This window comes from Nomascus leucogenys, chromosome 1a (genome assembly GCF_006542625.1).
Source record: "Nomascus leucogenys isolate Asia chromosome 1a, Asia_NLE_v1, whole genome shotgun sequence".
Taxonomy (NCBI): domain Eukaryota; kingdom Metazoa; phylum Chordata; class Mammalia; order Primates; family Hylobatidae; genus Nomascus; species Nomascus leucogenys.
In genome coordinates this window covers 64,802,511-64,946,689 of record NC_044381.1, presented here as the reverse complement: position 1 = coordinate 64,946,689, position 144,179 = coordinate 64,802,511, and positions in this window count along the sequence as shown.

Sequence of the window (144,179 nt, the reverse complement as noted above, 5' to 3'; positions counted from 1 at the left end):
AAGTTGTCATTCCGAGCGCTAAGGGTCCTATAATGGAAAAAGGAATATCTCCAAATAAAAACTACACAGAAGCATTCTGTGAAACTTCTTACTGTTGTGTGCATTCAACAGAGTTGAAGCTTACTATTGATTGAGCAGTTGTGAAATACTCTTTGTGTAGAAACTGCTAGTTGACCTTCCTAACGCTAAAGGGCCTGTAGTGGAAAAAGATATCTTCAAATAAAAACTACACAGAAGAATTCTGTGAAACTTGTTTCTGTTCCGTTCATTCAACTAACAGAGTTGAAGCTTACTTTTGATTGAGCAGTCCTGAAACACTCTTTCTGTAGAAGCTGCAAGTGGACATTCTGAATGCTAAGGGGCTTATAGAGGAAAAGGGCATATCTTCAAATAAAAACAATACAGAAGCATTCTGTGAAACTTCTTTCTGTTCTGTGCATTCACCTAACAGCGTTGAAGCTTGCTTTTGATTGAGCAGTTCTGAAACACTCTTTCTGTAAAAACTGTAGGTGGACATTCTGAACGGTACGGGGGTTATAGTGGAAAAAGGGATATCTTCAAATAAAAACTACACAGAAGCATTCTGTGAATCTTCTTTCTGTTCTGTGCATTCAAGTAAAAGAGTTGAAGCTTACTTTTGATTGAGCAGTTCTGAAACACTCTTTCTGTAGAAACTGCAGTTGGACATTCTGAGCGCTAAGGGGCCTATAGTGGAAAAAGGGGTACCTTCAAGTAAAAATTACACAGAAGCATTCTGTGAAACTTTTTCTGTTCTGTGCATTCAACTAACGGATTTGAAGCTTACTTTTGATTGAGCAGTTCTGAGACTCTCTTTCTGTAGAAACAGCAAGTGGATATTCTGAACGCTATGTGGCCTGTCTTCAAATAAAAACTACACCAAAGCATTCTGTGAAACTACTTTCTGTTCTGTCCATTCAATTAACAGATTTGAAGCTTACTTTTGATTGAGCAGTTCTGAAACCCTCTTTCCATAGAAAGTGCAAGTTGACATTCCGAGCGCTAAAGGGCCTATGGTGTAAAAAGGGTTTTCCTCAAATAAAAATTACACAGAAGAATTCTGTGGAACTTCTTTCTGTTCCATGCATTCAACTACAGATTTGAAGCTTACTTTTGATTGAGCAGTTCTGAAACACTCCTTCTGTAGAAACTGCAACAGGACATTCCGAACGCTAAGGGGCCTATTGAGGAAAAAGGAATATCCTCAAATAAAAACTACGCAGAAGCTTTCTGTGAAACTTCTTTCTCTTCTGTGCATTCACCTAGCAGAATTGAAGCATACCTTTGATTGAGGAGTTCTGTAACACTCTTTCTGTAGGAACTGCAAGTGGACAATTGGAGCGCTTATGGGCCTACAGTGGAAAAAGGGATATCTGCAAATAAAAACTACACAGAAGCATTCTGTGAAACTTCTTTCTGTTCTGTGCATTCAACTAACAGAGTTGAAGCTTACTTTTGAATCGGCAGCTCTGAAACACCCTTTCTGTAGAAACAGCAAGTGGACATTCGGAGCGCTAAGGGGCCTATAGTGGAAAAAGTAATATCACGAAATAAAAACTACTCAGAAGGATTCTGTGAAACTTCTTCCTGTTCTGTGCATTCAAGTAACAGAGTTGAGCTTACTTTTGATTGAGCAGTTCGGAAACACTCTTTCTGTAGAAACTGCAAGTGGACAATATGAACGCTAAGTTGCCTATCGTGGAAAAAGGAATATCTTCAAATAAAAACTAGACAGAAGCATTCTGTGAAACTTCTTTCTATTCTGTGCATTCAACTAACAGACTTGAAGCTTACTTTTGATTGAGCTGTTCTGAACCACTCTTTCTGTAGAAACGGCAAGTGGACATTCAGAGGGATAAGGGGCCTATAGTGGAAACAGGATCATCTTCAAATAAAAACTACACAGAAGCATTCTGTGAAACTTCTTTCTGTTCTGTCCATTCAACTGAGTTGAAGCTTACTCTTGATTGAGCACTTCTGAAACACTCTTTCTGTAGAAACTGCAAGTGGACACTCTGAACGCTAAGGTGCCTATCGTGGAAAAAGGAATATCTTCAAATAAAAACTAGACAGAAGCATTCTGTGAAACTTCTTTCTATTCTGTGCATTCAACTAACAGATTTGAAGCTTACTTTTGATTGAGCTGTTCTGAAGCACTCTTTCTGTAGAAACGGCAAGTGGACATTCGGAGGGATAAGGGGCCTATAGTGGAAACAGGATCATCTTCAAATAAAAACTACACAGAAGCATTCTGTGAAACTTCTTTCTGTTCTGTCCATTCAACTAACAGACTTGAAGCTTACTCTTGATTGAGCACTTCTGAAACACTCTTTCTGTAGAAACTGCAAGTTGACATTCCGAGCGCTAAGGGTCCTATAGTGGAAAAAGAAATATCTCCAAATAAAAACTACACAGAAGTATTTTGTGAAACTGCTTCCTGTTCTGTGCATTCAACTAACAGAGGTGAAGCTTAGTTTTGATTGACCAGTTCTGAAACACTCTTTCTGTAGAAACTGCAAGTGGACATTCTGAACGCTAAGAGGCCTATAGTGGAAAAAGGAATATCTTTAAATAAAAACTACACAGAAGCATTCTGTGAAACTTCTTTCTGTTCCGTGCATTCAACTAACAAAGTTGAAGCTTACATTTGATTGAGCAGTTCTGAAACACTCTTTCTGTAGAAACTGAAAGAGAATATTCGGAGCGCTAAGGGACCTATAGTGGAAAAGGAATATCGTCAAATGAAAACTACACAGAAGCATCCTGTGAAACTTCTTTCTGTTCTATCCTTTCAACTAACGGAGTTGAAGCTTACTTTTTATTGAGCAGTTCTGAAACACTGTTTCTGAAGGAACTGCAAGTTGGCATTCTGAGCGCTAAGGGGCTTATAGTGGAAAAAGAAATATCTACAAATGAAAACTACACAGATGCATTCTGTGAAACTTATTTCTATTCTATCCATTCAACTAACAGAGTTGAAGCTGTGTTTTGATTGAGCAGTTCTGAAACACTGTTTCTGTATAAACTGCAAGTTAACATTCCGAGCGCTAAGGAACCTATAGTGGAAAAAGTAATGTCTTCAAATAAAAAATACACAGAAGCATTGTGTGAAACTTCTTTCTGTTTTGTCCATTCAATTAGCAGAGCTGAATCGTACTTTTGACTGAGCAGTTCTGAAACACTCTTTCTGTAGAAACTGCTAGCGGACAACCTGAACGCTAAGGGGCCTCTAGTGGAAAAAGGGTTATCTTCAAATAAAAACTATACAGAAGCACTCTGTGAAACTTCTTTCTGATCCGTGCAGTCAACTAACAGAGTTGAAGCGTACTTTCGATTGAAGAGTTCTGAAACACTCTTTGTGTCGAATCTGCAAGTGGACATTCGGAGCACTAAGGGTCCTATAGTGGAAAAAGGGTTACCTTCAAATAAAAACTACACAGAAGCATTCTGTGAAACTTCTTTCTGTTATGTGCATTCATCTTACAGAGATGAAGCCTACTTTTGATTGAGCAGTTCTGAAACACTCTTTCTGTAGAAACTGCAAGTGGACATTCTGAAAGCTAGGGAGCCTATAGAGGAAAAAGGGATATCTTCATATAAAAACTACACAGAAGAATTCTGTGAAACTTCTTTCTGTTCTGTGCATTCAGGTAACAGAGTTGAGGCTGACTTTTGATTGAGCAGCTCTGAAACACTCTTTCTGTAGAAAATGCAAGTTGACATTCTGAGCGCTAAAGGGCCCATATTGGAAAAAGGAATATCTTCAAATGAAAACTACACAGAAGCATTCTGTGAAACTTCTTTCTGTTCTGTGCATTCAACTAACGGAGTTGAAGCTTACTTTTGATGGAGAAGTTCTGAAACACCCTTTCTGTAGAAACTGCAAGTGGACATTCAGAGGGCTACGGGGCCTGTTAAGGAAAAAGGAATATCTCCAAATAAATACTACACAGAAGCATCCTGTGAAACTTCCTACTGTTCCGTGCATTCTTCAAACAGAGTTGAAGCTTACTTTTGATAGAGCAGTTGAGAAACTCCAATTCTGTAGAAACTGCAAGTGGACATTCGGAGCGCTAAAGGGCCCATATTGGAAAAAGGAATATCTTCAAATGAAAACTACACAGAAGCATTCTGTGAAACTTCTTTCTGTTCTGTGCATTCAACTAACGGAGTTGAAGCTTACTTTTGATTGAGCAGTTCTGAAACACTCTTTCTGTAGAAAGTGGAAGTAGACATTCTGAACACTAAGGGGCCTAAAGAGGAAAAAGGGATGTCTTCAAATAAAAACTCCACAGAAGCATTCTGTGAAACTTCTTTCTGTTCTGTGCATTCAAATAACTCTGTTGAAAGTTTCTTTTGATTGAGCAGTTCTGAAACACCCTTTCTGTAGAAACTGCAAGTGGACATTCTGAATGCTAAGGGGCCCATAGTGGAAAAGGGGATATCTTCAAATAAAAACTACCCAGAAGCATTCTGTGAAACTACATTCTGTTCTGTGCATTCAACTAACAGAATTGAAGCTTACATTTCATTGAGCAGTTCTGAAACTGTCTTGCTGTAGAAACTGCATGTTGACATTTGGAGCACTAAGGGGCCTATAGCGGAAAAAGGAATATCTTCAAATACAAACTACACAGAAGCATTCTGTGAAACTTGTTTCTGTTCTATCCATTCAAATAACAGAGTTGAAGCTTACTTTTGATTGAGCAGTTCTGAAACGCTCTTTCTGTAGAAACTGCCAGTTGACATTTTGAGTGCCAAAGGGCCTATAGTGGAAAAAGGGATATCTTCAAATAAAAAATACACAGAAGCATTCTGTGAAACTACTTTCTGTTCTGTGCATTCAACTAACAGATTTGAAGCTTACTTTTGATTGAGCAGTTCTGAAACACTCTTTCTGTAGAAACCACAAGTGGACAATCTGAGGGCTATGGGGCCTGTAGTGGAAAAAGGAATATCTCCAAATAAATACTACACAGAAGCATTCTGTGAAACTTCCTACTGTTCCCTGCATTCTTCAAACAGAGTTGAAGCTTACTTTTGATAGAGCAGTTGACAAACTCCCTTTCTGTAGAAACTGCAAGTGGACATTCGGAGCGCTAAGGGGACTGTAGTGGAAAAGGGAATATCTCCAAATAAAAACTTCACAGAAGCATTCTCTGAAACTTTTATCTGTTGTCTGCATTGAACTAACAGTATTGATTCTTACTGTTGATTGAGCAGTTCTGAAACACTCTTTCTGTAGAAACTGCAAGTGGACATTCTGAACGATAAGGGGCCTATAGTGGAAAAAGGGATATATTCAAATAAAAACTACACAGAAGCATTCTCTTAAACTTCTTTCTGTTCTGTGCATTCAACTAACAGAGTTTAAGATTACTTTTGATTGAGAAGTTCTTTAACACTCTTTCTGTAGAAACTGCAAGTGGACAGTTGGAGCGCTAAGGGGCCTATAGTGGAAAAAGGGATATCTTCAAATAAAAAATACACAGAAGCATTCTGTGAAACTACTTTCAGTTCTGTGCATTCAACTAACAGAGTTGAAGCTTATTTTTGATTGAGCAGTTCTGAAACACTCTTTCTCTAGAAACTGCATGTTGACATTCCGAGCGCTAAGGCTCCTACAGTGGAAAAAGGAATATCTCCAAATAAAAACTACACAGAAGCATTTTGTGAAACTTCTTACTGTTCTGTTCATTCAGCTAACAGAGTTGGAGCTTACTTTTGATTGAGCAGTTCTGAAACACACTTTCTGTAGAAACTGCACGTGAACATTCTGAGCGCTAACGGGCGTATAGAGGAAAAGTTAATATCTTCAAATAAAAACTACACAGAAGCATTCTGTGAAACTTCTTTCTGTTCTGTCCATTGAACTAACAGAGTTGAAGCTTACTTTTGATTGAGCAGCTCTGAAACACAATTTCTGTAGAAACTGCAAGTGGACATTCAGAGCGCTAAGGGGCCTGTAGTGGAAAAAGGGATATATTCAAATAAAAACTACATAGAAGCATTCTGTGAAACTTCTTTCTCTTCTGTGCTTTCAACTAACAAGAGTTGAAGCTTACTTTTGATTGAGCAGTTCTGAAACACTCTTTCTGTAGAAAGTGGAAGTGGACATTCTGAACACTAAGGGGCCTAATGAGGAAAAACGGATATCTTTAAATAAAAACTACACAGAAGCATTCTGTGAAACTTCTTTCTGTTCTGTGTATTCAAATAACAGTGTTGTAACTTTCTTTTGATTGAGCAGTTCTGAAACACTCTTTCTGTAGAAACTGCAAGTGGGCATTCTGAATGCTAAAGGGCCCATAGTGGAAAAGGGGATATCTTCAAATAAAAACTACACAGAAGCATTCTGTGAAACTACATTCTGTTCTGTGCATTCAACTAACAGAGTTGAAGCTTACTTTTGATTGAGTAGTTTGAAACACTCTTTCTGTAGAAACTGCCTGTTGACATTTGGAACACTAAGAGGCCTACAGTGGAAAAAGGAATATCTTCAAATAAAAACTACACAGAAGCATTCTGTGAAACTTGTTTCTGTTCTGTCCATTCAAATAACAGAGTTGAAGCTTACTTTTGATTGAGCAGTTCTGAAACGCTCTTTCTGTATAAACTGCCAGTTGACATTCAGAGTGCCAAAGGGCCTATAGTGGAAAAAGGCATATCTTCAAATAAAAACTACACAGAAGCATTCTGTGAAACTTCTTTCTGTTCTGTCCATTCAACTAACAGAGCTGAAGCTTATTTTTGATTGAGCAGTTCTGAAACACTCTTTCTGTAGAAACTGTAAGTTGACACTCCGAGCGCTAGGTGTCCTATATTTGAAAAAGGAATATCTCCAAATAAAAACTACACAGAAGCATTTTGTGAAACTTCTTCCTTTTCTGTGCATTCGACTAAGAGAGTTGAATCTTTCTTTTGATTGAGCAGTTCTGAAACACTCTTTCTTTACAAACTGCTAGGGGACATTCTGAGCGCTCAGGGGCCTGTAGTGGAAAAAGGTATATCTTCAAATAAAAACTACACAGAAGCATTCTGTGAAACTTCTTTCTGTTCTGTCCATTCAACTAAGAGAGTTGAAGCTTAGTTTTGATTGAGCACTTCTGAAACACTCTTTCTGTAGAAACTGCAAGTTGACATTTCGAGCGCTAAATGGCCTATAGTGGAAAAAGGGATATATTCAAATAAAAACTGCATAGAAGGATTCTCTGAAACTTCTTTCTGTTCTGTGCATTCAACTAACAGAGTTGAAGCTTACTTTTGATTGAGAAGTTCTGAAACACTGTTTCTGTAGAAACTGCAAGTTGACATTCCGAGTCCTAAGGGGCCAATACTGGAAAAAGGAATACCTTCAAATAAAAACTACACAGATGCATGCTGTGAAACTTCTTTCTGTTCAGTCTATTCAACTAACAGATTTGAAGCTGACTTTTGATTAAGCTGTTCTGAAACACTCTCTCTGTAGAAACTGCAAGTAGACATTTCGAGCGCTAAAGGGCCTATAGAGGAAAAAGGGATATCTTCAAATAAAAACTACATAGAAGCATTCTGTGAAACTTCTTTCTGTTCTGTGCATTCAACTAACAGAGTTGAAGCTATCTTTTGATTGAGCAGTTCTGAAACACTCTTTCTGTAGAACCTGCCAGTGGACATTCTGAACGCTAAAGTTCCTATAGTGGAAAAAGTGATATCTTCAAATAAAAACTACACAGAAGCATTTTGTGAAACTTCTTCCTGTTCTGTGCATTCAACTAACAGTTGAAACTTACTTTTGATGGAGCAGTTCTGAAACACTCTTTCTGTAGAAACTGCAAGGGGACATTCAGAGCGCTATGGGGCCACTAGAGGAAAAAAGAATATCTTCAAATAAAAACTACACAGAAGCATTCTGTGAAACTTCTTTCTGTTCTGTCTATTCAACTAACAGAGTTGAAGCTTACTTTTGATTGAGCAGTTCTGAATCACTCTTTCTGTAGAAACTGCAAGGTGATATATCGAGCGCTAAAGGGCCTATAGTGGAAAAAGGGATACATTCAAATAAAAACCACACAGAAGCATTCTCCGAAAGTCCTTTCTGTTCTTTCCATTCAACTAACAGAGTTGAAGCTGACTTTTGTTTGAGGAGTTCTGAAACACTCTTTCTGTAGAAACTGCAAGTGGACATTCTGAACGCTAAAGGGCCTATAGTGGAAAAAGGGATATGTTCAAATAAAAACTACACAGAAGCATTCTGTGAAACTTCTTTCTGTTCTGTGAATTCAACTAACAGAGTTGAAGCTTACTTTTGATTGAGCAGTTCTGAAACACCCTTTCTGTAGAAACTGCAAGTGGACATTCAGAGCGCTAAGGGGCCTGTAGTGGAAAAAGAAATATCTCCAAAAAAAAACTACACACAAGCATTCTGTGAAACTTCTTTCTGTTCTGTGCATTCAACTAACAGATTTGAAGCTTAGTTTGGATTGAGCAGTTGTGAAACAGTCTTTCTGTAGAAACAGCAATGGACATTCCGAGCGCTAAGGGTCCTATTGTGGAAAAATGATTATCTCCAAATAAAAACTACACAGAAGCATTCTGTGAAACTTCTTTCTATTCTGTGCATTCAAGTAACAGAGTTGAAGCTTACTTTTGATTGAGCTGTTCTGAAAGGCTCTTTCTGTAGAAACTGCAAGGGGACATTCTTAGCTCTAGGGGGCGTATACGGGAAAAAGCACTGTCTCCAAATAGAAACTACACAGAAGCATTCTGTGACACTTTTTGCTGTTCTGTGCATTGAACTCACCGAGTTGAGGCTTACTTTTGATTGAGCAGTTCTGAAACACTCTTTCTGTAGAATCTGCAAGTTGACATTTCGAGTGCTAAAGGGCCTGTAGTGGAAAAAGGGATGTCTTCAAATAAAAACTACACAGAAGCATTCTGTGAAACTTCTTTCTGTTCTGTGCATTCAACTGACAGAGTTGAAGCTTACTTTTGATTGAGCAGTTCTGAAACACTCTTTCTGTAGAAACTGCAAGTGGACATTCTGAAAGCTACGGGGCCTATAGTGGAAAAAGGAATATCTTCGAATAAAAACTACACAGAAGCATTCTGTGAAACTTCTTTCTGTTCTGTCCATTCAACTAACAGAGTCGAAGCTTACCTTTGATTGAGCAGCTCTGAAACACACTTTCTGTAGAAACTGCAAGTTGACATACCTAGCGCTAAAGGGCCTATAGTGGAAAAAGGGATATCTTCAAATAAAAACTACACAGAAGCATTCTGTGAAACTTCTTTCTGTTCTTTGCATTCAACTAACAGAGTTGAAGCTTACTTTTGATTGAGCAGTTCTGAAACACTCTGTAGAAACTGCAAGTTGACATTTCGAGCGCTAAAGGGCCTATAATGGAAAAAGGGATAACTCCGAATAAAAAATACACAGAAGCATTCTGTGAAACTTCTTTCTGTTCTGTGCATTCAACTAACAGAGTTGAAGCTTAATTTTGATTGAGGAGTTCTGAAACACTCTTTCTGTAGAAACTGCAGGTGGACATTCTGAACGCTAAGGGGCCTATAGAGGAAAAAGGAAAGTCTTCAAATAAAAACTACACAGAAGCATTCTGTGAACTTCTTTCTGTTCTGTCCATTCAAATAAGAGAGTTGAAGCTTACTTTTGATTGAGCAGTTCTGAAACACTCTTTCTGTAGAAACTGCAATTGGACATTCTGAACGCTAAGGGGCCTAAAGAAAAAAAAGTGATATCTTCAAAAAACTACCCAGAAGAATTCTGGGAAACTAATTTCAGATCTGTGCATTCAACTAACAGAGTTGAACGTTACTTTTAATTGAGGCGTTTTGAAACACTCTTTCTGTAGAAACTGGAAGTGGACATTCGTAGGGCTAAGAGGCCTACAGTGGAAAAAGGAATAACTTCAAAAAAACTACACAGAATCATTCTGTGAAACTTCTTTGAGATCTGTGCATTCAACTAACAGAGTTGAATCTTACTTTTCATTGAGGAGTTTTGAAACATTCTTTCTGTAGAAATTTCAAGTGGACATTCGGAGGGCTATGAGACCTATACTGGAAAAAGGAATATCTTCAAATAAAAACTACACAGTAGCATTCTGTAAAACTACTTGCTGATCTGTGCATTCAACTAAAAGAGTTGAAACTTACTTTTGATTGAGGAGTTCTGAAATACTCTTTCTGTAGAACCTGCAAGTCGACATTCGGAGAGCTGAGGCGTATTGCAGAAAAAGGAATATCTCCAAATAAAAACTACACGGAAGCATTCTGTGAAACTTCTTTCTGATCTGTGCATTCAACTAACAGAGTTCAACCTTACTTTTGATTGAGGAGTTCCGAAACACTCCTTCTGTTGAAACTGAAAGGGGACATTCAGATCGCAAAGAGGCCTATGATGGAAAAAGGATTATCTTCAAATAAAAACTACACAGAAGCATTCTGGTAAACTTCATTCTCAGCTGTGCATTGAAGTAACAGAGTTGTACCTTACTTTTGATTGAGCAGTTCTGAAACACTCTGTAGAAACTTCAAGTGGACATTCGGAGCACTAAGAGGTCTACTGTGGAAAAAGGAATATCTTCAAATTAAAACTACGCAGAAGCATTCTGCAAAACTTTTTCGATCTGTGCATTCAACTAACAGAGTTGAACCTTACTTTTGATTGATGAGTTCTGAAACACTCTTTCTGTAGAAACTGCAAGTAGACTTTCGGAGCGCAAAGAGGCCTTTAGTGGAAAAAAAGAATATCTCCAAATAAAACTACAGAGAAGCATTCTGTGAAATATTTCTTATCTGTGCATTCAACTAAGAGAGTTGAACTTTACTTTTGATTGAGGAGTTGTGAAACACTCTTTCTGGAGAAACTGCAAGAGGACACTCGGAGCACTTAAAAGGTCTTTAGTGGAAAAAGGAATATCTTCAAATAAAAAATACAGAGAAGCATTCTGTGAAACTTCTCTCTGATCTGTGCATTCAACTAACAGAGTTGAACGTTTCTTTAGATTGAGGAGTTCTGAAACACTCTTTCTGTAGAAACTGCAAGTGGACATTCAGAGCGCTAAGAGGCCTATAGTGGAAAAAAGAATATCTTCAAATAAAAACTACACAGAAGCCTTTTGTGAAACTTCTTCCCCTCTGTGCATTCAACTGACAGAGTTAAACTTCACTTTTGATTTAGGGGTTCTCAAACTCTCTTTCTGTAGAAACTGCAAGTGGACACACGGAGCGCTAGGAGGCCTATAGTGGAAAAAGGAATATCTTAAAATAAAAACTACACAGAAGCATTCTGTGAAACTTCTTTCTGAAATGTGCATTAAACTAACAGAGTTGAACCTTACTTTTGATTGGGGAGTCTTGAAGCACTCTTTCTGTAGAAACTGCAAGTGGACATTCTGAGCGTTTCGAGGCCTATAGTGGAAAAAGTAATAACTTCTAATAAAAACTACCGAGAAGCATTCTGCGAAACTTCTTTCTGATCTGTGCATTCAACTAACAGAGTTGAAGTTTACTTTTGATTGAGGAGTTTGGAAACACTCCTTCTGTTGAAACTGCAAGTGGACATTCTGAGCGCCAAGAAGGCTGTAGTGGAAAAAGGAATATCTTCAAATAAAAACTACAAAGAAGCATTCTGTGAAACTTCATTCTGTGCCGTTCTTTGAAGTAACAGAATTGTACCTTACTTTTTATTGAGGAGGTGTGAAACACTCTTTCTGTAGAAACTGTAAGTGGACATTCAGAGCGCTAAAAGGCCAACTGTGGAAAAACGAATATCTTCAAATTAAAACTACACTGAGGCATTCTGCGAAACTACTTTCTGGTCTGTGCGTTCAACTAACAGAGTTGAAATTTACTTTTGATTGAGGAGTTCTGAAACAGTCTTTCTGTAGAAACTGCAAGTGGATATTCGAAGCGCTAAGAGGCCTATAGTGGAAAAAGGAATATCTTCAGAAAAAAACTACACAGAAGCATTCTGTGAAACTTCCTTCTGATCTGTGCATTCAACTAACAGAGTTGAACCTTACTTTTGATTGAGGAGTGCTGAAACACTCTTTCTGTAGAAACTGCAAGTGGAAATTCGGATCGCTGAGAGGCCTATAGTGGAAAAAGGAATATCATCAAATAAAAACTACACAGAAGCATTCTGTGAAACTTCTTCCTTATCTCTGCATTCAACTAACGGAGATAAACAATACTTTTGATTGAGGAGTTCTGAAAGACTCCTTCTGTAAAAACTGCAAGTGGACATTCGGAGCGCTAAGAGGCCTATAGTGGAAAAAGTAATATCTTAAAATAAAAACTACACAGAAGCATTCTGTGAAACTTCTTTCTGATCTGTGCATTCAACTAACAGAGTTGAACCTTACTTTTGATTGAGTAGCTTTGAAGTACTCTTTCTGCAGAAACTGCAAGTGGACATTCGGAGCGCTTCTAGGCCTTAGTGGAAAAAGGAATAACTTCCAATGAAAACTACAGAGAAGCATTCTGCGAAACTTCTTTATGATCTGTGCATTCAACGATCAGAGTTGAACCTTACTTTTGATTGAGGAGTTCTGAGACACTCTTTCTGTAGAAATTGCAAGTGGACATTTGGAGCGCTTCGAAGCCTATACTGGAAAAAGGAATATCTTCTAGTAAAAACAACACAGAGGCATTCTGCGAAAGTTCTTTATGATTTGTGCATTCAACTAACAGAGTTGAACCTTAATTTTAATTGAAGAGTTCTGAAACACTCTTTCTGTAGAAACTGCAAGTGGACATTCGGAGCACAAGGAGGCCTATAGTGCAAAAAGGAATATCTTCTAACAAAAACTACACAGAAGCATTCTGCAAAATTTTTTGAGATATGTGCATTCAACTAATAGAGTTGGTACTTATTTTTGATTGAGGAGTTCTGAAACACTCTTTCTGTAGAAACTGCAAGTGGACATTCTGAGCGCTAAGTGTCCTAGAGTGGAAAAAGGAATATCTTCAAATAAAAACTACACAGAAGCATTCTGTGAAACTACTTTCTTATTTGTGCATTCAACTAACAGAGTTGAATATTACTTTTGATTGAGGAGTTCTGAAACCCTCTTTCTGTAGAAACTGCTAGGGGACATTCTGATCGCTAAGACACCTAGAGTGGAAAAAGGAATATCTTCAAAGAAAAACTACATGGAAGCATTCTGTGAAACTTCTTCCTTATCTGTGCTTTGAACTAACAGAGTTAAACCTTACTTTTGATTGAGGAGTTCTGAAACACACTTTCTGTAGAAACTGCAGGTGGACATTCGGAGCGCTAAGAGGCCTATAATGGAAAATGGTGTATCTTAAAATAAAAACTACCCAGAAGTATTCTGTGAAACTTCTTTCTGATCTGTGTATGCAACAAACAGAGTTGAACCTTGCTTTTAATTGAGGAGTTCTTCAACATTCTTTCTGTAGAAACTGCAACTGGACGTTCGGAGTGCTCAGAGGCCTATAGTGTAAAAAGGACTATCTTGAAATAAAAACTACACAGAAGCAGTCTGTGAAACTTATTTTTTATCTGTGCATTCAATTATCAGAGTTGAACCTTACTTTTGATTGAGGAGTTTTGCAAACACTGTTTCTGTAGAAACTGCAAGTGGACATTTGGAGAGCTAAGAGACCTATATTGGAAAAAGGAATATGTTTAAATAAAAACTACACAGAACTATTCTGTGAAACTTCTTTCTGACCCGTGCATTCAACTAACAGAGTTGAAGCTTACTTTTTATTGAGGAATTTTGAAACATTCTTTCTGTAGAAACTGCAAGTGGACATTCGGAGCGCTAAGAGACCTATACTGGAAAAAGGAATATCTTCAAATAAAAACTACACAGTAGTATTCTGTGAAACTTCTTTCTGATCTGTGCATTCAACTAATAGATTTGAAACTTACTTTTGATTGAGGAGTTCTGAAACACTCTTTCTGTAGAAACTGGAAGTGGATATTCAGTGCGCTAAGGGGCGTATTGTGGAAAAAGGGTATCTTCAAATAAAAACTACACAGAAGCATTCTGTGAAACTTCATTCTGAGCTGTGCATTGAAGTAACAGAGTTGTACCTTACTTTTGATTTAGGAGTTCTGAAACACTCCGTAGAAACTTCAAGTGGACATTTGGAGCGCTAAGAGGCCTGCTGTGGCAAAACGAATATCTTCAAATAAAAACTACACAGAAGCATTCTGCGAAACTACTTTCTGATCTGTTCATTCAACTAACAGAGTTGAACATTACTTTTGATTGAGGGGTTGCGAAACACTCTTTCTGAAGAAACTGCAAGGGGACATTCGAAGGGCTATGAGGCCTATAGTGGAAAAAGGAATATCTTCAAATAGAAACTACACAGAAGTATTCTGTTAATCTTCCTTTCGATCTGTGCATTCAACTAAAAGTGTTGAACCTTATTTTTCATTGAGGAGTTCTGAAACACTCTTTCTGTAGTAACTGCAAAAGGACATTCGGAGCACTTAAAGGCCATAAGTGGAAAAAGGACTATCTTCAAATAAAAAATGCACAGAAGCATTCTGTGAAACTTCTTTCTGATCTGTGCATTCAACTAACAGATTTGAACCTTACTTTCGATTGAGGTGTTTTGAAACACTCTTTCTGTAGAATCTGCAAGTGGAGATTCGGAGCGCTAAGAGACCTACAGGGGAAAGAGGAATATCTTCAAATAAAAACTACACAGTAGTATTCTGTGAAACATCTTTCTGATCTGTGCATTCAACTAACAGAGTTGAATGTTACTTTTGATTCAGGAGTTCTGAAACACTCCTTCTGTTGAAACTGCAAGTGGACACTCGAAGTGCTAACAGGCCTATAATGGAAAAACAAATATCTTCAAATAAAAACTACACAGAAGCATTCTGTGAAACTTCATTCTGAGTTATGCATTGAAGTAACAGAGTTGTACCTTACTTTTGATTGAGGAGTTCTGAAACACTCTTTCTGTAGAAACTGCAAGTGGCACTCTGAGCGGTAAGAGGCGCATAGAGGAAAAGGAATATCTTCAAATAAAAACTGCACAGAAACATTCTGCGTAAGTTCTTTCTGATCTGTGCATTCAACTAACAGATTTGAACCTTCCTTGGGATTGAGGAGTTCTGAAACACTGTTTCTGTAGAAAATGCAAGTTGACATGCGGAGCGCTTAGAACCCTACAGTGAAAAAAGGAATATCTTCCAATAAAAACTATACAGAAGCATTCTGTGAAACTTCTTTCTCATCTGTGCATTCAACTAACAGAGCTGAACCTTACTTTTGACTGAGGAGCTTTGAAACACTCTTTCTGGAGAAACTGTAAGGGGACATTCGGAGCGCTAACAGGCCGATAGTTCAAAAAGGATTATCTGAAAAAAAGTACACAGAAGCTTTCTGTGAAACTTCTTTCTGATCTGTGCATTCAACTAACAGAGTTGAACCTTACTTTTGATTGAGGACTTCTGAAACACTCTTTCTGAAGAAACTGCAGGTGGACATTTGGAGCGCTACTAGGCCTATAGTGGAAAAAGGAATATCTTCAAATAAAAACTACACAGAAGCATTCTGTGAAACTTCTTTCTGATCTGTGAATTCAACTGACAGAGGTGAACCTTACCTTTTATTGAGGAGTTCTGAAACACTCTTTCTGTAGAAACTGCAAGTGGATATTCGGAGCGCTAAGAGGCCTATAGTGGAAAAAGGAATATCTTCAAATAAAAACTACACATAAGCATGCTGTGAAACTTCATTCTGATCTCTGCATTCAAGTAACAGTGTTGAACCTTACTTTTGATTGAGGAGTTCTGAAACACTCTTTCTGTAGAAACTGCAAGTGGACATTCAGAGCGCTAAGAGGACTACAGTGGAAAAAGGAATATCTTCAAATAAAAACTACACAAAAGCATTCTGTGAAGCTTCTTTCCGATCTGTTCATTCAACTAACAGAGTTGAACCTTACTTTTCATTGAGGAGTCCTCAAACACTCTTTCTGTAGAAACAGCAAGTGGACATTCGGAGCGCTAAGAGGCCTATAGTTGGAAAAGGTATAACTTCCAATAAAAACTACACAGAAGCGTTCTGTAAAACCTCTTTCTGTTTTGTGCATTCAAATAACAGAGTTTCAATTTACTTTTCATTGAAGAGTTCTGAAACACTCTTTCTGTAGAAACTGCATGGGGATATTTGGAGCGCTAAGAGGCCTATTGTGGAAAAAGGAATATCTTCAAATTAAAACTACACAGAAGCATTTTGCGAAACATCTTTCTGATCTGTGCATTCAAGTAACAGTATGGAACCTTACTTTTGATTGAGGAGTTCTGAAACACTCTTTCTGTAGAAACTGGAAGTGGACATACAGAGCGCTAAGAGGCCTGTAGTGGAAAAATGAATATCTTCAAATAAAAACTACACAGAAGTATTCTGTGAAACTTCTTTCTTATCTGTGCATTCAACTAACAGAGTTGAATGTTACTTTTGATTGAGGAGTTCCGAAATGCTCTTTCTTTGGAAACTGCAAGTGGAAATTCGGATCGCTAAGAGGCCTATAGAGGAAGAAGGAATATCTTCAAATAAGAACTACACAGAAGCATTCTGTGAAACTTCTTCCTTGTCTGTGCATTCAACTAACAGAGTTGAACCTTACATTTGATAGAGGAGTTCTGAAACACTCTTTCTGTAGAAACTGCAAGTGGACATTCGGAGTGCTCACTGGCCGATAGTGGAAAAAAGACTATCTTCCAATAAAAACTACACAGAAGCATTCTGAGAAAGTTCTTTCTGATCAGTGCATTCAACTAAAGGAGTTGAATCTTACTTTTGATTGAGGTGTTCTGAAACACTCTTTGTAGAAACTGCAAGTGGACATTCGGAATGCAAAGAGGCCTGGAGTTGAAAAAGGAATATCTTCAAATAAAAACTACACAGAAGCATTCTATGAAACTTCTTTCTTTTCTGTGCATTCAGCTAACAGAGTTGAACCTTACTTTCGATTGAGGAGTTCTGAAACACTCTTTCTGCAGGAACTGCAAGTGGACATTTAGAGTGCTAAGAGGCCTATAGTCGAAAAAGGAATATCTTCAAATGAAAACTACACAGAAGAATTCTGTGAAACTTCTTTCTGTTGTGTGCATTCAAGTAACAGAGTGGAACCTTACTTTTGATTGAAGAGCTCTGAAACATTCTTTCTGAAGAAACTGCGAGTGGACATTCTGAGTGCTAAGAGGCCTACTGTGGGAAAGGAATATCTTCCAATAAAAACTACACAGAAACATTCTGGGAAACAACTTTCTGATCTGCGTATTCAACTAACAGAGTTGAACCTTACTTTTGAGTGAGGTGTTTTGAAGCACTCTTTCTGTAGAAACTGCAAATGGACAGTCAGAGCGCTAAGAGGCCTTTAGTGGAAAAAGGAATACCTTCAAATAAAAAGTACACGGAAGCATGCTGTGAAACTTCTTTCTGTTCTGTGCATTCAACAAAGAGAGTTGAACTTTTCTTTTGATTGAGGAGTTTTGAAACACTCTTTCTGTACAAACTGCAAGTGGACATTCAGAGTGCTTGGAGGCCGATAGCGGAAAAAGGACTATCTTGAAATAAAAACTACACAGAAGCATTCTGTGAAAGTTCTCTCTGATCTGTGAATTCAAATAACAGAGATGAACCTTACTTTTGATTGAGGAGTTCTGAAACACTCTAACTGTAGAAACTGCAAGTGGACATTCCTAGCGCTAAGAGGCCTATCGTGGAAAAAGGAATATCTTCAAATAAAAACTACACAGAAGCATTCTGTGAAACTTCTTTCTGTTCCGTGCATTCAACTAACAGAGTTTCACCTTAGTTTTGATGGAAGAGTTCTGAAACACTCTTTCTGTAGAAACTGCAAGGGGACATACGCCCCTCTAAGAGGCCTATTGTGGAAAAAGGACTATCCCCAAATTAAAACTACACAGAAGCATTCTGGGAAACTTCTTTGTGATCTGTGCATTCAACTAACAGTGTTGACCCTTACTTTTGATTGAGGAGTTCTTAAACGCTCTTTCTGTAGAAACTTCAAGTGGACATTCGGAACGCAAAGAAGCCTACAGTCCTTAAAGGAATATTTTCTAACAAAAAGTACACAGAAACACTGTGCGAAACTTCTTTCTGATCTGTGCATTCAACTAACAGAGTTGAACCTTTCTTTGATTGAGGAGTTCTGAAACTCTCTCTCTGTAGAAACTGCAAGTGGACATTCGGAGTGCTCAGAGGCCTATAGTGGAAAAAGGACTATCTTGAAATAAAAACTACACAGAAGCATTCTGTGAAACTTCTTTCTGATCTGTGCATTAAACTAACAGAGTTGAACCTTACTTTTGATTGAGGAGTTGTGAAACACTGTTTCTGTAGAAACTCCAAGTTTACATTCGGTGCGCTGAGAAGCCTATAGTGAAAAAAGTGATATCTTCCAATAAAAACTACACAGAAGCATTCTGTGAATCTTCTTTCTGATGTGCGCATTCAACTAACAGAGTTGAACCTTACTTTTGACTGAGGAGTTTTGAACACTCTTTCTGGAGAAACTGCAGGTAGACATTCTGAGGCTAAGAGGCCTCTATTGCAAAAAGGAATATCTGCAAATAAAAACTACACAGAAGCATTCTGTGAAACTTCTGTCTGATATGTGCATTCAACTAACAGAGTTGAACGTAACTTTTGATTGAGGAGTTCTGAAACACTCTTTCTGTAGAAACTGCAAGTGAAAATTCGGAGCGCTAAGAGGCGTATTGTGGAAAAAGGAATATCTTCAAATAAAAACTACACAGAAGCACTCTGTGAAACTTCTTTCTGATCTGTGCATTCAACTGACAGAGTTGAACTTTACTTCTGAGTGAGGAATTCTGAAACACTCTTTCTGTAGAAACTGCAAGTGGACATTAGGAGCAATTAAAGGCCTATAGGGGAAAAAGGAATATCTTCAAATAAAAACTACACAGAAGCATTCTGTGAAACTTCTTTCTGATCTGTGCATTCAACTAACAGAGTTGAATCTTGCTTTTGATTGAGGAGTTCTGAAACACTCTTTCTGTGGAAACTGCAGGTGGATATTTGGAGTGCTCGGAGGCCTGCAGTGGAAAAAGGACTATCTTGAAATAGAAACTACACAGAAGCATTCTGTGAAACCTCTTTCTGATCTGTGCATTCAACTAACAGAGTTGAACCTTAATTTTGATTGAGGAGTTTTCAAGCAATGTTTCTGTAGAAACTGCAAGTGGACATTTGGAGCGCTAAGAGACTTATAGTGGAAAAAGGAATATCTTCAAATAAAAACTACACAGAATCATTCTGGGAAACTTCCTTCTGATCTGTGCATTCAACAAACAGAGTTGAAACTTACTTTTGATTGAGGAATTTTGAAACTTTCTTTCTGTAGAAACTGCAAGTGGACATTCGGAGCGCTAAGAGACCTATAGTGGAAAAAGGAATATCTTCAAATGAAAAGTTCACAGTAGAATTTTGTGAAACATCTTTGTGTTCTGTGCATTCAACTAATATAGTAGAAACATACTTTTGATTGAGGAGTTCTGAAACACTCTTTCTGTAGAAACTGCAAGTGGACATTCGGAGCGCTAAGAGGCGTATTGTGGAAAAAGGAATATCTTCAAATAAAAACTACACAGAAACATTCTGTGAAACTTCTTTCTGATCTGTGCATTCAACTAACATTTTTGAACCTTACTTTTGATTGAGGAGTTCGGAAACACTCCTTCTGTTGAAACTGCAAGGGGACAATCGGAGCCCTAAGAGGCCTATAATGGAAAAAGGAATATCTTCAAATAAAAACTACACAGAAGCATTCTGTGAAACATCATTCTGAGCTGTGCATTGAAGTAACAGAGTTGTACCTTAGTTTTGATTGAGGAGTTCATAAACACACTGTAGAAACTTCAAGTGGACATTCGGAATGCAAAGAGGCCTACTGTGGAAAAAGGTATATTTTCAAATTAAAACTACACAGAAGCATTCTGGGAAACTAATTTCGGATCTGTGCATTCAACTAACATAGTTGATCCTTACTTTTGATTGAGGAGTTCTGAACCATTCTTTCTGTAGAAACTGCAAGTAGACCTTCGGAGCGCAAAGAGGCCCTTAGTGGAAAAATGAATATCTTCAAATAAAAACTACACAGAAGCATTCTGTGAATCTTCTTTCTGATCTGTGCATTCAACTAACAGAGTTGAACTTCACTTTTGATTGAGGAGTTCTGAAACACTCCTTCTGTAGAAACTGCAAGAGGACATTCGGAGCACTTAAAGGCCTTTGGTGGAAAAAGAATATCTTCAAATAAAAATACACAGAAGCATTCTGTGAAAGTTCTTTCTGATCTGTGCATTCAACTAACAGAGTTGAACCTTACTTTTGATTGAGGAGTTCTGAAACACTCTCTCTGTAGAAACTGCAAGTGGACATTCGGAGTGCTCAGAGACCTATAGTGGAAAAAGGACTGTATTGAAATAAAAACTACACAGAATCAGTCTGTGAAACTTCTTTCTGATCTGTGCATTCAACTAACAGAGCTGAACTTTACTTTTGTGTGAGGAGTTCTGAAACTCTCTTTCTGTAGAAACTGCAAGTGGACATTCGGTGCAATTAAAGGCCTAGAGTGGACAAAGGACTCTCTTGAAATAAAACCTACACAGAATCATTCTGTGAAACTTCTTTCTGATCTGTGCATTCAACAAACAGAGTTGAAGCTTACTTTTGATTGAGGAGGTCTGAAACACTCTTTCTGTGGAAACCGCAAGTGGAAACTCGGAGCGCTAAGAGGCCTATAGTGGAAAAAGGAATATCTTCAAATAAAAACTACACAGAAGCATTCTGTGAAACTCCTTTCTGATCTGTGCTTTCAACTAACAGAGTTGAACCTTACTTTTGATTGAGGTGTTCTGAAACACTCTTTTTGTAGAAACTGCAAGTGCATATTCGGAGCGCTAAGAGACCTAGAGTGGAAAAAGGAATATCTTCAAACAAAAACTACACAGAAGCATTCTGTGAAACTTCTTTCTGATCTGTGCATTCAACTAACAGTGTTGAACCTTACTTTTCATTGAGGAGTTTCGAAGCACTCTTTCTGTAGAAACTGCAAGTGGACATTTGGTGCGCTAACAGGCCTACAGTGGAAGAAGGTATATCTTCTAATAAAAACTACACAGAAGCATTCTTCAAAACTTCTTTCAATCTGTGCATGCAACTAACAGAGTTGAACCTTTCTTTTGATTGATGAGTTCCGATACACTCTTTCTGTAGAAACTGCAAGTGGACATTCGAAGGGCTATGAGGCCTATAGTGGAAAAAGGAATATCTTCAAATAAAAACTACACAGAAGCATTCTGTTAATCTTCTTTCTGATCTGTGCGTTCAACTAATAGGGTTGAACTTTACTTTTCATTGAGGAGTTCTGAAGCACTCTTTCTATAGAAACTGCAAGTGGACATTCGGAGCGCTAAGAGGCCTATAGAGGAAAAAGGTATATCTTCAAATAAAAACTACACAGAAGCATTCTGTGAAACTTCTTTCTGATCTGTGCATTCAACTAACAGAGTTGAACCTTACTTTTCATTGAGGAGTTTCAAAGCACTCTTTCTGTGGAAACTGCAAGTGGACATTCAGAGCGCTAAAAGGCCTATAGTGGTAAAAGGTATATCTTCAAATAAAAACCGCACAGAAGCATTCTGTGAAACTTCTTTCTGATCTGTGCATTCAACTAACAGAGTTGAACCTTACTTTTCATTGAGGAGTTTCGAAGCACTCTTTCTGTAGAAACTGCAAGTGGACATTCGGTGCGCTAACAGGCCTACAGTGGAAAAAGGTATATCTTCTAATAAAAACTACACAGAAGCATTCTGCAAAACTTCTTTCAATCTGTGCATTCAACTAACAGAGTTGAACCTTACTTTTGATTGATGAGTTCCGAAACACTCTTTCCGTAGAAACTGCAAAAAGACATTCGGATCACAAAGGGGCCTTCAGTGGAAAAACGAATATCTTCAAATATTAACTACACAGAAGCATTCTGTGAAACTTCTTTCTGATCTGTGCATTCAACTAACAGAGTTGAAATTTACTTTTGAGTGAGGAATTGTGAAACACTCTTTCTGTATTAACTGCAGGTGTACATTAGGATCCCTAAGAGGCCAATAGTAGAAAAAGGAATATCTTCAAATAAAAACTACACAGAAGCATTCTGTGAAACTTCTTTCTGATCTGTGCATTCAACTAACGGTGTTCAACGTTATTTTGATTGAGGAGTTTTGAAACACCCTTTCTGTACAAACTGCAAGTGCACATTCAGAGCGCTCAGAGGCCTATAGTGGAAAAAGGAATATCCTGAAATAAACACCACACAGAAGCATTCTGTGAAACTTCATTCTGATCTGTGCATTCAAGTAACAGAGTTGTACCTTACTGTTGATTGAGGAGTTCTGAAATACTCTTTTTGTAGAAACTGCCAGTGGACATTCAGAGCGTTAAGAGGCCTACTGTTTAAAAACGAATATCTTCAAATTAAAGCTACACAGAAGCATTCTGCGAAGCTGCTTTCTGATCTGTGCATTCACCTAACAGATTTGAACCTTACTTTTGAATGAGGAGTTCCGAAACACTTTCTGTAGAAATTGCAAGTGGACTTTCGAAGCACTAAGAGGCCCTTAGTGGAAAAAGGAATATCTTCAAATAAAAACTACACAGAAGCATTCTGTGAAACTACTTTCTGATCTCTGCATTCAACTAACAGAGTTGAACCTTAGTTTAGATTGAGGAGTTCTGAAACACTCTTTCTGTAGAAACTGCAAGTGGACATTCGGAGCGCTAATAGGCCTATAGTGGAAAAAGGTATATCTTCAAATAAAAACTACACAGAAGCATTCAGTGAAACTGCCTTCTAATCTGTGCACTGAACTAACAGAGTTGAACCTTAGTTTAGATTGAGGAGTTCTGAAACACTCTTTCTGTAGAAACTGGATTGCACATTCGGAGCGCTTAGAGGCTTACAGTGGAAAAACGAATATCTCCAAATTAAAACTACACAGAAGCATTCTGGGAAAGTAATTTCAGATCTGTGCATTCAACTAACAGAGTTGAACCTTATTTTTGATTGAGGAGTTCTGAAACACTCTCTCTGTAGAAACTGCAAGTGGACAATCGGAGTGCTCACAGACCTATAGTGGAAAAAGGACTATCTTGAAATAAAAACTACACAGAATCATTCTGTGAAACTTCTTTCATATCTGTTCATTCAACTGACAGAGTTGAACCTTACTTTTGATTGAGGAGTTTTGAAACACTCTTTCTGGAGAAACTGCAAGTGGACATTCGGAGTGCTAAGAGGCCTATAGTGCAAAAAGGAATATCTGCAAATAAAAACTTCTCAGAAGCATTCTGCGAAACTTCTTTCTGATCTGTGCATTCAACTAACAGAGTTGAACCTTACTTTTGATTGAGGAGTTCTTAAACACTCTTTCTGTAGAAACTGCAAGTGCACATTCGGATCGCTAAGGGGCCTATAGTGGAAAAGGAATATCTTCAAATAGAAACTACACAGAAGCATTCTGTGAAACTTAATCCTTATCTGTGCATTCAACTAACAGAGTTCAACCTTACTTTTGATTGAGAAGTTCTGAACCGCTCTTTCTGTAGAAACTCCAAGTGGACATTAGGAGCGGTAAGAGGCCTAAATTGGACAAAGGAAGATCTTAAAATAAAAACTACACAGAAGCATTCTGTGTAACTTCTTTCTGATCTCTGCATTCAACAAACTGAGTTAAACGTTTCTTTTGATGGAGGAGTTTTGAAACTCCCTTTCTGTAGAAACTGCAAGTGGACATTCGGAGCACTTAGAGGCCTATAGTGGAGAAAGGAATATCTTCTAAGAAAAACTACACAGAAGCATTGTGGAAAACTTCTTTCTGATCTGTGCATTCGCCTACAGAGTTGAACCTCACTTTTGATTTAGGAGTTCTGAAACGCTCTTTCTGTAGAAACTGCAAGTGGACGTTCAGAGCGCTAAGAGGCCTATATTGGAAAACGGAATATCTTTAAATAAAAAGTACACAGAAGCATTCTGTGAAACTTCTTTCTGATCTGTGCATTCAACTAACAGAATTGAACCTTACTTTTGATTGAGGAGTTCTGAAACACTCTTTCTGTGGATACTGCAATTGCACATTCGGCGCACTTAGACACCTATAGTGGAAAAAGGAATATCTTCAAATAAAAAGTACACAGAAGCATTCTGTGAAACTTGTCTCTGATGTGTGCATTCAACTAACAGAGTTGAACCTTACTTTTGTTTGAGGAGTTCTGAAACACTCTTTCTGTAGAAACTGCAAGTGGACATTCAGAGCGCTATGAGGCCTATATTGGAAAAAGGAATATCTTCAAATAAAAACCACACAGAATCATTCTGCGAAACATCGTTCTGATCTGTGCATTCAACTAACAGAGTTGAACCTTACTTTTGATTGAGGAGTTTTGAAACACTCTTTCTGTAGAAACTGCAAGTGGACATTCGGAGCGCTCAGAGGCCTATAGTGGAAAAAGGAATAACTTGATATAAAAACTACACAGAAGCATTCTGTGAAATTTCTTTCTGATCTGAGCATTCAACTAAGAGAGTTGAACCTGACTTTTGATTGAGGAGTTTTGAAACACTCTTTCTGTAGAAACTGCAAGTGGACAATCGAAGCGCTAAGAGGCCTATAGTGGAAAAAAAAAATGTCTTCAAATAAAAGCTACACAGAAGCATTCTGTGAAACTTCTTTCTGATCTGTGCATTCAACTAACAGAGTTGAACCTTACTTTTGATTGAGGAGTTCTTATACACTCTTTCTGTAGAAACTGCAAGTGGACATTCAGAGCGCTAAGAGGCCTATAGTGGAAAAAGGTATATTTTCCAATAAAAACTACACAGAAGCATTCTGTGAAACTTCTTTCTGATCTGTGCATTCAAGTAACAGAGATTAACCTTACTTTTGATTGAGGAGTTCTGAAACACTCTTTCTGTAGATACTGCCAGTGCACATTCAGAGTGCTTAGAGGCCTATAGTGGAAAAAGGAATATCTTCAAATAAAAACTTAACAGAAGCATTCTGCGAAACTTCCTTCTGATCTGTGCATTCACCTAACAGACTTGAACCTCACTTTTGATTGAGGAGTTCAGAAACACTCTTTCTGTAGAAACTGCAAGTGGACATTCGGAGCAATAAGAGGACTATAGTGGAAAAAAGAATATCTTCAAATAAAAACTACACAGAAGCATTCTGTGAATCTACTTTCTGATCTGTGCTGTCAACACACAGAGTTGAACCTTACTTTTGATTGAGGAGTTCTGATACACTCTTTCTGTAGAAACTGCAAGAGGACATTCGAAGCCCTAAGAGGCCTATAGTGGAGAAAGGAATATCTTCAAATTAAAACAACACAGAAGCTTTCTGTGAAACGTCTTTCTGATCTGTGCATTCAACTAACAGATTTGAACCTTTCTTTTGACTGAGGAGTTGTGAAGCACTCCTTCTGTAGAAACTGCAAGTGGACATTAAGAGAGCTAAGAGGCCTATAGTGGAAAAAGGAATATCCTCAAATGAAAACTACACAGAAGCATTCTGTGAAACTGCTTTCTGATCTGTGCATTCAACTAACAGGTTTAAAACTTACTTTTGATTTAGGAATTCTGAAACACTCTTTCTGTAGAAACTGGCAGTGGATATTCAGAGTGCTAAGAGGCCTATTGTGGAAAAAGGAGTATCTTCAAATAAAAACGACACAGAAGCGTTCTGTGAAACTTCTTTCTGATCTTGCATTCAACTAACAGAGTTGAAGATTACTTTTGATTGAGGAGTTTTGAAACACTCTGTAGAAACTGCAAGTGGACATTCAGAGCGCTAAGAGGCCTATAGTGGAAAAAGGTATGTCTTCTAATAAAAACAACACAGAACCATTCTGTGAAACTTCTTTGTGATCTGTGCATTAAACTAAGAGTGTTGGACCTTTCTTTAGATTGAGGAGTTCTGAAACACTCTTTCTGTAGAAACTGCAAGTGGACATTTGGAGCGCTAAGAGGCCTATTGTGGAAAAAGGAATATCTTCAAATAAAAACTACACAGAAGCAATCTGTGAAACTTCTTTCTGATCTGTGCATTCAACGAGCAGAGTTGAACCTTACTTTTGATTGAGGAATTTTGAAACACTCTTTCTGTGGAAACCGCAAGTGGACATTTGGAGAGCTATGAGGCCTATCGTGGATAAAGGAATATCTTCAAATAAAAACTCCACAGAAGCATTCTGTGAAACTTCATTCTGATCTGTGCATTCAACTAACAGAATTGAACCTTCCTTTTGATGGAGGAGTTTTGAAACACTCTTTCTGTAGAAACTGCAAGTGGACATTTGGAGCGCTATGAGGCCTATCGCGGAAAAAGGAATATCTTCCAATAAAAACTGCACTGAAGAATTCTCTGAAACTTCTTTCTGATCTGTGCTTTGAACTAACAGAGTTGAAACTGACTTTTGGTTGAGGAATTTTGAAACACTCTTTCTGTAGAAACTGCAAGTGGACATTTGGAGCGCTATGAGGCCTATCGCGGAAAAAGGAATATCTTCAAATGAAAACTGCACAGAAGCATTCTGTGAAACTTCTTTCTGATCTGCGCATTCAAGTAATAGAGTTGAACCTTACCTTTGATTGAGGAGTTTTGAAAAACTCTTTCTGTAGAAACTGCTAGTGGACTTCTGGAGCGCTATGAGGCCTATCGTGGAATATGGAATGTCTTCAAATAAAAACTACACAGAAGCTTTCTGTGAAAATACTTCCTGACCTGTTCGTTCAACTAACAGAGTTGAACCATACTTTTAATTGAGGAGTTTTGAAACACTCCTTCTATATAAACTGCAAGAGGACTTTTGGAGCGCTATGAGGCCTATTGTGGAAAATGGAATATCTTCATATAAAAAGTACACAGAAGCATTCTGTGAAACTTCTTTCAGATCTGTGCGTTCAACTAACAGAGTTGAACCTTACTTTTGATTGAGGAGTTTTGAAACACTCTTTGTGTAGAAACTGCAAGTGGACACTTGGACAGCTATGAGGCCTATCGTGGAAAAGGGAATATCTTCAATTAAAAACTACACAGAAGCATTCTGTGAAACTTCTTTCTGATCTGTGCGTTCAACTAACGGAGTTGAACATTACTTTTTTTTTTTAATTTTTTATTTTTTTATTTATTATACTTTAGCGTTTTAGGGTACATGTGCACAATGTGCAGGTTTGTTACATATGTATCCATGTGCCATGTTGATTTCCTGCACCCATTAACTCGTCATTTAGCATTAGGTGTATCTCCTAATGCTGTCCCTCCCCCCTCCCCCCACCCCACAACAGTCCCCGGAGTGTGATGTTCCCCTTCCTGTGTCCATGAGTTCTCATTGTTCAATTCCCACCTATGAGAGAGAACATGCGGTGTTTGGTTTTTTGTCCTTGCGATAGTTTACTGAGAATGATGTTTTCCAGTTTCATCCATGTCCCTACAAAGGACACGAACTCATCATTTTTTATGGCTGCATAGTATTCCATGGTGTATATGTGCCACATTTTCTTAATCCAGTCTATCGTTGTTGGACATTTCGGTTGGTTCCAACTCTTTGCTATTGTGAATAGTGCTGCAATAAACATACGTGTGCATGTGTCTTTATAGCAGCATGATTTATAGTCCTTTGGGTATATACCCAGTAATGGGATGGCTGGGTCAAATGGTATTTCTAGTTCGAGATCCATGAGGAATCGCCACACTGACTTCCACAATGGTTGAACTAGTTTACAGTCCCACCAACAGTGTAAAAGTGTTCCTATTTCTCCACATCCTCTCCAGCACCTGTTGTTTCCTGATTTTTTAATGATGGCCATTCTAACTGGTGTGAGATGGTATCTCACTGTGGTTTTGATTTGCATTTCTCTGATGGCCAGTGATGATGAGCATTTCTTCATGTGTTTTCTGGCTGCATAAATGTCTTCTTTTGAGAAGTGTCTGTTCATGTCCTCTGCCCACTTTTTGATGGGGTTGTTTGTTTTTTTCTTGTAAATTTGTTTGAGTTCATTGTAGATTCTGGATATTAGCCCTTTGTCAGATGAGTAGGTTGCAAAAATTTTCTCCCATTCTGTAGGTTGCCTGTTCATTCTGATGATAGTTTCTTTTGCTGTGCAGAAGCTCTTTAGTTTAATTAGATCCCATTTGTCGATTTTGGCTTTTGTTGCCATTGCTTTTGGTGTTTTAGACATGAAGTCCTTGCACACGCCTATGTCCTGAATGGTATTGCCTAGGTTTTCTTGTAGGATTTTAATGGTTTTAGGTCTAACATATAAGTCTTTAATCCATCTTGAATTAATTTTTGTATAAGGTGTAAGGAAGGGGTCCAGTTGCAGCTTTCTACATATGGCTAGCCAGTTTTCCCAGCACCATTTATTAAATAGGGAATCCTTTCCCCATTTCTTGTTTTTGTCAGGTTTGTCAAAGATCAGATAGTTGTAGCTATGCGGCATCATTTCTGAGGGCTCTGTTCTGTTCCATTGATCTATGTCTCTGTTGTGGTACCAGTACCATGCTGTTTTGGTTACTGTAGCCTTGTAGTATAGTTTAAAGTCAGGTAGCGTGATGCCTCCAGCTTTGTTCTTTTGGCTTAGGATTGACTTGGCGATGCGGGCTCTTTTTTGGTTCCATATGAACTTTAAAGTAGTTTTTTCCAATTCTGTGAAGAAAGTCATTGGTAGCTTGATGGGGATGGCATTGAACCTATAAATTACCTTGGGCAGTATGGCCATTTTCACGATATTGATTCTTCCAACCCATGAGCATGGAATGTTCTTCCATTTGTTTGTATCCTCTTTTATTTCATTGAGCAGTGGTTTGTAGTTCTCCTTGAAGAGGTCCTTCACATCCCTTGTAAGTTGGATTCCTAGGTATTTTATTCTCTTTGAAGCAATTGTGAATGGGAGTTCACTCATGATTTGGCTCTCTGTTTGTCTGTTATTGGTGTACAAGAATGCTTGTGATTTTTGTACATTAATTTTGTATCCTGAGATTTCGCTGAAGTTGCTAATCAGCTTAAGGAGATTTTGGGCTGAGACAATGGGGTTTTCTAGATATACAATCATGTCATCTGCAAACAGGGACAATTTGACTTCCTCTTTTCCTAATTGAATACCTTTTATTTCCTTCTCCTGCCTGATTGCTCTGGCCAGAACTTCCAGCACTATGTTGAATAGGAGCGGTGAGAGAGGGCATCCCTGTCTCGTGCCAGTTTTCAGAGGGAATGCTTCCAGTTTTTGCCCATTCAGTATGATATTGGCTGTGGGTTTGTCGTAGATAGCTCTTATTATTTTGAGATACGTCCCATCAATACCTAATTTATTGAGAGTTTTTAGCATGAAGGGTTGTTGAATTTTGTCAAAGGCCTTTTCTGCATCTATTGAGATAATCATGTGGTTTTTGTCTTTGGTTCTGTTTATATGCTGGATTACATTTATTGATTTGCGTATGTTGAACCAGCCTTGCATCCCAGGGATGAAGCCCACTTGATCATGGTGGATAAGCTTTTTGATGTGCTGCTGGATTCGGTTTGCCAGTATTTTATTGAGGATTTTTGCATCAATGTTCATCAAGGATATTGGTCTGAAATTCTCTTTTTTGGTTATGTCTCTGCCAGGTTTTGGTATCAGGACGATGCTGGCTTCATAAAATGTGTTAGGGAGGATTCCCTCTTTTTCTATCGATTGGAATAGTTTCAGAAGGAATGGTACCAGTTCCTCCTTGTACCTCTGGTAGAATTCAGCTGTGAATCCATCAGGTTCTGGACTCTTTTTGGTTGGTAAGCTATTGATTATTGCCACAATTTCAGAACTTGTTATTGGTCTATTCAGAGATTCAACTTCTTCCTGGTTTAGTCTTGGGAGGGTGTATTTGTCGAGGAATTTATCCATTTCTTCTAGATTTTCTAGTTTATTTGCATAGAGGTGTTTGTAGCATTCTCTGATGGTAGATTGTATTTCTGTGGGATCGGTGGTGATATCCCCTTTTTCATTTTTTATTGCATCTATTTGATTCTTCTCTCTTTTCTTCTTTGTTAGTCTTGCTAGTGGTCCATCAATTTTGTTGATCTTTTCAAAAAACCAGCTCCTGGATTCATTAATTTTTTGAAGGGTTTTTTGTGTCTCTATTTCCTTCAGTTCTGCTCTGATTTTAGTTATTTCTAGCCTTCTGCTAGCTTTTGAATGTGTTTGCTCTTGCTTTTCTAGTTCTTTTAATTGTGATGTTAGGGAGTCAATTTTGGATCTTTCCTGCTTTCTCTTGTGGGCATTTAGTGCTATAAATTTCCCTCTACACACTGCTTTGAATGTGTCCCAGAGATTCTGGTATGTTGTGTCTTTGTTCTCGTTGGTTTCAAAGAACATCTTTATTTCTGCCTTCATTTCATTATGTACCCAATAGTCATTCAGGAGCAGGTTGTTCAGTTTCCATGTAGTAGAGTGGTTTTGAGTGAGTTTCTTAATCCTGAGTTCTAGTTTGATTGCACTGTGGTCTGAGAGACAGTTTGTTATAATTTCTGTTCTTTTACATTTGCTGAGGAGAGCTTTACTTCCAACTATGTGGTCAATTTTGGAATAGGTGTGGTGTGGTGCTGAAAAAAATGTATATTCTGTTGACTTGGGGTGGAGAGTTCTGTAGATGTCTATTAGGTCCACTTTATGTAGAGCTGAGTTCAATTCCTGGATATCCTTGTTAACTTTCTGTCTCGTTGATCTGTCTAATGCTGACAGTGGGGTGTTAAAATCTCCCATTATTATTGTGTGGGAGTTTAAGTCCCTTTGTAGGTCACTCAGGACTTGCTTTATGAATCTGGGTGCTCCTGTGTTGGGTGCATATATATTTAGGATAGTTAGCTCTTCTTGTTGAATTGATCCCTTTACCATTATGTAATGGCCTTCTTTGTCTCTTTTGATCTTTGTTGGTTTAAAGTCTATTTTATCAGAGACTAGGATTGCAACCCCTGCCTTTTTTTGTTTTCCAGTTGCTTGATAGATCTTCCTCCATCCCTTTATTTTGAGTCTATGTGTGTCTCTGCACGTGAGATGGGTTTCCTGAATACAGCACACTGATGGGTCCTGACTCCTTATCCAGTTTGCCAGTCTGTGTCTTTTGATTGGAGCATTTAGCCCATTTACATTTAACGTTAATATTGTTATGTGTGAATCTGATCCTGTCATTATGATGTTAGTTGGTTATTTTGCTCGTTAGTTGCTATAGTTTCTTCCTAGTCTCGATGGTCTTTACAATTTGGCATGTTTTTGCAGTGGCTGGTACCGGTTGTTCCTTTCCATGTTTAGTGCTTCCTTCAGGAGCTCTTTTAGGGCAGGCCTGGTGGTGACAAAATCACTCAGCATTTGCTTGTCTGTAAAGTGTTTTATTTCTCCTTTACTTATGAAGCTTAGTTTGGCAGGATAGGAGATTCTGTGTTGAAAATTCTTTTCTTTAAGAATGTTGAATATCGGCCCCCACTCTCTTCTGGCTTGTAGGGTTTCTGCTGAGAGATCAGCTGTTAGTCTGATGGGCTTCCCTTTGTGGGTAACCCGACCTTTCTCTCTGGCTGCCCTTAACATTTTTTCTTTCATTTCAACTTTGGTGAATCTGACAATAATGTGTCTTGGAGTTGCCCTTCTCGAGGAGTATCTTTGTGGCGTTCTCTGTATTTCCTGAATCTGAATGCTGGCCTGCCTTGCTAGATTGGGGAAGTTCTCCTGGATAATATCTTGCAGAGTGTTTTCCAACTTGGTTCCATTCTCCCCATCATTTTCAGGTACACCAATCAGACGTAGGTTTGGTCTTTTCACATAGTCCCAAATTTCTTGGAGGCTTTGTTCATTTCTTTTTATCCTTTTTTCTCTAAACTTCCCTTCTCTCTTCATTTCATTCATTTCATCTTCCATCAGCGATACCCTTTCTTCCAGTTGATCGCATCTGCTACTGAGGCTTCTGCAATCTTCGCGTAGTTCTCGAAACTTGGCTTTCAGCTCCATCAGCTCCTTGAAGCCCTTCTCTCCATTGGTTATTCTAGTTATCCATTCTTCTAATTTTTTTTCAAAGTTTTTAACTTCTTTGCTGTTGTTTTGAATTTCCTCTTGTAGCTCAGATTAGTTTGATCGTCTGAAGCCTTCTTCTCTCAACTCATCAAAGTCATCCTCCATCCAGCTTTGTTCCGTTGCTGGTGAGGAACTGCGTTCCTTTGGAAGAGGAGAGGTGCTCTGCTTTTTAGAGTTTCCAGTTTTTTTGGTCTGTTTTTTCCCCATCTTTGTGGTTTTATCTACTTTTTGTCTTTGATGATGGTGATGTACAGATGGGTTTTTGGTGTGGATGTCCTTTCTGTTTGTTAGTTTTCCTTCTACCAGACAGGACCCTCAGCTGCAGGTCTGTTGGAGTTTACTAGAGGTGCACTCCAGACCCTGTTTGGCTGGGTGTCAGCAGCGGTGGCTGCAGAACAGTGGATTTTCGTGAGACCACAAATTCAGCTGTCTGATAGTTCCTCTGAAAGTTTTGTCTCAGAGAAGTACCGGGTTGAATGAGGTGTCAGTCTGTCCCTACTGGGGGGGTGCCTCCCAGTTAGGCTGCTCAGGGGTGAGGGACCCACTTTAGGAGGCAGTCTGACCGTTCTCAGATCTCCAGCTGCGTGCTGGGAGAACCACTACTCTCTTCAAAGCTGTCAGACAGACAGGGACATTTAAGTGTGTGGAAGTTTTTGCAGAGTTTTTGTTTGTCTGTGCCCTGCCCCCAGAGGTGGGGCCTACAGAGGCAGGCAGGCCTCCTTGAGCTGTGGTGGGCTCCACCCAGTTCGAGCTTCCTGGCTGCTTTGTTTACCTAAGCAAGCCTGGGCAATGGCGGGCGCCCCTCCCCCAGCCTAGCTGCCACCTCACAGCTTGAACTCAGACTGCTGTGCTAGCAATTAGCGAGACTCCGTGGGCATAGGACCCTCCGAGCCAGGTGCGGGACACAATCTCCTAGTGTGCCGTTTTCCAGGCCTGTTGGAAAAGCGCAGTATTAGGATGGGACTGACCCGATATTCCAGGTGCCGTCTGCTTCCCCTTTCTTTGACTAGAAAAGGGAACTCCCTGACCCCTTGCGCTTCCCAAGTGAGGCAATGCCTCACCCTGCTTTGGCTCGCGCACAGTGCGCTTCACCGACTGTCCTGCACCCACTGTTAGGCACTCCCTAGTGAGATGAAACCGGTACCTCAAGCAGAAATGCAGAAATCACCCGTCTTCTGTGTCGCTGGGGCTGGGAGCTGGAGACCGGAGCTGTTCCTATTCGGCCATCTTGGCTCCACCCGAGAAACTTACTTTTGATTGAGGAGTTTTGAAACACTCTTTCTGCAGAAACTGCCATTGGACATTTGGAGCACAATGAGGCATGTCGCGGAAAAAGGAATATCTTCAAATAAAAACTACACAGAAGCATTCTGTGAAACTTCTTTCTGATCTGTGCGTTCAACTACCAGAGTTGAATCTTACTTTTGATTGAGGAGTTTTGAAACACTGTTTCTGTAGAAACTGCAAGTGGACATTTGGAGCGCTATGAGGACTATCGTGGAAAAAGGAATATCTTTAAATAAAAACTACCGAGAAGCATTCTGTGAAACTTGTTTCTGATCTCTGCGTTCAAATAACAGAGTTGAAGCTTACTTTTGAATGAGGAGTTTTGAAACCCGCTTTCTGTAGAGACTGCAAGTGGACATTTGGAGCGCTATGAGGCCAATCGCGGAAAAAGGAATATCTTCAAATAAAAACTACACAGAATCATTCTGTGAAACATCTTTGTGATCTGTGCGTTCAACCTACAGAGATGAACCTTGCTTTTGATTGAGGAGTTTTGAAACCCTCTTTCTGTAGAAACTGCAAGTGGTCATTTGGAGCGCTATGTGGCCTATCACGGAAAAAGGAATATCTTCAAATAAAAACTACACAGAAGCATTCGGTGAAACTTCTTTCTGATCTGTGCATTCAACTAACAGGGTTGAACCTTACCTTTCATTGAAGAGTTTTGAAAGACTGTTTCGGTAGAAACTGCAAGTGGACATTCGGAGTGCCATGAGGCCTTTCGTGGAAAAAGGAATATCTTCAAATAAAAACTACTCAGAAGCATTCTTTGAAACTTCTTTCCGACCTTTGTGTTCAACTAACAGAGTTGAACCTTTCTTTTGATTGAGCAAATTTGAAACACTCTTTTTGTAAAATCTGCAAGTGGACATTTAGAGAACATTGAGGTCTACGGTGAAAAACGAAATATCTTCCCATATAAACTACACAGAAGAATTCTGTGATACTTGTTTCCATTCTGTTCATTCATCTCACAGAGTAGAACCTTTCTTTTGATTGAGCAGTTTTGAAACACTCTTTTTGTAGTATCTGCAAGTGGATATTTGGAGCACTTTGTAACCTATCATGGAAAAAGGAATACCTTCAAATAAAAACCACACAGAAGCATTCTGTGAAACATCTTTGTGAACTGTGCATTCATCTAACAGAGTTGAACATTTCTTTTGATTGAGCTGTTTTGAAACACACTTTTAGTAGAATCTGCAAGTGGATATTTGGAGAAAATGGAGGCCTACGGTGTAAAACGAATTATCTTCCCATAAAAACTACAGAGAAGCATTCTGTGAAGCTTCGTTCTGATCTGTGCATTCGTCTAACAGAGTTGGATCTTACTTTTGATTGAGCAATTTTGAAACACTCTTTTTGTACAATCAGCAAGTGGACATTTGGAGAACATTGAGGCCTACAGTGAAAAATGAAATACCTTCTCATAAAAACTACACAGATGCATTTTATGAAACATTTCTCTGTTCTGTGCATTCATGTCATGGAGATGAACCTATCTTTTGATGGAGCACCTTTGAAACACTCTTTTTGGAGAATCTGCAATTGGACATTTGGAGCGCTATGAGGCCTACGGTGAGAAACGAAATATCTTCAAATAAAAAATACACAGAAGCAGTCTGTGAAACTTCATTCTGATCTGTGCATTCATCTAACAGAATTGAAACTTTCCTTTGATTGAGCTGTATTGAAGCACACTTTTTATAGATTCTGCAAGTGGACATTTGGAGAAAATTGAGGCCTATGGTGAAAAATGAAATATCTTCCCATAAAAACTACACAGAATCATTATGTGAAACTTCTTTCTATTCTGTTCATTCATTTCAGAGTAGAACCTTTCTTTTATTGAGCAGTTTTGAAAGACAGTTTTTGGAGAATCTGCAAGTGGACATTTGGAGTGCTTTGAGGCCTATGGTGGAAAAAGGAATATCTTCAAATAAAGACTACACAGAAGCATTCTGTGAAACTTCTTTCTGATCTGTGCATTCATCTGACAGAGTTGAACCTTTCTTTTCATTGAGCTGTTTTGAAACACGCTTTTTGTAGAATCTGCCACTGGACATTTGGAGGACATTGAGGCCTACGGTGAAAAATGAAATATCTTCCCATAAAAACTCCACAGAAGCATTCTGTGAAACTTCTTTCTGATCTGTGCATTCATCTCACAGAGTAGAACGCTTGTTTTGATTGAGCAGTTTGGAAACCCTCTTTTTGTATAATCTGCAAGTGAACATATGGAGAGCTTTTAGCCCCATGGTGAAAAACGAAATATCTTCAAGTAAAAACTACACAGAATAAGTCTGTGAAAATTCTTTCTATCTTCTGCGTTCATCTCACAGAGTTGAACCTTTCTTTTTAATGAGCAGTTTTGAATCACTCTTTTTGTTTAAACTGCAAGTTGACATTTGAACGCTTTGAGGCCTACCGTGGAAAAAGGAATATCTTTAAATAAAAACTACACAGAAGTAATCTGTGAAACTTCTTTATGAAATGTGCATTCATCTCAGAGAGTGGAACCTTTCTTTTGATTGCGCAGCTTTGAGACAGGCTGTTTATAGAATCTGCCTTTGGCCATTTTGAGAGCATTGAGTCCTGTGGTGAAAAAAGAAATATCTTCCCTTAAAAACTACACGGAAGCATTCTGTAAAACTTCTTTCTGATTTGTGCATTCATCTAACAGAGTTGAACCTTACTTTTGATTGAGCAGTTTTGAAACAATCTTTTTGTAGAATCTGCTACTGGACTTTTGGAGAACATTGTGGTATATAGTGAAAAACAAAATATCTTCTCATAAAAACTACACAGAAGCATACTGTGAAACTTTTCTCTGTTCTGTGCATTCATCTCACAGAGATGTACCTATCTTTTGATGGAGCACTTTTGAAATACTCTTTCTGTAGAATCTGCAGGTGGACATTTGGAACGATTTGAGGTCTACGGTGAGAAATGAAATATCTAAAAATAAAAACTACACAGAAGCATTCTGTGAAATGTCATTCTGATCAGTCCATTCATCTAACAGAGTAGAACCTTTTTTTGATTGCGCTGTTTTGAAACACTCTTTTTGTAGAATCTGCAAGTGGACATTTTGAGAGCATTGAGGTCCACAGAGAAAAACGAAATATCTTCCCATAAAAACTACACTGAAGCATTCTGTGAAACTTCTGTCTATTCTGTGCATTCATCACACATAGTAGAACCTTTCTTTTGATTGAGCAGTTTTGAAACACACTTTTTGTAGAATCTGCAAGTGGAGATTTGGAGCGCTTCGAGGCCTATGGTGAGAAACGAAATATCTTTAAAAAAAACTACACAAAAGCATTGTGTTAAACTTCATTCTGATGCATGCATTCATCTAACAGAGTTGAAACTTTCTTTTGATTGAGCTGTTTTGAAACACTCTTTTAGTGGAATCTGCAAGTGGACATTTGAGTACATTGAGGCCTACATTGAAAAATGAAATATCTTAAAATAAAAACTACACAGAAGCATTCTGTGAAACTTCTTCCTATTCTGTTCATTCATCTCACAGAGTAGAACCTCTCTTTTGATTCAGCAGTTTTGAAATACTGTTTTTGTAGAATATGCAATTGGACATTTTGAGAACTTTGAGACCTATGGTGAAAAATGAAATATCTTCCAATTAAAACTACACATAAGCATTCTGTGAAACTTCTTTCAGATCTGTGCATTCATCTAACACAGTTGAATATTTCTTTTGATTGAGCAGTTTTGAAACACTCTTTTTGTAGAATCTGCAAGTGGACATTTGGAGATTTTTGAGGCCTATGGTGAAAAACGAAATATCTTCAAGTAAAAACTACACAGAATACTTCTCTGAAATTTCTTTCTATTCTCTGCATTCATCTCACAGAGTTGAAGCTTTCTTTTTATTGAGCAGTTTTGACACACTCTTTTTGTATTAACTGCAGTGGACATTTGAGCACTTTGAGGCCTATCGTGGAAAAACGAGTATCTTCAAATAAAAACTACAGAGAAGTAATCTGTGATACTCCTTTATGAACTCTGCATTCATCTCAGAGAGTAAAACTTTTCTTTACATTGTTTAGCTTTGAAACAGGCTGTTTGTAGAATCTGCAATTGGACATTTGGAGAGCATTGAGGCCTGTGGTGAAAAAGAAATATCTTCTCATAAAAACTACATGGAAGCATTCTGTGAAACTTCTTTCTGATCTGTGCACTCATCTAACAGATTTGAAACTTACATTTGATTGAGCAGTTTTGAAACACTCTTTTTGTAGAACCTGCAGATGGACATTTGGAGAACATTGAGGCCTACGGTGAAAAACGAAATATCTTCCCAGAAAAACTACACAGAAGCATTCTGTGAAACATTTATCTGTTCTGTGCTTTCATCTCACACAGATGAACCTGTCTTTTTTTTTTTCTAAAACCATCAGATCTTTTTTTTATTAATTTTTTTGCACACAAAAACAATAAACATTTTCTAAAAATACATACAAACAAAAAGATGCATATCAAACATATTAGGAAGGTTACACATGGGAAGTCAGGGAATACAAATGGGGGGTGGGAGTTAAAATAAATGAGAGAGGGACTTTATATGGATCAGTGATAATAACTCAATCTTCTATTTGACAAAGAAGAGGGAGAAGGAAGAGGAAGAAAAAGAAAGTGGGATAAAGGATCAGAAAGGGAGGAAAATAGAAAAAATTAGAGTATGACTGCAGGGTAGACCTGTTTTGTTGTCACTGAGTTGGTTGGTTGGTTTGTCTGTTGTATTTTTCATGTTTCGCCAAGTTGGCCAGACTGGTCTTGAACTCCTAGCCTGAAGTGATGAACCCGCCTCCTCCCCCACAGTGCTGGGACCACAGGCGTGAGCCACCACATCCAGCCCCCACATTGCTGCTGGCCTCCGTGGTAGACCTCCCAGACAGAGCAGTCGGGCAGAGGCGCTCCTCACTTCTTCCCAGACACGGGGCTGCCGGGCAGAGGCGCTCCTCACTTCTTCCCAGATGATAGGTGGCCGGGCAGGGGTGCTCCTCACTTCCCAGATGGGGCGGCCGGGCAGAGGCGCTCCTCACTTCCCAGACGATGGGTGGCCGGGCAGAGGCGCTCCTCACTTCCCAGATGATGGGTGGCCGGGCAGAGGCGCTCCTCACTTCCCAGACGATGGGTGGCCGAGCAGTGGCGCTTCTCAGTTCCCAGATGATGGGTGGACAGGCAGAGGTGCTCCTCACTTCCCAGACAGGGCGGCCGGGCAGAGGCACTCCTCACTTCCCAGACGATGGGTGGCCGGCAGAGGCGCTCCTCACTTCCCAGACGATGGGTGGCTGGGCAGAGGTGCTCCTCACTTCCCAGATGGGGCAGCCGGGCAGAGGCGCTCCTCACTTCCCAGATGATGGGTGGCCAGGCAGAGGCGCCCCTCACCTCTTCCCAGACGGGGTGGCCGGGCAGAGGCGCTCCTCACTTCTTCCCGGATGGGGCGGCTGGGCAGAGGCACTCCTCACTTCTTCCCAGATGGGACGCCCAGGCAGAGGCGCTCCTCACTTCCCAGATGGGTGGCCGGGCAGAGGCGCTCCTCACTTCCCATACAGGGCGGCCGGGCAGGGGTGCTCCTCACTTCCCAGACGATGGGTGGCTGGGCAGAGGTGCTCTGCACTTCCCAGACGGGGTGGCCGGGCAGAGGCGCTACTCATTTCCCAGACAATGCGTGGCCAGGCAGAGGCGCTCCTCACTTCCCAGATGATGGGTGGCCGGGCAGAGGCGCTCCTCACATCCTGGACAGGGTGGCAGGGCAGAGACACTCCTCACTTCTTCCCGGATGGGGTGGCGGGGCAGAGGCAGTCTTCACCTACCAGAAGGGGCGGCCGGGCAGAGGCGCTCCTCACTTCTTCCCAGACGGGGTGGCCGGGCAGAGGTGCTCCTCACTTCCCAGACGGGGCGGCCGGGCAGAGGCGCTCCTCACCTCTTCCCAGACGATGGGTAGCTGGGCAGAGGCGCTCCTCACTTCCCAGACGATGGGTGGCCAGGCAGAGGCGCTCCTCACTTCCCAGATGGGGAGGCCGGGCAGAGGGGTGGCCGGGCAGAGACGCTCCCCACCTCCCAGAAGGGGCAGCGGCCGGGCAGGGGCTGCAATCCCAGCACCCGGGTAGGCCAAGGCAGGCGGCTGGGAGGCGGAGGCTGCCGCGAGCCCAGACCACGCCACCGCACCCCAGCCTGGGCAACACCGAGCACCGGGTGAGAGAGACTCCATCTGCAGTCCCAGTACCTCGGGAGGCTGACGCGGGCAGAGCACTCGGCATCAGGAGCTGGCGACCAGCGTGGCCAACATGGTGAACGCGTGCCTGCAGCCAAAGGAGAAAAAGCAGGCAGCGGTGGCGCGCGCCGGCAGTCCCAGGCAGTCCACGGCGCGGGCAGCAGCGAGCCGAGTAGATTGCAGCCTGGGCCACAGAGGGAAAGAAGAAAGAAAAGAAAGAAAGAAAAGAAAGAAAGAAAGAAAGAAAGAAAGAAAGAAAGAAAGAAGAGAGAGAGAGAGAGAAAGAAAGAAAGAAAAAAGAAAGAAAGAAAGAAAAGAAAGAAGGAAAGAAAGAAAGGCAGGCAGGCTAAAACCTGAACCTGTCTTTTGAGGGAGCACTTTTGAAACACTCTTTTTGTGGATTCTGCAAGTGGACATTTTGAGCGCTTTGAAGCCTATCATGGAAAAAGGAATATCTTCAAATAAAAATTACACAGAAGCATTCTGTGAAACTTCTTTCTGATCTGTGAATTCATCTAACAAAGTTGAACCTTTTTTTTGATTGAACAGTTTTGAAACACTGTTTTTGTAGTACCTACAAGTGGACATTTGGAGAACATTGAGGCCTACGGTGAAAAATGAAATATCTTCATTAAAAACTACACAGAAGTATTCTGTGAAACCTCTTTGTATTCTATTCATTCATCTCACAGAGTAGAATGTTTCTTTTGATTGAGCAGTTTTGATACACTCTTTTTCTAGAATCTGAAAGTGTATGTTTTGAGCGCTTTGAGCCCTACCGTGGAAAAAGGAATATCTTCAAATAAAAACTACATGGAAGCATTCTGTGAAACTTCTTTCTGATCTGTGCATTCATCTAACAGAGTTGAACCTTACATTTGATAGAGCAGTTTTGAAACACTCTTTTGGTAGAATCTGCAAGTGGACATTTGGAGAACATTGAGGCCTATAGTGAAAAACGAAATATCTTCCCATAAAAACTACATGAAGCATTCTGTGAAACTTTTCTCTGTTCTGTGCAATCATCTCACAGAGATGAAACTATTTTGATGGAGCACTTTTGAAATACTCTTTTTGTAGAATCTGCAAGTGGACATTTGGAGAACATTGAGGCCTACGGTGAAAAACAACATAACTTCCCATAAAAACTGCACAGAAGCATTCTGTGAAACTTCTTTCTGATCTGTGCATTCATCTAACCGAGTTGAAACTTTCTTTTGTTTCCGCTGTTTTGAAACCCTCTTTTTGCAGAATCTGCAAGAGGACATTTGGAGAACATTGAGGCCTATAGTGAAAAACGAAATATCTTCCCATAAAAAGTACACAGAAGCTTTCTGTGAAACATTCCTCTGTTCTGTGCATTCGTCACACAGTGTTTAACCTTTGTTTTGATTGAGCTGTTTTGAAACACTATTTTTGTAGAATCTGCAAGTGGACATTTGGAGAACATCGAGGCCTATGGTGAAAAACGTGATATCTTCACATTAAAACTACACAAAAGCATTCTGTGGAACTTCTTTCTGATCTGTGCATACATCTAACAGAGTTGAAGCTTTCTTTTTATTGAGCTGTTTTGAAACACTCTTTTTGTTGAATCTGCAAGTGGACATTTGGAGAATATTGAGGCCTACAGTGAAAAATGAAATATCTTCCCATAAAAACTACACAGAAGCATTCTGTGAAACTTCTTTCTATTCTGTGCATTCATCTCATAGAGTAGAACCACTTTTTTGATTGAGCAGTTTTGAACCAATCTTTTTGTAGAATCTGCAAGTGGACATTTGGAGAACATTGAGGCCTAAGGTGAAAAACGAAATATCTTCCCATACAAACTACACAGAAGCATGCTGTGAAACTGCTTTCTATTCTGTGCATTCACCTCACAGAGTAGAACTTTTCTTTTGATTGAGCAGTTTTCATACACTCTTTTTGTAGAATCTGCAAGTGGACATTTGGAGCGCTTTGAGGCCTTTCATGGAAAAAGGAATATCTTCAAATAAACACTACACAGAAGAATTCTGTGAAACTTCTTTCTGATCTGTGCATTCATCTAACAGAGTTGAACCTTTCTTTTAATTGAGCAGTTTTGAAACACTCTTTTTGTGGAATCTGAAAGTGGACATTTGCAGAACATTGAGTCCTTCGGCGAAAAACATAATATCTTCTCATAAACACTACACAGAAGCATTCTGTGCAACTTCTTTCAGAACTGTGCATTCACGTAACAGAGTTAAACCTTTCTTCTGATTGAGCTGTTTAGAAACACACTTTTTGTAGATACTGCAAGTGGACATTTGGAGAACATTGAGGCCTACCATGGAAAACGTAATGTCTTCCCATAAAAAATATGCAGAAGCATTCTGTGAAACTTCTTTGTGATCTGTGCATTCATCTAACAGAGTTGAACTTTCCTTTTGATTGAGCTTTTTTGAAACATTCTTTTTACAGAATCTGCAAGTGGACATTTGGCGAACATTGAGGCCTACGATGAAAAATGAAATATCTTCCCATAAAAACTACACAGAAGGATTCTGGGAAAATTTTCTCTGTTCTGTGCATTCATCTAACAGAATTGAAACTTTCTTTTGATTGAGCTGTTTTGAAACACACTTCTTGTAGAATCTGTAAGTGGACATTTGGATAACTTTGAGGCCTATGATGAAAAATGAAATATCTTCCCATAAAAATAACACGGAAGCATTCTCTGAAACTTCTCTCTATCCTGTGCATTCATCTCACAGACTTGAACCTTTCTTTTGATTGAGTAGTTTTGAAACACTCTTTTTGTAGAATCTGCAAGGGGACATTTGGAGAACATTGAGGCCTTTAGTGAAAAATGAAATATCTTCCCATAGGAACTACACAGAAGCATATTGTGAAAGTTCTTTCTATTCTGTGCAATCATCTCACAGACTAGAATATTTCTTTTGATTGAGCTGTTTTGAAACACTGTTTTTGTAGAATCCGCAAGGGGGCATTTGGAGAACATTGAGGCCTATGGTGAAAAATGGAATATCTTCCCATAAAAACTACACAGTAGCATTCCGTGAAACTTCTTTCTATTCTGGGAGTGCACCTCGCAGAGTAGCATCTCTCTTTTGATTGAGCAGTTTTGAAACACTCTTTTTGAAGAATATGCAAGTGGACATTTGGAGAACATTGAGGCCTATGGTGAAAAACGAAAAATCTTCCCATGAAAACTACACAGAAGCATTGTGAGAAACAGCTTTTTGATCTGTGCATTCATCTAACAGAGTTGAACATTTCCTTTTATTGAGCTGTTTGAAACACTTTTTTTTTAGAATCTGCACGTGGACATTTAGATTGCTTTGAGGCATATCGTGGAAGAAGGAATATCTTTTAATAAAAACTACACAGAAGCATACTGTGAAACTTCTTCCCAATCTGTGCATTCATCTAACTGAGTTGAGCCTTCCTTCTGATTGAGATGTATTGAAACACACTTTTTGTACAATCTGCAAGTGGACAAGTGGAGAATATTTAATCCTACTTTGAAAAATGAAATATCGTACCTTAAAAACCACACAGAAGAATTCTGTGGAACTTCTTTCATTCTGTGCATTCACCTTGCAGAGCAGAACGTTTCTTTTGATTGAACAATATTGAAACCCTCTTTTTGTAGAAATTGCAAGTGGACATTTGGAGCACTTTGGGCCTATCTTGGAAAAAGGAATATCTTCAAATAAAAACTACACAGAAGCACTCTGTGAAACTTCTTTCAGATCTGTGCATTCATCTGACAGAGTTCAACCTTTCTCTTTATTGATCTCTTTAGAAAAACTCTTTTGTAGAATCCGCAAGTGGACATTTTGATAACAGTGATGCCTACGGTGAAAAACGAAATATCTTACCATAGAAACTGCACAGAAGCATTCTGTGAAACTTCCTTCTATTCTGTGCATTCATCTGAAAGAGATGAACTTTTCTTTTGATTGAACAGTTTTGAAACACTCTTTTTGGAGAATCTGCAGGTGGATATTTTGAGAACATTGAGGCCTATAGGGAAAACGAAATATCTTCAAGTAAAACCTACACAGAATCATTCTGTGAAACTTTTCTCTTTTCTGTGCATTCATTTAAGAGAGTTGAATCTTTCTTTTTATTGAGCTGTTTTGAAACACTCTTTTTGTAGAATCTGCAAGTGTACATTTCGAGCGCTTAGAGGCCTATTGTGGAAAAAGGAATATCTTCAAATAAAAACTACACAGAAGCATTCTGTGAAACTTCTTTCTATTCTGTGCATTCATCTGACAGAGTTGACCTTTTCTATTGATTGAGCAGTTGTCAAATACTATTTTTGTAGAATCTGCAAGTGGACCTTTGGAGAACATTGAGGCCTAGGGTGAAAAACGAAATATCAACCTATAAAAACTACACTGAAGAATTCTGTGAAACTTCTTTCTGATGTGTGCATTCATCCACCAGAGTTGAACATTTCTTTTGATTGAGCTGTTTTGAAACACTCTTTTTGTAGAATCTGCAAGTGGACATTTGGAGCCATTTGAGGCCTATCGTGAAAAAAGGAATATCTTGAAATAAAAACTACACAGAAGCATTCTGTGAAACTTCTTCCTATTCTGTGCATTCATCTCACAGATTAGAAATTTTCTTTTGACTGAGCAGTTTTGAAAGATTTTTTTTGTAGAATCTGCAAGTGGACATTTTGAGAACATTGAGGCCTACGGTGAAAATTGAAATATCTTCACCTAAAAACTATAGAGAAGCATTCTGTAAAATTCTTTCTGATCTGTGCATTCATTTCACAGATTTGAACCTTTCTTTTTATTGAGCTGTTTTGAAATACACTTTTTGTAGAATCTGCAAGGCGATATTTAGAACTCTTTGAGGTCTATCGAGGATAAAGGAATATCTTCAAATAAAAACTAAGCAGAAGCATTCTGTGAAACTTCTTTCAGATCTGTGCATTCACCCAGCAGAGTTGAACCTTTCTTTTGATTGATTTCTTTTGAAACATACCTTTTATAGACTGTATAAGTGGACATTTGGTGAACATTGTGGCCTACGGTGAAAAACGAAGTATCTTCTCAAAAAAACTTCACAGAAGCATTCTGTGAAACTTCTCTCTATTCTGTGCATTCTTCTCAAGGAGTAGAACCTTTCTTTTGATTGAGCAGTCTTGTAACTGTCTTTTTTTTCTAGAATCTGAAAGTGGACATTTGGAGAACTTTGGGGCCTATAGTAAAAAAAATGAAATTTCTTCCCATAAAAACTACACAGAAGCATTCTGTGAAACTTCTTTCTATTCTGTGCATTCATCTCACAGAGTTGAACATTTCCTTTGGTTGAATAGTTTTGATACACACTTTTTGTATAATCTGCAAGTGGACATTTGGAGAACATTGAGGCCAATGGTGAAAAATGAAGTATCTTCCAATAAAGCTACAAAGAAGCATTCTGTGAAACTTCTTTCTGATCTGTGCATTCATCTAGCAGTGTTGAACCTTTCTTTTGACTGAGCTGTTTTGAAACACTCTTTTTGTAGAATCTGCAAGTGGGCATTTAGAGCGCATTGAGGCATATCGAGCAAAAAGGAATATCTGCAAATAATTCCTACACTGAAGCATTCTGTGAAACTTTTTTTTAATGTGTGCATTCGCCTAACAGAGTTGAAACTTTATTTTGATTGATCTGTTTTGAAACACACTTTTTGTGGAATCTGCAAGTGGACATTTGGAGAACATTGAGGCCTACCATGAAAAATGAAATATCTTCCCATAAAAACTACACAGAAGCATTCTGTGAAACTTCTTTCTATTCTGTGCATTTATCTCACAGAGTAGAAACTTTCTTTTGATTGAGCAGTTTTGAAACACTCCTTTTTTAGAATCTACAAGTGGACATTGGAGAGCCTTGACGCCTATGGTGAATAACGAAATTCCTTCCCATAAAAACTACAAAGAAGCATTCAGTGAAACTTCTTTCAATTCTGTGCATTCATCTCACAGAGTATAACCTTTCTTCTGATTGAGCAGTTCTGAAACACTCTTTTTGTAGAATCTGCAAGTGGACATTTTGAGCCCTTTGAGGCCTGTGGTTGAAAAAGGAATATCTTCAAATAAAATGTACACAGAAGCATTCTGTGAAACTTCATTCTGACCTGTGCATTCATCTAACAAAGTGGGACTTTTCTTTTGATTGAGTAGATTTGAAACACACTTTTTGTAGAATCTGCAAGTGGACATTTGGAGAACATTGAAGCCTACGGTGAAAAACGTAATATCTTCCCAAAAAAACCACACAGACATCTTTGGTGAATCTTTTCTCTGTTCTGTGCATTCATGTAACAGAGTTGAACTTTTCTTTTCATTGAGCTGTTTTGAAACACTCTTTTTGTAGAATCTGCAAGTGGACATTTGGAGAACATTGAGGCCTATGGTGAAAAATGATATATCTTCCCATAAAAACTACACAGAAGAATTCTGTGAAACTTCTTTCTGATCTGTGCATTCATCTAACAGTGTTGAACCTTTCTTTTGATTGAGCTCTTTTGAAACACTCTTTTTGTAGAATCTGCAATTGGATATTTAGAGCACATTGAGGCCGATCGAGGAAAAAGGAATATCTTCAAATAAACACTACACAGAAGCATTCTGTGAAACCTCTTTCTGATGTGTGCATTCATCTAACAGAGTTGAACATTTCTTTTCATTGATCTGTTTTAAAACACACTTTTTGTAGAATCTGCAAGTTGCCATTTGGAGAACCTGGATACCTACAGTGAAAAACGAAATATCTTTCCAGAAAAACTACACAGAAGCATTCTGTGAAACTTCTTTCTATTCTGTGCATTCATCTCCCAGGGTAGAACCTTTCTTTTGATTGAGCAGTTTTGCAACACTCTTTTTGTAGAATCTGCAAGTGGATATTTGGAGAGTATTGAGAACTACGGTGAAAAACGAAATATCTTCAAATCAAAACTCCACAGAAGCATTCTGTGAAACTTCTTCCTGATCTCTGCATTCATCTAACAGAGTTTAACTTTGTTTTGATTGATCTGTTTTGAAACACTCTTTTTTTAGAATCTGCCAGTGGACATTTGGAAAACATTGAGGCCTAAAGTGAATAACGAAATACCTTTAAGTAAAAACTACACGGAAGCATTCTGTGAAACTTCTTTCAATTTAGTGCATTCATCTCACAGAGTAGAACCTTTCTTTTGATGGAGCAGTTTTGAAACACTCTTTTTGTAGAATCTGCAAGTGGACATTTGGAGTGCTTTGAGGCCTATCATGGAAAAAAGAATATCTTCAAAGGAAAACTACACAGAAGCATTCAGTGAAACTTCTTTCTGACCTGTGCATTCATCTAACACAGTGGAACATTTCTTTTGATTGAGCAGTTTTGAAACACTCCTTTCTAGAAACTGCAAGTGGACAATTGGAGAACATTGAGGCCTACTGTAGAAAATGAAATATCATCCCATAGAAACTAAACAGAAGCATTCTGTGAAGCTTCTTTCTAATCTGTGTATTCATCTAACAGACTTTAACCTTTCTTTTGATTGCACAGTTTTGAAACACTCTTTCTGTACAATCTGCAAGTGGACATTTGGAGAACATTGTGGCCTATAGTGAAAAAGGAAATATCTTCCCATAAAACTACACAGAAACATTCTGTGAAACTTCTTTCAATTCTGTGCATTCATCTCACAGAATTGAATCTTTCTTTTCATTGAGCAGTTTTGAGACACTCTTTTTGTAGTAACTGAAAGTGGACATTTGGAGAACATTGAGGCCTATGGTGAAAAACGAAATATCTTCCTATAAAAACCAGACAGAAGGATTCTGTGAAACTTCTTTTGGATCTGTGCATTCACGTAACAGAGTTGAACCTTTCTTTGGATTGAGCTGTTTTGAAACAATCTTTTTGTAGAATCCGCAAATGGACAATGGGAGAACACTGAGGCCTATGGTGAAAAACGTAACATCTTCCTATAAAAAGTAAACAGATTCATTCTGTGAATGTTTTATCTGTTCTGTGCATTCATCTAATGGAATTCAACCTTCATTTGTTTGAGCAGTTTGAAACACAGTTTTTGTAGAATCTGCAAGTGGACATTTTGAGAACATTGAGGCCTACAGTGAAAAAAGAAATATCTTCCAATGAAAACTACACAGAAGCATTCTGTGAACTTTCTGTTCTGTGCATTCATCTCACCGAGTTGAACCTTTCTTTTGATTGAGCTGCTGTAAAACACTCTTTTTGTAGAACCTGCAAGTGGACATTTGGAGAACATTGAGGCCTTCTGTGAAAAACAAAACATTTCCCATAAAAACTACACAGAAGAATTCTGTAAAACTACTTTCTATTCTGTGCATTTGCCTCACAGAGTGGAAACTTTCTTTTCATTGAGCAGTTTGGAAACACTCTTTTTGCATGATCTGCAACTGGACATTTGGAGCACTTTGAGGCCTTTCGTGGAAAAAAGAATATCTTCAAATAAAAACTACACAGAAGCATTGTGAGAAACTTCTTTCAGATCTGTGCATTCATCTAACAGAGTTGTACCTCTCTTTTGATTGATCTGTTTTGAAACACTATTTTTGTAGAATCTGCAAATGGACATTTAGAGAACTTTGAGGCCTATGTTGAAAAACGAATTATGTTCCAATGAAAACTACACAGAAGCATTCTGTGAAACTTTTTTCTATTCTGTTCATTCATCTCACAGAGTAGAACCTTTGTTTTGATTGAGTAGTTTGAAACACTCTTTTTGTAGAATCTGCAAGTGGTCATTTGGAGAGATTTGAGGCCTATGGTGAATAACAAAATATCTTCCTATAAAAACTACACAGAAGCATTCTGTAAAACTTCTTTCTGATCTGTTCATTCATCCAACAGAGTTGAACTTTTCTTTTGATTGATCTGTTTTGAAACACACTTTTTGTAGACTCTAAAAGTGGACATTTGGAGAACATTGAGGCCTACAGTGAAAAATGAAATATCTTCCAGTAAAAACTACACAGAAGCATTCTGTGAAACTTCTTTCTGATCTGTGCTTTCATCTAAGAGAGTTGAAACTTTCTTTTGATTGAGGTGTTTTGAGACACTCTTTTTGTAGAATCTGCAAGTGGACATTTGGAGAACACTGAGGCCTATGGTGAAAAACGAAATATGTTCCCATAAAATCTACACAGAAGCATTCTGTGAAACTGCTTTCTATTCTGTGCCTTCATCTCACACAGTTGAAACTTTCTTTAGATTGAGCAGTTTTGAGACTCTTTTTGTAGAATCTGCATGTGGACATTTGGAGAACATTGACGCCAATAGTAAAAAACGAAATATCCTCAAGTAAAAACTACAAAGAAGCATTCTGTGAAACCTTTCTCTGTTCTTTGTATTCCTCTAACAGAGTTGAACTTTTCTTTTGATTGAGCTGTTTTGAAACATTCTTTCTGTAAAATCTGCAAATGGACATTAGTAGGAAACTGAGGCCTACTGTGAAAAACGTATTATTTTCCCAAAAAATCTATAGAGAAGCATTCTGTGAAACTCCTTTCTGTTCTGTGCATCCATCTCACAGAGTAGAACCTTGCTTTTGATTGAGCAGTTTTGAGACACTCTTTTTGTAGAATCTGCGAGAGAGCATTTAGAGCGCTTTGAGGGCTATCATGGAAAAAGGAATATCTTCAAAGAAAAACTACACAGAAGTATTCTGCGAAACTTCTTTCTGATCTTTGCATTCATCTAACAGCTGAATATTTCTTTTGATTGATCTGTTTTGACATACACTTTTTGAAGTATCTGCAAGTGGACATTTGGAGAAAATTGAGGCCTATGGTGAAAAAGGAAATATCTTCCAATCAAAATGACACAGAAGCATTTTGGAAACTTCCTTCTATTCTGTGCATTCACCTCACAGAGTAGAACATTTCTTTTGATTGAGCAGTTTTGAAACAGTCTTTCTGTAGAATCTCCATTTGGACATTTGGAGAACATTGAGGCTAATAGTAAAAAACGAAATATCCTCAAGGAAAAACTACAAAGAAGCATTCTGTGAAACCTTTCTCTATTCTGTGTATTCATCTAACAGAGTTGAACTATTCTTTTGATTGAGCTCTTTTGAAATACTCTTTTTGTAAAATCTGCAAGCAGACATTTGTACAAAACTGAGGCCTATGGTGAAAAACGAAATATCTTCCCAAAAAAACTATAGAGAAGCATTCTGTGAAACTTCTTCCCACTCTGTGACTCCATCACACAGAGTAGAACCTTTCTTTTTACTGAGCAGTTTTGAGACACTCTTTTGGTAGAATCTGCAAGAGGACATTTGGAGTGCTTTGAGGACTACCGTGGAAAAAGGAATATCTTAAAATAAAAACTACACAGAAGCATAATGTGAAACTTCTTTCTGATATGTGGATTCATCTAACAGAGTTGAACATTTCTTTTGATTGATCTGTTTTGAAATACTCTTTTTGTAGAATCTGCAATTGGACATTTGGAGAACATTGAGGCCTATGGTGAAAAACGAAATATCTTTCCATAAAAACTACACAGAAGCATTCTGTGAAACTTCTTTCTATTGTGTTTATTCATCTCACAGAGTAGAACCTTTCTTTTGATTGAGCAGTTTTGAGACACTCTTTTGTAGAATCTGCAAGTGGACATTTGGAGCGTTTTGAGCCCTATCGTGGAAAAATGAATATCTTCAAATAAAAACTACACAGAAGCATTCTGTGAAACCTCTTTCTGATCTGTGCATTCACCTAACAGAGTTGAACCTTTTTTTGATTGAGATGTTTTGAAACACTCTTTTTGTAGAATCTGCAAGTGGATATTTGGAGAACTTTGAGGCCCATGGTGAAAAACGAAATATCTTCTTATAAAAACTACACAGAAGCATTCTCTGAAACTTCTTTCTATTCTGTGCATTCACCTCACAGAGTAGAACCTTTCTTTTGATTGTGCAGTTTTGAAACACTCTTTTTGTAGTATCTGCAATTGGACATTTGGAGCGCTTTGAGGCATATCGTGCAAAAAGGAATATCTTCAAATAAAAACTGCATAGAAGCATTCTGTGAAACTACTTTCTGATGTGTGCATTCATCTAACAGAGTTGAACTTTCCTTTGATTGAGCTGTTTTGAAACACTCTTTTTGTAGAATTTGTAATTGGACATTTGGAGAATATTGAGACTTACTGTCAAAAACGTAATAACTTCCCATGAAAACTACTCAGGAGCATTCTGTGAAACTTCTTTCTAATCTGTGCATTAAACTAACCAAGTTTAACCTTTCTTTTGTTTGCGCAGTGTTGAAACACACTTTTTGTAGAATCTGCAATTGAACGTTTGGAGAACATTGAGACCTATAGTGAAAAAGGAAATATCTTCCCATAAAAACAACACAGAAAAATTCTGTGAAACTTCTTTCTGATCTGTGCATTCATCTAACAGAGTTGAACCTTTCTTTTGATTGAGCTGTTTTGAAACACTCTTTTTATAGAATCTGCAAAAGTACATTTGGAGCCCTTTGATGCCTATTGAAGAAAAAGTATTATCTTCAAATAATAACTACACAGAAGCATTCTGTGAAACTTCTTTCTAATCTTTGCATTTATCTAACACAATTCAACCTTTCTTTTGATTGCTCAGTTTTGAAACACTCTTTTTGTAGAATCTGAAAGTGGACATTTGGAGAACATTGAGGCCTATGGTGAAAAACTAAATATCTTCCCCTAAAAATGACACAGTAGCATTCTGTCAAACCTCTTTCTGATCTGTGCATTCATCTAACAGAGTTGAACCTTTCTTTTGATTGAGCTGTTTGAAACAATCTTTTTATAGAGTCTGCAAGTGGACAATTGGAGAACATTGAGACCTACAGTGAAAAACATTATATCTTCCCATAAAAACTACACAGAAATATTCTGTGAAACTTTAATCTGTTCTGTGCATTCCTCTAACAGAGTTGAACCTTTCTTTTCATCTAGCTGTTTGGAAAAACCATTTTTGAAGAACCTGCAAGTGGACATTTGGAGAATATTGAGGCCTATGCTGAAAAATGATATATCTTCCCATAAAGCTACACAGAAGCATTCTGTGAAACTTCTTTTTGATCTGTGTATTCATCTAACAGAGTTGAACCTTTCTTTTGATTGAACAGTTTTGAAACACCCTTTTTGTAGAATCTGCAAGTGGACATTTGGAGAGATTTGAGGCCTAGGGTGAATAACGAAATATCTTCCCATAAAAACTACACAGAAGCATTCTGTAAAACTCCTTTCTGATCTGTGCATTCATCCAACACTGTTGAACCTATCTTTTGATTGCCCTGTTTTGAAACACACTTTTTGTAGACTCTACAAGTGGACACTTTGAGAACATTGAGGCCTAATGTGAAAAACGAAATATCTTCCCATAAAAACTACACAGAAGCATTCTGTGAAACTCCTTTCTAATCTGTGCATTCATCTCACAGAGTTGAACCTTTCCTTTGATTGAGCAGTTTTGAAAATCTCTTTTTGTATAATCTGCAGGTGGACATTTGGAGAACATTGAGGCCTTTGGTGAAAAATGAAACATCTTCCCATAAAAACTACACAGAAGCATTCTGTGAAACTTCTTTCTATTCAGTTCATTCATCTCACAGAGTAGAACTTTCTTTTGATTGAGCAGTTTGAAACACTCTTTTTGTAGAATCTGCAAGTGGGCATTAGGAGTGCTTTGAGGCCTACAGTGAATAATGAAATATCTTCCCATAGAAACTTCACAGAAGAATTCTGTAAAACTTTTTTCTGATCTGTGCATTCATCCAACAGAGATGAACCTTTCTTTTTATTGATCTGTTTTGAAACACAGTTTTTGTAGACTCTAGAATTGCACAATTTCAGAACATTGAAGCCTAAGGTGAAAAACGAAATATCTTCCCATGAAAACCACACAGAAGCATTCTGTGAAACTTCTTTCTCCTCTGTGCATTCATCCCACAGAGTAGAACATTTCTTTTGATTGAGCGGTCTTGAAACCCTCCTTTTGTAGAATCTGCAAGGGGACATTTGGAGAGCTTTGAGGCCTATGGTGAAAAACGAAATATCTTCCCATAAAAAGTACACAGAAGCATTCTGTGGAATTTCTTTCTATTCTGTGCATTCATATCACTTAGTTGAACCTTTCATTTGATTGAGCTGTTTTGAAACAGTCTTTTTGTAGAATCTGCAAGTGGACATTTGGAGAACATTGAGGCCTAGAGTGTAAAACGAAATTTCTTCCCATGAAAACTACACAGAAGCATTCTGTGAAACTTCTTTCTATTCTGTGCATTCATCTCACCGAGTTGAACCTTTGTTTTGGTTGGGTAGATTTGACACACACTTTTTGTATTATCTGCAAGTGGACATTTGGAGAACATTGAGGTCTACGGAGAAAAGCGAAATGTCTTCCCATAAAAACTACAAAGAAGCGTTCTGTGAAACTTCTTTCTGGATTGTGCATTCATCTAACAGAGGTCAACCTTTCATTTGATTGAGGTGTTTTGAAACACTCTTTTTGTAGAATCTGCAAGTAGACATTTGGAGTACATTGAGGCCTACAGTTAAAAATGAAATATCTTCCCATAAAAACTGCACAGAAGCATTCTGTGAAATTTTTCTCTGTCCTGTGCAGTCATCTAATAGAGTTGAAACTTTCTTTTGACTGAGCTGTTTTGAAACACTCTTTTTATAGAATCTGCAAGTGGACATTTGGAGAACATTGAAGGCTACGGTGAAAAAATGAAATATCTTAACATAAAAACTACACAGAAGCATTCTGTGAAACTTCTTTCTATTCTGTGCATTCATCTCACAGATTAGAACCTTTATTTTGATTGAGCAGTTTGGAAACAGTTTTTTGTAGAATCTGCAGGTGGACTTTTGCAGCCCTTTGAGGTCTAACGAGGAAAAAAAAATCTTCAAATAAAAACTACACAAAAGCATTCTGTGAAACTTCTTTCTGATCTGTTCATTCATCTCATAGAGTTGAAACTTTATTTTGATTGATCTGTTTGGAAACAATTTTTTTTAGAATCTGAAATTGGACATGTTGAGTACAATGAGGCATACTGTGAAAAACGAAATATCTTCCCTTAAAAACTACACAGAAGCACTCTGTGAAACTTCTTTCCACTCTTTGCATTCATCTCACAGAGGAGAAACTTTCTTTTGATTGAGCAGTTTTGAAACACTCTTTTTGTGGAATTTGCAAGTGGACATTTGAGACCTTTGAGGCTTATAATGAATAACGAAATATCTTCCCATAAAAACTACACAGAAGAATTCAGTGAAGCTTCCTTCTATTCTTTGCATTCATCTCTCAGAGTGGAACTTTTCTTTCGTTTGAGAAGTTTTGAAACACTCCTTTTGTAGAATCTGCAATTGGACATTTGGAGAACATTGAGGCTTATGGTAAAAAACGAAATACCTTACCATAAAAACTACACAGAAGCATTCTGTGAAACTTCTTCCTGATCTGTGCATTCATCTAACTCATTTGAACCTTTTGATTGAGTTGTTTTGAAACACTCTTTTTTTAGAAACTGCAAGTGGATATTTGGAGAACATTGAGGCCTATGGTGAAATATGAAATATCTTCCCATAAAAACTAAACAGAAGAATTCTGTGAAACTTCCTTCTTTTCTGTGCATTTACCTCACAGAGTAGAACCTTCCTTTTGATTCAGCAGTTTTGAAACAGTCCTTTTGTAGAATCTATAAGTGGACATTTGGAGCGATTTGAGGCCTATCGTGGAAAAAGGAATATCTTCAAATAACAACAACACAGAAGCATTCTGTGAAACTTCTTTCTGACCTGTGCATTCATCCAACAGAGATGAACCTTTCTTTTCATTGATATGTTTTGAAACACACTTTTTGTAGAATCCGCAAGTGGATATTTGGAGAACATTGTGGCCTATAGTGAAAAACGAAGTATCTTCCCATAAAAACTACACAGAAGCATTCTGTGAAACTTCTCTCTGTTCTGTGCATTCTTCTAACAGTGTTCAACCTTTCTTTTGATTGAGTTGTTTTGAAACACACTTTTTGTGGAATTTGCAAGTGGACATTTGGAGAATATTGAGGCCTACGGTGAAAAACGAAATATCTTCCCATAAAAACTACACGGAAGTATTCAGTGAAACTTCTTTCTATTCTGTGCATTCATCTCCCAGAGTTGAACCTTTCTTTTGATTGAGCAGTTTTGAAGCACTCTTTTTGTAGAATCTGCAATTGGACATTTGGAGAACATTGAGGCCTATAGTGAAAAATGAAATGTCTTTAAGTAAAAACTACACAGAAGCATTCTGTGAAACTTTTCTCTGTTCTGTGCATTCCTCTAACAGAGTTCAAACTTTCATTTGATTGAGCTGTTTTGACACACACTTTTTGTAGAATCTGCAAGTGGACAGTTTGAGTACATTGAGGCCTATAGTGAAAAACGGAGTATCTTCCCATAAAAACTACAGAGAAGCATGCTGTGAAACTTTTCTCTCTTCTGTGCTTTCATTTAACAGAGTTGAAACTTTCTTTAGATTGAGCCGTTTTGAAACACACTTTCTGTACAATCTGCATGTGGACATTTGGAGAAAATGGAGGCCTACCATGAAAAAAAGAAATATTTTCCCATAAAAACTACACAGAAGCATTCTGTGAAACTCTTTTCTATTCTGTGCATTCATCTCACAGAGTTGAACCTTTCTTTTGATTGAGCACTTTTGAAACACACTTTTCATAGAATCTGCAAGAGGACATTTGGAGAACATTGAGGCCTAGAGTGAAAAACGAAATAACTTCAAGTAACAACTACACAGAAGCATTCTGTGATACTTTTTTCTGTTCTGTGCATTCATCTAAGAGAGTTGAACCTTCCTTTTCATTGAGTTTTTTTGAAACACACTTTTTATAGAATCTGCAATTGGACATTTGGAGAACATTGAGGCCTATGGTGAAAAATGAAGTATCTTCCCATAAAAACTACACGGAAGTATTCTGTGAAACTTCTTTCTATTCTGTGCTTTCATCTCACAGAGTTGAACCTTTCTTTTGATTGAGCAGTTTTGAAACACACTTTTTGTAGAATCTGCAAGTGGACATTTGGAGAACACTGGGGACTATAGTGAAAAAGTAAATATCTTCAAGTAAATACTACACAGAAGCATTCTGTGAAACATTTCCCTATTCTGTGCATTCATCTAAAAGTGTTGAACCTTTCTTTTGATTGAGCTGTTTTGAGACACTCTTTTTGTAGAATCTGCAAGTGGACATTTGGAGAATATTGAGGCCAATGGTGAAAAACGAAATATCCTACAAGTAAACCTAGGCAATACCATTCAGGACATAGGCGTGGGCAAGGACTTCATGTCTAAAACACCAAAAGCAATGGCAACAAAAGGCAAAATTGACAAATGGGATCTAATTAAACTAAAGAGCTTCTGCACAGCAAAAGGAACTACCATCAGAGTGAACAGGCAACCTACAGAATGGGAGAAAATTTTTGCAACCTACTCATCTGACAAAGGGCTAATATCCAGAATCTACAATGAACACAAACAAATTTACAAGAAAAAAACAAACAACCCCATCAAAAGGTGGGCAAAGGACATGAACAGACACTTCTCAAAAGAAGACATTTATGCAGCCAAAAAACACATGAAGAAATGCTCATCATCACTGGCCATCAGAGAAATGCAAATCAAAACCACAGTGAGATACCATCTCACACCAGTTAGAATGGCCATCATTAAAAAAACAGGAAACAACAGGTGCTGGAGAGGATGTGGAGAAATAGGAACACTTTTACACTGTTGGTGGGACTGTAAACTAGTTCAACCATTGTGGAAGTCAGTGTGGCGATTCCTCAGGGATCTCGAACTAGAAATACCATTTGACCCAGCCATCCCATTACTGGGTATATACCCAAAGGACTATAAATCATGCTGCTATAAAGACACATGCACACGAATATTGTGGGGTGGGGGAGGGGGGAGGGACAGCATTAGGAGATATACCTAATGCTAAATGACGAGTTAATGGGTGCAGGAAATCAACATGGCACATGGATACATATGTAACAAACCTGCACATTGTGCACATGTACCCTAAAACCTAAAGTATAATTAAAAAAAAAAACGAAATATCTTCCCATAAAAACTACACAGAAGCATTCTGTGAAACTTCTTTCTATTCTGTGCATTCACTTCAGAGATTAGAACTTTTCTTTTGATTGAGAAGTTTTGAAACACTCTTTTTGTAGAATCTGCAAGTGGACATTTGGATAACATTGAGGCCTATGGTGACAAACGAAATATCTTCAAGTAAAAACTACACAGAAACATTCTGTGAAACTTTTCTCTGTTCTGTGTATTCATCTAACAGAGTTTAACCTTTCTTTTGATTGAGCAGTTTTGAAACTCTCTTTTTGAAGAATCTGCAAGTGGAAATTTGGAGATCATTGAGGCCTTTCATGGAAAAAGGAATATCTTCAAATAAAAACTACACAGAAGCATTCTGTAAAACTTCTTTCTGATCTATGCATACATCTAACTGAGCTGAACCTTTCTTTAGGTTGAGCTGTTTTGAAATACTCTTTTTGTGGAATCTGCAAGTGGACATTTGGAGAATATTGAGGCCTACGGTGAAAAACAATATATCTTCCCATAAAAACATACAGAAGCATTCTGTGTAACTTCTTTCTATTCTGTGCATTCACCTCACAGAGCAAAACGTTTCTTTTGATTGAGCAGCTTTGAGACACTCTTTTTGTAGAATTTGCAAGTGGACATTTGGAGAACTTTGAGGCCAATCATGGTAAAAGGAATATCTTGAAATTAAAACTACACAGAATCATTCTGTGAAACCTCTTTCCAATCTGTGCATTCATCTAATGGAGTTGAAACTTTCTTTTCATTGAGGTGTTTTCAGACACTCTTTTTGTAGAATCTGCAAGTGGACATTTGGAGAACATTGTGGCCTATGGTGAAAAACGAAATATCTTCCCTTAAAAACTACACAGAAGCGTTCTGTTAAATTTCTTTTATTCTGTGCATTCTCCTCACAGAGTAGAACCTTTCTTTTGACTGAGCTCTTTTGAAACACTCTTTTTGTAGATTCTGCAAGTGTACATTTGGAGAACATTGAGGCCTACAGTGAAAAACGAAATTTCTTTCCATAGAAACTACACAGAAGCATTCTGTGAAACTTCTTTGTATTCTATGCATTCATCTCACAGAGTTGAACCTTTCTTTTGATTGAGCAGTTTTGAGACAGTCATTTTGTAGAATCTGCAAGTGGACATTTGGAGAACATTGGGGCCTATGGTGAAAAACGAAATATCTTTAAGCAAAAACTACACAGTAACATTCTGTGAAACTTTTCTCTGTTCTGTGCATTCACCTAACAGACTCGAAATTTTCTTTTGATTGAGCTGTGTTGAAACACTCTTTTTGTAGAATCTGCAAGTGGACATTTGGAGAACATTGAGACCTACGGTGAAAAACGAAATATCTTCCCATAAAATCTACACAGAAGCATTCTGTGAAACTCCTTTCTGTTCTGTGCCTTCATCTCACAGAGTTGAAACTTTCTTTTGATTGAGCAGTTTTGAAATACTCTTTTTGTAGAATCTGCATGTGGACATTTGGAGAACATTGAGGCCAATAGTAAAAAATGAAATATCCTCAAGTAAAAACTACACAGAATAATTCTGTGAAACTTTTCTCTGTTCTTTGTATTCATCTAACAAAGTTGAACTTTTCATTGAGCTGTTTTGAAACACACTTTTCGTAAAATCTGCAAGTGGACATTAGTAGAAAACTGAGGCCTACTGTGAAAAACGAAATATCTTCCCCAAAAAACTATAGAGAAGCATTCTGTGAAACTTCTTTCTGTTCTGTTCATCCATCTCTCAGAGTAGAACCTTGCTTTTGATTGAGCAGTTTTGAGACACTCTTTCTGTAGAATCTGCAAGAGGACATTAGGAGTGCTTTGAGGCCTACCGTGGAAAAAGGAATATCTTCAATTAAAAACTACACAGAAGTATTCTGCGAAACTTCTTTCTGATCTTTGCATTCATCTAACAGAGTTGAGCCTTTCTTTTGATTGATCTATTTTGAAACACTCTTTTTGTAGAATCTCCAAGTGGACATTTGGAGCCCTTTGAGGCCTTTCATGGAAAAAGGAATATCTTGAAATAAAAGCTACACAGAAGCATTCTGTGAAACTTCTTTCTGATCCTTGCATTCATCTAACAGAGTTGAACCTTTCTTTTGATTGAGCTTTTTTGAAACACACTTTTTGTAGAATCTGCAATTAGACATTTGGAGAACACTGAGGCCTACGGTGAAAAAATTAATATCTTCCCAAAAAACTACACAGAAGCATTCTGTGAAACTTCTTTATGATCTGTGCATTCATCTTACAGAGTGGAAATTTTCTTCTGATTGAGCAGTTTTGAAACACTCTTTTTGTAGGATCTTCAATTGGACATTTGGAGAACATTGAGGCCTACGGTGAAAAACATACTATCTTCCCATAAAAAGTACACAGAAGCATTCTGTGAAACTTCTTTCTAATCTGTGCATTCATCTAACAGAGTTTAACATTTCTTTTGATTGCACAGTTTTGAAACACTCTTTTTGTAGAATCTGCAAGTGGACATTTGGAGAACTTTGAGGCATATGTTGAAAAACAAAATATCTTCCCATAAAAACTACACAGAAGCATTCTCTGAAACTTCTTTCTATTCTGTGCATTCATCTCACAGATTAGAACTTTTCTTTTTTTTGTTTTTTATTATTTTTATTTTTATTATACTTTAGGTTTTAGGGTACATGTGCACAATGTGCAGGTTTGTTACATATGTATCCATGTGCCATGTTGATTTCCTGCACCCATTTTCTTTTGATTGAGCAGTTTTGAAACACACTTTTTGTAGAATCTGCAAGTGGACATTTGGTGAACATTGATTCTTACTGTGAAACACCAAATATCCTCCCCTAAAAGCTACACAGAAGCATTCTGTGAAACTTCTTTCTGATCTGTGCATTCATCTAACAGAGTTGAACCTTTCTTTTGATTGAGCTGTTTTGAAACACTCTTTTTGTAGAATCTGTATAGTGGACGTTTGGAGAATATTGAGGTGTATGGTCAAATACATAATAACTTCCCATAAAAACTAAACAGAAGCATTCTTTGAAACTTCTTTCTAATCTGTGCATTCAACTAACAGAGTAAAACCTTTCTTTTGATTGTGCAGTGTTGAAACACACTTTCTGTAGAATCTGCATGTGAACATAGCGTTTGGAGAACTTGGAGACCTATAGTGAAAACGAGATATCTTCCCATAAAAACTACACAGAAGCATTCAGTGAAACTTCTTTCTATTCTGTCCATTCATCTTGCAGAGTAGAAACTTTCTTTTGATTGAGCAGTTTTGAAACACTCTTTTTGTAGAATCTGCAAGTGGACATTTGGAGCACTTTGAGGCCTATCATGGAAAAAGGAATATCTTCAAATAAAAACTGCACAGAAGCATTCTGTGAAACTTCTTCCTGATCTGTGCATTCATCTAAGAGATTTGAACCTTTCTTTTGATTGAGCTGTTTTGAAGCACTGTTTTTGTATAATCTGAAAGTGGACATTTGAAGAACATTGATGTCTATGTTGAAAAACGTCATATCTTCCCATAAATACTACACAGAAGTAGGCTGGGCATGGTGGCTGACTCTTGTAATCCCAGCACTTTGGGAGGCCGAGGCGGGTGGATCACGACATCAAGAGATTGAGACCACGGTGAAACCCCATCTGAACTAAAAATACAAAAAAGTTAGCCATGCGTGGTGGCGGGCGCCTGTAGTCCCAGCTACTGAGAGGCTGAGGCAGGAGAATGACGTGAACCCGGGAGGCAGAGCGTGCAGTGAGCCGAGATTGAACCACTGCACTCCAGCCTGGGTGACAGAGTGAGACACCATCTCAAAAAAAAAAAAAAAAAATCAACACAGAAGCATTCTGTGAAACTTCTTTCTAATCTCTGCATTCATCTTACAGAGTTTAACCTTTGTTTTGACTGCTCAGTTTTGAAACACTCTTTTTGTAGAATCTGAAAGTGGACATTTGGAGAACTTTGAGGCCTATGGCAAAAAATGAAATATCTTCCCCTAAAAATGACACTGTAGCATTCTGTGAAACTTCTTTCTCATCTGTGCATTCATCTAACAGAGTTGAACATTTCTTTTGATTGAGCTGTTTTGAAAGTCTTTTTGTAGAGTCTGCAAGTGTACAATTGGAGAACATTGTGACCTACGGTGAAAAACCGAATATTTTCCCATAAAAACTACACAGAAATATTCTGTGTAATTTTAATCTGTTCTGTGCATTCCGCTAACAAGGGTGAACCTTTCTTTTCATTGAGCTGTTTTGAAACACCATTTTTGAAGAATCTGCAAGTGGACATTTGGAGAATATTGAGGCCTACAGTGAAAAACGATATATCTTCCCATAATGCTACACAGAAGCATTCCGTGAAACTTCTTTTTGATCTGTGTATTCATCTAACAGAGTTGAACCTTTCTTTTGATTGAGCTGTTTTGAAACACTCTTTTAGTAGAATATGCAAGTGGACAGTTGGAGAACATTGAGACCTACAGTAAAAAACGAAATATCTTCCCATAAAAACTACACAGAAGAATTCTGTGAATCTTCTTTCTGATCTGTGCATTCATCTAACAGAGTTGAACCTTTCTTTTGATTGAGCTGTTTTGAAACACTCTTTCTGTAGAATCAGCAAGTGGGCATTTGGAGCGCTTTGAGGCCTATGGAGGAAAAGGCATTATCTTCAAATAATAACTACACAGAAGTATTCTGTGAAACTTCTTTCTGATCTGAGCATTCATCTAACAGAGTTGAAGCTTTCTCTTGATTGATCTGTTTTAAAACACTCTTTTTGTAGAATCTGCAAGTGGAGATTTGGAGAATATTGAGGCCTATGGTGAAAAATGAAATATCATCCCATAAAAACTACACAGAAGCATTCTGTGAAAGGTCTTTCTGTTCTGTGCATTCAGCTCACAGAATAGAATCTTTCTTTTGATTGAGCTGTTTTGAAACACTCTTTTTTTAGAATCTGCAAGTGGACATTTGGAGAGATTTGAGGCCTATGGTGAATAACGAAATATCTTCCCATAAAAACTACACAGAAGCATTCAGTGAAACTTCTTTCTATTCTGTGCATTCATCTCTCAGAGTTGAAACTTTCTTTTGATTCAGAAGTTTTGATACACTCTTTTTGTAGAATCTGCAAGTGGCCATTTGGAGAAAATTGAGGCCTATCATGGAAAAAGGAATATCTTCACATAAAAACTACACAGAAGCATTCTGTGAAACTTCTCTTTGATCTGTGCATTCATCTAACTGAGTTGAACCTTTCTTTTGATTGATCTGTTTTGAAACACTCTTTTTGTAGAATCTGCAAGTGGACATTTGGAGAACATTGAGGCCTACGGTGAAAAACGAAATTTCTTCCTATAAAAACTACACAGAAGCATTAAGTGAAACTTCTTTCTATTCTGTGCATTCATCTCAAGGAGTAGAACCTTTCTTTTGGTGGAGCAGTTTTCAAACACTCTTTTTGTAGCATCTGCAAGTGGACATTTTGAGCACTTTGAGGCCTGACTTGGAAAAAGGAATATCTTCAAGTAAAAACTACACAGAAGCATTCTGTGAAACTTCTTTCTGACCTTGGCATTCGTCTAACAGAGTTGAACCTTTCTTTTGACTGAACACTTTTGAAGAACTCTTTTTGTAGAATCTGCAAGTGGACATTTGGTGTGCTTTTAGGCCTATGGAGGAAAAAGGATTATCTTCAAATAACAACTACAGAGAACTGTTCTGTGAAACTTCCTTCTGATCTGTGCATTTATCTAACAGAGTTGAACGTTTCTTTTGACTGATTTGTTTTGAAACACCCTTTTTGTAGAATCTGCAATTGGACATTTTGAGAACATTGAGGACTACGTTGAATAATGAAATATCTTCCCATAAAAACTACACAGAAGCATTCTGTGCAACTTCTTTCTATTCCGTTCATTCATCTCCCTGAGTAGAACCTTTCTTTTGATTGAGAAGTTTGAAACACTATTTTTGTGGAATCTGCACGTGGACATTTGGAGAGATTTGATGCCTATGGTGAATAACGAAATATCTCCCACTAAACCTACACAGAAGCATTCTGTAAAACTTCTTTCTGATCTGTGCATTCATCCAACAGTGTTGAACCTTTCTTTTGATTGATCTCTTTTGAAACACACTTTTTGTAGACTCTACAAGTGGACATTTTGAGGGTTTTGAGGCCTATGGTGAAAAACGAAATATCTTCCCATAAAAAGTACACAGAAGCATTCTGTGAAACTACTTTCTATTCTTTGCATTCATCTCACAGAGTTGAACGTTTCCTTTGATTGAGCAGTTTTGAATCACTCTTTTTGTATAATCTGCAAGTGGACATTTGGAGAACATTGAGGCCTTTGGTGAAAAACAAAATATCTTCCCATAAAAACTACACAGAAGCGTTCCGTGAAAGTTCTTCCTGATCTGTGCATTCATCAAACAGAGTTCAACCTTCCTTTTGATTGAGCTGTTTTGAAACAGTCTTTTTGTGGAATCTGCAAGTGGACATTTGCAGAATATTGAGGCCTATAGTGAAAAACGAAATTTCTTCCCATAAAAACTACACAGAAGTATTCTGTGAAACTTCTTTCTATTCTGTGCATTCATCTCACAGAGTTGAACCTTTCATTTGGTTGAGTAGTTTTGACACACAGTTGTTGTATAATCTGCAAGTGGACATTTGGAGAACATTGAGGCCTATGGTGAAAAAGGAAATATCTTCCAATAAAAGCTACACAGAAGCATTCTGTGAAACATCTTTGTCATCTGTGCATTCATCTAACAGAGTTGAACCTTCCTTTTGATTGAGGTGTTTTGAGACACTCTTTTTGTAGATACTGCAAGTGGACAATTGGAGTACATTGAAGCCTACGGTGAAAAACGAAATATCTTCCCATAAAAACTACACATAAATATTCTGTGAAACTTTTCTCTGTTCTGTGCATTCGTCTAACAGAGTTCAACCTTTCTTTTCATTGAGCTGTTTGAAACACTCTTTTTGTAGAATCTGCAAGTGTACATTTGGAGAACATTGAGGCCTACGGTGAAAAACGAAATATCTTCCCATAAAAACTACACAGAAGCATTCTGTGAAGCTTCTTTCTATTCTGTGCATTCATCTCACAGAGTAGAAACTTTCTTTTGATTGAGCAGTTTTGAGACACTCTTTTGTAGAATCTGCAAGTGGACATTCGGAGCGTTTTGAGCCCTATCGTGGAAAAAGTAACATCTTCAAATAAAAACTACACAGAAGCATTCTGTGAAACTTCTTTCTGATCTGTGCGTTCACCTAACAGAGTTGAACCTTTTTTTGATTGAGCTGTTTTGAAACACTCTTTTTGTAGAATCTGCAAGTGGATATTTGGAGAAATTTGAGGCCCATGGTGAAAAATGAAATATCTTCCCATAAAAACTACACAGAAGCATTCTGTGAAAGTTATTTCTATTCTGTGCATTCACCTCACAGAGTAGAACTTTCTTTTGATTGTGCAGTTTTGAAACACTCTTTTTGTAGAATCTGCAATTGGACATTTGGAGTGTTTTGAGGCATATCGTGGAAAAAGTAATATCTTCAAATAAAAACTACACAGGAGCATTCTGTGAAACTTCTTTCTGATCTGTGCATTCATCTAACAGAATTTAATATTTCTTTTGATTGCACACTGTTGAAACACTCTTATTGTAGGATCTGCAAGTGGACATTTTGAGAACATTGAGGCCTATGGTGAAAAACGAAATATCCTCCCATAAAAACTACACAGAAGCATTCTGTGAAACGTCTTCCTGAACTGTGCATTCATCTAACAGAGTTGAACTTTTGTTTTGATTGAGCTGTTTTCAAATGCACTTTTTGTAGATTCTGCAAGTGTACATTTGGAGAACATTGAGGCCTATAGTGAAAAACAAAATATCTTCCCATAAAAACTACACTGAAGCATTCTGTGAAACTTTTCTCTGTTTTGTGCATTCATCTAACAGAGTTGAAAATTTTTTGATTGAGCTCTTTTGAAACACTCCTTTTGTAGAATCTGCAAGTGGACATTTGGTGAAAATTGAGGCCTAAGGTGAAAAACGATATATCTTCCCATAAAAACTACACAGAAGCATTCTGTGAAACTTCTTCCTATTCTGTGCATTCATCTCACAGACTTGAACCTTTCTCTTGATTGAGTGGTTTTGAGACACTCTTTTTATGGAATTTGCATCTGGACATTTGGAGAACATTGAGGCCTATAGTGAAAAACGCAACATCTTCCCATAAATCTACACAGAAGCATACTGTGAAACTTCTTTCTGATCTGTGCATTCATCTAACAGAATTCAACCTTTATTTTGATTGAGATGTATTGAAACACTCTTTTTGTAGAATCTTCAATGTACATTTGGCGAAAATTCAGGCCTAAGGTGAAAAACGAAATATCTTCCCATAAAAACTACACAGAAGCATGCTGTGAATCTTCTTTCTAATCTGAGCATTCATCTATCAGAATTAATAATTTCTTTTGATTGCGCAGTTATGAGATACTCTTATTGTAGAATCTGCAAGTGGACATTTTGAGAACATTGAGGCCTATGGTGAAAAATGAGACATCATCCCATAAAAACTACACAGAAGCATTCTGTGAAACGTCTTCTTGATCTGTGCATTCATCTAACAGAGTTGAACCTTTATTTTTATTCAGCTGTTTTGAAACACTCTTTTTGTAGAATCTGCAAGAGAACATTTGGAGAACATTGAGGCCTACGCTGAAAAACGAAATTTCTTCCCATAAAAACTACACAGAAGCATTCTGTGAAACTTCTTTCTATTCTGTACATTCATCTCACAGATGTGAACCTTTCTATTCATTGAGCAGTTTTGAAACAGTCTTTTTCTTAGATCTGCAAGTGGACATTTGGAGCGCTTTGAGGGCCATCGTGGAAAAAGGAATATCTTCAAATTAAAACTACACAGAAGCATACTGTGTAACTTCTTTCTATTCTGTGCATTCATCTAACAGAGTTTAAACTTTCTTTTGATTACAGAGTTTTCATATACTCTTATTTTAGAATCTGCAAGTGGACATTTGGAGAACAGAGAGGCCTATGGTGAAAAACGAAATATCTTCCCATAAAAAATACACAGAAGCATTCTGTGAAACTTCTTCCTGATCTGTGCATTCATCTAACAGAGTTGAACCTTTCTTTTGATTGAGCAGTTTTGAAACACTCTTTTTGTAGAATCTGCAAGTGGAGATGTGGAGAATATTGAGGCATATACTGAAAAACGAAATATCTTCCCAAAAAAATGCACAAAAGCATTCTGTGAAACTTCTATTCTGTGGAGTGGAATGGAGTGGATTCTAGTGGAAAAGAATGGAATTTAGTGGAATGGAATGGAATGGAATGGAATGGAATGGAATGGAATGGAATACAACGGAAAAAAATGCAGTGGAGTGTAACGGAGGGCAATGGAGAAGAAAGAAAGGGAGTGGAGTGAAGTTAAACCAAATGGAATGGAATGGAAAGGATTCGAAAGGATTAGAATGCAATTTAATGGAGTAGACAGGAATTGAGTCGAATGGGAAGAATTGTTTGCCGTGGAGTTGAGGGGAGTGGATTGGAGAAGAGTAGATTTAAATTAAATGGAATGGAATGGAATGCAATGGAAAGGAATGGAAAACAATGGAACGGAATGAAAATTTATGGAAAGGTATTGAACGCAGTAGAGTGGAGTGCAGGATATTGGAATTGAATGGAATGAAGAGGAGTGTAGTCGAGTGTAGTGGAATGGAATGGACTGGAGTGGATTGAAGTGGAATAGCGGGGATTAGAATGGATTCTGGTGGAATGGAATGGAATCCAATAGAATAGAATGGAAGGGAATGCAGTGTATTGGAGTGCAGTTGCGTGGAGCGGAATGGAATGGAATTGAATGGAATGATACGGAACAGAATGGAACGGAAGAGAATGGATCAGAACGGAATGGAATGGAATGGAATGGAATGGAATGGAATGGAATGGAATGGAGTGGAAGGGAATGGAAAGGAATGTAATGAAATGGAATGGAGTCAAATGGAATGGAAAGGAATGGAGTGGAATTGACTGGAATGGAGGTGAATCGGAAGGAACAGAATGCAGCGGAGTGGAGAGGAGTGGAGTTGAGAAGTGTGGATTTCAATTGAATGGAATGGAATGGCATGGATTAGAGAGGAGTGGAGTGGATTCTACTGGAATATAATGGAATGGAATGGAATGGAAGGATTGGAATGGAATGGAATAGAATGGATTGGAATGCAATTGAATGGAATGAAAAGGAATGGAATGGAATGGAATGGAATGGAATGGAATGGAATGGAGTGGACTGGAATGGAGGCAAATGGGAAAGAATGGAATGCAGTGGAGTGGAGAGGAATTGAGTGTAAAAGAGTGAATTTGAACAGATTGGAATGCAATGCAATGGAATGAATAGAATGGAATAGAATGGAATGCAGTGGATTGGAATGGAGATGGGTGGAGGGGAACGGAATTGAATAGAATTGAAGGGAATGCATTGGAAAGGAATGGAATCGAATTGAAAGGAATGGAATGCAATGCAATGCAATGGAATGGAATGGAATGGAAAAAATTGCACTGGAGTGCAGTGGAGTGGAAAGGAGTAGAATGGAAGGGAGGGGAGTTGAGTGAAATGGAGTGGAAAGGAATGGAGTGCAATGGAATGGAATGAAATGGAATGGAATGGAGTGGAGTGGAACGGAGTGGAGTGGACTGGAATGGAGCTGAATGGGAAAGAATGGAATGCAGTGGAGTGGAGAGGAGTGGAGTGGAGAAGAGTGGATTTGAATGGAATGGAATGGAATGGAATGCATTGGAGTGGAGTCGAGTGGATTCTATTGGAAAAGAATGAAATGGAATGGAAAGGAATGGAATGGAATGGAATGAAAAATTGCATTAGAGTAGAGTGGAGTGGAATGGAGAAGAAAGGAAGGGAGTGGAATGGAGTGGAATAGTGTGGAATTGCATGGAATGGAATAGAATGGTATGAAATGGAATGGAATGGAATGCAATGGAGTGGACTGGATTGGAGGCGAATGGGAAGTTATGGAATGCAGTGGAGTGGAGAGGAGTGGAGTGGAAAAGATTGGCTTTGAATGGAATGGAATGGAATGGAATGGATTGGACTGGAATGGAGACTACTGGGAAGGAATGGAATGCAGTGGAGTGGAGAGGAGTGCTGTGGAGAAGAGTGGATTTGAATTCGAGGGAAAGGAAAGAAATGGAATGGAATGGAATAGAATGCAGTGCATTGGATTGGAGTGGATTGGAGGAGAATGGAATTTAATGGAAAGTAATGGAATGGAATGCAATACAATGGAGTGGAATGAAAAGGAATGGAATGGAATGGAGTGGAGTGGAGTGTATTGGAAATAAATGGATTGGAGAGGGGTGGAGGGCTGTGGAGTGGAATGGGAAGGAATGAAATGGAGTGGAATAGAGTGGAGTGGAATGAAGGGCAGTAGAGTGGATTCAGGTGGAATGGAATGGAATGAAATGGAATGCAGTGGTTTTGATTGGACTTGCGTGGAGGGGAATGGAATGGAATAGAATGGAATGCTATGGAATGTAATGGAATGGAACGGAATGGAATGGAATGGAATGGACTGGAAAAAAGTGCAGCAGAGTGCAGTATAGTGAAATGGAGAAGAAAGGAAGTTAGTGGAGTGGAGTGGAATGGAGTGGAATAGAGTGGAATGGAATGGAATGGAATGGAATGGAATGGAAAAAAGTGGAGTGTACTGCAGTGGAGTGTAATAGAGAAGAAACGAAGGAAGTGGAGTGGAGAGGAATGGAGTGGAAAAGAATGGAATGGAATGGAATAGAATGGAAAGGAATGGAAAGAATGGAATGGATTGCCCTGGAATGGAGGTGAACGGGAAGGAATGGAATACAGAGGAGTGGAGGGGATTGGAGTGGAGAGGAGTGAATTTGAATGGAATGGAATAGAACGGAATGAAGTGGAGTGGAGTGGATTCTAGTGGAAAGAAATGAAATGGAACGGAATGGAATGAAATGGAACGGAATGGAATGGAATGGAATGGAATGGAAAGGAATGGAAAAAAGTGCAATGTTGTGTAGTGGAGTGGAACAGAGAAGAAAGGAACGGAGTGAAATGGAGTGTTTTAGAGTGGAATGGAATGGAATGGAAAGGAATGGAATGGAATGGAAAGGAATGGAATGGAATTGACTGGAATGGAGGCCATTGGAAAGGAGTGGAATATAGTGGATTGGGGAGGAGTGGAGTGGAGAAGAGTGCATTTGAATTGAATGGAATGGAATGGATTGGAGTGGAATGGAATGGAATATAATGGAATGGAATGGAACGGAATGGAATTGAATGGATAGAATGGAATGGAAAAGAGTGGAAAGGAGTGTAATGGAATGGAATGGAATGGAAAGGAATGGAAGGGAATGGAATTGAAAGGAAAGGAACAGAATATAAAAAAGTGCAGTGGAGCGCAGTGGAGAAGAATGGAAGGGAGTGGTGTGGAGTGGAATGTAGTGGAATGGAATGGAATGTAAAAAAATGGACTGGAATGGAAAGGACTGGATTGCAATGAAGGCAAAGATGAAGGAATGGAATGCAGTGGTGTGGAGATGAGTGTAGTGCAGAACACTGGATTTGAATAACATTTAATAGAAATGAATCTATTTTAGTGGAGTGGAGTGGATTCTAGTGGAAAATAATGGAAAGTAATGGAATGGAAAGCAATGGAATGGAATGGAAAGGAATGGAAAAAAGTGCAGTGGAGTGCAGTGGATAAGCACAGAGAAGAAAGGAAGGGAGTGGAGTTGAGTGGAATGGAGTGGAAAGGAATGGTATGGAATGGAATGGAATGGAAAGGAATGGAATAGAGTGGACTGGAATGGAGGCAAATGGGAAGGAATGCAATGCAGTGGTGTGGAGAGAAGTGGAGGGCAGAAGAGTCGATTTGAATGGAATGGAATCGAATGGAATGGAATGGAATTAATGGAAAAAAGTGGAGTGTGGTGGAATGCAATGGAGAAGAAAGGAATGGAGTGGAGTGGTGTGCAATGGAGTGGACTGTAATGAAATGCAATGTATTGGAATGGAATGGAATGGAAGGGAATGGAATGGAATGGAATGGAATGGAAGGGAATGGAATGGAATGGAAAGAAATGGAATGGAATGGAATGGAATGGAGTCGACTGGAATGGAGGCAAATGGGAAGGAGTGGAATGCAGTGGAGTGGAGAAGAACGGAGGGGAGGAGAGAGGATTTGAATTGAATGGAATGGATGTAATGAAATGAAATGGAATGGGATGAAGTGGAGTGGAGTGCAGTGTATTGGAAATGAATTGAATGGAGGAGTGTAGTGGAGTGGAGCGGAACGGGAAGGAATGGAATGGAGTGGAATGCAGTGCAGTGGAGTGGAGTGGAGTGTAGAGAAGTTGAGGATACTAGAGTGGATTCAGGTGGAATGGATTGGAATGGAATAGAATGGAATGGAATGGAATGCAGTGGATTGGAATGGAGTTGCGTGGAGTGGAATGGAATGGAATGGAATGCAATGGAATGGAATGGAAAGGTATGGAATTGAATGGAATGGAAAAAATGCAGTGGAGTGCAGAGTAGTGGAATGGAGAGGAAAGGAAGGGAGAGGCGTGGATTGCAATGGAGTGGAATGGAATGGGATGGAATGGAATGGAATGGATGGAATGGAGGCAAATGGGAAAGAATGGAATGCAGAGATTGGAGAGGAGTGTAGTGGAGAAGAGTGGATTGGAATGGAATGGAAAGGAATGGAGTGGATTGGAGTGGAGTGGAGTAGATTTTAGGGGAAAAGAAGGGAATGGAATGGATGGAATGGAATGGAATGGAATGGAATGGAATCGCATGGAACGAAATGGAATGGAATGGAATGCAAAGGAATGGAATGGAATGGAAAAGAGTGGAGTAGAGTGCAGTGGAGTGGAATGGAGAAAAAAGGAAGGGGTGGAGTGGAATGGAATGGAGGGGAATGGAATGGAATGGATTGGATTGTTATGGAGTGGACTGGAATGGAAGCAAAACGGAAGGAATGGAATGCAGTGGAGTGCAGAGTAGTGGAGTGGAGAAGAGAGGATTTGTATTGAATGGAATGGAATTGAATGGATTGGAGTGGAGTGGAGTGGATTCTAGAGGAAATAAATGGAATGGTATGGATTGGAATGGAATGGAATGGAAAAAAGTGCAATGGTGTGTAGTGGAGCTCAATGGAGAATAAAGGAAGGGGGTGGAGTGGAGTAGAATGTCGTGGAGTGGAATGGAATGGAATACAATGTGGTGCACTGGAATGGAGGCAAAAGGGAAGGAATGGAATGCAGTGGATTGGAGAGGAGTGGAGGAGAGAAGATTGAATTTGTATGGAATGGAGAGGAATGGAATGAAGCGGAGTGGAGTGGAGTGAATTCTAGTGGAAAAGAATGGAACTGAAGACAATGGAATGGAACAGAATGGAATGGAATAGAAGGGAAGGGAAGGGAAAGGAATGGAATGGAGTGGAAAATGTGCAGTGGAGTGTAGTGGAAAGGAGAAGAAAGGAAGGGAGTGGAAGGGAGTGTTATGGAGTGGAATTGAATGGAATGGAATGGAGTAAACAGGAAAATAAGCAAATGGAAAGGAATGGAATACAGTGGTTTGGAGAGGAGTGGAGTGGAGTAGAGAACATGTGAATTGACTGAAAATGAACGAAATGGATTGGAGTGTGTTGGAGTGGATTCTAGTGGAAAAGAATGGAATGGAGTCGAATGGAATGGAACTGAATGGAGTGGAATGTAGTTTAATGGAATGGAACGGAATGGAATGGAAGGGAAAGGAATGGAATGGAAAAAAGTGCAGTGCAGTGTAGTGGAGTTGAATGGAGAAGAAAGGAAGGTAGTGGAGTGGAGTGGAATAGAATGGAATTGAATGGGAAGGAACGGAATGGAATGTAGTGCACTGGAATGGAGGTGAATGGTAAGCAATGGAATACAGTGGAGTGGAGAGGAGTGGGAGTGGAGTGGAGAAAAGTGTATTTCAATTGAATGGAATGGAATGCAATGGAATGGAATGGAGTGGAGTGGAGTGCAGTGTATTGGAATTGAATGGTATGGAGAGGAGTGGAGTGGAGTGGAGTGGAATGGGAAGGAATGGAATGGAGTGGAGTGGAGTGTAGAGGAGTGGAGAGTAGTAGAGTGGATTCAGGTGGAATGGAATGGAATGGAATAGAATGGAATGGAATGGAATGCAGTGGATTGGAATGCAGTTGCGTGGAGTGGAATGTAACGGAATGGAATGGAATGGAATGGAAAGGAATGGAATGGAATGGAATGGAAAAAAGTGAAGTGGAGAGCAGTGTAGTGGAATGGAGAAGAAAGGAACAGAGAGGGGTGGATTGCAATGGAGTGGCGTGGAATGGAATGGAATGGAGGCGAATGGGAAAGAATGGAATGCAGATATTGGAGAGGAGTGTAGCAGAGAGGAGTGGATATGAATGGAATGGAATGGAATGGATTGGAGTGGAGTGGAGTAGATTCTAGAGAAAAAGAAGGGAATGGAATGGAATGGATTGGAATGGAAGGGAATGGAATGGAATAGAGTGGAATGGAATGCAATGGAATGCAATGAAGTGGAATGGAATGGAATGGAAAAAAGTGGAGTAGAGTGCAGTGGAGTGGAATGCAGAAGAAAGGAAGGGAGTGGAGTGGAGTGGAATGGAGTGGAATGGAAAGGAAAGGAATGGATTGGATTGGTAGGGAGTGGACTGGAACGGAGGCAAAATGGAAGAAATGGAACACAGTGGAGTGCAGAGCAGTTTAGAGGAAAAGAGTGGATTTGTATTGAATGGAATGGAACGGAATGGATTGGAATGCAGTGGAGTGGATTCTATTGGAAATGAATGGAATGGAATTGAAGGGTATGGATTGGAATTGAAAGAAATGGAATGGAATGGAATGGAAAGAAATGGAAAAAAGTGCAGTGGTGTGCAGTGGAGTTGAATGGAGAAGAAAGGAAGGCAGTGGAGTGGAGTAGAATGGCGTGGAATGGAATGGAATGGATTACAATGTAGTGCACTGGAATGGAGGAGAACAGGAAGAAATGGAATGCAGTGGATTGGAGAGGAGTGGAGGGGAGAAGAGAGAATTCGTATGGAATGGAATGGAATGGAATGAAGCAGAGTGGAATGGAGCGAATTCCAGTGGAAAAGAATGGAACCAAATAGAATGGAATGGAACGGAACGGAATGGAAGGAAATGGAATGGAATGGAAAAATGTGCAGTGGAGTGTAGTGTAGTGGAATGGAGAAGAAAGGAAAGGAGTATAATGGTGTGTTATGGAATGGAATGGAATGGAATGGAATGGAGTAAACTGGAGAGGAGGCGAATGGGAAGTAATGGAAAACAGCGGGTTGGAGAAGATTGGAGTGGAGTAGAGTAAATTTGATTTGAGTGAAATGGAATGGAATGGATTGGAGTGTAGTGGAGAGGATTCTAGTGTAAAAGAATGGAATGGAATGGAATGGAAAGGAATGGAATGGAATGGAATGGAATAGAAAGGAATAGAATGGAATGGAAAGGAATGGAATGGAATGGACTAGAATGGAATGGGATGGAGTGGAATGGAATGGAATGGAGTGCAATGGAATGGAATGGGATGGAGTGGAATGGAATGGAATGGAATGGGATGGAGTGGAATGGAATGGAATGGAGTGGAATGGAATGGAATGGAATGGAATGGAAAAAAGTGCAGTGCAGTGTAGTGGAGTTGAACGGAGAAGAAAGGAAGGTAGTGGAGTGGAGTGGAATAGAATGGAATTGAATGGTAAGGAACGGAATGGAATGTAGTGCACTGGAATGGAGTCGAATGGTAAGCAATGGAATACAGTGGAGTGGAGAGGAGTGGAGTGGAGAAAAGTGTATTTCAATTGAATGGAATGGAATGCAATGGAATGGAATGGAGTGGAGTGGAGTGCAGTGTATTGGAATTGAATGGTATGGAGAGGAGTGGAGTGGAGTGGAGTGGAATGGGAAGGAATGGAATGGAGTGGAGTGGAGTGGAGTGTAGAGGAGTGGAGAGTAGTAGAGTGGATTCAGGTGGAATGGATTGGAATGGAATAGAATGGAATGGAATGGAATGCAGTGGATTGGAATGCAGTTGCGTGGAGTGAAATGTAACGGAATGGAACGGAACGGAATGGAAAGGAATGGAATGGAATGGAATGGAAAAAAGTGAAGTGGAGAGCAGTGTAGTGGAATGGAGAAGAAAGGAACGGAGAGGGGTGGATTGCAATGGAGTGGCATGCAATGGAATGGAATGGAGACGAATGGGAAAGAATGGAATGCAGATATTGGAGAGGAGTGTAGCGGAGAGGAGTGGATATGAATGGAGTGGAATGGAATGGAATGGATTGGAGTGGAGTGGAGTAGATTCTAGAGAAAAAGAAGGGAATGGAATGGAATGGATTGGAATGGAATGGAATGGAGTGGAATAGAATGGAATGGAATGCAATGGAATGCAATGAAGTGGAATGGAATGGAATGGAAAAAAGTGGAGTAGAGTGCAGTGGAGTGGAATGCAGAAGAAAGGAAGGGAGTGGAGTGGAGTGGAATGGAGTGGAATGGAATGGAAAGGAATGGATTGGATTGGTAGGGAGTGGACTGGAACGGAGGCAAAATGGAAGAAATGGAATGCAGTGGAGTGCAGAGCAGTTTAGTGGAAAAGAGTGGATTTGTATTGAATGGAATGGAACGGAATGGATTGGAATGCAGTGGAGTGGATTCTATTGGAAATGAATGGAATGGAATTGAAGGGTATGGATTGGAATTGAAAGAAATGGAATGGAATGGAATGGAAAGAAATGGAAAAAAGTGCAGTGGTGTGCAGTGGAGTTGAATGGAGAAGAAAGGAAGGGAGTGGAGTGGAGTAGAATGGCGTGGAATGGAATGGAATGGATTACAATGTAGTGCACTGGAATGGAGGAGAACAGGAAGAAATGGAATGCAGTGGATTGGAGAGGAGTGGAGGGGAGAAGAGAGAATTCGTATGGAATGGAATGGAATGCAATGGAATGAAGCGGAGTGGAATGGAGCGAATTCCAGTGGAAAAGAATGGAACCAAATAGAATGGAATGGAACGGAACGGAAGGGAAGGAAATGGAATGGAATGGAAAAATGTGCAGTGGAGTGTAGTGTAGTGGAATGGAGAAGAAAGGAAAGGAGTATAATGGTGTGTTATGGAATGGAATGGAATGGAGTAAACTGGAGAGGAGGCGAATGGGAAGTAATGGAAAACAGCGGGTTGGAGAAGATTGGAGTGGAGTAGAGTGCATTTGATTTGAGTGAAATGGAATGGAATGGATTGGAGTGTAGTGGAGAGGATTCTAGTGTAAAAGAATGGAATGGAATGGAATGGAAAGGAATGGAATGGAATGGAATGGAATAGAAAGGAATAGAATGGAATGGAAAGGAATGGAATGGAATGGACTAGAATGGAATGCGATGGAGTGGAATGGAATGGAATGGAGTGCAATGGAATGGAATGGGATGGAGTGGAATGGAATGGAATGGAATGGGATGGAGTGGAATGGAATGGAATGGAGTGGAATGGAATGGAATGGAATGGAATGGAAAAAAAGTGCAGTGCAGTGTAGTGGAGTTGAACGGAGAAGAAAGGAAGGTAGTGGAGTGGAGTGGAATAGAATGGAATTGAATGGGAAGGAACGGAATGGAATGTAGTGCACTGGAATGGAGGCGAATGGTAAGCAATGGAATACAGTGGAGTGGAGAGGAGTGGAGTGGAGAAAAGTGTATTTCAATTGAATGGAATGGAATGCAATGGAATGGAATGGAGTGGAGTGGAGTGCAGTGTATTGGAATTGAATGGTATGGAGAGGAGTGGAGTGGAGTGGAGTGGAATGGTAAGGAATGGAATGGAGTGGAGTGGAGTGGAGTGTAGAGGAGTGGAGAGTAGTAGAGTGGATTCAGGTGGAATGGATTGGAATGGAATAGAATGGAATGGAATGGAATGCAGTGGATTGGAATGCAGTTGCGTGGAGTGGAATGTAACGGAATGGAACGGAACGGAATGGAAAGGAATGGAATGGAATGGAATGGAAAAAAGTGAAGTGGAGAGCAGTGTAGTGGAATGGAGAAGAAAGGAACGGAGAGGGGTGGATTGCAATGGAGTGGCATGGAATGGAATGGAATGGAGACGAATGGGAAAGAATGGAATGCAGATATTGGAGAGGAGTGTAGCGGAGAGGAGTGGATATGAATGGAGTGGAATGGAATGGAATGGATTGGAGTGGAGTGGAGTAGATTCTAGAGAAAAAGAAGGGAATGGAATGGAATGGATTGGAATGGAAGGGAATGGAGTGGAATAGAATGGAATGGAATGCAATGGAATGCAATGAAGTGGAATGGAATGGAATGGAAAAAAGTGGAGTAGAGTGCAGTGGAGTGGAATGCAGAAGAAAGGAAGGGAGTGGAGTGGAGTGGAATGGAGTGGAATGGAATGGAAAGGAATGGATTGGATTGGTAGGGAGTGGACTGGAACGGAGGCAAAATGGAAGAAATGGAACGCAGTGGAGTGCAGAGCAGTTTAGTGGAAAAGAGTGGATTTGTATTGAATGGAATGGAACGGAATGGATTGGAATGCAGTGGAGTGGATTCTATTGGAAATGAATGGAATGGAATTGAAGGGTATGGATTGGAATTGAAAGAAATGGAATGGAATGGAATGGAAAGAAATGGAAAAAAGTGCAGTGGTGTGCAGTGGAGTTGAATGGAGAAGAAAGGAATGGAGTGGAGTGGAGTAGAATGGCGTGGAATGGAATGGAATGGATTACAATGTAGTGCACTGGAATGGAGGAGAACAGGAAGAAATGGAATGCAGTGGATTGGAGAGGAGTGGAGGGGAGAAGAGAGAATTCGTATGGAATGGAATGGAATGCAATGGAATGAAGCGGAGTGGAATGGAGCGAATTCCAGTGGAAAAGAATGGAACTGAATAGAATGGAATGGAACGGAACGGAATGGAATGGAATGGAATGGAATGGAATGGAATGGAATGGAAAAATGTGCAGTGGAGTGTAGTGTAGTGGAATGGAGAAGAAAGGAAAGGAGTGTAATGGTGTGTTATGGAATGGAATGGAATGGAATGGAGTAAACTGGAGAGGAGGCGAATGGGAAGTAATGGAAAACAGCAGGTTGGAGAGGATTGGAGTGGAGTAGAGTGCATTTGATTTGAGTGAAATGGAATGGAATGGATTGGAGTGTAGTGGAGAGGATTCTAGTGTAAAAGAATGGAATGAAATGGAATGGAAAGGAATGGAATGGAATGGAATAGAAAGGAATAGAATGGAATGGAAAGGAATGGAATGGAATGGACTAGAATGGAATGGGATGGAGTGGAATGGAATGGAATGGAGTGGAATGGAATGGGATGGAGTGGAATGGAATGGAATGGAGTGGAATGGAATGGAATGGAATGGAATGGAAAAAAGTGCAGTGCAGTGTAGTGGAGTTGAACGGAGAAGAAAGGAAGGTAGTTGAGTGGAGTGGAATAGATTGGAATTGATTGGAAAGGAATGGAATGGAACGTAGTGCACTGCAATGGAGGCAAATGGTAAGCAAAGGAATACAGTGGAGTGGAGAGGAGTGGAGTGGAGAAAAGTGTATTTCAATTGAATGGAATGGAATGCAATGGAATGGAATGGAGTGGAGTGGAGTGCAGTGTATTGGAATTGAATGGTATGGAGAGGAGTGTAGTGTAGTGGAGTGGAATGGGAAGGAATGGAGTGGAGCTGAGTTGAGTCGAGTGGAGTGGAGCGTAGTAGAGTGGAATCAGGTAAAATGGATTGGAATGGGCTAGAATGGAAGGGAATGGAATGCAGTTCATTGGAATGGAGTTTCGTGGAATGGAATGGAGTGGAATGGAATGGAATGGAAAGCAATGGAAAAAAGTGCAGTGGAGTGCAGTAGAGTGGAATGGAGAAGAAAGGAAGGGATAGGGGTGGAGTGCAATGGAGTGGAATGGAAAGGAATGGAAAGGACTTGAATGGAGGCGAATGAGAAAGAATGGAATGTAGGGTTAGGAAAGGAGTATAGAGGAGAAGAGTGGATTTGAATTGAAGGGAATGGAATGGAATGGATTGGAGGGGAGTTGGGTAGATTCTAGTGGAAAAGAAGGGAATGGAAAGGAATGGAATGGAATGGAATGGAATGCAATGGAATGGAAGGGAATGGAATGCAATGGAATGGAAGGGAATGGAATGCAATGGAATGGAAAGGAATGCAATGGAAGGGAATGGAATGCAATGGAAAAAACTGTAGTGGAGTGCAGATGAGTGGAATGGAGAAGAAAGGAAGGGAGAGGATTGGAGTGGATTGGATGGGAATGGAATGGAATTGAATGGAATTGAAGCGAATGGAATGGAATGGAAAAAAGTGCTGTGGAGTGCCTTGGAGTGGAGTGGAGAATAAAGGAATGGAGTGGGGAGGAGTGGAGTGGAGTGGAATGGAACGGAACAGAATGGAATGGATTGTAATGGAAAGGATTCGACTGGAATGGAGACGAATGGAAAGGAATGGAATGCAGTGGAGTGGAGGGGAGTGGTGTGGAGAAGAGTGGATTTGAATTCAATGGAAGGGAATGGAGTGGAATGGAAAGGAATCTCATGGAACGGAATGGAATGGAATGGAATGCAACGGTATGGAATGGAATGGAAAAATGGAGTAGAGTGCAGTGGAGTGGAATGGAGAAGAAAGGAAAGGAGTGGAGTGGAATGGAATGGAGGGGAATGTAATGTAATGTAATGTAATGTAATGGAATGGAATGGAATGGAATGGATTGGATTGGTATGGAGTGGACTGGAATGGAAGCAAAACAGAATGAATGGAATGCAGTGGAGTGCAGAGGAGTGGAGTTGAGAAAAGTGGATTTGTATTGAGTGGAATGAAATGGAATGGAATGGAGTGGAGTGGAGTGGATTCTAGAGGAAATAAATGGAATGGAATGGAATGGTATGGATTGGAATGGAACGGAATGGAAAAAAGTGCAATAGTGAGTAGTGGAGTTAAATGGAGAATAAAGGAAGGGGGTGGAGTGGAGTAGAATGGCGTGGAATGGAATCAGATGGAATGGAATACAATGTAGTGCACTGGAATGGAGGCGAAAGGGAAGGAATGGAATGCAGTGGATTGCAGAGGAATGGAGGAGAGAAGAGTGAATTTGTATGGAATGGGATGGAATGGAATGAAGCAGAGTGGAGTGGAGTGAATTCTAGTGGAAAAGAATGGAATTGAAGACAATGGAATGGAACAGAACAGAATGGAATGGAAGGGAAGGGAAGGGAAAGAATGGAATGGAATGGAATGGAGTGGAAAAATGTGCAGTGGAGTGTAGTGGAATGGAGAAGAAAGGGAGGGAGTAGAAGGGAGTGTTATGGAGTGGAATGGAATGGAATGGAGTAAACAGGAATGGAAGGGAATGGAAAGGAATGGAATACAGTGGATTGGAAAGGAGTGGAGTGGAGTAGAGTGCATTTGAATTGAGTGAAAATGAATGGAATGGATTGGAGTGTATTGGAGTGGATTCTAGTGGAAAAGAATGGAATGGAGTCGAATGGAATGGAATTGAATGGAGTGGAATGTAGTTTAATGGAATGGAACGGAATGGAATGGAATGGAATGGAATGGAATGGAATGGAATGGAATGGAAAAATGTGCAGTGCAGTGGAGTGGAGTTGAATGGAGAAGAAAGGAAGGTAGTGGAGTGGAGTGGAATAGGGTGCAATTGAATGGCAAGGAATGGAATGGAATGTAGTGCACTGGAATGGAGGCGAATGGTAAGCAATGGAATACAGTGGAGTGGAGAGGAGTGGAGTGGAGAAAAGTGTATTTCAATTGAATGGAATGGAATGCATTGGAATGGAATGGAGTGCAGTGGAGTGCAGTGTATTGGAATTGAATGGTATGGAGAGGAGTGGAGTGGAGTGGCATGGGAAGGAATGGAATGGAGTGGAGTGGAGTGGAGAGGAGTGGAGAGTAGTAGAGTGGATTCAGGTGGAATGGATTGGAATGGAATAGAATGGAATGGAATGGAATGCAGTTGATTGGAATGCAGTTGCGTGGAGTGGAATGTAATGGAATGTAATGGAATGGAAAGGAATGTAATTGAATGGAATGGAAAAAAGTGAAGTGGAGTGCAGTGTAGTGGAGTGGAGAAGAAAGGAACAGAGAGGGGTGGATTGCAATGCAGTGGAATGGAATGGAATGGAATGGAGGTGAATGGGAAAGAATGGAATGCAGATATTGGAGAGGAGTGTAGCGGAGAGGAGTGGATATGAATGGAATCGAATGGAATGGAATGGATTGGAGTGTAGTGGAGTAGTTTCTAGGGAAAAAGAAGGGAATGGAATGGAATGGATAGGAATGGAATGGAATGGAATGGAATGGAATGGAATGGAATGGAATGGAATGGAATACAATGGAATGCAATGCAGTGGAATGGAATGGAATGGAAAAAAGTGCAGTAGAGGGCAGTGGAGTGGAATGGAGAAGAAAGGAAGGGAGTGGAGTGGAGTGGAATGGAGTGGAATGGAATGGAATGGAATGGAATGGAGTGGAATGGATTGGATTGGTATGCAGTGGACTGGAATGGAGGCAAAACGGAAGAAATGGAATGCAGTGGAGTGCAGAGTAGTTTAGTGGAAAAGAGTGGATTTGTATTGAATGGAATGCAACGGAATGGATTGGAGTGAAGAGGAGTGGATTCTATTGGAAATGAACGGAATGGAATGGAAAGGTATGGATTGGAATTGAAAGAAATGGAATGGAATGGAACGGAAAGAAATGGAAAAAGGTGCAGTGGTGGGCAGTGGAGTTGAATGGAGAAGAAAGGAAGGGAGTGGAGTGGAGTAGAATGGCGTGGAATGCAATGGAATGGATCACAATGTAGTGCACTGGAATGGAGGAGAATGGGAAGGAATGGAATGCAGTGGATTGGAGAGGAGTGGAGGGGAGAAGAGTGAATTTATATGGAATAGAATGGAATCGAATGGAATGAAGCGGAGTGGAATGGAGTGAATTCTAGTGGAAAAGAATGGAATTGAATAGAATGGAATGGAACAGAATGGAACAGAAGGGAATGGAATGGAAAAATGTGCAATGGAGTGGAGTGTGGTGGAATGGAGAAGAAAGGAAGGGAGCGGAATGGAGTGTTATGGAGTGGAATGGAATGGAAAGGAATGGAGTAAACTGGACAGGAGGAGAGAATGGGAGGTAATGGAATACAGCGGGTTGGAGAGGATTGGAGTGGACTAGAGTGCATTTGAATTGAGTGAAATGGAATGGAATGGATTGGAGTGTAGTGGAGAGGATTCTAGTGGAAAAGAATGGAATGGAAAGGAAAAGAATGGAATGGAATGGAATGGAATGGAATGGAATGGAATGGAATGGAATGGAACGGAATGGAAAGAATGGAATGGAATGCAATAGAAAGGAATAGAATGGAATGGAATGGAAAGGAATGGAATGGAGTGGAACGGAATGAGATGGAGTGGAATGGAACGGAATGGAGTGGAATGGAATGGAACGGAATCGAATGGAATGGAATGGAGTGGAATGGAATGGAATGGAATGGAAAAAAGTGCAGTGCAGTGTAGTGGAGTTGAATGGAGAATAAAGGAAGGTAGTTGAGTGGAGTGGAATAGAATGGAATTGATTGGAAAGGAATGGATTGGAATGTAGTGCACTGGAATGGAGGCGAATGGTAAGCAATGGAATACAGTGGAGTGGAGAGGAGTGAAGTGAAGAAAAGTGGATTTCAATTGAATGGAATGGAATGGAGTGGAGTGGAGTGCAGTGTATTGGAATTGAATGGTATGGAGAGGAGTGGAGTGGAGTGGAATGGGAAGGAATGGAATGGAGTTGAGTTGAGTGGAGTGGAGTGGAGTGGAGCGTAGTAGAGTGGAATCAGGTAAAATGGATTGGAATGGGCTAGAATGGAATGGAACAGAATGCAGTTTATTGGAATGGAGTTGCATGGAGTGGAATGGAATGGAATGGAACGGAAAGGAATGGAAAAAATTGCAGTGGAGTGCAGTAGAGCGGAATGGAGAAGAAAGGAAGGGATTGGGGTGGAGTGCAATCGAGTAGAATGGAATGGACTTGAATGGAGGTGAATGGGAAAGAATGGAATGCAGGGTTAGGAAAGGAGTGTATGGGAGAAGAGTGGATTTGAATTGAAGGGAATGGAATGGAATGGATTGGAGGGGGTGGGGTACATTCTAGTGGAAAAGAAGGGAATGGAATGGAATGGAATGGAATGCAATGGAATGGAATGGAATGCAATGGAGTGGAAAGGAATGCAATGGAAAGGAATGGAATGCAATGGAAAAAACTGTAGTGGAGTGCAGATGAGTGGAATGGAGAAGAAAGGAAGGGAGAGGATTGGGGTGGATTGGATGGGAATGGAATGGAATTGAATGGAATGAAAGGGAATGGAATGGAATGGAAAAAAGTGCTGTGGAGTGCCTTGGAGTGGAGTGGAGAATAAAGGAAGGGAGTGGGGAGGAGTGGAGTGGAGTGGAATGGAACGGAACGGAATGGAATGGATTGTAATGGAAAGGATTGGACTGGAATGGAAATGAATGGAAAGGAATGGAATGCAGTGGAGTGGAGAGGAGTGGTGTGGAGAAGAGTGGATTTGAATTCAATGGAATGGAATGGAACGGAATGGAATGGAATGGAATGCAACGGAATGGAATGGAATGCAAAAAAGTGGAGTAGAGTGCAGTGGAGTGGAATGGAGAAGAAAGGAAGGCAGTGGAGTGGAATGGAACGGAGGGGAATGTAATGTAATGGAATGGATTGGATTGGTATGGAGTGGACGGGAATGGAGGCAAAACGGAAGGAATGGAATGCAGTGCAGTGCAGAGGAGTGGAGTGGAGAAGAGTGGATTTCTATTGAATGGAATGGAATGGATTGGAGTGGAGTGGAGTGGATTCTAGAGGAAATAAATGGAATGGAATGGAATGGTATGGATTGGGATGGAATGGAATGGAATGGAAAAAAGTGCAATGGTGTGTACTGGAGTTGAATGGAGAATAAAGGAAGGGGGTAGAGTGGAGTAGAATGGCGTGGAATGGAATGGAATGGAATGCAATGCAATGTAGTGCACTGGAATGGAGGTGAAATGGGAGCAATGCCATGCAGTGGATTGGAGAGGAGTGGAGGAGAGAAGAGTGAATTTGTATGGAATGGAATGGAATGGAGTGAAGTGGAGGGGAGTGGAGTGAATTCTAGTGGGAAAGAATGGAATTGAAGGCAATGGAATGGAACAGAGCGGAATGGAATGGAAGGGATGGGAAAGGAAAGAAATGGAATGGAGTGGAAAAATGTGCAGTGGAGTGCAGTGGAATGGAGAAGAAGGAAAGGGAGTGAAAGGGAGTGTTATGGAGTGGAATGCAATGGAATGGAATGGAATGGAATGGAATGGAGTAAACAGGAAGGGAAGCGAATGGAAAAGAATGGAATACAGTGGATTGGAGAGGAGTGGAGTGGAGTAGAGTGCATTTGAATTGAGTGAAAGTGAATAGAATGGATTGGAGTGTATTGGAGTGGATTCTAGTGGAAAAGAATGGAATGGAGTAGAATGGAATGGAATGGAATTTAATGGAATGGAATGGAACGGAATGGAATGGAATGGAAAGGAAAAAAGTGCAGTGCAGTGTAGTGGAGTTGAATGGAGAAGAAAGGAAGGTAGTGGAGTGGAGTGGAATAGAGTGGAATTGAATGGAAAGGAATGGAATGGAATGAAGTGCACTGGAATGGAGGCAAATGGTAAGCAATGGAATACAGTGGAGTGGAGAGGAGTGGAGTGGAGAAAAGTGTATTTCAATTGAATGGAATGGAATGCATTGGAATGGAATGGAGTGGAGTGGAGTGCAGTGTATTGTAATTGAATGGTATGGAGAGGAGTGGAGTGGAGTGGAGTGGAATGGGAAGGAATGGAATGGAGTGGAGTGGAGTGGAGTGTAGAGGAGTGGAGAGTAGTAGAGTGGATTCAGGTGGAATGGATTGGAATGGAATAGAATGGAATGGAATGGAATGGGATGCAGTGGATTGGAATGTAGTTGCGTGGATTGGAATGTAATGGAATGCAATGCAGTGGAAAGGAATGGAATGGAATGGAAAAAAGTGAAGTGGAGTGCAGTGTAGTGGAATGGAGAAGAAAGGAACAGAGAGGGGTGGACTGCAATGCAGTGGAATGGAATGGAATGGAATGGAATGGAATTGAATGGAGGCGAATGGGAAAGAATGGAATGCAGATATTGGAGAGGAGTGTAGCAGAGAGGAGTGGATATGAATGGAATGGAATGGAATGGATTGGAGTGTAGTGGAGTAGATTCTAGGGAAAAAGAAGGGTATGGAATGGAATGGATTGGAATGGAATGGAGTGGAATGGAATGGAATGGAATGCAATGGAATACAATGGAATGCAATGCAGTGGAATGGAATGCAATGGAAAAAAGTGCAGTAGAGGGCAGTGGAGTGGAATGGAGAAGAAAGGAAGGGAGTGGAGTGGAGTGGAATGGAGAGGAATGGAATGGAATGGAATGGATTGGATTGGTATGAAGTGGACTGGAATGGAGGCAAAACGGAAGAAACGGAATGCAGTGGAGTGCAGAGCAGTTTAGTGGAAAAGAGTGGATTTGAATTGAATGGAATGGATTGGAGTGGAGGGGAGTGGATTCTATTGGAAAGATTAGGATTGGAATTGAAATAAATGGAATGGAAAGAAATGGAAAAAAGTGCAGTGGTGTGCAGTGCAGTTGAATGGAGAAGAAAGGAAAGGAGTGGAGTGGAGTAGAATGGCGTGGAATGGAATGGAATGGATTACAATGTAGTGCACTGGAATGGAGGATAATGGGAAGGAATGGAATGCAGTGGATTGGAGAGGAGTGGAGGGGAGAAGAGTGAATTTGTATGGAATGGAAAGGAATGGAATGAAGCGAAGTGGAATGGAGTGAATTCTAGTGGTAAAGAATGGAATTGAATAGAATGGAAAGGAACGGAACGGAACGGAAGGGAATGGAATGGAATGGAATGAAAAAATGTGCAGTGGAGTGTAGTGTAGTGGAATGGAGAAGAAAGGAAGGGAGTGGAATGGAGTGTTATGAAGTGGAATGGAATGGAATGGAGTAAACTGGACAGGAGGCAAATGAGAGGTAATGGAATACAGCGGGTTGGAGAGGATTGGAGTGGAGTAGAGTGCATTTGAATTGAATGAAATGGAATGGAATGGACTGGAGTGTAGTGGAGAGGATTCTAGTGGAAAAGAATGGAATGGAAACGAATGGAATGGAATGGAATGGAATGGAATGGAATGGAATGGAATGGAATAGAAAGGAATAGAATGGAATGGAATGGAATGGAACGGAACGGAATGGAATGGAATGGAATGGAATGGAGTGGAATGGAATGGAATGGAATGGAAAAAAGTGCAGTGCAGTGCAGTGGAGTGGAGTTGAATGGAGAAGAAAGGAAGGTAGTTGAGTGGAGTGGACTAGCTTGGAATTGATTGGAAAGGAATGGAATGGAATGTAGTGCACTGGAATGGAGGCGAATGGTAAACAATGGAATACAGTGGAGTGGAAAGGAGTGGAGTGAAGAAAAGTGGATTTCAATTGAATGGAATGGAATGCAATGGAATGGAATGGAGTGGAGTGGAGTGGAGTGCAGTGTATTGGAATTGAATGGTATGGAAAGGAGTGTAGTGGAGTGGAGTGGAATGGGAAGGAATGGAATGGAGTTGAGTTGAGTGGAGTGGAGTGGAGCGTAGTAGAGTGGAATCAGGTAAAATGGATTGGAATGGGCTAGAATGGAAAGGAACAGAATGCAGTTTATTGGAATGGAGTTGCGTGGAGTGGAATGGAATGGAATAGAATGGAAAGGAATGGAAAAAATTGCTGTGGAGGGCAGTAGAGTGGAATGGAGAAGAAAGGAAGGGATGGGGTGGAGTGCAATGGAGTGGAATGGAATGCAATGGAACGGACTTGAATGGAGGCAAATGAGAAAGAATGGAATGCAGGGTTAGGAAAGGAGTATAGAGGAGAAGAGTGGATTTGAATTGAAGGGAATGGAATGGAATGGATTGGAGGGGGTGGGGTAGATTCTAGTGGAAAAGAAGGGAAAGGGAATGGAAAGGAATGGAATGGAATGGAATGCAATGGAAAGGAAAGGAATGGAATGCAATGCAATGGAATGGAATGGAATGCAATGGAATGGAATGGAATGGATTGGAGTGGAGTGGAGTAGATTCTAGGGAAAAAGAAGGGAATGGAATGGAATGGACTGGAATGGAATGGAATGGAATGGAATAGAATGGAATGGAATGGAATGCAATGAAGTGGAATGGAATGGAATGAACGAAAGTGCATTAGAGGGCAGTGGAGTGGAATAGAGTAGAAAGGAATGGAGTGGAGTGGAGTGGAATGGAGTGGAATGGAATGGAATGGAATGGAATGGATTGGATTGGTAAGGAGTGGACTGGAATGGAGGTAAAACGGAAGAAATGGAATGCAGTGGAGTGCAGAGCAGTTTAGTGGAAAAGAGTGGATTTGTATTGAATGGAATGGAATGGAGTGGAGAGGAGTGGATTCTATTGGAAATCAATGGAATGGAAAGGAAAGGTATGGATTGGAATTGAAAGAAATGGAATGGAATGGAATGGAACGGAAAGAAATGGAAAAAAGTGCAGTGGTGTGCAGTGGAGTTGAAGGGAGAAGAAAGGAAGGGAGTGGAGTGGAGTAGAATGGCATGGAATGGAATGGAATGGATTACAATGTAGTGCACTGGAATGGAGGAGAACGGGAAGAAATGGAATGCAGTGGATTGGAGAGGAGTGGAGGGGAGAAGAGTGAATTTGTATGGAATGGAATGGAATGAAGCGGAGTGGAATGGAGTGAATTCTAGTGGAAAAGAATGGAATTGAATAGAATGGAATGGAATGGAATGGAAGGGAATGGAATGGAATAGAATGGAAAAATGTGCAGTGGAGTGTAGTGTAGTGGAATAGAGAAGAAAGGAAAGGAGTGGAATGGAGTGTTATGGAGTGGAATGGAATGGAATTGATAGGAATGGAGTAAACTGGACAGGAGGAGAATGGGAGGTAATGGCATACAACAGGTTGGAGAGGATTGGAGTTGAGTAGAGTGCATTTGAATTGAGTGAAATGGAATGGAATGGATTGGAGTGTAGTGGAGAGGATTCTAGTGGAAAAGAATGGAATGGAATAGAATGGAAGGGAATAGAAAGGAATAGAATGGAATGGAGTGGAATGGAATGGAACGGAATGGAAGGGAATGGAATGGAGTGGAATGGAATGGAATGGAATGGAACGGAACGGAGTGGAATAGAATGGAATGGAATGGAATGGAAGGAATGGAAAAAAGTGCAGTGCAGTGTAGTGGAGTTGAATGGAGAAGAAAAGAAGGTAGTTGAGTGGAGTGGAATAGATTGGAATTGATTGGAAAGGAATGGAATGGAAAGTAGTGCACTGGAATGGAGGCGAATGTTAAGCAATGGAATACAGTGGAGAGGAGAGGAGTGGAGTGAAGAAAAGCGGATTTCAATTGAATGGAATGGAATGCAATGGAATGGAAAGGAGTGGGGTGGAGTGCAGTGTATTGGAATTGAATGGTATGGAGAGGAGTGTAGTGGAGTGGAGTGGAATGGGAAGGAATGGAATGGAGTTGAGTTGAGTGGAGTGGAGCATAGTAGAGTGGAATCAGGTAAAATGGATTGGAATGGGGTAGAATGGAATGGAACGGAATGCAGTTTATTGGAATGGAGTTGCATGGAGTAGAATGGAATGGAATGGAATGGAATGTATTCTAGTGGAGTGGAGAGGATTCTAGGGGAAAAGAATGGAATGGAATGGAATGGAATGGAATGGAAAAAATTGCAGTGGAGTGCAGTGGATTAGAATGGAGAAGAAAGTAAGGGAGTGGACTGGAATGGAGTGGAGTGGAATGGAATGGAATGGAATGGAGTGGACTGGAATGGAGTGGAATGGAATGGAATGGAATGGAAAGGAATGGAATGGAGTGGCTAGGAGTGCTGTTTATTGGAATTGGATGGAATGGAGAAGATTGTAATGGAGTGGAGTTGAATGGGAAGAAACGGAATGGAGTGCAGTGGAGTGGAGTGGAATGGAGGGGAATACAGTGGATTCAAGGGGAATTGAATGAAAACGAATGGAATGGAATAGAGTGGAATGCAGTGGATTGGAGAGGAGTTGAGTGGAGGGGAAAGGAATGGAATGGAATGGAATGGACAGAACAGAATACAAAGAACGGAATGGCATGCAATGCAATGGAATGCAATGGAATAGAAGGGAAAAAAGTACAGTGGAGTGTAATGGAGAAGAATGGAATGGAATGGAATGGAATCGAATAGAATGGAAAGCAATGGAATGCAATGGAGTGGACTGGAATGGAGATGAATAGGAAGGAATGGAATGAAGTGGAGTGGAGAGGAGAGGAGTGGAGAAGAACGGATTGATGTGGAATGGAATGGATTGGAGTGGAGTTGAGTGGATTATAGTGGAAAAGAATGGAATGGAATGGAATGGAATGGAATGGAAATTAATGGAATGGAATGGAATGGAAAGAAAAAAGTACAGTGGAGTGTAGTGGAGTTGAATGGAGAAGAAAGGAAGGGAGTGGTTTGGAGTGGAATAGAGTGGAATGGAATGGAAAAGGGAATGGAATGTAGCGCACTGGAATGGAGGCGAATGGTAAGGAATGGACAACAGTGCAGTGGAGAGGAGTGGAGTTGAGAAGAGTGGATTTCAATTGAATGGAAAGGAATGCAATGGAATGGAATGGAATGGAGTGGAGTGGATTGCAGAGTATCAGAATTGAATGGTATGGAGAGGAGTGGAGTGGAGTGGAGTAGAATGGGAAGTAATTGAATGGAGTGGAGTGGAGTGGAGGGTAGTAGAGTGGAATCAGGTGGAATGGATTGGACTGGAATAGAATGGAATGGAATGGAATGCAGTGGATTGGAAACGACTTGCATGGAGTGGAATGGAATGAAATGGAATGGAATGCAATGGAAAGGAATGGAATGGAAAAACTGCATTGGAGTGAAGTGGAGTGGAATGGAGTAGAAAGGAAGGGAGTGAGGAGGAGTGCAATGGAGAATGGAAAACAATGGAATGGAATGGAGGCGAATAGGAAGGAATGAAAAGCAGAGTTTGGAAAGGAGTGTAGAGAAGAGTGGATTTGAATTGAAGGGAAAGGAATTGAAAGGATTGGAGGGGAGTGGAGTAGATACTAGTGGAAAAGAAGAGATTGGAATGGAATGGAATGGAATGGAATGGAATGGAATGGAATCGCATGGAATAGAATGGAATGGAATGCCATGGAATGGAATGGAATACAACGGAAAAGAATGGAATGGAATGGAAAAAAGTGCAATGGAGTGCAGTGGAGTGGAATGGAGAAGGAAGGAACAGAGTAGGGTGGAGTGCAGTGGAGTGGAATGGAGAAGGAAGGAACAGAGTAGGGTGGAGTGCAATGGAGAGGAAAGGAATGGAATGGAATGGAATGGACTGGAATGGAAGCGAAAGGGAAGCAATTTAATGCAGTGATTAGAAAGGAATGTAGAGATGAGTGAATTTGAATTGAAGTGAATGGAATGGAATCGATAGGAAGGAAGAGGAGTGGACTATAGTGGAAAAGTAACGAAAGGAAAGGAATAGAATGGAATGGAAAGGAATGGAATGGAATAGAATGGAATCACATGGAATGGACGGAATGCAATGGAATGGAATGTAAAGGAATGGAATGGAATGGAATGGAATGAAATGGAAAAAAGTACAGTGGAGTGCAGTTGCGTGGAATGGAGAAGAAAGGAAGTTAGTGGATTGGGGTGGAATGGATGAGAATGGAAAGGAAAAAAGTGCTGTGGAGTGCAGTGGAGTGTAATGGAAAAGAAAGGAAAGGAGTGGAGTGGACTGGAGTGGATTGGAATGGAATGAAATGCAATGGAAAGGAATGGAATGGATAGGACTGGAATGGAGTCAAATTGGAAGGAATGGAATGCAGTGGAGTAGAGAGGAGTGGTGTGGAGAAGAGTGGATTTGAATTCAATGGAATGGAATGTAATGTAATGGAATGCAGAGGATTGGAGTGGAGTGGACTGGAGGAGAAAGGAATTTAATGGAAAGTAATAGAATGGAATGCAATACAATGGAACAGAATGAAAAGGAATGGAATGGAGTGGAGTGGAGTGTACTGGAAATGAATGGAATGGAGATGGGTGGAGGGCAGAGGAGTGGAATGGGATGGAATGCAATGGATGGAATACATTGGGGTGGAATGGAGGGCAGTAGAGTGGATTCAGATGGAATGGAATGGAATGGAATGGAATGGAATGGAACGGAACGGAACGAAATGGAATGCAGTACCTTTGAGTGGAGTTGCATGGAGGGGAATGGAATGGAATAGAATGAAATAATGGAATGGAATGGAATGGAATGGAATGGATTGGAAAAAAGTGCATCGGAGTGCAGTATAGTGGAATGGAGAAGAAAGGAAGTTAAAGGAGTGGAGTGGAATGGAGTGGAATGGAATGGAATTGAATGGAATGGAACGGAATGGAATGGAATGCAATGGAATGTAACGGAAAGGAATGGAATGGAATGGAAGTGAGTGGCCTGGAATGGAGGTGAATGGGAACGAATGGAAATGCAGTGGAGTGGAGAGGACTGGAGTGGAGAAGAGTGGATTTGAACGGAATGGAAAGTAAAGGAATGGATTGGAATGGAATGGAATGGAGTGGAATGGAATGGAATGGAAAGGAATGGAATGGAATGGAAAAATGTGCACTGATGTGTAGTGGAGTGGAATGGAGAAGAAAGGAAGGGAGTGGAGTGGAGTGGAATGCAGTAGAATGGAATGGAATGGAAAGGAATGGAGTGGACTGGAATGCAGGAAAATGGGAAGGAATGGATTGCATTGGAGAGGAGATGTGTGTAGTGGAGAAGAGTGGATTTCAATGGAATGGAATGGAATGGAATGGATTGGAGTGGAATGGAGTGGATTCTAGCAGAAAAGAATGGAATGGAATGTAATGGAATGAAATGGAATGGAATGGATTCGAATGGGAAGGAATGGAATGGAAAAAATTGCAGTGGAGTGCAGTGGAGTGGAATGTAGAAGAAAGGAAGGGAATGGAATGGAGTGGAATGGAGTGGAATGGAATGGAATGGAATGGGAGTGGAATGGAATGGAATGGAAAGCAATGGAATGGAATGGAAGGGAGTGAACTGGAAAGGAGGCGAATGGAAAGAAATGGAATGCAGTGGAGTGGAGAGGAGTGGAGTGGAGAAGAGTGGATTTGAACTGAATGGAATGGAATGGAATGGAATGGATTGGAGTCGAGTGGAATGAATTCAATACGAAAAGAATGTAATGGAATGGAATGGAATGGAAAGGAATGGAATGGAATGGAATGGAATGGAATGGAATGGAATGGAATGGAATGGAATGGAAAGGAATGGAATGGAATGAAACGGAATGGAAAAAATTGGAGTGGAGTGCAGTGGAGTGGAATGGAGAAGAAAGGAAGGGAGTGGAGTGGAGTGGAATGGAGTGGAAGGGAATGGAATCGAATGGAATGGAGTGGAAAGGAATGGAGGTGAACGGGAAGGAATGGAATCCAGTGGACTGGAGAGGAGTGGAGTGGAGAAAGGTGGATTTCAATGGAATTGAATGGAATGGAATGGATTGGAGTGGAGTGGAGTGGATTCTAGTGGAAAAGAATGGAATGGAATGGAATGGAATGGAATGGAAAAACTCGCAGTGGAGTGTAGTGGTGTGGAATGGAGAAGAAAGGAAGGGAGTGTAGTGGAGTGGAATGGAGTGGAATGAAATGCAATGGAAAGGAATGGAATGGAATGGATTGGAGTGGAGTGGATTCTAGTGGAAAAGAATGGAACGGATTGGAAAGGAATGGAATGGAATGGAATGGAAAGGAATGGAATGGAAAAGAATGGAATGGATTAGAATGGAATGGAATGTAAAAAAGTTCAGTACAGTGCAGTAGAGTGGAATGGAGAAGAAAGGAAGAGAGTGGAGTGCAGTGGAATGGAGGGTAATGGAAAGGAATGGAATGGAATGGAATGGAAAAAAGTGCAGTGGAATATTGTGGTGTGCAATGGAGAAGAAAGGGAGTGGAGTGGAGTGGAATCGAGTGGAATGGAATGGAATGGAATGGAACGGAATAAAGTGCAGTGGAGTGGAGTGTAGTTGAATCGAGAAGAAAGGAGTAGATTTGAATGGAGTGTTAGGAAGTGGAATGGAATAGAATGCATTGGAATGCAATGGAGGAAACTGGAATGGAGTCGAATGGGAAGGAATGTAATACAGTGGATTGGAGAGGAGTGGAGTGGAGTAGAGTGCATTTTAATTGAATGGAATGGAATAGAATGGATTGGAGTGTAGTGGAGTGGATTCTTCTGGAAGAGAATGGAAAGGAATGGAATGGAAGCTAATGGAATGGAAAAAAGTGCACTGCAGTGTAGTGGAGTTGAACGGAGAAGAAAGAAAAGGAGTGGAGTGGAGTGGAATGGAGTGGAATGTAATTGAAATAAATGGAATGGAATGTAGTACACAGAATGCAGGCGAATAGTAAGGAGTGGAATACAGTGGAAAGGAGAGGAGTGCAGTGGAGAAGAGTGGATTTCAATGGAATGGAATGGAAATGATTGGAGTGAATTGCAGGGTATTTGAATTGAATTTGAATTGAATGGTATGGAGAGGAGTGTAACGGAGTGGAGTGGAATAGGAAGTAATGGAAAGGAGTGGAGTGGAGTGGAGTACAGTAGAGTGGAGAGTAGAACAGTGGAATAAGGTGGAATGGATTGGAATGGAATAGAATGTTATTTAATGGAATGCAGTGGATTGGAATCGAGTTGCGTGGAGTGGAATGGAATGGAATGGAATGGCAAAAAGTGCACTGGAGTGCAGTGGAGTGGAATGGAGAGGAAAGGCAGGGAGTGGGGTAGAGTGCAATGGAGTGGAATGGAATGGAATTCAGTGGAATGGAATGGAATGGAGGCACATGTAAAGGAATGGAAGGCAGAGTTTGGAAAGCAGTGTAGAGGAGAACAATGGATTTGAATTTAAGGGAATGGAATGGAATGGATTGGAGGGTAGTGGAGTAGATTCTAGTGGAAAAGAAGGAAATGGAAAGGAATGGAATGGAATGCTATCGCATGGAATGGAATGGAATGGAATACAATGGAAAATAATGGAATGCAATAGAAAGGAATGGAATGGAATGGAATGGAAAAAAGTGCAGTGGAGTGCAGTTGAGTGGAATGGAGAAGAAAAGAAGGGAGTGGATTGGGGTGGAATGGCTGGGAATGGAATGGAATGGAATGGAACAGGGAAATAAAATGTTTGCTGACTTTGTGCCACTGCAATCCAGACACGGTGAGAGATTGAGAACATTTTGAAAGAAAGGAATACAAGATAATAGTGTGGAATGAAATGGAATGGAATAGAATGCAATGGAACGGAACAGAACGGAACACAACGGGATGGAATGCAATGCACTGGAATGGAATGGAATGGAGTGCAATGTAACGGAACGGAATGAAATGGAATAAAATGGAATGGAATGGAAGGGAATGGAATGGAGTGCAATGGAACAGAAAGGAACAGAATGGAAAGGAAAGGAACGGAATGGAATGCAATGGAATAGAATGGAATGGAAAGGAATGGAATGCAATGGAATGGAATGGAATAGAGTGCAATGGAACGGAATGGAACGGAATGGAACGGAATGGAACGGAATGGAATGGAATGGAGTGGAATGGAATGGAACAGTGAAACATAATTTGAGCGGACATTGTGCCACTGCAATCCAGCCAGGTAAACAGAATGAGAACTTGTTGAAAGAAAGAAATAGAATAAAATAGTGAGGAATGGAATGGAATGGAATACAATGGAATGGAATGGAGTGCAATGGAGTGGAATGGAATGGAATGGAATGGAATGGAATGGAATGGTGAAATAAAATGTGAGCTGACATTGTGCCACTGAAATCCAGCCAGGGAGACAGATTGAGAAATTGTTGAAACAAAGGAATAGAATAAATTAGTGTAGAATTGAATGGAACGGAATGGAATGAAATGGAATGGAATGGAACGGAACAGCACGAAACTGAACAGAACAGAACATAGCGGAATGGAACGGAACTTAACGAAATGGAATGGATTGTAATGGAATGGAATGGAATGCAATGGAATGGAATGGAATGGAATGGAATGGAATGGAATGGAATGGAATGGAATGGAATGGAATGGAATGGAATGGAGTGCAATGGAACGGAATGGAATGGAATGGAACAAAATGGAATGGAATGGCATGGAATGGAATGGAACAGTGAAATAAAATTTGAGCTGACATTGAGCCACTGCAATCCAGCCAGGGTGACAGATTGAGAAATTGTTGAAAGAAAGGGATAGAATAGAATAGTGTGGAATGGAATGGAATTGAATCGAATTGAATCGAATTGAATGAAATGGAACATAATGGAATGGAATGGAACAGTGAAATAAAATGTGAGCTGACATTGTGCAACTGCAATGCACCCAGGGTGACAGATTGAGAACATGTTGAAAGAAAGGAATAGAATAGAATAGTGTGGAATGGAATGGAATGGAATGGAATGTATCGGAACGGAATGGAAAAGAATGGAATGGAATGGAAAGAAGTACAATGGAGTGGAATGGAACGGAACGGAATGGAAAGGAATGGAATGGAATGATGAATTAAAATGTGAGCTGACATTGTGCCACTGCAATCCAGCCAGGGTGACAAATTGAATACTTCTTGAAAGAAAGGAATAGAATACAATAGTGAGGAATGCAGTGGAATGGAATAGAATGGAATGGAGTGTTATAGAACGGAATGGAATGGAATGAAATGGAACGGAATGAAATGAAATGGAATGGAATGGAATGGTGAAATAAAATGTGAGCTGACATTGTGCCAATGCAATCCAGCCAGGGTGACAGATTGAGAATATGATGAAAGAAAAGAACAGACTATAATAGTGTGGAATGGAATGGCATGGAATTGAATGGAATGGATCAGAATGGAACAGAACGGAATGGTATGGAATTGAGTGGAATGGAACGGAGTGCAATGGAATGGAATGGATTGGAATGGAATAGAATGGAATGGAATGGAATGGATTGGAACAGGGAAATAAAATGTTTCCTGACATTGTGCCACTGCAATCCAGACACGGTGAGAGATTGAGAACATGTTGAAAGAAAGGAATACAATATAATAGTGTGGAATGAAATGGAATGGAATAGAATGGAATGGAATGGAACAGAACAGAACACAATGGAATGGAATGTAATGGACTGGAATGGAATGGAATAAAGTGCAATGTAATGGAACGGAATGAAATGGAACAAAACAGAATGGAATGGAATGGAAAGGAGTGCAATGGAGCAGAATGGAACGGAATGGAAAGGAAAGGAACAGAATGGAAAGCAATGGAATAGAATGGAATGGAAAGGAATGGAATGGAATGGAATGGAATGGAGTGCAATGGAATGGAATAGAATGGAATGGAACGAAATGGAATGGAATGGAATGGAATGGAATGAAATGGAATGGAATGGAATGGAATGGAACAGTGAAACAAAATGTGAGGAGACATTGTGCCACTGCAATCCAGCCAGGAAAACAAACTGAGAACTTGTTGAAAGAAAGAAATAGAATAAAATAGTGAGGAATGGGACGGAATACAATAGAATGGAATGGAACGGAGTGCAATGGAGTGAAATGGAACGGAATGGAATGGAATGGAATGGTGAAATAAAAGGTGAGCTGACATTGGGCCACTGAAATCCAGCCAGGGTGACAGATTGAGAAATTGTTGAAAGAAAGAATAGAATACATTAGTGTCTAATTGAATGGAACGGAATGGAATGAAATGGAACAGAATGGAACCGAATGGCATGCAACTGAATGGAACAGAATGGAGTGGAATGGAACATAACGTAACGGAATGGAATGGATTGTAATGGAATGGATTGGAATGGAATGGAATGGAATGCAATGGAAAAGAATGGAATGGAATGGAACGAAATGGAAAGGAACGGAATGGAATGGAAAGGAATGGAATGGAACGGAACGGAACGGAACGGAACGGAATGGAATGGAATGCAATGGAACAGTGAAATAAAATTTGGGCTGACATTGTGCCACTGCAATTCAGCCAGGGTGACAGATTGAGAAATGGTTGAAAGAAAGGGATAGAATAGACTAGTGTGGAATGGAATGGAAGGGAATAGAATGGAATGGAGTGCAATGGAACGGAAGGGAAAGGAATGGAATGAAATGGAATGGAATAAAATGGAAAGGAATGGAATGGTGAAATAAAATGTTAGCTGATGTTTGCCACTGCAATCCAGCCAGGGTGAAAGATTGAGAAATTTTAAAGGAAACAAATAGATTAGAATAGTGTGGAATGCAATGGAATGGAATGGAGTGAAACGGAATGGAATGAAATGGAACGGAATGGAATGGAATGGAATGGAATGGAATGGAATGGAGTGAAACGGAATGGAATGGAATGGAATGGAGTGGAACGGAATGGAATGAAATGGAACGTAATGGAATGGAATGGAACAGTGAAATAAAATGTGAGCTGACATTGTGCCAATGCAATCCAGCCAGGGTGACAGATTGGGAATATGATGAAAGAAAAGAAGAGACTATAATAGTGTGGAATGAAATGGCATGGAATTTAATGGAATGGATAGGAACGAAAAATAATGGAATGGAATGGAATTGAATGGAATGGAATGGAGTGCAATGGAATGGAATGGATTGGAATGATATAGAATGGAATGGAATGGAATGCAATTGAAAGGAATGGAATGGAATGGAACAGGGAAATGAAATGTTTGCTGACTTTGTGCCACTGCAATCCAGAAACGGTGAGAGATTGAGAACATGTTGAAAGAAAGGAATACAGTATAATAGTGTGGAATGAAATGGAATGGAATAGAACGGAATGGAATGGAACAGAACGGAATGCAATGGAATGGAATGTAATAGACTGGAATCGAAAGGAATGCAGTGCAATGTGACGGAACGGAACGAAATGGAACAAAAGGGAATGGAATGGAATGGAATGTAGTGCAATGGAATGCAGCGGAACAGAATGGAAAGGAAAGGAATGGAATGGAATGCAATGGAACAGAATGGACTGGAAAGGAATGGAATGGAATGGAATGGAGTGCAATGGAACGGAATGGAATGGAATGGAATGGAATGGAATGGAATGGAATGGAATGGAATGGAATGGAATGGAGTGCAATGGAACGGAATGGAACGGAATGGAATGAAATGGAATGGAATGGAAGTGAATGGAATGGAACAGTGAAACAATATGAGAGCGGACATTGTGCCACTGAAATCCAGCCAGGATGACAGATTGAGAAATTGTTGAAAGAAAGGAATAGAATAGATTATAGTGGAATTGAATGGAACGGAATGGAATGAAATGGCATATAATGGAATGGAATGGAATGGAATGGAATGGAAAGGAATGGAATGGAATGGAATGGTGAAATAAAATGTGAGCTGACATTGTGCCACTGAAATCCAGCCAGGCTGTCAGATTGAGAAATTGATGATATAAAGGTATAGAATAGAATAGTGTGGAAAGGAATGGAATGGAATGGAATAAAGTGGAATGGAATGGTATGGAGTCCAATGGAGCTGAATGGAACGGAATGGAATGAAATGGAACGGAATGGAATGGAATGGAATGGAATGGAATGTAACTTAACAGAACGGAATGGAATGGTATGGAATGGAATGGAGTGCAATGGAATGGAATGTAACAGAATGGAATCAAAACGAATGGAATGGAATGGAATGGAGTGCAATGGAACAGAATGGAACGGAATGCAATGCAATGCAAAGGAATGGAATGGAAAGGAAAGGAATTTAATGGAATGGAATGGAATGGAGTGCAATGGAAAAGAGTGGAACAGAATGCAACGAAATGGAATGGAATGGAATGGAATGAAATGGTGAAATAAAATGTGAACGGACATGGTGCCACTGCAATCCAGCCAGGGAGATAGATTGAGAACTTGTTAAAAGAAAGGAACAGAATAGAATAGTGTGGAATAGAAAGGAATAAAATGGAATGGAATGCAATGGAATTGAATGGAATGGAAGGAATGGAATGGTATGGAATTGAATTGAGTGGAAAGGAATGGAATGGAATGCACTGGAATGGAATGGAGTGCAATGGAACGAAATGGAAGGTAATGGAGTGGAATGGAATGGAATGGAATGGAATGGAATGAAATGGAATGGAATGGAATGGAACAGTGAAATAAAATGTGAGCTGACATTGTGCCACTGCAATCCATCCAAGGTGACAGATTGAGAACATCTTGGAAGAAAGGAAGAGAACAGTGTGGAATGGAATGGAATGGAAATGGAATGGAATGGAATGGAATGGAATGGAATGGAAATGGAATGGAATGGAATGGAGTGCAATAGAATGGAATGGAACAGAATGCAACGAAATGGAATGGAATGGAATGGAATGCAATGGAATGGAATGGAAAGGAATGGAATGGAACGGTGAAACAAAATGTGTATGGACATTGTGCCACTGCAATCCAACCAGGGAGACAGACTGAGAACTTGTTGAAAGAAAGGAATAGAATAGAATAGAATAGTGTGGAATGGAACGGAATGGAATGGAACAGAGTGCAATGGGGTGTAATGGAACTGAATGGAATGGAATGGAAAGGAATGGAATGGAATGGAATGGAATGAACGGTGAAATAAAATGTGAGCTGACATTGTGCCACTGAAATACAGCATTGGTGACAGATTGAGAAATTGTTGAAAAAAGGAATAGAAAAGAATAGTGTGGAATTGAATGGAAAGGAATGAAATAATGGAATGGAATGGAATGGAATGGAATAGAATGGTGAAATACAATGCGACCTGACATTGTGTTACTGCAATCCAGCAAGGGTGACAGATTGAGAACTTGCTCAATGAAAGGAATAGAATAGAAAAGTGTAGAACGGAATGGAATGGAATGGGATGGAATGGAATGGAATGGAATGGAATGGAATGGAAAGGAATGGAATGCAATGGAATGGAATGGAACTGAATGGAACGAAATGGAATGGAATGGAATGGAATGCAATGGAATGGAATGCAATGAACAGTGAAATAATATTTGACCTGACATTGTGCCAGTGCAATCCAGCCAGGGTGACTGATTGAGAACTTTTTGAAAGAAATGAATAGAATAGTGTGGAATGGAAAGGAATGGAATGGAATGGAATGGAATGGAATGGAATAGAATGTAATGGAATGCAACGGAATGGAATGGAACCGAATGGAATGAAATATAATGGACTGGAATGGAATGGAATGCAACGGGGAAATAAAAAGTTAGCTGACATTGTGCTACTGCAATCCAGCCAGGGTGACAGACTGAGAACTTGTTGAAAGAAAGGAATACAATAGAATAGTGTGGAATGGAATTGAATAGAAAGGAATGGAATGGAATGGAATGGAGGGCAATGGAACAGAATGGAATGGAATGGAATGGAATGGAATGGAATGGAATGGAATGGAATGGAGGGCAATGGAACAGCATCGAATGAAATGGATCGTAATGGAATGGAATGGAACGGAATGGAACAGTGAAATAATATGTGAGCTGACATTGTGCCACTGCAATCCAGCCAGGGTGACAGATTGAGAACATGTTGAAAGAAAGGAATAGAATAGAATAGTGTGGAATGGAATCGAATTCAATGGAATGGAATGGATCGGAATGCAATGGAATAGAATTTAGAGGAACACAGTGCTATGGAACGGAATGGAAAAGAATGGAATGGAACGGAATGGAATGGGACAATGAAATAAAATGTGAGCTGACATTGTGCAACTACAATCCAGCCATGGTGACAAATTGAGGAATTGTTGAAAGAAAGGAATAGAATACAATACAATGGAATGGAATGGAATGGAATAGAATGGAATGGAATGCAATGAAATGGTGAAATAAAATGGGAGCTGATATTGTGCCACTGAAATCCAGCCAGGGTGACAGATTGAGAAATTGTTGAAAGAAAGGAATGGAACAGATTATTGTGGAATGGAATGGAACAGATTATTGTGGAATTGAATGGAACGGAATGGAATGAAATGGAATATAATGGAATGGAATGGAATGGAAGGGAATGGAATGGAATGGAATGGAAGGGAATGGAATGGAATGGAACGGTGAAATAAAATGTGAGTTGACATTGTGCCACTGAAATCCAGCCAGGCTGTCATATTGAGAAATTGATGATATAAAGGTATAGAATAGAATAGTGAGGAAAGGAATGGAATGGAATGGAATGAAATGGAATGGAATGGAATGAAATGGAATGGAATGGTATGGGGTCCAATGGAGCCGAATGGAACGGAATGGAATGAAATGAATGGAATGGAATGGAATGGAATGGAATGCAATGCAATGCAATGCAATGGAATGGAATGGAACCAAAAGGAATGGAATTGAATGGAATGGAATAGAGTGCAAGGGAATGGAATGGAATGGAATGGAACGAAATGCAATGCAATGGAAAGGAATGGAATGGAAAGGAAAGGAATTTAATGGAATGGAAAGGAATGGAGTGCAATGGAATGGAATGGAACAGAATGGAACGAAATGGAATGGAATGGAATGGAATGAAACAGTGAAATCAAACGTGAGCGGACATGTTGCCACTGCAATCCAGCCAGGGTGATAGATTGAGAACTTGTTAAAAGAAAGGAACAGAATAGAATAGTGTGGAATGGAAAGGAATAAAACGGAATGGAATGCAATGGAATTGAATGGAATGGAAGGAATGGAATGGTATAGAATAGAATGGAATGCAAAGGAATGGAATGGAATGGGCTGGAATGGAATGGAGCGCAATGGAATGAAATGGAAGGGAATGGAGTGAAATTGAATGGAATGGAATGGAATGGAACAGTGAAATAAAATGTGAGCTGACATTGTGCCACTGCAATCCATCCAAGGTGACAGATGATTGAGAACTTGTTGGAAGAAAGGAGTAGAATAGTGTGGAATGGAATGGAATGGAATGGAATGGAATGGAATGGAATGGAAAGGAATGCAATGGAATTGAATGGAATGGAAAGGAATGGAATGGAACGGTGAAACAAAATGTGAGCAAACATTGTGCCACTGCAATCCAGCCAGGGAGACACACAGAACTTGTTGAAAGAAAGGAATAGAATAGAATAGTGTGGAATGGAACGGAATGGAATGGAACAGAGTGCAATGGAGTGGAATGGAACGGAATGGAATGGAATGGAATGGAATGGAATGGAATGAAACGGTGACATAAAATGTGAGCTAACATTGTGCCACTGAAATCCAGCAAGGGTGACAGATTGAGAAATTGTTGAAAAAAGGAATAGAAAAGAATAGTGTGGAATTGAATGGAATGGAATGAAATGAAATGGAATATAATGGAATGGAATGGAATGGTGTGCAGTGGAACGAAATGGAATGCAATGGAATGAAATTGAATGGAACGGAATGGAAGGAAGTTGAATGGAATGGTGAAATATAATGTGAGCATACATTGTGTCACTGCAATCCAGCAAGGGTGACAGATTGAGAACTTGCTCAATGAAAGGAATAGAATAGAAAAGTGTAGAATGGAATGGAATGGAATGGAATGGAATGCAGTGGAATGGAATGGAACGGAATGGAACGAAATGGAATGGAATGGAATGGAACGGAACGGAATGGAATGGAATGGAATGAACATTGAAATAAAAATTGACCTGACATTGTGCCAGTGCAATCCAGACAGGGTGACAGATTGAGAACCTTTTGAAAGAAATCAATAGAATAGAATAGTGTGGAATGGAATGGACAGGAATGGAATGGAATGGACAGGAATGGAATGGAATGGAATGGAATGGAATGGAATGGAATGGAATGGAATGGAATGGAATAGAATGGAATGGATTGCAATGGGACAGAATGGAACGGAATGGAATGAAATATAATGGAATGGAATGGAAGGGAATGGAATGGTGAAATAAAATGTTAGCTGACATTGTGCCACTGCAATCCAGCCAGGGTGACAGACTGAGAACTTGTTGAAAGAAAGGAATAGAATAGAGTAGTGTGGAATGTAATGTAATGTAATGTAAGGGAATGGAGTGCAATGGAACGGAATGGAATGAAACGGATCGTAACAGAATGGAATGGAAAGGAATGGAATGGAATGGTGAAATAATATGTGAGCTGACATTGTGCCACTGCAATCCAGCCAGGGTGACAGATTGAGAACATGTTGAAAGAAAGGAATAGAATAGAATAGTGTGGAATAGAATCGAATTCAATGGAATGGAATGGATAGGAACAGAACGGAATAGAATGGAATTTAGTGGAACGGAGTGCAAAGGAACAGAGTGGAACAGAATGGAATGGAATGGAGCAATGAAATAAAATGTGAGCTGACATTGTGCTACTGCAATCCAGCCAGGGTGACAAACTGAGGACTTCTTGAAAGAAAGGAATAGAATACAATAGTGTGGAATAGAATGGACAGGAATGGAATGGAATGGAATGGAATGGAATGGAATGTTATAGAATGGAATGGACTGAAATGTAATGTAATATAATGTAATGTAATGTAATGTAATGTAATGGAATGGAATGGAACGGAATGGTGAAATAAAATGTCAGCAGAAATGTGCCAATACAATCCAGCCAGGGTGACAGATTGAGAATATGATGAAAGAAAACAATAGACTATAACAGTGTGGAAAGGCATGGCACGGAATGGAATGGAATGGATCGGAATGGAACAGAACGAAATGGAATGAAATTGAATGGAATGGAACGGAGTGCAATGGAACGGAATGGAAGGAATGGATTGGATATGAAAGGAATGGAATGAAATGAAATGGAATGGAATGGAATGGATTGGAACGGTGAAATAAAATGATTGCTGACATTGTGCAACTGCAATCCAGCCACGGTGAGAGATTGAGAACATGTTAAAAGAAAGGAATGCAATATAATACTGTGTAATGAAATGGAATGGAATGGAATGGAATGGAATGGGACGGAATGGAACGCAACGGAATGGAATGGAATGCACAGGAATGGAATGGAATGGAGTGCAATGGAACGTAACAGAACGGAATGCAACGAAATGGAATGGAATGGAATGGAGTGCAATGAAATGGCAAGGAATGGAAGGGAAAGGAAAGAAACAGAATGGAATGCAATGGAATCGAATGAAAAGGAATAGAATGGAATGGAATGGTGAAATAAAATGTGAGCTGACATTGTGCCCCTGCAATTCAGCCAGGGTGACAGATTGAGAACTTGTTGAAAGAAAGGAATAGAATAGAATAATGTGGAATGGAATGGCATGGAATAGAATGGAGTGCAATGGAATGGAATGGAATGGAATGGAATGGAATGGAGTGCAATGGAACATAACAAAACGCAATGGAAGGAAATGGAATGGAATGGAGTGAAATGGAATGGAAAGGAACAGAATGGAAAGGAAAGAAACGGAATGGAATGCAATGGAATCGAATGGAATGGAATAGAATGGAATGGAATGGTGAAATAAAATGTGAGCTGACATTTTGCCCCTGCAATTCAGCCAGGGTAACAGATTGAGAATTTGTTGAAAGAAAGGAATAGAATAGAATAATGTGCAATGGCATGGAATGGAATGGCATGGAATGGAATGGAACGGTGAAATACAATGTGAGCTAACATTGTGCCACTGCAATCTAGCCAGGGTGACAGATTTAGAACTTGTTGAAAGAAAGGAATACAATAGAACAGTGTGGAATGATATGGAATGGAATGGAAAGGAATGGAATGGAATGGAATGGAGTGCAATGGAACGTAATGGAACAGAACGGAAAGGAATGCAGCAGAACGGAATGGAACAGAATGGAATGCAAAGGAACGGAATGGAATGGACTGCAGTGGAACGGAATAGAACGAAATGGAATGGAACAACATGGAATCAAATGGAATGGAATGGAATGGAGCCGAGCACAGCGGAACGGAATGGAACGGTACAGAATGGAATGGAGTGGAATGGAATGGAATGGAACGGTGAAATAAAATGTGAGCTGATATTGTGCCAATGCAATCCAACAAGGGTGACAGATTGAGAACTTGTTGAAAGAAACGTATAGAATAGAATAGTGTGGACTGGAATGGAACGGACTGGAGTGCAATGGAAAGAAATGGAATGGAATGGAACAAAATGGAAAGGAATGGAATGCAATGGAATGGAATGGAATGGAATTCGATGGAATGGAATGTAATGGAATGGAATGGAAAGGAAAGGAATGGAATGGAACGGAACGAAATGGAAAAGAATGGAATGGAATGGAATGGAATGCAATGGAATGGAATGGAACGGAATGGAGCAGAATGGAATTGAATGGAATGGAATGGAATGGAACAGTGAAATAAAATGTGAGCTGACATTGTGCCACGGCAATCCAGCCAGGGTGACAGATTGAGAACTTGATGAAAGAAAGGAATAGAATAGAACAGTGTGGAATGATGTGGAATGGAATGGAAAGGAATGCAATGAAATGGAATGGAGTGCAATGGAACGGAATGGAATGGCACATAATGAAATAGAATGGAAAAGAATCAAAAGGAATGGAATGAGTGCAGTAGAACGGAAAGCTACAGAATGGAATGAAATGGAATGGAATCGAATGGAATAGAATGGAAGGGAATGGAATGGAATTGAATGGAATGGAATGGAACGGAGTGGAGTGGAATGGAACGGAATGGATGGCAATGCAACAGAATTGAAGGGAATGCATCGAAATGGAATTGAATGGATTGGAATGGAATGGAATGGAATGAAATGGAATGCAATGGAATGGAATGGAACGGAATGCAAAGGAACGGAACAGTGAAATAAAATGTGAGATAAAATTGTGAAACTGCATTCCAGCCAGGTTGACAGATTCAGAACTTGTTGAAAGAAACGAATAGAATAGAATAGTCTGGAATGGAATGGAATGGAGTGCAATGGAATGGCATGGAATGGAATGGAATGCAATGGAACGGAATGAAATGCAATGTAATGAAATGCAATGTAATGAAATGGAATGGAAAGGAATGGAATGGAAAGGAATGGAATGGAACGGAACGGAAGGGAATGTAATGTAACGGAAAGGAATGGAATGGAATTGAATGGAGTGCAATGGAACGGAATGGAATTGTATGGAATGGAATGGAATGGAATGGAGTGCAATGGAACGGAATGGAATGGAATCAAATAAAATGGAATGGAATGGAAAGGAAGGGAATGGTATGGAATGGAATGGAATGGAAAGAATTGGAATGGAATGGAATGGATTGGAATGGAATGCAATGGAATGGAGTGCAACGTAACGGAATGGAATGGAATGAAATTGAATGGAATGGAAAGTAATGGAAAGGAATGGAATGGAAGGGTGAAATAAAATGTGAGCTGACATTGTGCCACTGCAATCCAGCCATGGTGACGTATTGAGAACTTGTTGAAAGGAAGGAATAGAATAGAATATTGTGGGATGGAATGGAATGGAATTGAATGGATTGGAGTGCAATGTAACGGAATGGAACAGATTGCAACGAAATGGAATGCAGTGGAATGGAATGTTATGGAATGGAATGGAATGGAACGGTGAAATAAAATGTGAGCAGATATAGTGCCACTGCAATCCAGCCAGGGTGACAGATTGAGAGGTGGTTGAAAGAAAGGAATACAATAGAAAAGTGTGGAATGGTCTTGAATGGAATGGAGCACAATGGAAAGAAAAGGAATGGAATGGAATGGAATGGAATGGAATGGAATGGAACGGAATGGAATGGAACGCAATGGCATGGAACAGTGAAATAAAATGTGGGCTCACATTGTGCCACTGCTATCCAGCCAGGGAGACAGATTGAGAATTTGTTGAATGAAATGAATAGAATAGAAAAGGGTGGAATGGTATGGAATGGAAGGGAATGGAAAGGAGTGCAATGGAATGGAAAGGAATGGAATGGAATGGAATGGAATGGAATGGAATGGAATGGAATGGAATGGAATGGAATGGAATGCAGTGGAATGGAACAGAGTGGAACGAAGTGGAATGAACAAGAATGTAACGGAATGGAATGGAATGGAATGGAATGCAATGGAATGCAATGCAACGGTGAAATAAAATGTGAGCTGACATTATGCCAATGTAATCGAACAAGAGTGACAGATTGTTAAATTGTTGACAGAAATGAATATAATAGAAGAGTGTGGAATGGAATGGAGTGGAATTGAATGGAATGGAGTTCAACGGCATGGAATGGAACGGAATGGAAAGGTATGGAATGTAATGTAATGTAATGGAATGGAATGGAATGGAATGGAATGGAATGGAATGGAATGCAACGGTGTAATAAAATGTGAGCTAACATTGTGCCACTGCAATCTAGCCAGGGTGACAGATTGCAAACTTGTAGAAAGAGTGGAATACAATAGAATAGTGTGGAATGCAATGGAATGGAATGGAATTGAACGGAATGGAATGGAATGGAGTGTAATGGAACAGAATGGAACGGAACGGAAAGGAATGCAGCGGAACGGAATGGAACAGAATGGAATGCAAAGGAACGGAATGGAATGGAGTGCAATGGAACGGAATGGAACGAAATGGAATGGAACACCATGGAATCAAACGGAATGGAATGGAATGGAATGGAAAGGAATGGACTGGAATGCCGTGCAATGGAAAGGAATGGAACGGAAGCCAAGGAAATGGAATGGAATGGAATGGAATGGAATGGAATGGAATGGAATGGAATTGAATGAATGGAATGGAACGGAACTTAATGGAATGGAATGGTTTGGAATGGAATGGAAGTGAATGGAATGGAGTGCTATGGAAAGGAAAGGAATGGAATGGAAAGAAATGGAATGGAACGGAGAAATAAATAATGAGGTGACATTGTGCCACTGCATTCCAGTCAGGGTGACAGATTGAGACCTTGTTGAAAAAATGGAATAAAATAGAATAGTATGGAATGGAATGGAAAGGAATGGAATGGAATGGAATGGAAGGGAACGGAATGGAAAGGAAAGGAATGGAATGAAGTGCAATGGAATGGAATGGAACTGAATGGAATGAAATGAAACAGAATGGAAAGGAATGCAGTGGAATGGAATGCAATGGAACGGAATGGAATGGAATGGAACGGTGAAATAAAATGTGAGCTGACATTGTGCAACTGTAATCCAGCCAGGTTGACAGACTGAGATCTTTTTGAAGGAAAAGAATAAAATAGAATAGTAGGGAATAGAATGGAATGGAAAGGAATGGAATGGAATGAAATGGAGTGGAATGGAAAGGAACGGAACAGAATGGAATGGAATGGAGAGGAATAGAGTGGAATGGAATGGAATGGAGTGGAATGGAATGGAATGGAATTGAGTGCAACGGAATGGAATGGAATGTAGTGTAATGAAATGGAATGGAATGGAATGGAACGGAATGGAATAGAATGGAATGGTGAAATAAAATGTGAGCCGATATTGTGCCACTGCAATCCAGCCTGGGTGACAGATTCAGAAACTGTTGAAAGAAATAATGGAAAAGAATAGTATGGAGTGGAATGGAATGGAATGGACTGGAATGGAATGGAATGAAATGGTATGGAGTGCAATGGAATGGAATGGAATCGAATGGAATGAAATCGAATGGAATGGAATGGAGTGGAATGGAATGGAATGGAATGCAATGGCCTGGAACGGTGAAATAAAATGTGAGCTGACATTGTGCCACTGCTATCCAGCCAGGGTGACAGATAGAGAGCTTGTTGAAAGAAATGAAAAGAATAGAAAAGGGTGCAATGGTATGGAATGGAAGGGTATGGAAAGTAGAGCAATGGAATGGAATGGAATGGAACAGAGCAGAATGGAATGGAATGGATTGGAATGGAATGCAGTGGAATGGAATGGAGTGGAACGGAATGGAACAAACCAGAATGTAACGGAATGGAATGGAATGGAACGGAACGGAACGGAACGGAATGGAATGGAATGGAATGAAATGGAATGGAATGAAATGGAATGGTGAAATCAAATATGAGTTGACATTATGCCAATGCAATAGAACCTGAGTGACAGATTGTGAAATTGTTGACAGAAATGAATATAATAGAACAGTGTGGAATGGAATGCAATGGAATGGGGTGGAATGGAATGGAATGGAATGGAGTGCAATGGCATGGAATGGAATGGAATGGAATGGAATGGAATGGAATGGAATGGAATGGAATGGAATGGAACGGTGAAATACAATGTGAGCTAACATTGTGCCACTGCAATCTAGCCAGGGTGACAGATTTAGAACTTGTTGAAAGAAAGGAATAGAATAGAACAGTGTGGAATGATATGGAATGGAATGGAAAGGAATGGAATGGAATGGAATGGAGTGCAATGGAACGTAATGGAACAGAATGGAAAGGAATGCAGCAGAATGGAATGGAACAGAATGGAATGCAAAGGAACGGAATGGAATGGACTGCAATGGGACGGAATGGAATGAAATGGAATGGAACAACATGGAATCAAATGGAATGGAATGGAATGCAATGGAATGGAATGGAATGGAATGGAATGGAATGGAATGGAATGGAGCCGAGCAGAGTGGAACAGAATGGAATGGTACAGAATGGAATGGAGTGGAATGGAATGGATTGGAATGGAGTGGAATGGAACGGTGAAATAAAATGTGAGCTGAAATTGTGCCAATGCAATCCAACAAGGGTGACAGATTGAGAAATTGTTGAAAGAAACGAAAAGAATAAAATAGTGTGGAGTGGAATGGAATGGAATGGAACGGTGAAATACAATGTGAGCTAACATTGTGCCACCGCAATCTAGCCAGGGTGACAGATTTAGAACTTGTTGAAAGAAAGGAATAGAATAGAACAGTGTGGAATGATATGGAATGGAATGGAAAGGAATGGAATGGAATGGAATGGAATGGAGTGCAATGGAACGTAATGGAACAGAATGGAAAGGAATGCAGCAGAACGGAATGGAACAGAATGGAATGCAAAGGAACGGAATGGAATGGACTGCAATGGAACGGAATGGAATGAAATGGAATGGAACAACAAGGAATCAAATGGAATGGAATGCAATGGAATGGAATGGAATGGAATGGAATGGAATGGAATGGAATGGAATGGAGCCGAGCAGAGTGGAACAGAACGGAATGGTACAGAATGGAATGGAGTGGAATGGAATGGATTGGAATGGAGTGGAATGGAACGGTGAAATAAAATGTGAGCTGATATTGTGCCAATGCAATCCAACAAGGGTGACAGATTGAGAACTTGTTGAAAGAAACGAATAGAATAGAATAGTGTGGAGTGGAATGGAATGGACTGGAGTGCAATGGAAAGAAATGGAATGGAATGGAACAAAATGGAAAGGAATGGAATGCAATGGAATGGAATGGAATGGAAATCAATGGAATGTAATGGAATGGAAAGGAAAGGAAAGGAATGGAACGGAATGAAATGGAAGAGAATGGAATGGAATGAAATGGAAGAGAATGGAATGGAATGGAATGGAATGGAATGGAATGGAATGGAATGGAACGCAATGGAACGGAATGGAACGGAATGGAGCGGAATTGAATTGAATGGAATGGAATGGAACAGTGAAATAAAATGTGAGCTGACATTGTGCCATGGCAATCCAGCCAGGGTGACAGATTGAGAACTTGATGAAAGAAAGGAATAGAATAGAACAGTGTGGAATGATATGGAATGGAATGGAAAGGAATGCAATGGAATGGAATGGAGTGCAATGGAACAGAATGGAATGGTACATAATGAAATAGAATGGAAAAGAATCAAAAGGAATGGAACGAGTGCAATAGAACGGAAAGCTACAGAATGGAATGAAATGGAATGGAATCGAATGGAATAGAATGGAAGGGAATGGAATGGAATGGAATGGAATGGAATGGAATCGAATGGAATGGAATGGAATGGAATGGAATGGAATGGAATGGAATGGAGTGGAGTAGAATGGAACGGAATGGACGGCAATGCAACGGAATGGAAGGGAATGCAACGAAATGGAATTGAATGGATTGGAATGGAATGGAATGGAATGGAATGCAACGGAATGGAATGGAACGGAATGGAAAGGAACGGAATAGTGAAATAAAATGTGAGCTAACATTGTGAAACTGCAATCCAGCCAGTTTGACAGATTGAGAACTTGTTGAAAGAAACGAATAGAATAGTCTGGAATGGATTGGAATGGAATGGAATGGAATGGAGTGCAATGGAATGGCATGGAATGGAATGGAATGCAATGGAACGGAATGAAATGCAATGGAATGAAATGGAATGGAAAGGAATGGAATGGAACGGAACGGAAGGGAATGTACTTTAACGGAAAGGAATGGAATGGAATTGAATGGAGTGCAATGGAAAGGAATGGAATTTTATGGAATGGAATGGAATGGAATGGAGTGCAATGGAACGGAATGGAATGGAATCAAATGGAATGGAATGGAAAGGAAGGGAGCTGTATGGAATGGAATGGAATGGAAAAAATTGGAATGGAATACAATGGAATGGAGTGCAACGTAACGGAATGGAACAGAATGGAATGAAATTGAATGGAATGGAAAGTAACGGAAAGGAATGGAATGGAAGGGTGAAATAAAATGTAAGCTGACATTGTGCCACTGAAATCCAGCCACGGTGATGTATTGAGAACCTGTTGAAAGGAAGGAATAGGATTCCTTCCTTTCAACAAGGAATTGTGGAATGGAATGGAATGGAATTGATTGGAGTGCAATGTAAGGGAATGGAACAGATTGCAACGAAATGGAATGCAATGGAACGGAATGTTATTGAATGGAATGGAATGGAATGGAATGGTGAAATAAAATGTGAGCAGATATAGTGCCACTGCAATCCAGCAAGAGTGACATATTGAGAGCTGGTTGAAAGAAAGGAATACAAAAGAAAAGTGTGGAATGGTCTTGAATGTAATGGAGCACAATGGAAAGAAATGGAATGGAATGGAATAGAATGGAATGGAAGGGAATGGAACGGAATGGAATGGAACACAATGGCACGGAACGGTGAAATAAAATGTGAGCTCACATTGTGCCACTGCTATCGAGCCAGGGAGACAGATTGAGAACTTGTTGAATGAAATGAACAGAATAGAATAGAAAAGGGTGAAATGCTATGGAATGGAAGGGAATGGAAAGGAGTGCAATGGAATGGAAGGGAATGGAATGGAATGGAACGGAATGGAATGGAATGGAATGGAATGCAGTGGAATGGAACAGAGTGGAACGGAGTGGAAAGAACAAGAATGTAACGGAATGGAATGGAATGGAATGGAATGCAATGGAACGGTGAAATAAAATGTGAGCTGACATTATGCCAATGTAATCGAAAAAGAGTGACAGATTGATAAAATGTTGACAGAAATGAACATAATAGAATAGTGTGGAATGGAATGGAGTGGAATTGAATGGAATGGAGTTCAACGGCATGGAAAGGAACGGAATGGAAAGGTATGGAATGTAATGTAATGTAATGGAATGGAATGGAATGGAATGGAATGCAACGGTGTAATAAAATGTGAGCTAACATTGTGCCACTGCAATCTAGCCAGGGTGACAGATTGCAAACTTGTTGAAAGAGTGGAATACAATAGAATAGTGTGGAATGCAATGGAATGGAATGGAATGGAACGGAATGGAATGGAATGGAGTGTAATGGAACAGAATGGAACGGAACAGAAAGGAATGCAGCGGAACGGAATGGAAAGGAATGCAAAGGAACGGAATGGAATGGAGTGCAATGGAACGGAATGGAATGGAATGGAACGAAATGGAATGGAACAGCATGGAATCAAATGGAATGGAATGGAAAGGAATGGAATGGAATGCCATGCAATGGAACGGAATGGAACGGAAGCCAAGGAAATGGAATGGAATGGAATGGAATGGAATGGAATGGAATTGAATGGAATGGAACGGAACTTAATGGAATGGAATGGTTTGGAATGGAATGGAACTGAATGCAATGGAGGGCTATGGAAAGGAAAGGAATGGAATGGAACGAAATGAAATGGAATGGAATGGAATGAAATGGAATGGAATGGAATGGAAAGAAATGGAATGGAACGGAGAAATAAATAATGAGGTGACATTGTGCCACTGCATTCCAGTCAGGGTGACAGATTGAGACCTTGTTGAAAAAATGGAATAAAATAGAATAGTATGGAATGGAATGGAAAGGAATGGAATGGAATGGAATGGAATGGAACGGAATGGAAAGGAAAGGAATGGAATGAAGTGCAATGGAATGGAATGGAACAGAATGGAATGAAATGAAACAGAATGGAAAGGAATGCAATGGAATGGAATACAATGGAACGGAATGGAATGGAATGGAACAGTGAAATAAAATGTGAGCTGACATTGTGCAACTGTAATCCAGCCAGGTTGACAGACTGAGATCTTGTTGAAGGAAAAGAATAGAATAGAATAGTAGGGAATAGAATGGAATGGAAAGGAATGGAAAGGAATGGAATGGAATGAAATGGAGTGGAATGGAATTGAATGGAAAGGAACGGAACAGAATGGAATGGAAAGGAATGGAATGGAATGGAATGGAATGGAATGGAATGGAATGGAATGGAGTGGAGTGGAATGGAATGGAATGGAAATGAGTGCAATGGAACGGAATGGAATGTAGTGTAATGAAATGGAATGGAATGGAATGGAATGGAACGGAATGGAATAGAATGGAACGGTGAAATAAAATGTGAGCCGATATTGTGCCACTACAATCCAGCCTGGGTGACAGATTCAGAAACTGTTGAAAGAAATAATGGAAAAGAATAGTATGGAGTGGAATGGAATGGAATGGACTGGAATGGAATGGAATGAAATGGTATGGAGTGCAATGGAATGGAATGGAATCGAATGGAATGAAATCGAATGGAACGGAATGGAGTGGAATGGAATGGAATGGAATGGAATGCAATGGCATGGAACGGTGAAATAAAATATGAGCTGACATTGTGCCACTGCTATCCAGCCAGGGTGACAGATAGAGAGCTTGTTGAAAGAAATGAAAAGAATAGAAAAGGGTGGAATGGTATGGAATGGAAGGGTACGGAAAGGATTGCAATGTAATGTAATGGAATGGAACGGAATGGAAAGAATTGGATTGGAATGGAATGCAGTGGAATGGAACAGAGTGGAATGGAATGGAGTGAACCAGAATGTAACGGAATGGAATGGAATGGAATGAAATGGAACGGTAAAATAAAATATGAGCTGACATTATGCCAACGCAATCGAACCAGAGTGACAGATTGTGAAATTGTTGACAGAAAGGAATATAATAGAATAGTGTGGAATGGAATGCAATGGAATGGAGTGGAATGGAATGGAGTGGAGTGCAATGGCATGGAATGGAATGGAGCGGAATGGAATGGAATGGAATGCAATGGAATGGTGAAATACAATGTGAGCTAACATTGTGCTACTGCAATCTAGCCAGGGTGACAGATTGCAAACTTGTTGAAAGAGTGGAATAGAATAGCATAGTGTGGAATGGAATGGAACGGAATAGAATGGAGTGCAATGGAACAGAATGGAACAGAACGGAAAGGAATGCAGTGGCACGGAATGGAACGGAATGGAATGCAAAGGAATGGAATGGAATGGAGTGCAATGGAACGGAATGGAATGAAATGGAATGGAACAACATGGAATAAAATGGTATGGAATGGAATGGAATGGAATGGAGACGAGCAGAGCGGAAAGGAACGGAACGGTACAGAATGGAATGGAATGGAGTGGAATGGAAAGGAATGGATTGGAATGGAATGGAATGGAAGGGTGAAATAAAATATGAGCTGACATTGTGCCAACGCAATCCAACACGGGTGACAGATTGAGAACTTGTTGAAAGAAAGGAATAGAATAGAATAATGTGGAGTGGAAAGGAATGGACTGGAGTGCAATGGAATGAAATGGAATGGAATGGAACGAAATGGAAAGGAATGGAATGGAATGGAATTCAATGGAATGTAATGGAATGGGATGGGAGGGAAAGGAAAGGAATGGAATGGAAAGGAATGAAATGGAAAAGAATGGAGTGGAATGGAATGGAATGGAATGGAACGCAATGGAATGGAATGGAATGGAATGGAATGGAATGGAATGGAATGGAACAGTGAAATAAAATGTGAGCTGACATTGTGCCATGGTAATCCAGCCAGGGTGACAGATTGAGAACTTGTTGAAAGAAAGGAATAGAATAGAACAGTGTGGAATCATATGGAATGGAATGGAAAGCAATGGAATAGAATGGAATGGAGGGCAATGGAATGGAATAAAATGGTACATAATGAAATAGAATGGAAAAGAATCGAAAGGAATGGAGTGAGTGCAATAGAAAGGAATGCTACGGAATGGAATGAAATGGAATGGAATGGAATAGAGTGGAAGGGAATGGAATGGAATTGAATGGAATGGAATAGAATGGAGTGGAGTGGAAGGGAATGGAACAGATGGCAATGCAACGGAATGGAACGGAATGCAACGAAGTGGAACTGAATGGATTGGAATGGAATTGAATGGAATGCAATGGAATGGAATGGAATGGAATGGAAAGGAATGGAACAGTGAAATAAAATGTGACCTAACATTGTGAAACTGCAATCCAGCCAAGTTGACAGATTGAGAACTTGTTGAAAGAAAGGAATAGATTAGAATAGTTTGGAATGGAATGGAATGGAATGGAGTGCAATGGAATGGGATGGAATGGAAAGGAATGCAATGGAACGGAATGAAACGCAATGGAAATAAATGGAATGGAAAGGAATGGAACAGAACGGAATGGAAGGGAATGTAATGTAATGGAAAGGAATGGAATGGAATTGAATGGAGTGCAATGGAACGGAATGGAATGGAATGAAATAAAATGGAACGGAATGGAAAGGAAGGGAACAGTATGGAATGGAATGGAATGGAATGGAATGGAATGGAATGGAATGGAATGGAACGGATTGGAATGGAATGGAATGGAATGCAGTGCAATGTAATGTAATGGAACGGAATGGAATGAAATTGAATGGAATGGAAAGTAATAGAAATGAATAGAATGGAAAGGTGGAAAAAAAAGGGAGCTGACATTGTGCCACTGCAAATCAGCCATGGTGACATATTGAGAACTTGCAGAAAGGAAGGAATAGAATAGAATATTGTGTAATGGAATGGAATTGAATTGAATGGATTGGAGTGCAATGGAACGGAATGGAACAGATTGCAACGAAATGGAATGCAAGGGAACAGAATGGTATGGAATGGAATGGAATGGAATAGAATGGAATGGAATGGAATGGAATAGAATGGAATAGAACGGTGAAATAAAATGTGAGCAGATATAGTGCCACTGAAATCAAGCCAGGGTGACAGATTGAGAGCTTGTTGAAAGAAAGGAATACAATAGAAAAGTGTGGAATGGAATTGAATGGAATGGAGCACAATGGAATGGAAAGGAATGGAATGGAATAGAACGGAATGGAAAGGAATGGAATGGAATGGAATGGAATGGAATGGAATGGAATGGAATGGAATGGAATGGAATGCAATGGAGCCGAGCAGAGTGGAACGGAATGGAACGGTACAGAATGGAATGGAGTGGAATGGAATGGAGTGGAATGGAATGGATTGGAATGGAATGGAATGGAACGGTGAAATAAAATGTGAGCTGGCATTGTGCCAATGCAATCCAACAAGGGTGAGAGATTGAAACTTGTTGAAAGAAAGGAATAGAAAAGAACAGTGTGGAGTGGAATGGAATGGACTGGAGTGCAATGGAACGAAATGGAACGGAACGGAATGAAATGGAAAGGAATGGAATGGAATGGAATTCAATCGAATGGAATGACAGGGAATTCAATGGAATGTAATGGAATGGAATGGAAAGGAAAGGAATGGAATGGAACGAAATAGAAAAGAATGGAAAGGAATGGAATGGAATGGAACGCAATGGAACGGAATGGAATGGAATGGAAGGGAATGGAATTGAATGGAATGGCATGGAATGGAATGCAATTTAATGGAATGGAATGGAATGGAATGGATTGGAATGGAACAGTGAAATAAAATGTGAGCTGATATTGTGCCACGGCAATCCAGCCAGGGTGACAGATTGAGAACTTGTTGAAAGAAAGAAATAGAATAGAACAGTGTGGAATGATATGGAATGCAATGGAAAGCAATGGAATGGAATGGAATGGAATGGAGTGCAATGGAACGGAATGGAATGATATGTAATGAAATAGAATGGAAAAGAATCGAAAGGAATGGAATGAGTGCAATAGAAAGGAGTGCTACGGAATGGAATGAAATGGAATGGAATGGAATAGAGTGGAAGGGAATGGAATGGAATGGAATGGAATGGAGTGGAATGGAATGGAATGGAATGGATGGCAATGCAACGGAATGGAACAGAATGCAAAGAAATGGAATTGAATGGATTGGAATGGAATCGAATGGAATGCAATGGAATGCAATGGAATGGAATGGAACAGAAAGGAAAGGAATGAAACAGTGAAATAAAATGTGACCTAACATTGTGAAACTGCAATCCAGCCAAGTTGACAGATTGAGAAATTGTTGAAAGAAAGGAATAGAATAGAATAGTTTGGAATGGAATGGAATGGAATGGAGTGCAATGGAATGGGATGGAACGGAATGGAACGCAATGGAACGGAATGAAACGCAATGGAAATAAATGGAATGGAAAGGAATGGAACAGAACGGAATGGAAGGGAATGTAATGTAACGGAAAGGAATGGAATGGAATTGAATGGAGTGCAATGGAACGGAATGGAATTGTATGGAATGGAATGGAATGGAGTGCAATGGAACGGAATGAAATGGAATGAAATAAAATGGAATGGAATGGAAAGGAAGGGAAGGTATGGAATGGAATGGAATGGAATGGAAGGGATTGGAATGGAATGGAATGGAATGCAGTGCAATGTAATGTAATGGAACGGAATGGAATGAAATTGAATGGAATGGAAAGTAATGGAAATGAATAGAATGGAAGGGTGAAAAAAAAAGTGAGCTGACATTGTGCCACTGCAAATCAGCCATGGTGACGTATTGAGAACTTGCAGAAAGGAAGGAATAGAATAGAATATTGTGTAATGGAATGGAATTGAATTGAATGGATTGGAGTGCAATGGAATGGAATGGAACAGATTGCAACGAAATGGAATGCAAGGGAACAGAATGGTATGGAATGGAATGGAATGGAATGGAATGGAATGGAATAGAATGGAATAGAACGGTGAAATAAAATGTGAGCAGATATAGTGCCACTGAAATCAAGCCAGGGTGACAGATTGAGAGCTTGTTGAAAGAAAGGAATACAATAGAAAAGTGTGGAATGGAATTGAATGGAATGGAGCACAATGGAATGGAAAGGAATGGAATGGAATAGAACGGAATGGAAAGGAATGGAATGGAATGGAATGGAATGGAATGGAATGGAATGGAATGGAATGCAATGGAGCCGAGCAGAGTGGAACGGAATGGAACGGTACAGAATGGAATGGAGTGGAATGGAATGGAGTGGAATGGAATGGATTGGAATGGAATGGAATGGAACGGTGAAATAAAATGTGAGCTGGCATTGTGCCAATGCAATCCAACAAGGGTGAGAGGTTGAAACTTGTTGAAAGAAAGGAATAGAAAAGAACAGTGTGGAGTGGAATGGAATGGACTGGAGTGCAATGGAACGAAATGGAACGGAACGGAATGAAATGGAAAGGAATGGAATGGAATGGAATTCAATCGAATGGAATGGCAGGGAATTCAATGGAATGTAATGGAATGGAATGGAAAGGAAAGGAATGGAATGGAACGAAATAGAAAAGAATGGAATGTAATGGAATGGAATGGAATGGAACGCAATGGAACGGAATGGAATGGAATGGAAGGGAATGGAATTGAATGGAATGGAATGGAATGGAATGCAATTTAATGGAATGGAATGGAATGGAATGGAATGGAATGGATTGGAATGGAACAGTGAAATAAAATGTGAGCTGACATTGTGCCACGGCAATCCAGCCAGGGTGACAGATTGAGAACTTGTTGAAAGAAAGGAATAGAATAGAACAGTGTGGAATGATATGGAATGCAATGGAAAGCAATGGAATGGAATGGAATGGAATGGAGTGCAATGGAACGGAATGGAATGATATGTAATGAAATAGAATGGAAAAGAATTGAAAGGAATGGAATGAGTGCAATAGAAAGGAGTGCTACAGAATGGAATGGAATGGAATAGAGTGGAAGGGAATGGAATGGAATGGAATGGAATGGAATGGAATGGAATGGAATGGAGTGGAGTGGAATGGAATGGAATGGATGGCAATGCAACGGAATGGAACAGAATGCAAAGAAATGGAATTGAATGGATTGGAATGGAATCGAATGGAATGCAATGGAATGCAATGGAATGGAATGGAACAGAATGGAAAGGAATGAAACAGTGAAATAAAATATGACCTAACATTGTGAAACTGCAATCCAGCCAAGTTGACAGATTGAGAAATTGTTGAAAGAAAGGAATAGAATAGAATAGTTTGGAATGGAATGGAATGGAATGGAGTGCAATGGAATGGAATGGAACGGAATGGAACGCAATGGAACGGAATGAAACGCAATGGAAATAAATGGAATGGAAAGGAATGGAACAGAACGGAATGGAAGGGAATGTAATGTAATGGAAAGGAATGGAATGGAATTGAATGGAGTGCAATGGAACGGAATGGAATTGTATGGAATGGAATGGAATGGAATGGAATGGAGTTCAATGGAACGGAATGAAATGGAATGAAATAAAATGGAATGGAATGGAATGGAATGGGATGGAAGGGATTGGAATGGAATGGAATGGAATGCAGTGCAATGTAATGTAATGGAACGGAATGGAATGAAATTGAATGGAATGGAAAGTAATGGAAAGGAATGGAATTGAAGGGTGAAATAAAATGTGAGCTGACATTGTGCCACTGCAAATCAGCCACGGTGACGTATTGAGAACTTGTAGAAAGGAAGGAATAGAATAGAATATTGTGGAATGGAATGGAATTGAATTGAATGGATTGGAGTGCAATGGAACGGAATGGAACAGATTGCAATGAAATGGAATGGAATGGTATGGAATGGAATGCAATGGAATGGAATAGAATGGAATGGAATGGTGAAATAAAATGTGAGCAGATATAGTGCCACTGCAATCAAGCCAGGGTGACAGATTGAGAGCTTGTTGAAAGAAAGGAATACAATAGAAAAGTGTGGAATGAAATTGAATGGAATGGAGCACAATGGAATGGAAAGGAATGGAATGGAATAGAATGGAATGGAAAGGAATGGAATGGAATGGAATGGAATGGAATGGAATGGAATGCAATGGCATGGAACGGTGAAATAAAATTTGAGCTGATATTGTGCCACTGCAATCCAGCCAGGGAGACAGATTGAGAACTTCTTGAATGAAATGAATAGAATAGAAATCGGTGGAATGGTATGGAATGGAAGGGAATGGAAAGGAGTGCAATGGAATGGAATGGAACGGAACGGAATGGAATGGAATGGAATGCAGAAGAATTGAAGGGAGTGGAATGGAATGGAACGAACAAGAATGTAACGGAATGGAATGGAATGGAATGGAATGAAATGGAAAGGTGAAATAAAATGTGAGCTGACATTATGCCAATGTAATCCAACAAGAGTGACAGACTGTGAAATTGTTGACAGAAATGAATATAATAGAATAGTGTGGAATGGAATGGAATGGAATGGAATGGAGTGGAATTGAATGGAATGGAGTGCAATGGCATGGAATGGAACGCAATGGAAAGGAATGGAATGGAATGGAATGGAATGCAACGGTGAAATAAAATGTGAGCTAACTGTGCCATTGCAATCTAGCCAGGGTGACAGATTGCAAACATGTTGAAAGAGTGGAATAGAATAGAATAGTGTGGAATGCAATGGAACGGAATGGAATGTAACGGAATGGAATGGAGTGCAATGGAAAAGAATGGAACGGAACAGAAAGGAATGCAGCGGAATGGAATGGAACGCAATGGAATGCAAAGGAATGGAACGCAACGGAGTGCAATGGAATGGGATGGAATGAAATGGAATGGAACAGCATGGAATCAAATGGAATAAAATGGAATGGAATGGAATGGAATGGAGCCAAGCAGAGTGGAATGGAATGGAACGGTACAGAATGGAATGGAATGGAATGGAATGGAACGGTGAAATAAAATGTAAGCAGACATTGTGCCAATGCAATCCAACCAGGGTGACACATTAACTTGTTGAAAGAAAGGAATAGAATAGAATAGAATAGTGTGGAGTGGAAAGGAATGGACTGGAGTGCAATGGAACGGAATGAAATGGAATGGAATGGAATTGAATGGAATGGAATGGAATTCAATGGAATGGAATGGAATGGAATTCATTGGAATGGAATGGAAAGGAAAGGAATGGAATGGAATGGAATGGAATGGAAAAGAATGGAATGGAATGGAATAGAATGGAACGCAATGGAACGGAATGGAACGGAATGCAATAGAATGGAATGGAATGGAATGCAATAGAACGGAATGGAATGGAATGAAATGGAATGCAATGGAACAGTGAAATAAAATGTCAGCTGACATTGTGCCACTGCAATCCAGGCAGGGTGACAGATTGAGAACTTGTTGAAAGAAAGGAATAGAATAGAATAGGGTGGAATGGAAGGCAATGGAATGGAATGCAACGGAACAGAAAGGAACGGAATGGAACGGAATGGAATGGAAAGGAATGGAGTGCAATGGAAGGGAATGGAATGGAATGGAACGATATTGGATCGGAACGGAATAGAACTCAACGGATTGCAATGGAAGGGAATTCTACAGCATGAAATGGAAAGGAATGGAATGGAATGCAGTGCAGTGGAATAGAATGGAATGGAATGAAATGGAATGGAATGGAACAGAACGGAATGGAATGGAATGGTGAAATAAAATTTGAGCTGACATTGTGCTACTGCAATCCAGCCAGGGTGACACTTTGTGAACTTGTTGAAAGAAAGGAATAGAATATAAGAGTGTGGAATAGCATGGAATGGAATGGAATGGAATGGAATGGAATGGAATGGAATGGAATGGAATGGAATGGAATGGAATATTATAGAAAGAAATGGAATGGAATGGAATGATATGGCATGGAATGGAATGGAGTGCAATGGAACGGAATGGAATGGAATGGAATGAAATTGAAAGGATTGGAAAGAATGGAATGGAATGGAATGTGATAGAACGGTGAAATAAAATGTGAGCTGACATTGTGCCAATGCAATCCAAGAAGGGTGACAGATTGAGAACTTGTTGAAAGAGAGGAGTAGAATAGAATAATGTGGAATGGAATTGAATGGAATGGAGTGAAATGGAATTTAAAGGAATGGTTTGGAGTTCAATGGAAAGAAATGGAACACAATGGCAAGAAATGGAACCGAGCGGAATGGAACAGAATGGAATGGAATGGAATGGAATGGTATGGAATGGAATGGACTGGAGTGCAATGGAAAGGGATGGAACAGAATGGAATGAAATGGAATGGAACAGAATGGAATAGAATGGAATTGAATGGAAAGGAATGGAATGGAATGGAATGGAATGGAACGGAATGGAATGGAACAGAATGGAATGGAACGGTGAAATAAAATGGGAGCTGATATTGAGCAATTGAAATCAAGCCAGGGTGACAGATTGAGACCTTGTTGAAAGAAAGCAATAGAATAGAATAGTGTGGAATGGAATGGAATGGAATGGAATGAAATGGAAGGGAATGGAATGGAACGCAATGGGACGAAATAGAATGGAATGGAATGGAATGCAATGGAAATTAATGAAACAAAAACCAATGGAATACAATGGAACGGACCGGAACAAAGTGGAAAGGAATGGAATGGAATGGAATGGATTGGAATGGATTGGAATGGAATGGAATGAAATGGAATGGAATGGAATGGAATGTAAATGTGAAATGAAATGTGAGCTGACATTGTGCCACAGTAATCAAGCCAGGGTGACAGATAGAGAACTTGTTGAAAGAAAAGAGTAGAATAGAATAGTGTGGAATGGAATGGAATGGAATGGAATGGAATGGAATGGAATGGAATGGAATGAAATGGAATGGAGTGCAATGGAATGGAATGGAAGGGAACAGAAGAAAACGAAATGGAATAGAATGGAACAGAATGGAACGGAATGGAAAGGAATGGAATGGAAGGGAATGGAATGGAATGGTACGAAATGGAATGGAATGAAATTGAATGGAATGGAAAGGAATGAATTGGAATGGAATGAAACGGATTGGAAAGAAATGGAATGGAATGGAACGGAATGGAACAGGACAGAAAGGAATGGAATGGAATGGAATTTAATGGTGAAATAAAATGTGAGCTGACACTGTGCCACTGCAATACAGACACGGTGAGAGATTGAGAACTAGTTGAAAGAAAGAAATAGAATAGAATAGTGTGGAATGGAATGGATTCGAATGGAATGGAATGGAATAGAATGGCATGGAATGGAATGGAATGGAATGGAGTGCAATGGAATGGAATGGAACAGAATGGAATGAAACGGAATGGAATGAAATGGAACGGAATGCAATGGAATGGAATGGAATGGAATGGAATGGAATGCAATGAAATAGAGTGCATTGGAACAAAATGGAATGGAATGGAAAGAAATCTAATGGAATGGAAGGCAATGCAATGGAATGGAATGGAATGGGAGGCAATGGAAAAGACTGCAATGGAACGGAATGGAACAGAATGGAACGAAATGGAACGGAAAGGAAACGAATGGAATGGAATGGAATGGTGAAGTAAAATGTGAGGTGGCATTGTGTCAATGCAATCCAGCCAGGCTGACAGCTTGAGAACGTGTAAAAAAAAAGGAATAGAATTGAAACGTGTGGAAAGACATGGAATGGAAATGAAAGGAATGCAACGGAATGGAGAGGAATGGAAAGGAATGGAGTGGAATGGAATGGAATGGAATGGAATAGAATGGAATGAAAAGGAATGGAATGGAATGAAATGCAATGGAATGGAATTGAACAGAATGAAAGGAAATGGAATGGAATCGAATGGAATGGAAACAAACGAAATGGAACAGAATGGAATGGAATGGAAAGGAATGGAGTGCAAAAGAATGGAATAGAAAGGAATGGAATGGACTGGAATGGAATGGAATGGAAAGAAATGGACTGGAATGGAATGGAATGGAACCGTGAAATAAAATGTGAGCTGACATTGTGCCACTGCAATCCAGCCAGGTTGACAGACTGAGAACTTTTTGAAAGAAAGGAATACAATGGAATATTGTGGAATGGAATGGAGTAGAATGGAATGTAATTGAATGGATTGGAATGCAATGGAATGGAATGGAAAAGATTGGAACGAAATGCAATGCAATGGAACCGAATGGTATGGAATGGAATGGAATGGAATGGAATGGAATGGAATGGAATGGAATGAAATGAAATGAATGGAATGGAATGGAATGGAATGAAATGAATGGAATGGAATGGAATGGAATGGAATGGAATGGAATGGAATGGAACGGTGAAATAAAATGTGAGCAGACATTGTGCCACTGCAATCCAGCCAGGGTGACAGAATGAGAGCTAGTTGAAAGAAAGGAATACAATAGAAAAGTGTGGAATGGAATTGAATGGAATGGAGCACAATGGAATGGAAAGGAATTGAATGGAATGGAATGGAATGCAATGAAATGTAATGGCATGGAACGGTGAAATAAAATGTGAGCTGACATTGTGCCACTCCTATAAAGCCAGGGTGACAGATTGAGAACTTGTAGAAAGAAATGAATAGAATAGAGAAGTGTGGAATGGTATGGAATGGAAGGGAATGGAAAGATGTGCAATGGAATGGAATGGAATGGAATGGAATGGAACAGAATGGAAAGGAATGGAATGGAATGCAGTGGAATGGAACGGAGTGCATCGGAATGGAACGAAACAGAATGTAATGGAATGGAACGGAACGGAATGGAATGGAATGGAACGGTGAAATAAAATGTGAGCTGACATTATGCCACTGCAATCGAACCAGAGTGACAGATGGTGAAATTGTTGACAGAAATGAATATAATAGAATAGTGTGAAATGGACTGGAATGGAATGGAGTGGAATGGCATGGAATGGAGTGCAATGGAATGGAATGGAATGGAATGGAACGGAATGGAATGGAATGGAAAGGAATGGAATGGAATGGAATGGAACGATGAAATAAAATGTAAGCTAACATTGTGCCACTGCAATCTAGCCAGGAAGACTGGTTGCGAAATTGTTGAAAGAATGGAATAGAATAGAATAGTGAGGAATGGAATGGAATGGAGTGCAATGGAACGGAATGGAATGGAACAGAAAGGAATGCAGCGGAATGGAATGGAACACCATGGAATGGAAAGCAATGGAATGGAATGGAGTGCAATGGAATGGAATGGAACGAAATGGAATGGAACAGCATGGAATCAAATGGAATGGAATGGAATGGAATGGAGCCGAGTAGAGTGGAAAGGAACAGAACGGTACACAATGGAATGGAATGGAATGGAGTGGAATGGAATGGAATGGAACAGTTATATAAAATGTGAGATGACATTGTGCCAATGCAATCCAACCAGGGTGACAGATTGAGAACTTGTTGAAAGAAAGGAATAGAATAGAATAGTGTGGAATGGAATGGAATGGAATGGAGTGCAATGGAATGGGATGGAATGGAATGGAATGAAATGGAACGGAATGAAAAGCAGTGGAACGAAATGGAATGGAAAGGAATGGAATGGAATGGAACGTAATTGAGTGCAATGGAAGGGAACAGAAGGGAACGGAACGGAATGGAATGGAATGGTCTGGAGTGCAATGGAACAGAATGGAATGGAATGGAACGGATCATAACGGAATGGTACGGAATGGATTGGAATGGAATGGAGTGGAGTGCAATGGAGCGAAATGGTACGGAATGGAATGAAATGGAATGGAATGCAATGGAATGGAAAGGAATAGAATGGAATGAAATGCAGTGCAATGGAATGGAATAGAATGGAATGGAATGGAATGGAATGCAATGCAATGGTGAAATAAAAGGTGAAATGGGAAATTGATGAAAGAAAGGAAAATAATTGAATAGTGTCGAATGGAATGGAACAGAAAGGAATGCAATGCAAGGCAATGGAAAGGAAAGGAATGGTACGGAACCAAATGCAATGGAATTGAGTGCAATGGAATGGAATGGAATGGATTGGAAGGAAATGGAACGGAATGAAATGGAATGGAAAGGAATGGAACGGAATGGAATGGAATGGGTTGGAATGCAATGGAATGGAATGGAAAGGAGTGCAATGGAACAGAATGGAACGAAATGGAATGGAATGGAAAAGAATGGAATGGAATGGACTGGAATGGTGAAATAAAATGTGAGCTGACATTGTGCCACTGCAATCCAGCCAGGGTGACAGTTTGAGAACTTGTTAAAAAAAGGAATAGAACGGAAAAGTGGGGAATGGAATGGAATGGAAATGAAAGGAATGCAACAGAATGAAGAGGAATGGAATGGAATGGAATGGAAGGGAAAGGAACGGAATGGACTGGAATGGAATGGAAAGGAATAGAAGCGAATGAAAAGGAATGGAATGGAATGCAATGCAATGGAATGGAATGGAATGGAATAGAATGGAATGAATAGGAATCGAATGGAATGAAATGCGATGGAATGGAATTGAACAGAATGGAAGGAAATGGAATGGAATCGAATGGAATGGAAACAAACTAAATGGAACGGAATGGAATGGAATGGAATGGAATGGAATAGAAAGGAATGGAGTGCAATCTAATGGAATAGAACGTAATGTAATGTAATGTAATGTAATGTAATGTAATGTAATGGAATGGAATGGAATGCAATGGAAGGGAAAGAAAAGGAATGGAATGGAATGGAATGCAATGGAATGGAATGGAATGGAATGGAAAGAAATGGAAAAGAATGGAATAAAATGGAACGGAACAGAACGGAATGGAAAGGAATGGAATGGAATGGAATGGATAGGAATGGAATGGAATGGAACGGTGAAATAAAATGTGAGCTGACATTGTGCCACTGCAATCCAGCCAGAGTGACAGATTGAAAACATTTTGAAAGAAATGAATAGGATAGCATAGTGTGGAACGGAATGGAATGCAATGGAACGAAATGGAATGGAATGGAATGGAATGGAAGGGAATGGAATGGAATGGAATGCAATGGAACAGAAAGGAACGGAATGCAACGGAATGGAATGGAAAGGGATGGAGTGCAATGGAAGGGGATAGAATGGGGTGGAAAGATGTTGGATTGGAATGGAATGGACACAACGGATTGCAATGGAATGGAATGGAAAAGAATGAAATGGAAAGGAATGGAATGGAATGCAGTGCAGTGGAATAGAATGGAAAGGAATGAAATGAAGCAGAATGGAATGGAATGGTATGGAATGGAAAGGAATGGAATGGAACAGTGAAATAAAATTTGAGCTGACATTGTGCCACTGCAATCCAGCCAGGGTGACAGATTGTGAACTTGTTGAAAGAAAGGAATACAAAAGAATAGTGTGGAATGGTATGCAATGGAATGGAATGGAAAGGAATAGAATGGAATGGAATACAATAGAAAGGAATGGAATGGAAAGGAATGGTATGGAATGGAATGGAATGGAGTGCAATGGAACGGAATGGAACAGAATGGAATGAAATGGAAAAGAATGGAAAGAATGGAATTGAATGGAATGGGATGGAACGGTGCAATAAAATGTTAGCTGACATAGTGCCACTGCAATCCAGCCAGGGTGACAGATTCAGAACTTTCTGAAAGAAAGGAGCAGAACAGAATAATGTGGAATGGAATGGAATGGAATGGAATGGAATGGAATGGAATGGAATGGAATGAAATGGAATTTAACGGAATGGTTTAGAGTTCAATGGAACGGAATGGAACACAATGGAACGAAATGGATCTGAACGGAATGGAACGGAATGGAATGGAATAGAATAGAATGGAATGGTATGACGTGGAATGGACTGGAGAGCAATGGAAAAGGATGGAACAGAAGGGAATGAAATGGAATATAATAGAATGGAATGGTATGACGTGGAATGGACTGGAGAGCAATGGAAAAGGATGGAACAGAAGGGAATGAAATGGAATGGACTGGAATGGAATACAATGGAATTGAATGGAATGGAATGGAATGGCATGGAATGGTGAAATAAAATGTGAGCTGATATTGTGCAATTGAAATCCAGCCAGGATGACAGATTGAGAACTTGTTGAAAGAAAGGAATAGAATAGAATAGCGTGGAAAGGAATGGAATGGAATGGAATAGAATGGAATGGAATGGAATGAAACGGAATGGAATGGAATGTAACGCAATGGAATGAAATGGAACGGAATGGAATGGGATGGAATGGAATGGAAATTAAAGGAACGAAAAGGAATGGAATACAATGGAATGGACCTGAAAAAAATGGAACGGAGTGGAATGGAAAGGAATGGAATGGAATGGAAATGTGAAATAAAATGTGAGCTGACATTGTGCCACGTTAATCCAGCCAGGGTGACAGATAGACAACTTGTTGAAAGAAAAGAATAGAATAGAACAGTGTGGAATGGAACGGAATGAAATGGAAAGAAGTGCAATGGAATGGAATGGAATGGAATTAACAAATTGAAATGGAATAGAATGGAATGCAACGGAACGGTATGGAAAGGAATGGAATGGAAAGGAAAGGAATGAAATTGAATGGAATGGAAAGGAATGCAATGGAACGGAATGCAATGGATTGGAAAGAAATGGAATGGAATGGAACGGAACGGAATAGGACGGAAAGGAATGGAATAGAATGGATTGGAATTTAACAGTGAAATAAAATGTGAGCTGACATTGTGCCACTGCAATCCAGCCATGGTGAGAGATTGGGAAATAGTTGAAAGAAAGGAATAGAAGAGAACAGTGTGGAATGGAATGGATTGGAATTGAATGGAATGCAGTGCAATGGAATGGAATGGAATGGAATGGAACGAAATGGAATGGAATGAAATTGAATGGAACGGAATGGAGCGGAATGGAATGAAATGGAATGGAATGGAATGGAATGGAATGGAATGGAATAGAGTGCATTGGAAATCAATGGAACGCAATGGAATGGAATGGAATGGAATGGAATGGAATGGAATGGAATGGAATGGAATGGAATGAAATGGAATGCAATGGAAAAGAGTGCAATGCAATGGAATGGAACAGAATGGAACGAAATGGAATGGAATGGAAACGAATGGAATGGAATGGAATGGTGAAGTAAAATGTGAGCTGACATTGTGTCACTGCAATCCAGCCAGGGTGATAGTTTGAGAACTTGCAAAAGAAAAAGGAATAGAATTGAAAAATGTGGAATGAATGGAATCAAAATGAAAGGAATGCAACAGAACGGAGAGGAATGGAAAGGAATGGAATGGAATGGAATGGAGTGGAATGGAATGGAATGGAATAGAATGGAATGAAAAGGAATGGAATGGAATGAAACGCAATGGAATGGAATTGAATAGAATGGAAGGAAAGAGAATGGAATCGAATGGAATGGAACCAAACTAAATGGAACGGAATGGAATAGAATGGAAAGGAATGGAATGCAAAAGAACGGAATACAACGGAATGGAATGAAATGGAATGGAATGGAATGGAATGGAATGGAATGGAATGGAATGGAATGGAACGAAATGCACTGGAATGGACTGGAATGGAACTGTGAAATAAAATGTGAGCAGACATTGTGCCACTGCAATCCAGCCAGGTTGACAGATAGAGAACTTTTTGAAAGAAAGGAATAGAATTGAATAGTGTGGAATGGAATGGAATGGAAAGGAACGGATTGGAATGAAATGGAATGGTATGGAATGGAATGGAATGGAATTTAACGGTGAAATAAAATGTGAGCGGACATTGTGCCACTGCAATCGAGCCAGGGTTACACAATGAGAACTTGTTGAAAGAAAGGGATAGAATAGAATAGTGTGGAATGAAATGCACTGAAATTGAATGGAATGGAAAGGAATGGAATGGAATGGAGTGCAATGGAATGGAACAGAAGGAAATAGAATGGAATGGAATGGAATGGATCAGAATGAAATGGTATGGAATGCATTGGAATGGAATGGAATGGAGTGAAATTGAGTGGAATGGCATGGAATGGAATGAAATGGAATGGAATGGAATGAAATGGAAAGGAATGGAATGGAATGCAATGGTGAAATAAAATGTGAACTGACATTGTGCCACTGCAACCCAGAAGTGTGAGAGATTGAGAAATTGTTGAAAGAAAGGAAAAGGAATAGATTGGAATGGAATGCAATGGAAAGCAATGGAATGAAATGCAATTGAAAGGAAAGGAAAGGTACAGAACCGAATGGAATGGAATGGAGTGCAATGGAATGGAATGGAATGGAATGGAATGGAATGGAATGAAATGGATTGGACCGAAATGGAACGGAATGGAATGAAATGTAAAGGAATGGAATGGAACAGAATGAAATGGAATGGAATGGAATGGAATGTAGTGGAATGGAAAGGAATGGAATGGAATGGAATGGAATGTAGTGGAATGGAAAGGAATGGAATGGAAAGGAGTGCAATGGAATGGAATGGAACAGAATGGAACGAAATGTAATGTAATGGAATGGAATGGAGTACGATGGAAGGGAATGGAATGGATTGGAACAAAATGGAACGGAATTGAATGGAAAGGAAAGGAACAGAACGGAACAGAACGGAACGGAATGGAATGGAATGGAGTGGAATGGAGTGGAATGGAATGGAACGGAGTGCTGTGGAACAGAGTGGAACGAAATGGAATGGAATGGACAAGAATGGAATGGAATTGACTGGAATGGTGAAATAAAATGTGACCTGACATTGTGCCACTGCAATCCAGCCAGGGTGACAGTTTGAGAAGTAAAAAAAAAAAAAAAAAGGAATAGAATTGAAAAGTGTGGAATGGAATGGAATGGAAATGAAAGGAATGCAACAGAATGGAGAGGAATTGAATGGAATGGAACGGAATGGAATGGAATGGAATGGAATGGAATGAATGGAATGGAACTGAATGGAATGGAATGGAATGGAATGGAATAGAATGGAATGAAAAGGAATGGAATGGAATGAAATGCAATGGAATGGAATGGCATGGAATGGAATAGAATGGAATGGAATGGAATGGAATGGAATAGAATGGAATGAAATGGAATGGAATGGAATGAAATGCAATGGAATGGAATGGCATGGAATGGAATAGAATGGAAAGAATAGGAATCGAATGGAATGAAATGCAATGGAATGGAATTGAACAGAATGGAAGGAAATGGAATGGAATCGAATGGAATGGAACCAAACGAAATGGAATGGAATGGAATGGAATGGAATAGAAAGGAATGGAGTGCAATCGAACGGAATAGAACGGAGTGGAATGAAATGTAATGGAATGGAATGGAATGGAATGGGATGAAATGGAATGGAATGGAACGAAATAGACTGGAATGGAATGGAATGGAAGCATGAAACAAAATGGGAGGTGACATTCTGCCACTGCAGTCCAGCCAGGTTGACAGCTTGAGAACTTTTTGAAAGAAAGGAATAGAATTGAATAGTGTGGAATGGAATAGAATGGAAAGCAATGGAACGGAATGGAATGGAATGGAATGGAATGGAATGGAATGGAACGGAATGGAATGGAATGGAATGGAACGGAATGGAACGCACTGGAATGGAATGGAATGGAATGGAATGGAATGGAACTTAACGGTGAAATAAAATGTGAGCTGACATTGAGCCAACTGCAATCCAGCCAGGATGACAGATTGAGAACTTGCTGAAAGAAAGGAATAGAATAGAATAGTGTGGAATGGAATGGAATGGAATGGTTAAATTAAATGTGAGCTGACATTGTGCCACTGCAATCCAGCCAGGGTTACAGAATGAGAACTGTTTGAAAGAAAGGGATAGAATAGAATAGTGTGGAATGAAATGGGCTGAAATGGAATGGAATGGAATGGAATGGAAAGGAATGGAATGGAATGTAATGGAATGGAGTGCAATGGAGCAGAATGGCACGGAATGGAACGAAATGGAATGGAATGGAATGGAATGGAATGGAATGGAATGGAATGGAATGGAATGGAATGCAACGGTGAAATAAAATGTGAGCTGACATTCTGCCACTGCAACCCAACAAGTGTGAGAGATAGAGAAATTGTTGAAAGAAAGGAAAAGGAATAGTGTGGAATGGAATGGAATGGAATGGAATGGAATGGAATGCAATGCAATGGAAAGGAAAGGAATGGTACAAAACCGAATGGAATGCTATTGAGTACGATGGAAGGGAATGGAATGGATTGGAACAAAATGGAACGGAATTGAATGGAAAGGAAAGGAACAGAACGGAACAGAATGGAATGGAATGGAATGGAATGGAGTGGAATGGAGTGGAATGGAATGGAATGGAATGGAAAGGAGTGCTGTGGAACAGAGTGGAATGAAATGGAATGGAATGGACAAGAATGGAATGGAATTGACTGGAATGGTGAAATAAAATGTGACCTGACATTGTGCCACTGCAATCCAGCCAGGGTGACAGTTTGAGAACTTGTAAAAAACAAAAAAAGGAATAGAATTGAAAAGTGTGGAATGGAATGGAATGGAAATGAAAGGAATGCAACAGAATGGAGAGGAATGCAATGGAATGGAACGGAACGGAATGGAATGGAATGGAATGGAATGGAATGGAATAGAATGGAATGAAAAGGAATGGAATGGAATGAAATGCAATGGAATGGAATGGCATGGAATGGAATGGAACAGAATGGAATGGAATGGAGTGCAATGGAAAGGAGTGGAATGGAAAGGAATGGAATGGAATGGAATGGAACGGAATCTAATGGAATGGAATGGAATGGAATGGAATGGAATGGAGTGCAATAAAACCAAATGGAACGGAATGGAATAAAATGGAATGGAATGGAATAAAACGAAATGGAATGGAATGCAGTGGAATGGAAAGGAATGGAATGGAATGGAATGGAATGGAATGGAATGGAATGGAATGGAATGGTGAAAGAAAATGTGAGCTGACATTGTGCCACTTCAATCCAACCAGGTTGACAGATTGAGAACTTTTTGAAAAAAAGAAATATAATTGAATAGTGTGCAATGGAATGGAATGGAATGGAATGGAATGGAATGGAATGGAATGGAGTGCAATGGAACCGAATGGAACGGAATGGAATGAAATGGAATGGAATGGAATAAAACGAAATGGAATGGAATGGAATGGAATGAACAGAATGGAATGGAATGGAGTGCAATGGAAAGGAGTGGAACGGAATGGAATGGAATGGAATGGAATGGAATGGAATCTAATGGAATGGAATGGAATGGAGTGCAAATGGAACTGAATGGAATGGAATGGAATAAAATGGAATGGAATGGAATAAAACGAAATGAATGGAATGGAATGGAATGGAATGGTGAAATACAATGTGAGCTGACATTGTGACACTGCAGTCCAGCCAGAGTGACAGATTGAGAACTTGTTGAAAGAAAGGAATAGAATAGAATAGTGTGGAATGGAAAGGAATGGAATGGAGTGGAATGGAATGGAATGGAATGGAGTGGAATGGAATGGAATGGGATGGAATGGAGTGGAGTGGAGTGGAGTGGAGTGGAGTGGAATGGAATGGAATGGAATGGAATGGAATGGAATGGAATGGAGTGAAATGGAACAGAATCTAACGGAATGGAATGAAATGGAAAGGAATGGAATGGAATGGAACGGAATGGAAGAGAACGGAAAGGAACGGAATGGAAAGGAATGGAATGGAATGGAATGGATTGGAGTGCAATGGATCAGAATGGAATGGAATGAAATGGAATGGAATGGAATGAAACGGAATTGAATGCAATTGAATGGAATGGAATGGAATGGAATGGAATGGAATGCAATGGAATGGAATGGAATGGAATGCAATGGAATGGAATGGAATGGAATGGAATGCAATGGAATGGAATGGAATGGAATGGAATGGAATGGAATGGAATGCAATGGAATGGAATGGAATGGAATGGAATGAAATGGAATTGAATGCAATGGAATGGAATGGAATGGAATGGAAGGGAAGGGAATGGAATGGAATGGAATGGAATGGAATGGAATGGAATGGAATGATGAAATAAAAGGTGAGCCAACATTGTGTCACTGCAATCCAGCCAGTGTGACAGATTGAGTACTTGTGGAAAGAAAGGAATAGAATAGAATAGTGTGGAATGGAATGGAATGGAAGGAATGCAATGGAATGGAATGGAATAGAGTGCAATGGAATGGAATGGAATGGAATGGAATGGAATGCAATGGAATGGAATGCAATGGTGAAATAAAATGTGAGCTGACATTGTGCCACTGCAATCCACCAAGGGTGACAGATTGAGAACTTGTTGAAAGAAAGGAATAGAACAGAACAGCGTCGAATGGAATGGAATGGAATGCATTGGAATGGAAAGAATGGAATGGAATGAAATGGAATGGAAAGGAATGGAATGCAACGGAATGGAATGAATGGAATGGAATGGAGTTCAATGGAACGAAATGGAATGCAATCGAACGATATGGAATGGAATGGAATGGAATGGAATGGAATGGAACAGTGAAATACAATGTGAGCTGATATTGTGCCACTAAAATCCTGCCACAGTGACAGATTGAGAACTTGTTGAAGGAAAGGAAAAGAATACAATATTATGGAATGGAATGGAATGGAATGGAATGGAATGGAATGGAATGGAATGGAATGGAATGGAACAGAATGGAATGGAAAGGGGTGCAATGGAAAGGAGTGGAACCGAATGGAATGGAATGCAATGGAATGGAACGGAATCTAATAGAATGGAATGGAATGGAATGGAATGGAATGGAGTGCAATGGAACCGAATGGAACGGAATGGAATAAAATGGAACGGAATGGAATAAAATGGAATGGAATGGAATAAAATGAAATGGAATGGAATGGAATGGAATGGAAAGTAATGGAATGGAATGGATAGTAATGAATGGAATGGAATGGAATGGAATGGAATGGAATGGAAAGTAATGGAATGGAATGGATAGTAATGAATGGAATGGAATGGAATGGATTGGAATGGAATGGAATGGAATGGAAAGTAATGGAATGGAATGGAATGGAATGGAATGGAATGGAATGGAATGGAATGGAATGGAATGGAACGTTGAAATAAAATGTGAGCTGACATTGTGCCACTAAAATCCTGCCACAGTGACAGATTGAGAACTTGTTGAAGGAAAGGAAAAGAATACAATAGTGTGGAATGGAATGGAATGGAATGGAATGGAATGGAATGGAGTGCAATGGAACCGAATGGAACGGAATGGAATGGAACAGAATGGAATGGAAAGGGGTGCAATGGAATGGAATGGAATGGAAGGGTGAAATACAATGTGAGCTGACATTGCGACACTGCAGTCCAGCCAGAGTGACAGATTGAGAATGTCTTGAAAGAAAGGAATAGAATAGAATAGTGTGGAATGGATTGGAATGGAATGGAAAGGAATGGAATGGAATGGAGTGAAATGGAACAGAATCTAACGGAATGGAATGAAATGGAAAGGAATGGAATGGAATGGAAAGGAATTGATTGGAATGGAACGGTGAAATAAAATGTGAGCTGACATTTTGCCACTGCACTCCAGCCAGGGTGACAGATTGAGAACTTGTTGCAAGAAAAGAAGAGAATAGTGTGTAAAGTAATGGAATGGAATGGCGTGGAATGGAATGGAATGCAATGGAGTGAAATTGAATGGAATGGAGCAGAATGAAATGAAATAATGGAATGGAATGGAATGCAATGGAACGGTGAAATAAAATGTGAGGTGACATTTTCCCGCTGCAATCCAGCCGGGGTAACAGATTGAGAATTTGTTGAAAGAAAGGAACAGAATAGAATAGTGTGGAAGGGAATGGAAAGTAATGGAATGGAATGGAATGGAATGGAATGGAATGTAATGGAACGGTGAAATAAAATGGGAGCTGACATTGTGCAAATGCAATACAGGCAGGGTGACAGATTGAGAACTTATTGAAAGAAAGGTATAGAATAGAATAATGTGGAATGGAAAGGTATGGAATGGAATGGAATGCAATGGAATGGAAAAGAGTGAAATGGAATGGAATGGAATGGAATAGAAAGTATGGAATGGAATGGAATGGAATGGAACGTTGAAATAAAATGTGAGCTGACATTGTGCCACTGCAAACAAACCAGAGTGACAGATTGAGAACTTCTTGAAAGAAAGGAATAGAATAGAATAGTGTGGAATGGAATGGAATGGAATAGAATGGAATGGAATGGAATGGAATGGAATAGAAGGGAATGGAATGGAATGGAATGGAATGGAATGGAATGGAATGGAATGGAATGGAATGGAATCGCATAGAATGGAATGGAATGAAATGCAATGGAATGGAATGGAGTGCAATGCAATATAATGGAACAGAATGGATCCAAATGGAATGGATTGAAAGGGAACAGAATGGAATGAAACAGAACAGAACAGAATGGAATGGAGTGCCATGGAACGGAATGTAATGGAATGGAATGAACTGGAATGGAATGGAATGGAAAGGAATGGAATGGAATGGAATGGAATGGAATGGAATGGAATGGAATAGATTGGTGAAATAATATATGTGCTCACATTGTGCCACGGCAATCCAGCCAAGTTGACGGATTGTGAACTTGTTGAAAGAAAGGAATAGAAAAGAATAGTGTGAAATGGAATGGAATGGATTGTGATAGAATGGAATGGAATGGAATGGAGTGCAATGGAATGGAATGGAATGGAACAGAATGGAACGAAATGGAATGGAATGGAAGTGAACGGAACAGATCGGAATGGAGTGGAATGGAATGGAATAGACTGCAATGGAATGGAATACAAGGGAATGGAACGAAATGGAATGGAATGGAATGGAATGGAAAGTAATGCAATGGAATGGAACAGAATGGAGTGCAATGGAACGGAATTGAATGGATTAGAATGAAATGGAATGGAATGCAGTGGAATGGAATGGAATGGAATGGAATGGAATGGAATGGAATGGAATGGAATGGAATGGTGAAAGAAAATGTGAGCTGACATTGTGCCACTGAAATCCAGCCAGGGTGACAGATTGAGAACTTGTTGAAAGAAAGAAATAGTATAGAATAGTGTGTAATGGAATGAAATGGCATGGAATGGAATGGAACGGAATGGAATGGATTGGAATGGAATGCAACGATATGGAATGGAGGGCAATGGAACAGAATGGATGGGAATGGAGTGAAATGGAATGGAATGGAACACAAGGGAATGAAATGGAAAGAAATGCAATGCAATGGAACAGAATGGAATGGAATGGATCAGAATGGAATGGAATGGAACGGAACGGAGTGCAATGGAAAGGAGTGGAGCGGAATGGAATGGAATGGAACGGAATGGGACGGAATCTAATGGAATGGAATGGAATGGAATGGAGTGCACTGGAACCAAATGGAACGGAATGGAATAAAATGGAATGGAATGGAATAAAACGAAATGGAATGGAATGGGATGGAATGGAATGGAATGGGATGGAATGGAATGGAATGGAACGGAATGGAATGGAAGGGTGAAATACAGTGTGAGCTGACATTGTGACACTGCAGTCCAGCCAGAGTGACAGATTGAGAACTTGTTGAAAGAAAGGAATAGAACAGAATAGTGTGGAATGAAAAGGAATGGAATGAAGTGGAATGGAATGGAGTGGAATGGAATGGAATGGAATGGAATGGAATGGAATGGAGTGAAATGGAACAGAATCTAACGGAATGGAATGAAATGGAAAGGAATGGAATGGAATGGAAAGGAATGGAATGGAATGGAATGGAATGGAATTGATTGGAATGGAACGGTGAAATAAAATGTGAGCTGATATTTTGCCACGGCACTCCAGCCAGGGTGACAGATTGAGAACTTGTTGAAAGAAAAGAAGAGTAGAGAATAGTGTTTAAAGTAATGGAATTCAATGGCAAGGAATGGAATGGAATGCAGTTAAATTAAATGGAATGGAGCGGAATGAAAGGAAATAATGGAATGGAATGGAATGCAATGGAACGGTGAAATAAAATGTGAGGTGACATTTTCCCACTGCAATCCAGCCAGGGCAACAGATTGAGAATTTGTTGAAAGAAAGGAACAGAATAAAATAGTGTGGAAGGGAATGGAAAGTAATGGAATGGAATGGAATGGAATGGAATGGAACGCTGAAATAAAATGTGAGCTGACATTGTGCAACTGCAATCCAGCCAGGGTGACAGACTGAGGACTTATTGAAAGAAAGGTATAGAATAGAATAATGTGGAATGGAAAGGTATGGAATGCAATGGAATGGAAAAGAGTGAAATGGAATGGAATGGAATGGAATGGAATGGAATGGAATGGAATGGAATGGAATGGAATGGCATGGAATGGAAAGCAATTGAATGGAATGGAATGGAATGGAATGGAATGGAATGGAATGGAAAGGAAAATAATGGAATGGAATGGAATGGAATGGAACGTTGAAATAAAATGTGAGCTGACATTGTGCCACTGCAATACAGCCAGAGTGAGAGATTGAGAACTTGTTGAAAGAAAGGAATAGAATAGAATAGTGTGGAATGGAATGGAATGGAATGGAATGGAATGGAAAGGAAAGGAATGGATTGGAATGGAATGGAATGGAAAGGAATGGAATGGAATGGAATGGAATGGAATGGCATTGAATGGAATGGAATGGCATTGAATGGAATGGAATGAAATGCAATGGGATGGAATGGAGTGCAATGCAATATAATGGAACAGAATGGATTGAAATGGAATGGATTGAAAGGGAACAGAATTGAATGGAACAGAACAGAACGGAACGGAATGTAGTGCCATGGAATGGAATGGAATGGAATGGAATGGAATGGAATGGAATGGAATGGAATAGATTGGTGAAATATTATGTGTGCTCACATTGTGCCACGGCAATCCAGCCAAGTTGACAGATTGTGAACTTGTTGAAAGAAAGGAGGAGAAAAGAATAGTGTGAAATGGAATGGAATGGATTGTGATAGAATGGAATGGAATGGAATGGAATGGAGTGCAATGGAATGCAATGGAATGGAATGGAGTGCAATGGAATGGAATGGAACAGAATGGAATGAAATGGAATGGAATGGAAGTGAACGGAACAGATCGGAACGGAGTGGAATGGAATGGAATAGACTGCAATGGAATGGAATACAATGGAATGGAACGAAATGGAATGGAATGGAATGGAATGGAATGGAATGGAATGGAATGGAAAGGAATGCAATGGAATGGAACAGAATGGAGTGCAATGGAACGGAATTGAACGGATTGGAATGAAATGGAATGGAATGCAGTGGAATGGAATGGAATGGAATGGAATGGTGAAAGAAAATGTGATCTGACATTGTGCCACTGCAATCCAGCCAGGGTGACAGATTGAGACCTTGTTGAAAGAAAGAAATAGTATAGAATAGTGTGTAATGGAATAAAATGGCATGGAATGGAATGGAACGGAATGGAATGGATTGGAATGGAATGCAACGGAATGGAATGGAGGACAACGGAACAGAATGGATGGGAATGCAATGGAATGGAATGGAATGGAATGGAACAGAATGGAATGGAATGGAGTGCAATGGAAAGGAGTGGAATGGAAAGGAATGGAATGGAACGGAATGGAACGGAATCTAATGGAATAGAATGGAATGGAATGGAGTGCAATGGAACCGAATGGAACGGAATGGAATAAAATGGAATGGAATGGAATAAAACGAAATGGAATGGAATGGAATGGGATGGAATGGAATGGAATGGAATTGAATGGAATGGAATGGAATGGAATTGAATGGAATGGAATGAAATGCAATGGAATGGAATGGAGTGCAATGCAATATAATGGAAGAGAATGGATAGAAATGGAATGAATTGAAAGGGAACAGAACGGAATGGAACAGAACAGAACGGAATGGAATGGAGTGCCATGGAATGGAATGTAATGGAATGGAATGAAATGGAATGGAATGGATTGGAAAGGAACGGAATGGAATGGAATGGAATGGAATGGAATGGAATGGAATGGAATAGATTGATGAAATAATATGTGTGCTCACATTGTGGCATGGCTATCTAGCCAGGTTGACAGATTCTGAACTTGTTGAAAGAAAGGAATAGAAAAGAATAGTGTGAAATGGAATGGAATGGATTGTGATAGAATGGAAAGGAATGGAATGGAGTGCAATGGAATGGAATGGAACAGAATGGAATGAAATGGAATGGAATGGAAGTGAACGGAACAGATCGGAACGGTGTGGAATGGAATGGAATAGACTGCAATGGAATGGAATACAATGGAATGGAATGAAATGGAATGGAATGGAATGGAAAGGAATGCAATGGAATGGAACAGAATGGAGTTCAATGGAACGGAATTGAACGGATTGGAATGAAATGGAATGGAATGCAGTGGAATGGAATGGAATGGAATGGAATGGAATGGAATGGAATGGAATGGTGAAAGAAAATGTGAGCTGACATTGTGCCACTGCAATCCAGCCAGGGTGACAGATTAAGAACTTGTTGAAAGAAAGAAATAGTATAGAATAGTGTGTAATGGAATGAAGTGGCATGGAATGGAATGGAACGGAATGGAATGGATTGGAATGGAATGCAATGGAATGGAATGGAGGGCAACGGAACAGAATGGATGGGAATGGAGTGAAATGGAATGGAATGGAACAGAAGGGAATGAAATGGAAAGAAATGGAATGCAATGGAACCGAATGGAATGGAACGGAATGGAACGGAACGGAATGGAATGGAATGGAATGGAATGGAATGGAACAGAATGGAATGGAATGGAGTGCAATGGAAAAGAGTGGAACGGAATGGAATGGAATGGAACGGAATGGAATGGAATCTAATGGAATGGAATGGAATGGAATGGAATGGAGTGCCATGGAACCGAATGGAACGGAATGGAATAAAATGGAATGGAATGGAATAAAACGAAACGGAATGGAATGGAATGGAACAGAATGTAATGGAATGGAGTGCAATGGAAAAGAGTGGAACGGAATGGAATGGAATGGAATGGAATGCAATGGAATCTAATGGAATGGAATGGAATGGAATGGAATGGAATGGAATGGAATGGAATGGAGTGCAATGGAACCGAATGGAACGGAATGGAATAAAATGGAATGGAATGGAATAAAACGAAATGGAATGGAATGGAACGCAATGGAATGGAATGGAATGGGATGGAATGGAATGGAATGGAATGGAATGGAAGGGTGAAATACAATGTGAGCTGACATTGTGACACTGCAGTCCAGCCAGAATGACAGATTGAGAACTTGTTGAAAGAAAGGAATAGAATAGAATAGTGTGGAATGGAATGGAATGGAATGGAGGAAATGGAACAGAATCTAACAGAATGGAATGAAATGGAAAGGAATGGAATGGAATGGAATGGAATTGATTGGAATGGAACGGTGAAATAAAATGTGAGCTGACATTTTGCCACGGCACTCCAGCCAGGGTGACAGATTGAGAACTTGTCTAAAGAAAAGAAGAGAAGAGAAGAGAATAGTGTGTAAAGTAATGGAATGGAATGGCATGGAATGGAATGGAATGGAGTGAAATTGAATGGAATGGAGCAGAATGAAATGAAATAATGGAATGGAATGGAATGCAATGGAACGGTGAAATAAAATGTGAGGTGACATTTTCCCACTGCAATCCAGCCAGGGTAACAGATTGAGAATTTGTTGAAAGAAAGGAATAGAATAGAATAGTGTGGAAGCGAATGGAAAGTAATGGAATTGAATGGACTGGAATGGAATGGAACGGTGAAATAAAATGTGAGCTGACATTGTGCAACTGCAATCCAGCCAGGGTGACAGATTGAGAACTTATTGAAAGAAAGGTACAGAATAGAATAATGTGGAATGGAAAGGTATGGAATGGAATGGAATGCAATGGAATGGAAAGGAGTGAAATGAATGGAATGGAATGGAATTGAATGGAACGGAATGGAATGGAAAAGAGTGAAATGGAATGGAACGGAACTGAATGGAATAAAATGGAAAGTAATGGAATGGAATGCAATGGAATGGAATGGAATGGATTGCAACAGAACGGAATGGAACGGAATGGAATGGAATGGTACGGAATGTAATGAATGGAACGGAATGGAATGGAATGGAATGGAATGGAATGGAATGGAGTATAATGGTAAAATAAAATCTGAGCTGCATTTTGTCACTGCAATCCAGCCAGCGTGACAGACTGAGAACTTGTCGAAAGAAAGGAATAGAATAGAATAGTATGAAATGGAATGGAATGGAATGGAATCGAACACAATGGAAAGGGACGGTGAAATAATATGTGAGCTGATTTTGTGCCACGGCAACCTAGCCAAGGTGACAGATTGTGAACTTGTTGAAAGAAAGGAATAGAATAGAATAGTGTGGAATGGAATGGAATGGAATGGAATGGAATGGAATGGAGTGCAAAGGAATGGAATGGAATGGTATGGAATGAAATGGAATGGAATGGAAGTGAATGGAATGGAACGCAATGGAACAGAACGGAATGGAATGGAAAGGAATGGAGTGCAATGGAAAGGAACGGAATGGAATGGAAAGAAATAGAATGGAATGGAATGGAATGGAATGGAATGGAATGGAATGGAATGGAACGGAATCAAGTGCAATGGAAACGAATCGTACCAAACGGAATGAAAGGTAATGGAATGGAATGGAATGGAATGAAATGGAACGGTGAAATAAAATGTGAGCTGACATTATGTCACTGCAATCCAGTCAGGGTGACATATTGAGAACTTGTTGAAAGAAAGGAATAGAATAGAATAGTGTGGAATGGAATGGAATGGATTGGAACAGAATGGAACAGAACAGAACGGAACGGAACAGAACAGAATGGAACGGAATGGAATGGAATGGAATGTATCGGAATGGAATAGAATGGACCGCAATGGAACGGAACCGAATGGAAAGGAATGAAATGAAATGGAATGGAATGGAGTGGAATGGAATGGAATTGAATTAAATGGAACGGTGAAATAAAATGTGAGCTGACATTACGTCACTGCAATCCAGTCAGGGTGACAGATTGAGAACTTCTAGAAAGAAAGGAATAGAATAGAATAGTGTGGAATGGAATGGAAAGGAAGGGAATGGATTGGAACAGAACGGAATGGAACACAACGGAACAGAACAGAACGGAACAGAACGGAACGGAATGGAATGGAATGGAATGGATCGGAATGGAATAGAATGGACTGCAATGGAACGGAACCAAACAGAAGGGAATGAAATGAAATGGAATGGAATGGAGTGGAATGGAATGGAATTGAGTTAAATGGAATGGTGAAATAAAATGTGAGCTGATATTATGCCACTGTAATCCCGTCAGTGTGACAGATTGAGAACTTGTTGAAAGAAAAGAATAGAATAGAATAGTGTGGAATGGAATGGAATCGAATGGAATGGAATGGAACAGAATGGAATGGAATGAAATGGAATGTAACGGAATAGAATGGAATGGAGTACAATGGAATGGAATGGAGTGGAATGGAATGGAATGGAATGGAACGGAATGGAATGGAACGTAATGGAATGGAATGGAATGGAATGGAATGGAATGGAATGAAATGGAATGGAATGGATTGCAACGGAACGGAATAGAACGGAATGGAATGGAATGGTATGGAATGGAATGGAATGGAATATAATGGTAAAATAAAATCTGAGCTGACATTCTGTCACTGCAATCCAGCCAGCGTGACAGACTGAGAACTTGTCGAAAGAAAGGAATAGAATAGAATAGTATGAAATGGAATGGAATGGAATGGAATGGAATGGAATGGAATGGAAAACAATGGAAAGGGATGGTGAAATAATATGTGAGCTGATTTTGTGCCATGGCAACCTAGCCAAGGTGACAGATTTGTGAACTTGTTGAAAGAAAGGAATAGAATAGAATAGCGTGGAATAGAATGGAATGGATTGGAATGGAATGGAATGGAGTGCAAAGGAATGGAATGGAACGATATGGAATGAAATGGAATGGAATGGAAGTGAACGGAATGGAACGCAATGGAACAGAACGGAATGGAATGGAAAGGAATGGAGAGTAATGGAAAGGAACGGAATGGAATGGAAAGGAATAGAATGGAATGGAATGGAATAGAATGGAATGGAATGGAATGGAACAGAATGAAGTGCAATGGAAACGAATCAAACCAAACGGAATGAAAAGGAATGGAAAGGAAAGGAATGGAATGGAATGGAATGGAATGGAATGGAATGGAATGGAATGGAATGGAACAGTGAGATAAAATGTGAGCTGACATTATGTCACTGCAATCCACTCAGGGTGACAGATTGAGAACTTGTTGAAAGAAAGGAATAGAATAGAATAGTGTGGAATGGAATGGAATGGAATGGAATGGATTGGAACGGAACGGAATGGAATGGAACGGAACGGAACAGAACGGAACGGAACGGAACGGAATGGAATGGAATGGAATGGATCGGAATGGAATAGAATGGACCGCAATGGAACGGAACCGAACGGAAGGGAATGAAATGAAATGGAATGGAATGGAGTGGAATGGAATGGAATTGAATTAAATGGAACGGTGAAATAAAATTTGAGCTGACATTGTGCCACTGTAATCCCGTCAGGGTGACAGATTGAG